Consider the following 144,179-nt stretch of genomic DNA (forward strand, 5'->3'; position numbering starts at 1 on the left):
CAATAGAACCTGAATTTATCCCCGGTAATAGGTGAGTGTTGATTGCTTTTTGCATTCATCACATATTATGCATACTTAAAGCATTTTAATATTTTCATGGGTTCTATGCGCAAGTCCCCTTCCTTGAGATCATTTTTACCACAGTACTCGGTTAACTACTGTCTACCGTGATGCTCTCACACAGCAGATCGGGACAAGAAGTAAAGTCCTTCATGAAATAAGATTTACCAGGCAATAAATATGGCTCAAACGTTTGGAGTATCATTTTACCCTTGGCTAATGAACTTTAAAACCCCAATGAAGTCGGCCAATATCCTTACGTCAGCATCATGTATAGCCTAACAATATAAATGAAATAATATTAAACCAATGAATGGGCATAGCCGTTCAGTACATCGAGAAAAAACGAAGGCCTTGAATTTTTTCTGTTATGATGATACATCAACTATATCATTCCTTCATTTATCGGTTTTCATTCTAGCGGAGAATCAACGGAGCACTTCCACTCGTCAAATTATATATCCAAATAAATAACAATGTGAAAAATTCCATACTTTATCTCTTAAGTTTTGAGGAAGAAGATATTCAATATTGTTAACAGCAATGATATTGTCCACCATTTTCTAGATAAATTCTGATATGAAATTCCCATAGCGTAAGTTAAATCGCTAAGGAAAACTATATAACTCTCTCAATTTCTACGCACTCAGAAATAGGGATTTGAATAGTAGAATTCATCAGCATGAAGAATTATGAGCATTAAAAATTAAAGCTACATTCGCAAAAACACTTCAATGAAGTAAAATTGTACAATATGTATTCAATTTTAGTACACCCGGAAGAACTGAGAAATTGTAAAGGTTTAATTAAAACAACATGGAAAGACGTAATATGCTTGAAGAAGTACATCTAAAATATCCTCCTCGAGTGCATTAGGACACTGATCTTTAACACCATTATATGAGCAGCATATTACAGCAAAGGAAAATTGAATGCAATGCATGCAACTCTAATATGCGTATCAAGGTAGTCATAATTCATGAAATACTCATTGGTATTTGCCAAAGCCATTCCAAGTTCATTAATATTCATGAACCCAGTCCGATAGTAAAATCCATTGAAACAAACATCAACGACGTTTAATTTGAGCTTTCCTGCACATAATATTTCATTATCTTCTGACTCTAAATACATTTTACATCGCTTCCTAAACTTAACCATGCATTATTTATGGCTTCCAAGATAATCGCAGCCCATAATGGTGTTGACTTTTGATACAGTGGTAAGTAGCAAATAAATATGGGGCGCGTACGAATAAAAGTTTTACGGGAAGAATTCCAAACTTTGTCAATCATTTAGGACAATTTTATATTTGTAGCGAAAAACTTCATTTTGAAGTAGGTATATTTGAAGCCCTTGTGTGATCAATCTATCCCATAAATTATTTAAATAAAACTTTTTAAGTTTAGATCTCCAAATTCATAAGTATGCTCAGTAGGAAAACTTTCATGATTGAAAATCATTAAAAATACCCAACCCACTGGATATTTACCAAACCCACATCTCCAAAAATGAAGCATGGAACGTCTAGCTTCCTATTTCTCTCTGCCTACGGTTAAATACACAGTAAATCAGTCGGAAGAAGGAAGTGATGCGACCCTCTCGATTTCTATATATGAACAAGGATATAGGGTAGAGAATCACCTCTTGGTACACGAACATTGAAGTAGCCAAAAAAGAAAACGAAGCATTAGCCAAAGTATTGCTGACTTGGTGTAACAGTTTTACGCCATAGATTATTTTTTGCCATCTCAATAACAAATAGAATGTTGAAATTCAATAGTGAGTACAAAAAGCACCATTTTAAAACCCTTTGATAATCTATATTTGATATGAAAAATGTCATTCCTAACCACACTAGATACTAATTTTAAGATTAAAATGTAAACGACAGTGACATTTACTTATTTTCCATGAAAAAAATTCCATAGGAGAGAGGATGGAACCCAGACCCTTGGCTTTCCGGCCACCAAGCAGACCACTACACTATTCACGTTCTTCAATCCTCAAGGCAACAATACCGACGTTCAACGCTGCAAGGTGTTGGGCTCAGGCGGTCTAACTAGAATGACAACTTCGATGAAGCCACAGCCGAATCACGTTTAATATCCGTGCCAAAGGCGCGTTTCCAGAATGGCTCCACGACTCACCCCAACCTGAGTCCTCTCGATAGCAGCGCTCTACACTACTCCCTAATAGGGTTGTTAAGAGAACTCAAGGAGTTTAGAATATCTGGAGGCACTGTTTCCGAATTTTTAGCGTGGCCAAGGTTCCGCCATCTAAGTTTGGCAATTTTTGGACTGAGTCTCCGACTGATATTTTGAGATGGCTAAGCTTTGGTCAAAGAATGCACTACATTAAGTGACAAATTCTACCATAATAACTATTATTCATCCGGTGATTGTCACCAGAGTTTCCCCATCATTCGCGATACTTTTCATAGTGTATAGAATCTGTGTCCTGTTGGCCACTTTGCTGGTAGGGATATCCTTGAAAATATACTTTTGTACTATAATTGCTAGATTTCCATTGACTATAATAAAATTAAATAACAATATAAGTGAAGGAAAATGAAAAGTTTACTATCGTAAAATTTTATTTTCAGCTGAGCTGGTTGGAGAACGTAATAGCGGTGATTGATGATAATTTTTCCCTGGCATGGGATGTTTGAGACAACTTCACGAAGGCTACCAATGTAGCAAGAAAAAAAGTTTTACATTTTGCTTTCCATAGTTTAATTTAATTTATGAACGAGTTATGACCGAAATTTTCGCCAAATAGTACGAATTGATCCTTAAGGCATTGTCAATGTTTTGGGCAAATATGTTTGCGTTGTCAGTGTGTGAAGAGGAAAGAAAAAAACTAGTAATTTTTATAACTGATAACTTCAGGCTTTACTTTGTGAAACCTCTCCATATTGGGAATAAAGAAAAAAAAGCTTGGCAAGGCTCACTATTATTTAATTATGTGCGCGACCCGGGTTTCGTAACTTTGTTGCATCGTCAGGTCACTGATCTTACATGCATCTTATATTTATACACGCATATGATAGTGAGGACATCTATCGGAAAGGGAATGGGCTGGTTGAGAGGGCGGGGGTGGGGGTTCAGCACGGAATGGAATGGGGGGAGAGGGGCAGCCTTGATTTGGGACGAGGGTTTTTCCTGTGAGGATAGGTATTTGACCAGCGAGGTGAGGGCGGGGTTAAAGTGGGTGAGGAGACGAGAGCTAAAGAGGGTAGCGGTGTTGGTGAAGAAAAAGAGGATTAGCGGGGTACATTGAGTTGTGCAAATCACAATAGTCCATAGTAGGTCATTGAGTCCGGCTGTGGATGGTGCGGGTTTGGGTTAATGATTTCCCCGAAGGACAGGGGTCACTGGGGAAATTTTGGTAGAAGCACTGCTTAGTATCCTTTCTTGGAAATTTTCATGGCACGCAGATGGATAGGGACTTAGAAATATAAAGGTTGTCACCGTAGGAGTTCACAGACGTGGATGGAAAAGAGAGGGGAGCACTTGTTCAGGTGGGTGCACTAGTAAATTTTACATAATTCAGGAAACAATTGAACAAAATAAGCATCCACAACCGATTGAGTGTTGATGCAAGCATTATTGTAACCAATTGTAGCCGTTTAGATCCAGGTGACAGTTGACGCCCACTGATAAGGATTGCCAGAGAGTAAGTCATTGGCGGGCAATCAAGTGGGAGAAGGTTAGAGAACCCTCGTCCGCAGAATTTTATCGGCAGATATGAAAAGCCGCACCCGGAAACCACCGAGAGAAGTCCACTGATCATGACCCGCATTGGCCAATGTGTACTCTAGCAAATAAATCGTGAATTATCCTTGAAGTTGGTGTTTTAATTTACGAAAAAGCTCTGCATTAAATTATTACTCTCACGTTGGATAGTCGTGCAACACATCGCCGTGGACCTAAGTCGATTTCTTTCAATATCACCCGATGAAATGACATATCTTTTCTTATCTGGCATAAAAGTGGGAAAGCATAAATGTTTTTTTTCATAGAAACCTTAAAATTGGGACACAACATCATTTAATTTTCATGTGAAGCGTTAAATAAATTGTTTTTTTATTATTCCTTTATCAAGCGACCATGCATGAGGAATGTATCCCAATTTCACTGACTGACACGGCAGTCATTAATTTGCTAAATAGAGGGACAAATTGACTGTAAAATTTTACATGGAAATATCCGATGATTTGGTTTAATGGATTCCCATACTGATTCGCATGCAATGCGAAGACAAATGATGAGAAGCGCTTTGGTGATACTTTATGCAAAGCGAATCCTTGATTAATTCATAGAAATAAATTCCGATGCGAGCTTCATGCATCATAATCTCATGCACTCCACCTAAATTACTTTTGTTAAAATGATTCAGAGCAAGATAAATAATCAATTAGGTGCATAACACTCAATTTCCCAGGAATTTACAACATTATTATGTAATACACAAAGAATAAAAAACAATATTAGCATATTTAATTATGCATTTAAGGAAGCTGGTGCTATACCAAGTTGATAAAAAAATAACAGTGTTAAAATAGAATCTATAAATATATCCACCAATCTTTTTCGGGATTCTGAAATGCAAAAGAGGTCTCGAGAATTCAACAAACGTAGGGTGGTAAGGCTGGCGAATTATAGGAGCTGTAGGCTATGAGGAGACCAATGGGACACAAAATGAATGAAATATTTAATATATTTTGAAGGAAAGAGGTAGTAGTAAGCTTGATAAAATAGTTTAGGATGGAAAATAGCAACTTATCACTCAGGTGTTAAGAAAAAAACAGCTGAAAGAAAGATATGAATTGAATAGAGCAACGGAAAAATTTAACCTTAACAGAAACACAAGAAAAAATGGGATGTACAATGCAGAAGAAGCTATGAAAGAAGAAATAAATGCATGAAAAATCAGGGACAGTGATGGATTTAGGTACGTGATCTTGGCTATATGATTGTTCAAACTGAAATCAAATTCCTTAAGATAATTAATTAGAGAATTCCAACAGTTTAAGTTAGTAGTTCTTCATTAAGCATTTTGCGAATTACCGTACCCTATCTCTCCTTCTTACATAGAACTCCCCTCACAGTAAGTAAAATTTCCTTTCATTCCATCCTCAAACTCTATTCTATTCCCACCATATCTTCCTACAATCACTTAATTTTTTCCACTTTTTATTTTGAAAATAGTTATTTGAACTCTATTAATTATCTAAGATAAATTCATCTTAATCAGCTTCTAGAATAGTACAACTTGGGCTTAGTTATGCGTATTCATTGTAAGTGAATTTCTTGTATTACATACGTTTAAGCTACAAAGGACATTTCCTCTCAATGCACCGAAGAATAAATGAAAATCGAACTACAAGGATTTATTGTTTGAGAATGTTATTATGCACTTTCCGCAACCTACTATGTTACAAAATACAATTTTTTGCTGTAATTATGAGAGTATCAGTAACTAAAATGATGCCAAACTGTTAAATGTTTTCCTTACCTCGGTAGCTCGTAAAACCTTCTAAACAACTTAATAATGAGTCACCTTCCAATTCCCTGTTTTAGCCCAAAAAAAGTCCCCCTTACTCATTTCCTCAAACCTTTTATCAATTCTTCCGTCCACCTGGCAACCTATATATTCTCAAACTCCACAGGATGCTGTACCCGGAATATGGCCCTTAATATCCGAAATAAGGCCTGAAACGATGTATTTTATTTATAATAGACTTTGATCATGTTAACTCCCATGCAATTTATAAAATAGTCCTCAATTAGTATTCGATTCCGATTTTCATAGAAAAATTCGTAACATGGAGAGTGAATATTACCTACGGGCATTAGATACATCGATGCATTCAAAGAATTTACAAAGGTAAGGTCATTGAAGATGAAAGGGTAGTGCTTCATAGGAAAAAGAATGTACAAAATCGGAAGAAAATAAAAGAGGGAATAAGATGGAGATAATAATGGAAAATGCATAGCATGCATCTCCCTTGCAATAAATATGAAAGTGCTTGAAATTATAAAAATTTAAATTGAATTCGTTTTTCACAGAAGTACGAAAAGAGGTGAGTAAATTATGCTTTCGGGTACTTAATACATCGATGTATTTAATCGATCATCGATGTTCCAACTGAATTCACTGAGCACTAATATTACAACAAAGGATCCTCAAGACAGCTTCTAAATATGCTGCCACCCACCGCGCATTTGAATGGGTTTACAGAAATCGCCACCCGCGTCGCTGACAGAGAGATCAGAGTGTTACCCGGAAATACGGTTTAATTAAGGGTGTTAACCGAAATGAAATGCATGACGATGTGATATATTAAATACATACCTTTTTAATGCTATTTATCGCAATTACAACCATGCCATTGCGAAATATTGGAAAAAAAAGTGGATCGCATTGCACTCATCACCGCGCCGCGGACGTTTTTGAGAACCAATTTGAATGCGATCGAAGAGGCAACAAAAATCATCATTCAACAGGATGGAATTGGGGATGTAAATTCCACTTAGACCTTTTAGGAGATCGGAAAAGTGGCATTAATTCATTTTTCCCGGCAACAATTTAAATTTGTGCATCTCGTGATCACAGCTAGCTAACTTTCACTTTTGTTCGCCCTATTACTTCAAATGAAGGTCACAGTGCTAACCATAGAAATATTTGAAATTATTTTTATTACATAAACTCTCATAATTATGGAAAAAATTTCATTTTGTAACATAGTGAATTCCATGTAGAGCATAAGCCTCTTCTACGCAATCCCCTTGTCACAAAGGTAAAAAAATAAACAAATCAATCACGTTACGTAGTGAGGTCATGTAAGGGTGATAGGGTGGAGTAGTAGGAGGACAAAAAAAGTAAGTAGGAAAGTGGGAGGTAGTGGAGAGGAAATAGGACGGAGGAGATGACGGAAAAGGGCGAATCCCTTTCATTGCATATTCATCGGGCCGCGGGGCACACGGAGGAGCATTTCATATTCATAGCGCCTCTAAGTTTTAATTTACTCCATCCCGGAGAAACCGCGACGGAGGCGTATTCTAAAAATAAAATTGGTACCGTCGGCGACGGCGCGGAGATAGGGTAGATGTGACGATGACTCCTCTTCCCAACAATCCGACATTTCGCACGGGAATACAACCGAAGTCAAGAATGAGTTGTTACCTCCTCATATTTCTGTCACCGAGAATGAAAGAAAAAAAAAACAAAAAAAGTATTTTAATGCGAACGGAATTCCTGTCACTGCCTGGTATTTGGTTAGTTCCTCTTAGGTACGTTCTCGGAGATCAGAAAGGTGAAATTATTTCATTTTCCAGGCAACAGTTGAAATTTATGTACCTCGCGATCACGGTTTGCTCATCCTCCCTTTCATTCGCGCAGTCATTTAAAAAAAAAGTCACCGCGCTAATAGCGTGTCCTCATTGCTTGCAAGAATGCATTTTCAAGCACAGACATATCATATTCCAATGACTGAAATGAACATAACCTCTCTCTAAAGAGCATACATAATAAATCTTTATAATTTATTTTTCCAGTAGCAGATGACATCAATCAAGTGGTTTTTTACGACAACATTTAAGATAACATTCTTCATTTACTGCAGGCAAAAGTGACACCTAGATCAATTGCAAATAGAAAAGGAGTGATAAAAAGTTGACTATGTTTAATGAGAAAACTTTCTCACTACTTTGACGAAGTTCACTAGGAGAATTTAGCGATTAAGAGTAAAATTAAATTATGGAAAACGAAAATAGGTACGCGTAAAGAAAATAATGAATATTGTTGCCACCGTCGTGGATGAATATATAAACATCAGGTATGCCTCTTAATATGAACGACCTAAGTGTTCATATTATGCTATCACAAGGAAGGTTGAAAATGTTCTCATACAGAACTTAACCCGACGTCAGACGTTTATCCTAAACAAGTATCTATTCAGTTTTGGGAACATTTCACGTCCTATCAATCAACATATTTGCTCATGTAACACACTCAGTCAATGTTTCGACCTGAAGGTTAGGTTACGTAGATAAGGATAGAGCAGGTTCCATATCGATGGCTAAGTTCTAACAACACGTATCTCAAATTCGGCCGGTTTGAGACAGGTATCTTAAACAAAGTGTAATAACATTAAAAAATAAAATACAATTAGAAAACAACTCTTTTTTTGCTAATTAATGCTTCTTATTCAGTTTTGTGGACTTTTGGTGTTTAATTTCTGTGTACCTACAAGTAAAAAAATTAATCGTTTTTTTTGCTCTCCTGAAAGGTTGCTATTTTTGAGATACGTGTTGTCAGCACTTAGGCATCAATATGGACCTGGTATGAGCATATCGGAACCAGAATGGAGCTATCTCAATATTCGTCTCACGATAATTATTTTGAAACTATCTGAAATCTACCTCTAATAAGGGACATAACTGGTTTGATAAATTTACTATCTCTGTCATTAGGATTTTAGCAATATGTATTTATACCTTATACACATGGTCCTCATCCATGTTTCGAAGTGAGATCATTAAAAGCTTTGTTAAATGGATGCTTGATTGATGTGATTACATTGGTGGCTGAACTATTCTCGTACTGTCGGTAGTTTCCGATTAACTCTAATTACTTATGCTTGCTGAAAGTGCCATTTTTACGAGTGGCAGTGTTTAAGGGTTAGTATTTTTTCCAATATGGAGCCACAACACTATTTTTCGTACTAGAAATATGGTATTGAATGACCCTAAGCATAAATTTGTATGGAAAGAATACACATAGCGGTCCTCCGCACTGATTTTTTAAATGTAAATTATTCTTTACACTTAAGCAAAAACCAAATTATTTATATGATTTTGTAAATTTGAGTGTATAAACGGCTTATTAATAAATTCACAAAGCACGGATAAATAGCATCAACTGATGCAGAGTGTAAGAAACGTATCACTTTGTAAAGAAGAGTTTTCCCGAAGCCACCATGGCGTCAATAAAACGAAACTCATCTCACTTAACGGTGAAACTAGCTTGAGTTTCAAACTTGGAAGGAACGATACAAGGGAGAGAGCGCCAAACACTTCTTCCTCGCAAGTCTTGACCGTCATACAAAAGCGAGCGAGCATATGGCAAGCGCTGGTGGATCGGCCAATTTGTAAATTGGAATTTCCTTTCGAACGTCTATACGAGAGCAGGTGGAGGAGCTTTTCCGAAAATAACCTTCCACGGCTGTACAAAGTGCAGAAGTGGAGTTTAAGGAAAACTTGGAGATAAGATGACGCTCACAGTAAGGAGTCCGTTTACTTCTCGGCAATCATTGAAATAAGCTCTTTCCAAAGGAGATAGCAAGGAATGGCAATGAACACAAATGTAAGCACACGATAAATCAAAAATTGGGTTAAATATTCACGTATATTAGATCGATAATTTCATATTCTTTAAGTTCACGTAAAACTTAAAGAATAAAAGTGGATTACGAATCCAAACATTGATTACGAATTCATGTGTCATGCAATAGCGTAAAAGGTCCCTGAAACCATATTAAAACATGACTTAAGTGCATTCAGATTTTAGTAATAATGAAAATATTTTTTTATGGATTCAACCAAGGTTAACAAAATAAAATAATATTGGTAATGGTATTATGAGTCCCAAACAATATTGAAATGTAATTCGGAGAGATTCAGCTCTTAAGACCGGATCATCAGAATTTACGTGCAAAATATTTGTTGGATCTGGCCAAACTTGATATCTCCCTAAACTTTAATCATTCTACCAATGGGAAGGGGAGAGTTGCCTGTATTGCACTGGCTCCTAATGTGTAGGCGAGATTGGGGCAATGGCCGTAAGCGGGTAATGATATACTCACTCACAGAGGATTATCTTTTCCTTGAAAAATTTAATGTCAATGAGAAGATTAGAGCATCAATAAATCGAATTCACAATAACTAATGAGGGGCAAACCTCTAAAAAATATTCATAAACAAAATAGCATATCGGTACCTTATTCTATCACTCCATTTGCTATTTGCTCATTAGTACAAAAACATGCTAAAATAAATATGCTGAATAAAATTACATGTACAACAGCTGCTTAAAGTAGGTAGAAACAGAGCTTTAAAAAATGATAAGAGCAATAACCTTTTTAAATAATGTGAAAAATTAATCCATTCAGCGACGGAGAATTCCCCCGTGACAACGAAAAATTATTTTCATTTAACGTATTAGTTTGAGATTGTCCAGCAACGGCAGAACCTTTTAAAAAGCACAGATAACTCGAGAAAGTGCCAAAGTGAGAGAAGGTGTGGAGAAGGAAGTCAGTCAAGGACACAGCGAGACGCAGAGAGGGCTGAGAGGGAACTATGGACTAAGCCCGGACATAATGGAGAGAATCGAACTAGATGAAGGGCCTGGTGGAAGGCGCGGGGGATGCCGGGAAGGAGGGAGGTGATTGAGCAACGTCACTTCCGGTCGAAAGAGACTAAATTCCGGCCTAATGAGTGCCTCCACCGAAACTCATGCATGGGGATTTCGGTGGAAGGGTGAAGGGCTTTATGGATAGGGAGAGGTGGATAGGGTCGGACTTTGAAAGCAAGGCTCCGGAGGTCAAACGACAATGGACCCGTGATGAAGAATTAGCGAGCTGGGTCCCATTGAAGCAGGCGTCGCGTCGGTCTGCGAGGGTGCGAACCGTTAAGAGGCCGCCGGCGGGATCCAAAAAGGCGAGCAAGGGAAAGAATTGTGAACAGCTAGATAACAGTAATGTTGGGTATCTCACATGAAACAAGCGACAATGACTTATTCGTGTAAGGTATGGTTGTTAAAACATATTTCGGAATGAGGTCTTACTAAAGAAGATATTAAGTTCATCAATGCCGCAAGGCATTACTTGACGGAACTCTTTCATTGCTACCATGAAAGAATAAAAAATTTATTTTTCCAGAATAATATATTCACTTGCGGCTGGCTTAGATACAGTGTAGAAATAACCAGAAGATGATACCTTGTAAAGTTGGTGGCATCGGGTGATACTTAGTGGAATTTCCTACCCATATTGAATGAGTTACTTAAACTATGTTTTACCGAAGAACTTTTTATTTAATCATTGCCATGGTTTTGACGGTAAACGTCATCTTCTGGAGAAAATACATTGCATAAAATACATAGGGATAAAATCTAGAGAAATAGGGATATGGAACTGTCTCAGGTGGCACTCCCTGTAAAATTTAAGCTGGTGCAGCAATGTGCTCTTAACCGGAAGATGACGTTTCCCCGTCGAAACCATGGTAATGGTTTAATAAAAAAATTTAAGCCATAATTTCGAAACGATGCACTTCTTACCGTTTTCGTATTGAATCATACCCTCAAAAGCCAATTACATTTGGCTCGATACCTTACTCAAGAAGATATCTCCTTTGATGTCAGTTCTTAATATGTCTAATGCAATCCACTTAGATGAAACTAAGAGGCTGGAAATGAGTACTTTGTCTGAAACATATGCTAACTTCGCAAAGGTGGAAAAATGGGTGAGAAAGACCAGTAATGTCATGTGATGGCAAGGAATGTCACAGGCGTTATCATAAAAATAAGCGGTTCGTGATACAAAATTTAATGACAACCATTCGGAATACCTTGTTTCAGTTTTAGCTGTAACAAAAAATGAAAAGTTATGCGCGTTTAACGCGCTTAAGTTTCGTGACCTCTCGACAGTGGCATCTATCATTTTTGCCGCTTTAAGTACAATAAAAGCGCATTACTGTGAGTTCTCCTACCGCCTCCACCACTGCATTAACCGCATCTACTTCTTCGTGGCACTACATCCCAGAGTGAGCCTTCGCCTGCTGCACTATTGCTCCCCATTATATCCTATTGGCAGTTTTCTCCCGCCAACCTCTCCACCCCACCTTGCCCAGGTCACACTGTATTTGGTCCATCCATTTGCTCTTGGGTCTTCCCTGTCTTCTTCCATTAACCCATTAGATCATAAATTATTCTAGAGTTCCACCGTTAAATAAAATATATTTGATTTCAATATTAAAATATACATCACTAAAATAAATAATCGCGTTGCACACATAACAGCAGCCATTATCACATTCGCTACGAGATCGTCCCCGTGTATGGCGTGCATAAATCGAACGGTCAGTTTACAGTGATGATAAAAAATATGAAATATTATGGAAAAAATTAGAAAAAATAGCAAAGAAAAATTTATACCTATAGGAAAAAAATATGAGAGATTTTGTCATAACATTTTGCTTTATACTTCAATAAAAAATTATTAATTTACCTCGTACGGGTGACTAAAAATTCTTTCAATGCCAAGTAGCACTTAAATGCTTCTTTACACGAAAATTTCACGGAAGCAACTAAGATATTAGCAAAGCGTTGAATACAGACATCCATTTGAATGTGCTATAGCATCATAATGTAGTGCATGCCAACTGGAGCTCAGGAAAAAAATAAAATACGCGTGTGGATATATCGGACACTATGCAGGAATGGGTTGAATAGCCTCCCCTTAATCATCCGTTTTTGTATCTCATCTCCTGACATTCTTTCAACATATCCCATCTATCGTATCCTCTTTGCCTTGATGAAATCTACTACGTCTTTTCTCTCGATCAGCTGTTCTATTCCCTCATTATATCTTATCCTCCAAATCCCGCCGGTCGTATATTGGGCCATATAATCTACGAAGGATATGTCTTTCGAAGGTTCTGAGTCTTTCTTCATCCGACGCAGTCATTGTCCAGGTCTCTGAGCAATATGTCGCCACTAGTCGTATTTATGTCATGTAAAGTTTCATTTTTCGTGATCTACTCATTAATTTATTCCTAAATAAAAATAATAAATTGGCATAGAAAGCACTGTTTCCGTCTTCCATTTGTTCCCGTATGCACCTCCTGACGTTATTGCCACTAGTTATTAATGCTCCAAGGTAAGTAAAGCTGCTTACACACTGAAAGGTGTCCATCAATTGAAATCAATTGTTAAATCATGGGTCTCTCTACGGTTCTGTACTGTTGACATCACCATGTACTTAGTTTTAACATTAACCGCACGGTGAAAAAATTCATGGTAGCCATACACCGAAAAATCTTAATATTTCATGGTTGGTAGTTACTCGATAGATGGCACACGTTGGTATATCCGTAAAGGCAATGATAAATAGTTGACAAAAGCAATATTCTTCCTTATAACATTTCAAAATTGATGTTATCATGAGATATGAATACGAGTTTTTTGGAATAATCGTTTTTTTGTTAAATACAGCTGTCTACAATAAGGAAATTATAACTAAAATACTCACTTAATATTAATTCAATAACTCTGGGTTCACCGCCACAACTCAACAGTGCCTGAAAAGGTGTAGTGGAAAGGAGTATATGAATCAAACTGCCGATTACTCTGGGCAGTTCTCAGTGTAGCGCGTCTCAATCCTTGGGACCGCTACTGCCGACCAGTCTTCTCAACGGGATAACCTGAACACCAGCCGCCAAAGTGGATTTCATAAGTCTTGAGTCCTGGAATGCAGGACAATTAACACCGCCACAACTCAACAGTGCCTGAAAAGGTGGAGTGGAGAGGAATAAATGATTCAACCTGTGAATAACTCTGAAATGAAATTGTCGTTGATGTCAATCAAGTCATACTTCCAGAACCCTATAACCCGCATCATATGAAGTAATATGAGGCATGTAGGTACAGAATATAGGTGGGAATATCGGTTCATGGGACTTGATTCGCGGCAATGACGGTTCTTTAAATCGTTCATAATTAACCGTAGGAATCTCGAATTCAGCTGAATCTTGAATCCATGGAGAATAGTGATGATCGGTATTGTGACGTGGAATACAAAATTAGTATTCCACGATAAATTAATTGTGAGATGCAATTGCTTTAAATATGAATACATTTCAAACGAAGTTTAATACTTCAGATAACAAGCATTTTTAACTGCTCCATTGCACGCAACTCTTTCTCAAAGACTTGATAAAAATTTTAATTGTGAGAGTGTAGAAATCATTTTAATTTCGTCTAAAAATTTCCCGTACCTCAAAAACTTTCATTTCAATGATATACTCAGGAGAATAACTATAGCACTGATCACTCCGTGCAATAGCTTTTCTCTCGCTCTACGAAATCAGTGCATATTTAGTTCCGTCACACTAAAATATAATCCGCACATTTCTAAGAGTCAAATTAATAGTAATTATAGTGAACAGATCATTTCTATTGCCAACCCGTATAGCCATTCGTCAAAATTGAATGATGATTCACCGCCACTCATGGGTAGCATCAACGCAGCCACCGGAATTCAAATCGTTCTTATTGGACGATTTGGATTTCGAGGATTTGAATCTTCCATCGTTCATTTTGAACAACTTGGATTCGGCAGATTTTAATCTCCCATCGTTCCTTTTGAACGATTTGGATTCGGCGGATTTGAATCTTCCATCAAATCGTTCATTCTGAACGATTCGAGTGGAAAACGTAGATTCAATTCATTCGGTTCATGCCCTTGAGTCGTTCATTTTGAAAGATTCATTCATGAACGACACAGATTTAGCATACCACAATTGTTATAATTGAGATATATTTTATAGAGTGAAAGGCAAAGTCATAATTGCACATTTTAACCATATGAAAACACAAAACAAAATAGAACCAAACGCGCTCTTTTCCTCTTTTTTATGTTCTTTTTACATTTTTTAAAACTTTCCCACACACTGATGATAATTGGCTAATAAGAAAATTCAATGTTTTTACAACTATTCCATAATAATATTTTTTTTTTTTTATTAAGTATGAAAGTCTTTGAGAAATAGTTGCGTGCAATGGAGCAGTTAAAAATGTCTGCAATCTGAAGTATTAAACTTCAATTGAATTGTATTTTATATTATCAGGAATTGCATCTCATATTAATTTATCGCGGACTACTAACTTTCTATTGCATAATATTCAGACAAATCGAAAAGTTTTTAAAATCTGAAAAAAATTCATTAAAGATGCCTTTAAAATGAAAAATTATAAGCACCGTGAATTGCTATCCGTCATAATATTTAATATTCAGTAGATTCACAGCTTCTCATGGATTCAAGCATGATTAATACATTGCATATAATTTTAATGCATTCAAGATTCACATAGATTCGATATTCCCACGGTTCATTATGAACGATTTAAAGAACAGTTTCATTGCCGCGACTGAAATCCCATGAACCGAATTTTCCACCTCCCTATGCCGACATGCCTCACATTATTAATTATGCAACTTGTTATGGAGATCTGAAATAATTACTTGATTGAAATCATTGACAATAGTATTTTAAAGTAAATGTTTTAATACTTGCACGTCTTAAGTAAAGATCTTATCCTTCATTTAGGCGTCAAAACTGTAAGTATTTTAGGCATATTTTCGTATAGTTGACAACTGTATTTAACAAAAAAATGATTATTCCAAAGAAATCGTATGCATATCTAATGATAAAATCGATTTTGAAATGTTAGAAGGAAGAATATTGCTTTTGTCAACTAGTAATCGTTGCCTTTACGGATATACTAACGTGTGCCATCTATCGAGTAACTCAAATATTAAGATTTTTCGGTGTATGGCTACCATGAATTTTTTCACCGTGCGGTTAATGTTAAAACTAAGTGCATGATGATGTTAACAGTACAGAACCGTAGAGTGACCCATGACTGGATGAAGTGATGGATGAAAATAAAACTCAAGTACTTCGAAAAGTACGAGTATTTTAGCGACCGATTTCTTCAAGTGTGTACTAATGGATAAAAAGGCTTTGTTGTTGTACCACTGGTGTTATTTTATTTTGTTCACACGAGGTTTAAATAACGTAAAAGTCGTTAATAATAGCGTCTTAGTGGAATAAATATACTCAGAGCATTCTCAAACACTGTTAGCGATGTTGTAGGTCGCGCTGGATACATTTCCGAGGAGGAAGATGTAATTTTTTATGCATTGAAACCAGGATTGATATTCCTACAAATAGATTTGATCTGGCATTGAATACATAACGAAGTTCCGAAGAAATTACCTGCATTGAAGAGATGAAGTTCATTCGATTTATAATAATGGAGAGCAATAGAGACCTATGTAAATTCGGTTCACCATAACCAACATTCAGTAAGAAAATTCTTGTGATATATATTTGAACGTGGCAAATTAGGGGAGTGAAGAACAAAAGGTACAGCCCGGGAATGTTATGGTAAAGGATCGATCATAAAATTTTGGTAATAAGTAGTAAGTAATTTTCGATAGTAAGTAGGTACTTGGCTATCATAGTAGGTAGGGTGCCTTACTACTGTCTGGAGTTAGAGCTTGACGATATTTACAGCAAAAATCAGAGCATACGATAATGAGCTCGGATATCATACGCATAATGAAGTAAATATTTATTTATTTATTGAAGCGATCATCAATATGCACACAGTGGAATTAGATTTTAAATAAGTGAGCATTTACATTCTAAAGAAATTACCTGGATGAAGGGATGAAGATCATGTAATTCATAATAACAATGATTAAGATAAATCTCCGTAAAGTTTGGTTCACCTTCGCCACCATTCAATAATGCATTCTTGTTGTATACTTGAATGCGTCATATTCCGGGAGTGAAGAAGAAAGCCACAGCCCGGGGGATGGTATGACAAAGAATCGTATATATGAGTTCAGTAAAAGAACAATATTAGTGAAGAGATTAGGATAGCACAGACATTGAGGTGCTATACGACCCTCAGGAGTTTAACCTTGCAGATTTTTACGGCAAAAATTGGTACCTAAAATGCTTAACACGAACAGTTATACATAGAATGAGTTATATTTGTTGAAACTAGAATTAATATTCAAACTGCTAAATTCGTCCATCGTTGGTAACCATTCGTATTCGCAAACATCCATATTCGTCCATCGTTACCAGCGATGCAAGCGAAGAAATAGTCAATTGAATAGGGCAGGTGAAGAGGGATTTCTACAAAAAGGAGAATCTTCTTACAGCTGAGAATACAAGCACACAAGTAAGGAAACAATTCTTTAGATGCTACATATGGAGAATGTTTCTCTATTGAAGCGAGACTTGGACGTTGACAGCAGCAGAGAAGTCAAGAGTGGAAGCATTCGAAATGTGGTGATCCAAAGAATGATGAAGATAAAATGGATTGACCGTGTAAGTAACGAGGAAGTGCTAAGAAGAGTGGGAGAAAAGAGAATCCTCCTAAAACCCTTAAGAAGATGACAGGACAAATTAGTTGGCCACATTTTGAGGCACGATGGCCTGATGGAGACAATCGTAGAAGGATAGGTGGAAGGGAAGAAGGGCAAGGGACGGCCCCGAATGAGTTACATAAAATAGGTTATAAAGGATGTAAAAGAGAATAAAAACGTCTCTATGAAAAGATTAGCGGATAGGGGAGAAATATGGAGAGCTGCGTCGAACCAATCTTAGGATTGTTGACTAATGATGACTGATAAATTACATTTGAAATCGAATTTAATTTTTTTAATTCGATTGACAATCGAAAGCAACTGCATTCCACAGAAATTACCTGAAAAGAAGAGATTAAGATATTCAATTCACAATAACATCCGTTTTGAGAAACCTCCAAAAAATTTGGTTCACCACCACTAGCATTCAACAATTCTTTTGGTATATTTGAACGCGGAATATTCAGGGAGTGAAGAACAAAGCCACAGCCACAGGGGGATGGTATGACAAAGGATTGATCATAACAGTTTGGGAGGCCGAGAGGAAACACTTAAAAGGACAATATCAGTGCCGAAATGGGAATTACATAGCAATTGAGGCGCCTTACAACCCTCAGGAGTTAAAACTTGAAGATATTTACGACAAAAATCGTTGCTTACTATTCTGAGCACGAAAATCATGGATATAATGACATATCTTTACATAATGAAACCAGAAAATTCATAAATTAGATCCGAAATTTAAACTATTGAAAATTAAAACTAATTAATTAATTTTAAAAAATTAAAATTAATTAATTGAAAATTTAAACTATTGTATAAAACATTATTTCTTGTATAAATTATTATTAAATGAATAAGCAACTACATTTCCAAGAAATTACTGGGATACATCTACATATTACCCTACGAGCTACCTCTAGGGTGTTTGGCAGGGGGTGATCAATCACCAGCATGCAGCATGCAATTGGACTCCAACAGGCACACCACAAAGTACAAAAAACGTCACGCATGCTAACAAATTATACTAATATATGCTGTTAGAAATAATAATCAAATTAAGAAACATGCATTAAGTTTTACATAGGTTAGTTGGCTACACCACAAGTCTTGCAATCTATTTATGAGTTGTATCGCTGCAGTTATAATCTCTTATTGGTCATGGAAAAAAATGACATTCTGAATCTGTCTGTTCTACAATCTATCTCCCTTATTTTATTTATATTAACTTATCTTCCGTGGTATGTTGGCGTCCGTAAGATATGGTTAACCTCGTCAGAAAAGACACTGCTTTTGCATTTCTCTAAAAGGTTTAGTCTATTTTTCAATCTATGGTACGACAGAGATTCCCATACGAGTTTATCTAAGAGGTCAGTTACACTAACAAGACTATCGTAACGACATTTCACATACCTGGCAGCTCTTCTTTGCACACGTTCTAACTCTGTTATTAAGCTTTTTTCATAAGGGTCCCAAACACTGGCAGCGTATTCCAAATGTGGTCTAACGAGGGAAAAGTAGCTAATTTTTTCTCACTTTGTTGTCGCACTTACCTAATATTCTTTTAACAAAACCCATTTTACGATTAGCTTAACCGGTTATTTATCGAATATGTTTATTCCACGATAGATCATTATTGAGTCTAACCCCTAGATATTTCACAGATTCAATAGTCTCTAATTGGGTACCCCGAATTATATAGCTAAAGATAGAAGAGATTAAGATCATTCAATTCATAATATAATGGATTGGAGAAAACTTTCGCAAAATTCGGTTCACCACCACCATCGTTTTATGAATACCTACATTCTTGTGGTATATTTGAGCGCGGCCTATTCGGGGAGTGAAGAACAAAGCCACAGAGCCATGGGGGATGGTATGGCAAAGGATCGATCATAACAGTTCGGGAAGGGGGCGAGGACACACTTGGAAGGGTTGGAGGCGTGGAGGCGAAATGACGGCAGGTGGGAAAGGGGAACGTTCCGACGCACAATTTTCACAAGCCACCCATTAGCTTTCGAAAAGCCTTCGGAATTGGAGATAATGGCGGAGGAGGAGGAGGCAGCGCCCGAGGTTAATGTGATGGCGGCTGTGCTTTGAATGGATGGAACCGGAATGCCTCCATCCAAATAACCCCATTTACACATTTTTGCCACCGCGGAGCCATATATACCCAAACCCACGGGGATCCACAAAGTGTGTGCGCAGGACTCAAAAAGTCTCAATTTGCCTTACAAACAACCAGAACCAAACGCTTCCTTGAGGGATGCTCTTTCACTAACTCTGTTATTAGCTAAGAATACGGTTAGCGGACGGCATGCTCTCTCTAGTGGTATTTGGTAGTATCCTTTGCAAGCATACAATTTTGTGAAAATTTTCGCTTCCGAAGCCTTCATCAGGGTTAAACATTCATCCACGGTTGGCAGTTCTCTTCGAATGCATTTATTTAATTTCGTGAAGACTACAAACATTCGAACTCATCGTCGCGAACACGCCACAGTTACCTCTGCTAAGCCGTATTCAACCAGGTGGTTGGTTCTGATGAGCGAGGGAAGAGCTCACCTCAGACTAAGTCATTGTGTGTGAATTTCCAAAATTTAGAGATGGGATTATCTTAACCTGGAACTCCTCGAACATCAATTTTATATTAACTCTATGGTGTGTGGCGGGTTAATTCCTTGTATATTGCCTAGCCTAATTGTTTTTAGGCTTCTTGGAGTCTAAATACGTCTTACAAACAAACAGGACCAAACGCTCTCTCAAGGAATGATCTTTCATTAACTCAGTGATTTAACTCGGTGGTTGGTTATGATGAGCGAGGATAGACCTCACCTCAGACAAATTCATGGGTGCGTGAATTTTCCAAAATTTTAAAATAATAAATTAATAATTTTTCTTTATCGGGCGAGATTGGGACTAGAAAGTCCCATCGTCCACCTAACCCCTCGTCAAACATTAAATTTTTGCAGTTAAATACATTGTCAAGTTGCTCATGAAATTACATGCAGTCAATCATGGCAAAAGAAACAAAGAAATACGCTGCTTTCCAAGTGCACTTTCAAAATTCAGAGGATAGGAGAGTTAATTTATTTGGCATATCTCGAACTTCAAGGTTTAATTGACACTATGGAGGATGGTTTTGAAAAATTTTAAAATTTGTGGGTTCACGGCCATCACCGTAGTGTTAATGTTTTATTAACGCTATATTGATGGTTTTTGAATGAAAGCTTTATTAAACTCATTGCTTTAACATGCTTAAATTAGTCTGAAAAACAAACAGGGGCTAACGGTTTCTTAAGGAATACTCTCTTACTAACTCAGTGGTTTTACCGGTTGATTGGTTTTGATAAGCGATTTTATAAGGAAGGAGCTCAACTCCAATAAAGTCTTAGTTGTGTGAGCTTCTATGAGTCTTAGTTGTGAAAACTTCTAAGGCATGAATTTACTAGGAATTTTCTTATTATTTCTAACGGCATGTTTTGTGTGCTGTGTGTGGAGAGAAACCCTGCGCCGGCATAAGCCTGCTCTTAACGAAAGGCGCCAAGGGGACCACGGCTTCCTACACTTTAAATACCGTATACAAAGTTGGGGTCTGGCGGCCTCTGAAAAATCGCCAGCGCCGGGATTTGAGCCATACCATACCGGCCGGACCATATGGATGGGAAGCCAGCACTCCAGCCACTATTCCAACCTGTGTGGGTGTAATTCACAAAATTTAGAGGAAATAGGGGTTCCTTTCTCTGGGACGCTTCGACCTTAAGGTTTTATTAAATCTATGGTGGATGGCGGCTTTATCAAAACTCCGTGAGGAGGCCTCTAAAAGTCAAAATTTGTCTTAGAAACCAACAGGGGAAAACGATTACTTCAGGGATACTCTTTCACCGACTCAGTGATTAAACAGTTTAGTTTTGATAAGTAAATTTAGAGCTCACTTCAGACTAAGTCACAGCTGAGTAAAATGTGCCACATTTTGGGGAGAAGGGTAACTACTTGCAAAAGGATAACTCGAACTTCAAGGATTTATAAATATATGGTAGATGGTGACACTATTCAAACTGCGTGAAAAGGTATCTTAAAATGAAATTTTCCTCACAAACAAACATGATCCATCACTTACAATAGAAATTCTCTCTCACTTACTGATTTCATCTAAAGTTCTGTTTTGAAACGTGAGGGTAGAGCTCCTCCTAGGCTAATTGCAGGGCGGGTGAATTTTCTCATATGCGGAGGAAAGCGGGTTTTTTTACCACCTTGAAACTCAATGATTTATTTATTAAAATGTAAAGGAAGGGAAACTGTCTAGCATTTATTACACGATGGTCGGAGAACTTAGTTCATAGCTGAGTCATGCTAATTCTGATTGCTTTTGACCTGTGATGGAGAATCTAAGCACTCAGGAGTTCTACCTTCAGCTGATGCATAGTGCTTCTAGTAGTCACGAAAGCACACCAAAAAAGTTCAATTTTTGGGAAACAAAAATTTTTATCTAATTTTTCCACGATCTAATGTAGTATTTCGTACTTTTTCTAATCTTAATGGATTGTGGAACAAAATAATACGTAAAATAACGCTTCAGAACCATATCTACGTCGCCATAAAAATTATAATCGTAAAAGGTGAAATAACTACTAAATACAGTACATACCGTGTAAAAACTTCCCCGATTAATCCATAATGGAGATATCTGTCACGACCTAAAGTTGAATACGGTGGAACTTGGTTATAACGGCATCGGCTGTAACGTCAACTCGGGTTTAACGTCACATTTTATACAGACCAGCCAAAATTGTAGATTTTATGTTGCACGAAAACTCGTTTATATCGTCAACAAATATTGCGACGCTCGGGTATAGCGTCAAAACTTTTGCGATTCTTAGGTTGCAAAAGTGGTAGTGTTATTGTATTATGTCCCAAAGTTCATAGAAACCATGTGTAGAAACATCAAAAGCAAAAACAGGTCACAAGCTGGACGTTGAGCTGGTGACGGGATGCAACTCTTTTGTTTAATTGGTGTCTGGGCATATTCTAATGTACGAGTGGATTTCAATAAGCAGTGTTGTATATAGCAGAACAATTGCGTTTTTACTTTGTCCTTTCACTCAGATTTAAGGCTGCTTTTTTTATAACGTCACTCGGATATAACGTTAAAAATCTTCTGGTCCCTTTGATGACGTTATAACCAAGTTCCACTGCATTTACATTTTAATATCGTAAATATGGCCAAATATAGAATTTTCGATTTGATACTGAATATTTACCGCGTTTCTGCATTCAGATCTTCGAATTGATACGTTAATAAATGGGAATAACCACTAGGCTAAGGTCATACCTCATCAACTGAGTAAATATGCGAGTGCTAGAGTGTTTCAGATGAAATACCAATCGAAAACATGATAGCTTTTTTCATTATTTTTGAATTTTTATTTAATTCAAACATGAATGTTAAATTAAGCACACGCTTGCTGATAGATTTAAAATGAAATAAAACCCCAATGCCCAAAGCACTCAATGCTGGGTGCAGAGATAAATAATTCGTTCTACAATGCTTTTAATCAACATGCACGGAGATGAAATATATAGAAAAAGAATCTACCCTCTAGAAAATTCGCAACTTCAATCAGCAGACAAATATTTCCGAGGATAAAACGGTCCATAAATCACGAAACATCAAATTCAAGTATGGCGTACAAATATAATGACGTAAACTCAAAATGACAATTTTCTCACTCTAAATCTTTCCACACGAAATATTAAACAATCTCTATCAGGCATGAGCAGATGATAAAATTTGCCTTCATAACCACATCCCTGTATTTAGATTTGGGTCAAAATTAAGATACCTACGGTATGATTTTCTGGTCTATTTGTTTATGTCCTAGATTACTATTTCTTTTCATGCACAGAGACTAAAATGCAAGTAATGGATTTTTCTGAGAGATGTGAATTACTAAGAATTTTTCAGTACACTAAGATCCCACATTATGCAAATATATATTTTCTACAGCTTAAAAGAAAGACCATGGTATAAGCACACAATAGAGCTAGTGATCTGAAATACCAAGGTGATAATAATCTAGTTTGGATACTTTATACATTCCCCTGAAGATATGACCAAATTATTGAGTTCCTAAAGTTTTTCACTGGCTCAATAACCATTTTCCTCAATTGACGCTCCACTTTAAATTAGCGGCGAGAGGCAAGGAAAGCAAAATGCATGAATAGACAAAAGGGCATGGTGGAATTTCCCTCACGCAAGAGTAGCCTCTTCAATACTCAGGTACGTTAATTAAAAATTAAAATCTAACTTTGTAGTGATATGTAGGTATCTTATATTTTGCAACAAGGTGAAAATTACAACAAAAAAACAAGGTGAAAATTACCTTATTTGCTTGATTAGCGTGTAATCAGTCTCTACTCGATAAAGCATGGTCTTTCGTTAGTTACGTTCATTTCCATGATGATGCATTTTTTTATCCAAAGACAGAATTGAAATCGCGATTATTCGATTACAGATTTAAAACCTGTAAAATATTCGCATTCGCAGCGATCTCATGAAAAAGCAAATAATATGAGTGCAATTTTTTTAATGGTACTTATACAAATTTGATGGGAATCACTGATTGCTTAACTTAAACAGAAAAAAATATTGCAAAGGAGGGGAAGGAGAGATACTTACAAAAATTCCATCACGTCAACGCGTAATAGGATTAATGCAAAATTCGGCTGTGACTTGGGATGTCAATTATGGAACTGTACTCACCTGGAAAGGAAGAAAAAATAAGTTTATTTATTTATTTATCTCAGTTACCCCCCAAAGGAACACAATGAGGTCTTTACATCGGCAGTTTAAACAATCATCAAGAGACTATCACACACAACAACCATATCTTGAAAAGAGCAACCTATCTAGGTGGGTTACTAACGGCTTCCGGGTGCAACTGCGAGTTGCGATTTGCCGTGCAAGCTTTCGCGACCGTGCAAGCTTGCACGACAAAGCGCAACACGCAGCTGCACCCGGAAGCCGTTAGTAACGATGCCTCTCGCTTCGAAAACCTACGTTCAAAGCTATCTAGGCGGGATTCGAACCCATTGCCTTCGGAATGTTAGGCAAGGACTTTTCCCCGCCGCCACCGAGACTATCGCATCACTTGTTGACTGAATTCGAAATAATAGACACCACAGCATCTTTATTTTTGATAGTGACATGCATATGTTACTAATTACATAATTTTCATACTTAATTTTTTGCATATTCCTCTGTATGATTCAAACAGAATTTTGGTTACAATAGAAAAGAGTAGTGCTCACCCAAGACTTGGCCACAAGCATGTGAAAATCGAACATTCAGGGAAGATTGGCCAGTTCATTCCCCTGAGCCACATTGCACTTCAATAATTTTATTTGGGGTAACCTAAGGCTTAATCTTTTATTTGGGGTAACCTAAGGATATTCTCTTCAGTCAGTGTGTATCATACATGACACATCTAGATTTTTTTATAATAGGGTGGTTTCCTATTATTTTTTTATTGCCTAAATCGAAAGATTATTACTCCTGGAATACGTATTTCACGCTTTTAGATTTTTACATGACGATATATATTTTTCGCGATTAAATGAAAAGTGAAAATTTTCAAGCGCGCGAAAACGCGACGCGTAAGTATGAATGCCGGGAAATCTCTCCGTGTGACGTATTTCTGGTTCCCGCTGCCGCCCTGTGAGGTGACCTTGAGGCGAGTTGAGCGCTGATACGACGCAGGCTGCTAGCGGGTAGCTGAGTACCCTGCTGGCTAGTAGTGCTTGGCTTAAATAAGGATTATTAATACCTTATCAAATGAAGAAAACTTTCCGACCTTAGCCAGTTTTAATAAGTGATTATTAAGACATGTTTCCCTGAGCTCTGCGCCTCATGCATGCATTGGTAACCTCAGACGATGTATAACTCCTATCTTCTCGTATAGGAACTAGGTCCCTGAGACGTCACGTGGAGTGGCATCGCATGGGCGCCAATCTGGCCCTTTTCAAATGAGCATAAAAATGGACCATTGCCATTCGTCTAAACCGGTATTTCTAAAACGAAATAATTTGTATACTATGAATACACTAATGGTGGGTAACGAATCGCAATCAATGCCTTTCGTTTTCTTTGATGAAGGAAACTACCCTATTTCCTGATCTAAGAGCGCCTCTGACAAGGGGGGTGTCACAAAAGTGGGTCTCATATTTCAATCAACTTTTCAGTGTTGTAGACCATCGGGAGCTATCCACGAATCGCCCCTCATATGTAGTTGTATATCCAACAATTTAAATAAAAAAAGGGGGTTAAACATTTAAAGACCAATTATAATCCCTTAGAAAGAGATTTCCTCGCAGGAAAACAAAATTTTCAGTGAATATCATGGAAATAGTAATGAATAGCAGGCTTCTGTAAAAATGAAAAGCAAAAACAAATTAAGAAAAATCGTCTCAACTCCAAGAATCTATCCTGATTCCGGTCAAGAGTCGCACGCTGTAACCAGCGCGCTACATTTAATTTAGTATTCATTGGTGTTTCTAAGGGAATGTATTAAGCATTTAAATGTTTGACCACGTTTTTTGTTTAAACTATTGGTTATAGAACTGCATTTGGGGGTGATTCGAGAAGAGCAAATTACCAAAAGCATTTATTGAAGTCCTTAATGTTTCGGGGGAAAAACGTATTCCTATATCTATCCGTTCGGCAAAACATCTCTCTTAATTTATCGCTTCAAGATCATAATAAAATGAATAGTTTTAGGCGTGACTTGGCGAAATTGTATCATTTTTAATCAAAAAACCTTATAAATTTCACATAAATGATTTCATTTTCGACCAGTTTCGTCATTGTGCGACATCTTCAGGTGCAAATAATGGGTACACCGACGAAACTGGTCGATATTAAAGTCATTTAAGGTCATTTAGGGATATCTCGACACTTGGGAGATCTCAACACTTTTTAAATATTCGCGCCTTAGCGACACTCGTCTTGAGTGGGATTTACTGGAACTTTTCATACTGACTGCTAGACGACATAGGTTTACACGGAAACCACTGAAGAGAATACTTTCCATATATTATACCAGTCACAACGCTCAGAATCCAAAGAGGTAAGTCTTAAATTCCCTTAAAAACGCATGCTATAGTAATCTATTTCTATTCGATCGTTTCTTTGCGGGGAACGCGGTAATTTACTTGGATTTCGATTTGCTGTGTAGTGACCACGTGCTTTTTAGCTATCCCTCGCAAAATGTCAGTCAGGAAATCAGCCGTCCTAACAAATGCTGCCACCTGCAGCTTAACTCTGAAACTCGGGGTGATCTCGACACACTGTATACGGGAGATGTCGACATGTCGAGTTCTCCCTAATCTTAAGTTTTTTTATAAGTATTATAGTTAGAGGGTATTTTTGGGTAGCATATTTACGCGGTGTAGTATAATGTTATTATATGGCATAGTTAATAAGAAAGCGATCCTTCTTATTTATGCAGAGCAAAGTAAATGTGATTATTAGTGGTATTTGTAATCATAATATTTTTTTGGTATTTTGCTCATATTTTAGGCGAAAAATATGCCACGAGTGTACGATTATAAAGGTAAGCTCGGGAAATGGAATCCTGAAAATATGGCTAAGGCCGTAGAAGAAGTTAAGGAGAGAAATATGCCCCTTTCAACTGCTGCAGAAAAATTTGGTGTCCCGAGAAATACATTGAGGGCAAGGCTGACCACGGGCAAAGTGAGCAACAGACAACTTGGTAAAGGCGCTACTCTGAATCCCGATCTAGAGAAGCTGATAGCCCGCCATTTACTTCTTTTGGACTCGAAAGGATTTAGTCTAAAGTATACCGAGACTAGCCGCGGTGATAACTAGGCGCGGTGATCCCGGTCAAGGCGAATGATTTTTCTCTGTGGATCTTTCGCACGCTTGTGCATTGCGGGTGACTCCCGTATAAGTTATCACCGCGGCTAGTCCCGGTATACTTTAAACTAGTCTAGAGCGAACACCCCTTGTGTTCTATGTCCGGGCCTGCTCTCCGGCTGTGGCGCTGTGCGCACGATTTGGACTGCTTGTGGCATCACATGCTCAGCAGTCCAGCAACACCTTGTCCGGTAGTGTCCGAAAATATCCACAGGGTAGAATGACGCCTCGGTAGCTTAACTGGCTAAAGCACTCGACCGGAAATCGGGGGATCCGGGTTCGCATCCCGGTCAAGGCGAATGATTTTTCTCTGTGGATCTTTCGCACGAAAGGATGTAGGTTGACTGTGAGTGATGTCAGACAGCTTGCATTTAATTTTGCCGTTAAGACGGGGCTGCGGCGTAAATTTAATTTGGAAACAAAAATGGCAGGATATGATTGGATTTATTCATTTTTGGCTAGAAATCCTGCTTTAAAAGTTCGCAAGGCTCAGGGTCTGTCATATGCTCGTTCAAAAGGACTGAATAAGGATGAAGTGGCAAAATTTTTCAGGAATCTGAAAGCTATGTATGATGAACATGGCTCATGGGAAGAGCCTGGTAGAATTTTTAACGCAGATGAAACAGGGCTGCAACTAATTTTTAAACCAGGAAAAGTTATTTCTTACAAAGGGAAAAGAGATGTTTACCATGCTACAACAGGCGAAAAGGGTTCAACTGTTACAGTCATGGTGTGCACTAGCGCTAAGGGTCAGGCTATACCCCCCTTTGTCATAATGAAGGGCGTAAGGCAGAGGGATGCTTACTCGAGAGGGATGCCAAATGGGACTGTTGTGCACATGTCTGACTCTGGATACATGACATCAGAAATTGTTTCTCTTTTTATTGATCATTTTAGCAAGTTCAAACCTCCAGGGAAGATTTTGCTAATATTAGATGGTCATGCTTCTCATTGCAAAGATCCAGATTTGCTGGATAAGGCAATAAACATGGGCATTGAAATGCTTTGCCTACCTCCACATAGCACTCACAAACTCCAGCCACTTGACATTTCTTACTTCAAGAGTTTAAAGCACTTTTATAATGAGGCCTGCAGAAACTTTGTGCGCCAGGAAAGGGAATTACCAAAGAAGACTTTGGCGAATTAATTAAAATGGCATGGGATAAATCAGCAACTGCTAGTAATTTCACAAATGGATTCCGGAAGTCAGGAATTTATCCGTACAATCCTATCTTTATCCTGGAGGACAGTGTATTTGAATACAATATCACACCATCGCCCAGTGGGGAAGTAAGTGCTTCCAATGATACTGTTCCCTCTCCCACATCATCATCTTCCTCTTCAACTTTGGCAGAATTATCGCCAATCCCAGTGCTATGCTCTAGTCTAGCTCACTCTAAGAGAAAAGGACAGAGAAAGCAAGAGTCTGCCGTTGTCACTTCGCCAGCATACAGAGAAAAACTTCGATTGTGTGCACTGAAAGCCACAGGGACAAGAAGATCTGTGAAATTAAAGAATAAGACCGACCATCACTCAAATCGACGTATAACCACAGACAGTCCGAGCTCCTCAAACAGTTTTAGACAAAGTGAAAACTATTGTGGTACATGTGGAGGCTATTTTTATGACGATAAATGTGGTGAACGTTGGGTTAAATGTGTTGGTGCCTGTGGTAAATGGTTTCACGTAAACTGTGTGGTGAATGGACAGGATAAAAAATTCACCTGCGAACATTGCCTGTAATGCTTTTTCCTATTTCTAGATGAAACTGCTTTATGTTTTTATTTTTAGCAATGGGTATGACCTTTCAGTAATAAGTGTGGCCAGCAATATTTGCATTTACAGGCTTGAAAAAAGTTAGTCAATGCAAGTAATGTACTATTACAAGATATCTCTAGTCCCACGGTAACACAGAAATTGCCTGTTCGGTATTTTGCTAGTAATATTTTCTTTTGCCTTAAATTTTAGTTTGTACGCTATTTTTGAAGATGAAGGAAAAATTTTATACTGCCTGTCGAGATCACCCCAAGTTCAGGGAGAAACGGACATTTTGTATTATTTTCGTTTTGAAGTAAATTTTTATGTATTTGCTGAACTACGGTTATTTATTCTTGTATTAAATAAATATAAAACAAAATATCTCATAATAGACAAAAACTTATTTAGATCAATGAATTTTTTTGACCATAAAATTAATGTTTTCTCTTATAGTGTCGAGATGTCCCTAAATGACCTTATGTGTAATTTACAATTTTTTTTATTCAACATACCAGGCCATGTTTCCTACGTCCAAATTCACAAGATTGTAACCATTTTTCGGAACCAAAATTGAGAACCACCTAAATTTCATTTCGCTTACGTCGCATGCAAGAGATTTAATGGAATACGCAGAGACATAAACCCTACGATTCATGACCTCAGTTTCTGGGGGAAATTCAGTGGGGACAGAATATACGGTAGCGGTCCGATTCAAGGGAAGGGGAGTAATGAAAACCGTAACTTTGACCTGACCCTTGGGTTTCGACATAAATTGCCATTCACCTGATGTAGGGATTTCTGGTCCAACCCTGCTTCGTGAAAGATTTATTAAATCAATGTGGAAATAAACGGTAATGATTAGGCGTACTGTCAACGTCTTACATAAGGAAATGCATTAGAAACCTTGTGCTCCTTCGTGCAATTATTCCGGTCATAACCCTGGCATCACAAAAAAACTCGTGTATTAAGAACGCCATTAGATTTTCGTCCATTTAAATTCAAAACAGAGTATTGAGGGTAGGACACCTGCCAAATATAGCCATTTTATGGTTTCATTTTGACATCAGAGTGCATCATTGCCTCAACAAATTAAGCATTTTATAACAGACCAATGCTTCGGGTTAGACTTATAAAACATTTTTCAATTGAATGTCAACATGAATAAGAATGAATACACCTAATGCTTAGCCCTGAAAGCTTAGCCCTATATAAGTTAGGTTTTACCAGTTAGTGTACACTGAAAAATGACCCCATTCGACCAAATAACATTGAAAGGCACAATATGGTCTCGGTATGGAAAAGCTTCTGAAATCATCTTTCTCACCGGAAGAGCAGTAACGAAAAGACACCCTATATTTACATGGCCACGTGGTTAACAAAAGCTATACGATACAGCAACAAATATAATAATTTTGAGTCCTTTTAAGGGAGCTGTTTTTTGTAATAGTTAGTTAATATTCTTTCGTTTTAAAGGCATCAATTCAAAATGTACCGCAAGTTGCATTCTTGTTATTACCAATGGGCAAATAAGTTTGACTATCAGATGACAGTTCATTACCTTATTCACTGTGCTCTTCCCTGTAAATTAAGGCAAGATGGTTATTATCAGACTTCAAGACTATGATATGTGCACATAATTTCAAAAATATTTTGGTTTTAGTGAGTAATATGTTAACGGGTCAATTATCTTCAATGAATCTGTTATCATTTTTTCGCTAAGTGATGATATTGGTACATTAGGCTCTCAAAAGGTTTTCACTGAGTATATCATTACTTCCACTGATAATACTACCGATGGTCGTAAGTAGTTGAACGATAGCTGTATCGCTGCATGAAAAAGGTAAACAAAATTTCGGTTCCGACCGGTTCGGGTGCATATGCTACATTTAGTAACAAATTAGCCAAGCTAACACTTCACAACATAGTTTAAAATGTGGTTGATTATGTAATGCATATAAAATGTAACCATAGATCAACATAAGGTTGGACGGCGATATTTGGTGGAACTTGGTGACAGGAAACGTAATAAATACACACTGTTGTATGCTCCACAGAAGTTTTAATAACCGATCAAGGTTTCGACAATACACTGTCTACGACAGTACACACCTTGAAAATGACATAGTGTATTATTAAATGATATCACCTGATGATAGCATAAGATGCAGAAATCCGGGTCGTGCTATTGAAAATAAAATGTGGTATAGAACAAAGTAATTTATTTTATTTTATGATGAAGCAGTTCTACAAAGTAACGCCTGAGACCGTGTCTTAAGCATAGTGTATTGTCGAAACCTGGGTCAGTTATTAAAACTTCTGTGGAACTCACAACAGTGTATCTTTATTATGTTTCCTGTAACCAGAGATTAATTTTTCGAAAAAGTGCCTGTAATATGGTCCGGATATTTGTCTTACACTTATGAAGTTACATAGTGAAGCCAATATTACGCAAATCTCCTTGAAACGTGGCGCAAAGCAAGAGTGCGGAGTAGTCTGCACTATAGTCCCGTGATAACTTCGGATGGCCAGGCAGTAATTTTCATCACGCTAATTGTGTATCCTTGACCCAATTCGACGATTCCCGGAATAATAGCTGAATGGCGCGCTGGTCTGGGAGAGGCGGGTCGACACTTCGCCTCGTGTCCAATAAGGGCGCGAGCTGCCGTCAAACAGCTTGAATAAATTAGCACGACGGATCTCCAACACCATATCCCGCGGACCCGTCTCGCCAACTTCATCGTAGTCAGAGGAGCAAAGCCGTTAAGTAACGGATTAACACTTTTCCACAAAATTATACACAGATCTAATCTAGGGCTGTATGGGGATGCGGGCAGGATAATTCCGGACGCGTTAAACTGGCATCTACTCCGATATAAATCCCGTACTACGTAAGGGTAAATCAAAAAAAAGGGTAATTATGATCGTTTTAGCGTTAGTTTCAACAATAAAATGTATTTTTATAAGTTAAAGGGTATATATTAGTCGACCTCACATCATTTTCTCTCCATAAAAACTAATCTCCTGTCGGAAATAACGAATTAATTACTTCCACCACTACATTTACGTATTTTAACACTAGTCATAACCGATGGAGTCATTTTGACTCCTCGCGATTTTTATTTCTCTGCCCTGACTAAAACTTTCCGAATTCCGGCCTGAAATTTCGTGACCTTTATTCATTTTTGACACGAAATAAAACTTTGCGATCAAAATAGTTCTATAAAAGTAAAATAGTACTCATTTTCTAAAATTTACCTTCGACTACCAAAGGGAGTCAGTTTGACTCCCTTTGTATTTTGCTCGTCTTTTCGCCAAATAGTAATATTTGTTCAAGAATTTATTTCTACTCATGTTAATAATTCATTTAAATCAATCGATGGCTTAAATATATAATTATTTCGCTTTTAGGCCAATATTTGCGAGAATTTGAAGGCATTTCTAATTTTACGGGTCCGTGTTTGGAACTACAAACCATATGAATGTCCTCATATAATTTTATCCTGCGATAAAGTGGTGAATATGCCATTCATATTGAGCATTTTCAAATTCATGTGTTTAGAAGCCGTCGTGTCTTGCCCTCATCCCTTACCCCTCCCTTCTCCCTGCCCATCAGGCTCGCTACAGCTCAATACTGTATACACAGTATTGCACTGCAGCGCTTTTATTTCACCCTTGACCTCGTTGAAGTTCATTTTCAAACCTGAAAAAGTACCTTTGTATCCTTCCATTGATATAAGGATGAACCAGGAAAATAAATCAGTAGAATGAAATAAAGTTATTGTCCTAGCATTGTCGGCTCTGACAGCGCTGGCTGTCGCGCGCCGCACAGGAAAATCGTGCGATGTCCTTCGCATTAGTGAATCCAGTGAACTCTGGAGTGGACTGCAGAACTCTACTGAAGTAAGGCTTTCATTTTTCCTGACTGGCAGTATGACCAGAAGAAGTAGGCTAAAGCGTGAAGCCCTTTCTATGTTGAATTCTATACCGGAAGGTAAATCGGAATGCGAAAAGGAAGATCATTTCGTCTCTGACTAAGTCAAAGATTTTATTCCCCAAAACGTTTCTAGCTAGTCTGAAGATACAGACATAATACATGCAAAAGACATGCAGTAATTTACATTTACTTTCCCTTTCATAAGGAGTTACAAAACAAAGATATTACCTACAATTATTTATCGATTCGTGTATACTGACTCAGTACATTCCATCTAAGCCGGACAAATACGGCCATGAATATTGGCTAGCTGTTAACAATGATAGCAAATATCTTGCAAATGCCTTCCCTAATGATGGAAAAGATTATTCACTTCATGCAGATTGCCATTTAGTAGTACTGAAACTAATGCAAACGTTTCTGAAAAAGGGTGAAATGTTACTGTAGATAATTACATTACCTCAGTCAAACTCGCCGAACAGCGAAAAAGCTAGGGTACTAGCATTACGGGAAAGGTAAATAATTCGAAGAGAAGTACCAAAAGAAATGAAATCACATTATTAACCCAAGAACATGATCATCGCTGAGTATATGGTATACCATCCATGACCTATCCACTCGTTGGAAAATACTTCCGACTTAGCAGGTATTCATGGATAGTGTACAAGGAGACTGCCTAAAACATTTCGCGCAAGACGCTTTTGAAAAAGTTCGATACAGAGTCGGCTGATACTCAAATTTGATCTCGACAAAAGCGTGGCGTGTCCAATGCTGCATATTCTTCTGACGGGATTCTGCAAAAAAATATTTCCAGGCAATACCAAAGTGCAGAAAGAATCGCTCAGTTTGGAATGGCATGACCTGCCAAAAGTATTTCTGTGGGCAACTGTGGACAATGAACGACAATGCTTGAACTGTAAAGCACCTTAGCCAAATGCCTGGCTTATCAAATGCAGTTTTTTTTTGCTGTATTTAATTATCTTCCCAACTTCCATGTAGCCTAGGTAATATTTTTGATCATTCAAACATGATGATAAAATGTGTTGAAATGTCTGTTTGCTGTTTTATCCAATTACTCTGTAAAAATCCTATTAAAACAACATAACATGTAGGAAAAAAGAATTTCAAAGCAATACCGTCGAAACTCGCATTTTAAAAACATATGATTTTTTTGTTTAAATAACGTCTGAAAAAATGCAATAATAAACAATAATGATAAACTAAAGCAATGTATAAATAAAAACATAGATAAACTGGAAAAATAAACAGTTATAAGGTAGGAGTCAAAATGACTCCATTTGGTAGTTCTAGGAGGGGTGTCAAGCCCGGTATTCCTAGTGTTAAAGTTCATCAAAAGAATTTTATTAGTCTGCATATCTTTACAAGCAGGCACGGAAACGAAAATTCTCTTATGACGTATTCCATCCAATCATTACCTACATTTTTAGCGTCATATCATGGCATTAGGTGAATATTCGCAGGAAAAATTGTAAGACGACGTGATGGCTCCATATAGGGGTGACTTTCGGAGATCGCCTCGGAATGGTTCTGATTACCACTCGCGGGACGTCATAGAGAAGGACCTGTCAAATAGGGAAACCCAGGGAGACGAAAAATCCTTACGGCCGCTTGAATCTCAAAATGGATTTATTTTCATTTTCCCTCGCAAATGCGTTGTGATTCCCACGAAAAAAAGAATACTAAATGGCTTAGAGAAATTTTTTTTGCTAAGCTCAAAAGCCGATTACCCTCAAGCCTTCCGGGTGAAAATATGAAACCGGTTGAGGGCAAACATTAAAGGGTGAATTATCTTTCCCTTCAGACATTACGACCATTAGTACCAACCGTAAAATTTGGAATGAAATTCGTAAAGTGGACTAAATCGGCGTTCAGCCAAAAGGAAGCCCCCAAAAAACTTTAAATTTGTAATTTTCGCCATCAACATTCAATGCCTACAATTTTTCATCGATCTGGAAAACATGAAAATAAAAAAACTGTAGCTGTATACACCCAAAATTGCTGAATTGATTATATTTTACCAATTTTCATGAATAAACAACTCAACCAAGTTAACTTTTTCTTATATATACCAATGCTCGGCCGTTTTTAAAAATAAGGTACTTACCTTTGACATTTCATCCTAATAAAAAGACATGATCGTAGCGTCAAAAATAATTTTAAATAAACAAGTAATCAATACAGCTTAGTGATCGGCAAGTTATGTATTAATGTTAAAAGAACAATTGAATGCTAAGAGAATATTTCACACAATTTTCTAGAAAAGCGGATATTATCTACTTTTCGTTCATTTCTTTTGTACCAAATTTAAATATTTTTCCGTATATTTCCCAAAATAATCAATCAAAATCCTTGGCCAAATCACAGCAAAAGCAGAGGGTCAATTGATAACATTTTTAGGTTATATTAGTATTTGGTGCAGCATTGCTAGAATTCTTATTTAATGAGGTCACATAAAATTTTGTTACGATACGATGAAGCACTTAGTCACTAAAATTAATTTTCATAAACATTTCATGATACAGTTTACTATCATACTTTACAGTTTTACGAATAATGTACAACGGGGGATATAATTATATAAAATCTTTTTCGCATTGTGGCAACAGTTGTGGGCAGGCATAAGGGTGTAACATATTATTCAAATACCAAGCGGACAAGATCAAGATGAAACAACTCACCTATCAAATATCGGAAGAAAATCACCTATTTAAAACATCGTGTCCTTTATTAGCCATACAACATTAATAGCTACACAAAATATTCTAAACGCTACCTTCAGAGAGTATAATTACCATATTCATACGATTTATAATTAGTACTAAGATAGGAAGCCAACTATGTTACCTGTAAGTAGCCTTCACTTGCTTAAAATAAAAACCTGTAACGAAACTATCTTTTCAAATTAAATATTATGAGTATCGGGTAAGCTGAATCCACATTTTCAATTTTTCATGGAACTAAACATAAGAATCCTTGTTTCACATATAAAAAATTGATGAAAAAGCCTTCGCTCGCATGAATGAGCATTTTCGATTACCATCAAATGATTTTGACAAAGAAAGAATTCGTATCTATGAGATAAAAAAAATTAGTTAGAGTCATTGATTAAGTTCGTAACATAAGCAGTGGTATCATGGTGCCGGAATACCCTTCCGGCACCGGTTAAGAAAAGATATAATAGTCAAATAACACTATCAATTTTGGTGCCTCAAAAAATATTTAGTAACCAAAACAAAGATTTATTTTAAAATATGCAATAGTAACTTACAAAAAACATAAAGTAATATTTCAATTGTAAAAAAAGTAAAATAAAGTATGTTCCGACACTGATAATTTTACCATGATACCACTGAACGTAAGTTACTCGGAAAATTGTTAAGGGTAAGGATGCATCATCATATTTTTTACTCTAAGCTAGCATGAAAATGGCTCAGTACACATCAAACCTACCATATATGAAGCCTTCTTACGCGAGAAATGCATCGATTACCCTCTGACCCGTGCAAAAGAAGATATCAGGGGAACGGTCTCATCACGATGGCCCAGCTTTAAATCTGTCTGGGTTATTTTTAGTCTCGCCATTCAGCGACTTCCCAGATTTCCTGCACACCTTTGACGCCCCCGGACTGCATCTCATTTTTCGGAACGACGCGCTTTAAAAAAGACCCGAGCGGCAGAGGGCGAAACGACCACTGCCCCAGGGGCACAGAAGGTAGGTCCGCCGGCGTGCAATGAGACGGTGGACGGCGATAAGCCGGGAGTGAATACGGAAAGGGTGAAGGCAAGTAGTGCAGTTCACATGCGCAAAAAAGATGTCTTCAGCCGCATTCACTCTATGTAACAAAACGGTGTAATAAAACAATGCATACTAACTTTTTTAAATGTAAAGAGTTTTTCGAGATGTCATATGAGGGGTTGTGAAGCCAAGGGGTACAAGTGAGTTTTTTTCTAAGGAGAATAAGGTACAATTAATTGTTATAAGAAATGTACAAAAACTTTGTTGCTAAGGGATACGAGTGAGTCTCTGTTCTGTAATGACATCGAGAAAAAAATCATATGCTTTAGTAAATCTCTAATTGATCTCGTTTGTTTTCTTTACCTAATTTATGTACCAAACTCTGTTTAGAAAAAAGAAATCACTTGTACCCCTCGGCTTCTCAACCACTCATATAGCAATTAGGGATGAGTCGATTCCAAGGGCGAATCCAGGATTTTTTCTGGGAGGAGGCACCAGGGTCTCACAGGAAAACGTTCTTCTCATATTTGGTTTTAAAAACTAAAAGCAATCATTTTTATTTTTACTTTATTTATATAATTTATTTATTTCCAACTTCCCCGTAAACAGCACATAGGGGCCTTTACAACGGAGGAAGTAACAAAGTACAACACAAACATCCATGCCCTGGATAGGGACCACCTACCCAGTCGGGATTCGAACCCGCAGCCTACGCAGTACGGCACAGTAGGCATACGGTGTGGCGGGCAAGTACTCTTAATTTTATAACAAAATTTATTAATATGGAAATATTTATAACTTTTATAATAATTTACAAAATCTATCAATATTTGTATTAAAAATCTCTTCTATTTTTTAAACGTGTGTGGGGGGGGGGCACGCGCTCCCATGATCCCCCCCTAAATCCACCTATGGTCGATCCCTCTTTTTTTTAATTCAAATTCCAATTCTTTCGAATTGATACCTTATTCCGATTCTATCGATTCCCGTTCATTCTAACAGGTGTGATGTTAATTTGACAGTAGTATCGCTGACATTGAAATTTAAGATGTGAATGGAATAAAATAAAAAAGACAGTTAAGTAGTCTAAAAATGGGATAGGGGTTGGCCATGAAATGAGAGACAATGGCGAGGAAGGTATGGCTGAGAGAAAAACGGAGGAAAATTTCTTCAAGGCAGGCCAATACCAAGGTCTTTGTGAAAGATAATTCGGATAGAGGTTTGGACCGCAAGGAACTGAAATACCTGACATTGTATTGCGGGAATTGACGGCCGGTAGTAAACGAAATTTCAAGAATTGCAAAACTATAAATTGCAATATGTAGTTTTTTTGTATTTATATTACTTCTCAATGGTAATATCCTTGGTGGCCGAAAAGTTGTCGTCGCCTAAACGCTAGCGTAGTCACATCCTATATTTTTATAGGTAATAACCACAGAGAAAAGATATACCAGAGCCCTCAAGGTGACTACGTAGCAACCAAAAGCTAAAGATAGCATTGACAACGCCTCATCTGTTTATGTATGGGAATGTGAAAAATACTGCTTATGGCATACTTAAAATTAGATAACCCACCTTAAAACCCGGATGCTCCTCCTTAGTGGGTGTCAAATTTAATTAAAATAAAATTTCCAATCAAAATAACGACATGTGAACAATGGCTAACGTCGGATTCAGCCCATCAGGGCCGATCATATAACACGTGATCTAGGATTTGGCAAGTACATCGCCAAATATCCAAAATCATAATTATGTCCTTCACTTATATTTGCTCTGAAGTAGTATCTGGATGCCAATTAAAGCTAATTGAAAACCTTTCCTCATGTGATACTGAATTCTTATCCCTAATGATGCCATCAGGTAACGAGAGAACATTTTTATTCTCTTCAATAACATATTTCAGTAATTCTGGGCAAGAATGACGCAAAACAAGAATATAAATTCACGCAATTCTCTTGCTCTGTACACAGTATGTAAATAATAGCACCTTAATTCTCTTCAAACCAATGCATTAAATCCATATTATGATGATTCCCTCACGGTGTGATTCGTTAGAGAGATAATTCCTATTTGAATACAATCATTAGGTAGCGTGATGACATTCAGTCAACAGCGAGCATTTAAAGAAGATGGCATCAGATTTTTATTAAAATATGGCCTTATTTCAGATGACATTAAAGATATAAGCTTCAGGCAAGCATGGATACATAAAAATATTCGCCACGGTAAATGCGACTCCCACTCAACAAATGGGGTTACGAAATACCACCCTTGGAATATGAAACACTTGAAATACCCAATTAAAATCACCCTGCCCTTGAACTACTGGCATCCACATGCAACAGAGTAATTAAACGCTGAATTTTCGATCCGAGACTGTATGAATGCCTCTATGGCAATTATTGTGTATATATGCAAAAAAAACTAAACTAGTAGCAGTAGCTTGACGGACGACACGGGGATTTTTTGTGACCGTCATTCTGCGGGAAATACGGGCATACGTTGGCAGAAAAATACGTGGTAAAAATAAATGAATAAATAAATTTAAAAAAATAAAGCTGCGTGGTTGGTTACGTGAGATATATATCTCCGAAAGTATACGTACACACGCACGGGGAAAGAAAAAGATGGATTTAAAGCGAGGGTAACGGCAACGCAAAAAGCAACCGGCTGAAAGCGATATTTTCTTCGCATAAAAAAAGGTGGAGAATAGGAAAACTGCCGGAAACAAATATTTCCACCGTAACCGTCACTCTCTTTCCCTCTCTCTCTCTCTCTCACACACACACACGGAGAGCAAACGCTCGAGCGTTTAATATATTTTATTTCACGTTCAAGAGCGACTCGGGGATATTCCTCCGCTCTGGGTTTTCTGCTTCCACGGCGAGTGAGAGAGAGAGAGAGAGAGTGCTCGCAAACGGACGTAAATCGCTGAGCCGAGGTGACAAGCGAAGGAGAAAGTGTGGGACGCTGCTGGTAATGGGAAGAAACGGCAGCGAGACGGACGATGTGAGAAAAAATAACAATAATAAAAACGAAAAAAAAAACAAGTGAAAACGATGACGGTCAGGCAGAGAATTAACGAACGCACTTCTCGGAGGAAGGTGGGGAGGGGACGAGTTGGGCACACGAGGGAAAAGTGCAATTAAATATACACGCGCAGCGTCCTTCGTGACCCTGAGAAGAGAGCGCTCTTCAACTGTGCACATAGAGAAACTAATCCCGGCAATGGCGGGCGTTTTAGCTGCTGATTCCCCAGCCACTCACTATTGTCAAGAGGAGTGGACGAAATTTTAAAAAAATACCAAGAAAAAAAAAAACGGGGACAAGGGGCACTAAAACAAAGTAACCAACTCCGGAGTATGGCAGATGTATTTTTGACATTGTTGCGATTTCTTGAGACACTATTGTCACGTGGAAAGGACGAAGTCAAAAATCAGAAATAGTGAGGAAGACAGGAATGAAACAAGGTTACCGGCCTAGGAGTATAGCAGATGACAGCCAGCGTATAAAGCATCCTTGAACTTCTATTTCATGAATGAGTTTGATATACTTTTTTATATTTAACAAGAGAATTTTGACTAACTGTATAAGCACTTCCAAAAGCATATATATCGTCAGAATAATGGATTTATAACATTAATTAATAGAATAGCTCGCTCCATCTTTCATCAAAAAATAATAATTCAAATATAACATTTTTTCTACGGCCCCTCCACAATTCTGATTTTTTTTTTTCTCATTTAACATTTTTAACTCATCAATCAAATAAAATTAGGACTAAAAATGAGAGATTTCATGAAAAAATCCGTTTTAATTCGAAGAGTCACGATATATCATTATCTACGCAAAATTCCCGGGTATTCCTGCCATTTAGATGTGCAACAAAGCTATTTGTAAGCGTAATAGTCTTTTGAAAACCTTAAGAAGAGGGCGGGGCAACTTACTCGGTCACATCATAACGGTCTAATGACCGGTATGTGCACCAAATGAAATGAATAGAATGGTTGGTGAGAGATTTATAAGTTGAGATTTTATAGTATAGTGTTAAAAAAATTATTGATGTAACACTTTAGCGGAGATTTGCATCAAACCAATCTTAGGATGGAGGACCAATGATGATGACGCGGACAGTGAGCTCGTAACTCGTATACCAACTTTCGTTAATTACGAAACAAAATGAAGTAAGTATTTGTCGCGGGAATCCCTCATCGCTTTCTGAACTGCGGTCTCCGGTTTCAATCAACAAAAGGAACGCTCTCGCAATAATTAACAAAGCACCACCCCTTAAATAGAATTATGACTTCCAATCTCTCACGAGCGAACATTTATGAAAAAATTCCACAATTTCATGCTCACGACATTCACTCTTTATTCAAAATTTCCTCCTAAATACACCACCGCATGCTTCGAACACCATTACTCGAAGTGTAAATACCTTTCACTATTCTATCTCGAATTTTGTCTCGGCGTAAAATACAAAGGTCTTCGTTCATTCTCTCTAACTTGTGTCTAACTAAATGTTTATATCGAGCATTCACATTTTAAAACTGCATTTCAAAATAAATTTACTTGATTCGAAGTTGACAATCACTCGAGGACCACAACCTCTCCATGAAGACCTCAGAGCGAATTTCAAAGTTAAGAAATTTCATAGAATTCAATCACCAAGGAGTGTCGCTTCGTTATTTTTTGTTGAATATTATGTCAATAACCTCCGCTTTGCTGCTTATATTAACGTCTTTAAAAACATGCAAATAATTTCAGACATAAATTTTAAAATAGATGGTTAGGCGATACTCTTTAAATATACGTGTTAAATGACCCATTCATTGGACCGCAGCTTGTTATTTATTCCTGAATTAAGCTCCATATTTTTAAACTATACAAACTACACAACGTCAAAATGGCTGAAATTAATTAATAATATAACTGCTGATTCCTAAATCTCTACAAAAGGAAAATTCAAAGTATTTTTCACGCATCCCTTCCAAATCTCCAATTTTAATAATTTCAGTGAATGATTGCATCGAATATCTTTAATAATACGTTATTTAACAAGTATAGGCTGATTTAAGGCTCAGTTTTGGGAATCCTTTAATAAAGAGGCCATTTGACGAAGAATATTTGACGAAGTAATGCATTTTTTCACTTTCGTATCCAAGAATGCATTAAAACATTCTTAAAATTCTTACAAAAAGTACACAATGGTTTCGTGAGACTCGTGCTAAAAACAGCAGAAAATCTAGGTATGGCACAAAATTCACAACGTCTCATTACCAAATGTCCGTCTGGACACACCTTTGTTTACATAGATCAGAATTCATACCCTTCAAGCTTTGAAATCCCTATACCCGATACCATGCTACAACGACTGGAATTTTCAGACTCAAAGAAATTTCTCCGTACATTGAAACATAAAATGGACATGCTAGACCTACGGAACGAGGGTTTCAAATTTTTCTATTTTGGGACAGTGGGATATCTCAATTGTCAATACACTCGATTCGAGAACATGTCCGAACCATGCATTTTCACGATTCATTTCCAATTTTAGGGCTGTATGGTCAATCGACCCCATTTCTCAGGCTTCGGAAGGACAAATACGACTGCCAATTTTTTCTCTTCTCTTTGGAACGAGTAACAAGGACCCCTCGACCCCTGGGGTGAGGGTTCTTTTGAACGATATAGCCACTGTGTCCGATGAAACAGGCAATTTTTCCATAAGAGCGTGTTCCTCGCTGAACCAGAGGTCATCCAGCTAGCATCAGCAATAAAATGGGAGATTGCCAACAAAAGAATTTGTAGTACTGTTTTCCAGCTCCGATACTGCGAAAATGAATGCTGCAGTTTCGCTGCAGCCTTGAACCGTACACTTTACTGTCTCATGCACACGATATGCTATCGTTAGGGGTCACACTACCCCGGAGATAAATGTAAAACTAGTAAATTCCAACGATTTGAACTCTATTTCTGCATGAAAATATGGTAAAATATTGAATAAGTGAAAATAAAGTCATTACTAAGAAACATCTCAACTAAATTTAAACATTAATCACTAACGCCGTACACAGGTTGGTGAAAGAACTTGAAACATTCGTCCTTGTATACCATGCTGTAATTAAATTTATACATTTATGCAGTAATCAAAGCTTTTTAGTGATAGCTATCTAGATCTTTCCTATGCTAAAATATAATTTAATAAATAACTTTAATATCTCCATTGAGAATCAACTTTTGTGAGGCCTCCTCTAAATATTAATGTGTTCCAAATTGTCGGCCTTTCGCACCGTCGTTCAGGGTTCAATTCCCAGAGGTGGCTAAGATTTTTCCTGGACTTTCCGATCCCTACTCGAGTACTTTGAAGATGGCCCTTGAATTATGCCGACGCCTAGTTTCTCTCCATCCTTTCTTCCAAACCCATCCCTATAACGCAAAAGAGCAAAGTTTTCGGCACCAATACAATGCCCTATATTTTCTTAATTAGTTTAAGAGGGCTAAGAAAGATGAAAAATGAAAAAAATACTTAGAAAAGACAATTAATTCAGTCCCATTTAAAGTAAAGTGCGCGAATAATTTTCAAATAATACGCTGGAAGTTTCCCAGCGCCAACCTAAAGCAGTGTAAATGTATTATGTCATGATCTGAAGTGACGATTTTTCCCGTAGTAAAAGACTCCCCCTAATGTCATGTGCTTGGCACTCCACACGGATCTATGTTTACAAAGACTTAATTAAATATTTTGACCGAAAGTTTTTGATTTCTCAAAAATTCATTGTATTTTTCAATATTCATTAGAAACTTATGGAAATTGAATGGAAATACATCCTCCTTAGTTTTAAAGAACCAAGTCACATAACATTATTTTTTGGCTCTTTTATTTCTATTTCCTTTTTTTACCAACTGTGAGCCTTAACAAATACCGCATCGCAAACAGCTAATACTGTAATCTTATGAGCATTGTTTACAGCTACAACATTAGTATTAAAATTCATTAAATTTCTCTGTTGACAATTTTCCAAATGCAGGTAGCTCCAATTAAAGAATACTAAAATGAATCATAATTAGCTATGGATCATAATGTAAGTTCAGTATCAATTATTAAATGCGTAATCCGTGTTGAGTACGAGAAATTTCAAAGGCAGAATTAATGTGAATCAGCGGGTACCATTCCTGACTCACATACATTCAAAAGTTTTATCAATCGGAAATCATTGCCAATTGCAAACTAAAGTTATACGTAAGTTCTGCCCTTGCATCACTCCTGAGCAGTCCCTCTTACTAGGTCTAGGATTAAATATTTTACGATACTGTTCAAAGGGAAACAAAATCGGTGAATTTGAGAATGTAATTAACGCAGGAAAAATCAGCGAAGATTTTACGCCGAATCCATCTTAAGTCGAGCCCATAGCAAAACGGGATCTACTGTAAATATTTAGCCACCATTGAAAGGAGTAATCCAATTCAAAAAAGTAGGAAGATCTACCGAAGACCCCAAAATCATTTATTCCGCCCTAAACCACTTCCTGGTAGTTCCTTGTGCCATTCGCCGCTCGTGAATACCGTCCTCGGAGACCCGTTGAACGAGCGGACTGAGATATTCATCAGCTGACCTTTGAACTTTGGTTAAAAAATCAACTGGTCTTACGTAGCAGCGGCAACTGGTTACGGCCTGGGCTGAAGATCAAGCCCACCTAAATTAAATTTTCAAATGCGACGAAAGGACACTTCAGCATGAATGATCACCAAGCATATAACAATGTTGAATTTTACATCACCAAATGCATTTTAAGTCAAAAAAATATTTCCACAAATACTTTAATTTCACTTCGCGGCTAGTTTCAGAGAAACTTTTATCCATAGAATAAAGTAAAATAAAAAATCACCTGAAGACAGTACGAAATTAATTGAAACTTTGTCTGGAAGAAAAAAAGAAGTATTTTGGAAAATCGACGGTAACTTTTTTTCATTTTCCAAATAATTAAATAAAGACACACACCCCTTGATTGAAAACCAATAACAATAAGACTTTTAAACCGGACAGAGTTACAACGGGATTTTAAAACTCACAATGCTCACAATCTAAAGGTAAAAAATTGCTTTTTTGGGGGAAATAAAATACCTAAGGCCAATTAATTTCTAGTAAGAATCTTAAGTTATCTATGTGGAGGATTATTTTATCCTTGGATAATCTTACTCGATAGTGTGCCAGAATATCTTCCATGAGATTGTTATCGCTACTTATATAAGTTAACCCGAGTATTTATGATTCCTAGGGATAAGAATGTGGAGGTTTCCTCTATCCTTCCACATAGTAGTTATACAGCCATTTAAGTACCCAATACCAAGCCTACAAAAGCATGCTTGTCACTGTACTGACCACTGTAGTCACCACGGTCATTTACATGAAGAATAGTCGCTGTCCCCAGCTCCAGGTGTTATTATGTGTAAGGGGCGACTTCTCATCACAACTCCTTCACAGGGTTCGGTATCATTTAAACGGCCCGCCTTACCCAAGGATAGACCAAAGTCCCCCAAGGACGCTTTCGCTTTTTGTCCACTACTGCTTTTTCGAGGAGTACACTCGCTTTCATCACAGCTAACCTCATGACTTCGACCCGTAATCCAAACCCAGTGGACACACGCATTGGCTTCAAGTCACTGGAAGTGAAGATAAAGCGTCCATGGTGTAGACAAGGGTTTGGCTGGAGCGAGAATTGAGCGGGGAGGGAATACTATAAACCGCGCAAATGGAATGATTGCTTGGTAGGCGGGATAGGCCGAGGAAGGGAATAGGATTTATAGATAGAATGGAAGGGAATAAGCCGTACTATGAACTGATCATAGGACCCTATGATGAGATAGGAGACAACCGGAATAATTGTCAAACGCTCTATGTAAACCTATCTTGTGCGCTATAATAGTTATATAATAAAAGTTAATTCTTCATTGACACTTACGTGGTTCATGGTTGATAAAAATGAAAATATTTTCTTTTGGTCGCTTCTTCCGATCGCCTATGAAGAAGCAACCAGCTGGGGTCGCGAAACGTCGGAATATAACCTGAACTACACGGTAGTACCAAAAAAGTTTATGATAATAGTTACTTGCGAAACGTTTTCAGATTATACTAGTCTAGAGGGAGAATTCGTCTCCTGTGTGAAACGTTTTGAGTTATGGACGAGAATACCCTGAAAGTTTAGGCGCAAGGCTCAAAGGGTTGACGACGGTTGGGGAGCGCTGCGTGGCTAATCATTGGTCGGTTAGTTCTGACCATAATGCATTACTGGGAACGGATAAGGGTCACTCCCCCGCGAGTTCGGAAGGTCACCAAAGGGACAGGCAACCTGAAGCGACGATCCGGCTCATATTCGGGAAAATTTCATTACGCGATGGACTTGTTCACGCTCCCCTTGATTTTAACAATTTAGCGTTAAAAGGGAACTTGATTATCCCAAAAGGTCAAACTTTATGGTCAAAGACCCTGAAAACAAGCGTGGATCTCCTGGCCTGACGCGGAATACCAATCCCACCAATTAGCTACTTCGTCAGTTTGAGTTCAAATGAAGACCACTGGAGACAAGCTTCCAGAAATAGAGACCAAACATTTGAGGGAAACCCAACTACTTCCAGGGCAAGCCAATATGCCAGTCAGCTATTGCACATTGCCCAAGTAAATTATTGTCTTGATTTCATTATAAAGACCTTTTTAAAGAGGAATGAGTAATCAAGAATTACTAAGAATTTTACGTAACGTTTATGACGAAAAATCCCCAAAAAGTTGTGAGAAAATATCATTTACCAGGTAACGCATCAGCATAATGTAAGTTTTTATTTCACAGAGCTGGCCGCAAGTTATTTCCGCGAGAATTACCCCTACGAAAATCAATTTGGCCTGTGCTGCAAATTAGGGACCAATATTTTTTTAGGTTTACTCACTTACTTACTAGGACTCAAAATCATAGAAGGCACTATTTCAAATGCCAAAAATTGAAAACTTAATGTCAGTAATAAATGTCTTCATTTCACAACAATGACGTTTTTATGAATCTGAAGTATTTGAAAACGTTCAAGACGATAATTTCAAGTCCTCAAAAAGGAAATACAAATTTTCCTAGAAATCTGTCAGCATGTACTGGCATTTAAAGCAAATAGAAGTTTTTCCATTATTTTGCAATCAATTTAAATTAGATGAGTTAATTTGGCAATCTCAAACGGAAGATTAAATTTCACTATTCAAATTCTAGCATGAAAAAATTTTTTATACTTTTTGTAGTTCTCACAATCATCACTGCATTAATCCCATGCCACGTGGTTCTAACGTCGGTATAAACTTCCATATAATGCGGCCAAGCTAAAAACTTTTCTTTACTCTGACTATTGCAAGTATAGGATAAGGACTTAATTGTGACAGATTACAATAAAACTGCTCTTTTTTCCGCAAGATATTCACAACAAAATGTATTACTGACAAATGCCATTATTATGATAAATATTTAACATTAGATGCTGAAATTTTTGCTATACCTTTTCAAAGCAGAAAATTTGCCTCCCAATAAAATATCTTCAAGTCGTTACTGAGGACCAAAGAGGTTTGTCTAAAGCATGGATATCAACGAGTACTTCGCTAGTTCTTATGTTTGGATTTTTTTTCCTTTACGACAAGTAACGAAGAGTTCCTGCGACAAAATAAATGAATTAAAAAAGTGACTAACACTATAATATCACGACTAATGACTCCATAGCAGAATGAAATACCTCATCGTTACCTTGGACAGGAGAATTTTTTTACAGAAAACCAACCTTATACATGGAAATCAGGAATTTATGCATGCAAGGTAGTTCAACTTTCACATCCACGTTACTCAAAGAGCTTTTCGTATGCTGAAAGCAAACAGTCAAATCACGTCAAAGGAAAAGCCTTGTTTATTAAACACAAACAAAACAATATCAAATTATAATGACCTGAAGCTACGCTAAAATCATTCGTTTCTGCTCCACTTTTCATTTCTTTTCGTTATGGATATTCAAATTATTAATGGGAGAGAAAATATAATAACGAATCTACAGGATAATATGAAACTGCAGGATTGAGTCACTAAAAATGCGAAGTTGCAATACTATTTTCCACGGAAAAATTATAAACACCTTTATAAAAAATGCCCGACCAAAACTCATTCTTTTGTTTCTCTTTAATCGGAACTTCGGACGAATTTCATCTCCCGCTTCCACAGCAAAGGATATTAATTTCAATAATTTATGGGCCTCCCATTATTACTGACGTCACATGGCAACACTACCTCTGTTTTAAAGCGATAATTTGCTACAATTTTCATCCCCCTCGATCTGTTTCACTCTTTTAAACCTGGAGATCGAATAAACGCAAAGCGATAAATATTTTATTTGAGAGCCTTTCGAAATATGAAGTTTCATTTTTTTTAATTGCTTTAGACAAAAATTAGCGTTTTCAGAAAAAAAAACTTTGAAAGTTGGGTTATTTTCCTATGATACATTCAAATAGCTACACCACCCCGTGGTTTTCAATGCTCCCGTGTAACGCTCAGGTGAAATAACGTATTTAACTCACTAATGCTACTAACCGTGATTACTAAGCAGAAAAATAGGGCGATTCAAATCACAGAGCCGTATCAAACGTGATGAGTGCTCCCCGAATTGCTAAAAAAAAACGCATTGAACTGAAATTTTACGGAACACACATTAAAACTACAAACTATAATTTACTATTTACTCTTAATTCTTCATGTCTCTGCGAGCGCTGCCGACTCCAGTTGACGTAATTATTAAAAAGCCTGTTATTAATGTGAGAGCAGAGTTTTTCAACGATGCATTTAGCTTTTGAACACGCTTATATGTAAATTGAATACACTTCTGCCATACACGTTTATCAATTTGCTATTTTTCATATTTTTCCCTGCTCACAGTGTAGGTAAATATTCGGATCACACCACTGGCCGTGCTTGTCGGCTTAGTGGCTAGCCTGTAAGTGGGTCACGCGTAAGGAGTACAGGAAGTGACCCGTGTATAATGGCATCCAGTATGCGTGCTGCGAGTGAATCCGCCCCGGCTATGAAGGCAGCAATACGCTAGATGCTAGATCGAAACTTAAATATGCCAACTAAGACCAAGATACCAAATTTAAACATGCGTCTATATTCGAGCAGATGTACTTAAATGTTTTAATTCCATTCACCATCAGTATGAATTTCATGTAGATTTATTCTGAAATGAGAACATTAAAGGCCGTTTTACACGGGGCACGGAATTGCGCAGGTTAGAGCTGCATTAATTTCTAAAATGGCGTGGAATTGCGCGAATGCATGAACGAAATTAGAGCAGGGGCTATTTTGCCGTCTCGCGTCCACGCATTCTCGCATGTGTTCTAGCAATTCACCGCTTTACACGACGCAATTTTGATGGCGCCTTCGCACGTACGTCAGATTGCGCAATTCCGTGTACCGTGTAAAACGGCCTTAATACATATGATTTGATCAGTTAGTAAATTACAAGTTACTTTCAATTTTCAGGGGATATTTATACATTATTAGACTATCATTTTCATTTCGTTTTGTGACATCATCAGGTGATTTTTTTAATCATATTTTAATTGTATTTTTTGTAAACTTTCCAGTAACTTTCAACTTAGAAATATTTTATAATTCCACCAGATTGAGCCTGAAAAACACAACAATTCATTCACTTAAAACACTGTTTACTGACATGCTTTCGGCCGTGTCGTTTTTTATCATTTAAAAAACTGCAAAACGTCCCCCTCAAGTAAACAGGTTTGGTGAAAAAATTACAGTAAATAAATAATGGATTTACCCGACCAAACGTTCAAAATAACCTGGTATTTTAGACTAAAACCGTCAAAAGGCAATCCTTTTGAATGTACCAGCGATAGGTATGACATGTGATTTACACAAATAGGCTCCTACGATGAGCGAGAGGAATTAATGAATCACAATTCTTCGCTTTAAATGATTGGGTAAAATGCTGTTTCGACGACACTCTGTGACATATTTAAGTGCCTTTTCCATCATTATATGCCTTTAGCTGTAAAAAAAACACCACAGCGTTTAAATTTATGATCAGTACCCTTATTTTGAGCTTTTTTAACCCATAGCATATGCTAGTATCCACTGAATGAAGGTTTAACTTGATCTGGTTGTATGGTGATACGCAGAGACGGCATTACGACTGAATAGCACCAGGGATTGAAAATTTCCATATTTCCTTGACCCCGATTGTGGGGTAAAAATAAATTATTCGCGTAAAAGTGGCCTACAGCTTCTAATTTACTAACACGTTATGATTCCACGAGGTTTAGCCCGAAAAAAATACTCAACGATTAAATCACTGAAAACACTGCGTTACTTTCTTCACACAAAAACCAAGAAATATTTTTTTTCGGTAAAAACATGCTTCTATATAGGAAAAAAAAACTATACAAATTTTGCGACTGGATTCTTTTTGTCGTTAAGCAGCTCCTTCAGCAATAACTCAATCTAATATTCCTAGTAATAAGCTAAAACTATGCATGCAAGTATATTTAAAACGTTTAGGCTTGAATCCACACTATAAAACACGTAGATACGAATTATGTACCTCCGCTCTTGATACTCCAGTCAATGCTCTTTCTCCAATGAAGTTCACAGAAACTGACGAAAAAGAGTTTCAGAGGCGAAGAGAAGGCTCATCAACAGGAAATGTTATAACATCTGGCAACAGAACTAGAAACCCAAATGTTTTCCTAAGAGTTAGATCAAATGTAGCAAACATCCGAGAAATTTTAAGGCAAAGAAAACTTCACGAAGGCAAATACTCTTCCCACTCAATCTTAGAGTTGCGACCCACCATAGAAGAAAAAAAATCCATGCTCGACTTTTCCGACACTTGCCTTAATTAAGATGCCAAGTGGCTCAGGAATCCGAAGCTGCTTGAATGTTCGGGAAAACTCTTTCCTTTACGATTAGTGATTCATAAGTGAGACTTAGAAAATTTCTTGTCGTAAATATTTATGATGGAAGTTCATACATCCCTTCTATTTCCTTTATGTGAAACACATTGTAAACTTCTGACAAATATTTCTCGGGTTTGCATCCAGGTTAAAGCTTTTATGTAAGTGTGAAATTGAACTTCATTCAAGTAACACAGCCTTGTGGATGGAAGACAAGTCGTCTTCCGAAACGTCGGCTTACATAAAAGCTTTAACCTGGTTGCAAACCCGAGAAATATTTGTCAGAAGTATTCACCAGGAAAAACTTAAATCGTTTACATTGTAAACTAATATTAACCCTCATATGGATTTACAAAATTAGTTACGTCGTTGGATTTTCGGCGCCGCAGCGGCGTCGCGTCATTTTTTGCTATTATCTTTCAAAGTTAGCCAGAATTTACAAGTTTTCCGATTGATAATGGTAAATACATCTATTATCTTTATTTCTTACAGTGTTTTGCTAGATTTAAACCCTTATTGTTGAAGTTATAACAACAAATCTTGAACGTTGCATTCTTTTCCATTTCTTGCCGCAATGCTCTTTATTTCAGTTCCCTTTGTTTGTTATTTTTGAATGAAAGTTTTAATTTCATGTGTTATTGTTGTTTGAAATATTTTTCTGATAAGCAGAGCTAGACAAACTCCGCTTTTTAATGTTTATATTGTTTATAATTTTATGTATCTAAATACTAAAAATGATGACCGAATAAAATTCGTTTATGCCCATATGACATAATTTTGCTTCACTACGTCCACCCATTTGTTATATCTTTGCAGTGTATATAGAAGGAAAAGTTATTAAACGTTAATAATGGAACAGCTGTAGGTTAAGTGAGAAGAGACGAGTGTTACTTTCGTGATTTTTACAAGATTCTGGCGATCAAGACAAATCTTACGAATATCTGGGAGCTTATGTCCTGCATTAAAAAAATCAAGTCTTATGGGTTTTGAAATATAAATAATATGGGATGACAAGCGACGTGTCAAAGAACCCTACGCTTCTTTGGAGTTGAAGCTAGAAGAGTCGGTACTCTTTTCCTACCACGGAGCCCTATTCCCCCACTGGGGACGTGTAGCCCAAGGGAAAGGTTTCCTTAGATATGGACGGGTAAATGTTTTGCGTGGGAGTGCATCAGATTAGGTTTTACTCCTGGATTGGTGGGAAATCCAAAAAAAATGAATTCTTAGAAGTATGTGTTATTGGTGGTAGGGGAGAAGGAGCAGCTGCCTTTTTTTCGTCCAGCTCTGCGTGAGAAACCAATAAAAGAATGCTCTGGGGTGACAAAAATACCCTCACTTTGGAAGGACTTCCCTTACATTTTCTTTCCGTTTTCTTTCTTAGCGTTTCACTGACCTAAACATTGAGACTGTCCATACCTTCCCACTAAGCTCCCTTATTCGTCATTCACCACCTTCTTCCCCCCTCCCACAAAACTTGATTGAACTTCTCTCCACCCTAATGACCCACCCGAGCTAGACTTTCTCGGAATGAAGGGAGGGCCACCCCGGGGCGTTTTGACAAGGCTTTTGTTCCCTGTCCCTCATGCAGCGATGGAAGGAAGAAGAAAAAGCATGCTTTTGTATCTAATTGCCTCCTTGCACTCCCAACCTTTTCCGCGATAAGGATTTTCTACTCCTACCTGTCCTAACGATCTGGGTATTCCCCGATCCTTGGCAGTCGACACACTACTACCACTTCACCTCAAAACAACCTCTTGGCATTCCTTCTCCTTTCTCCTCCTCACTCACCCCTTTACGTTAGTAACACCCCCAATGCATAAAACATCTGTGCATTTCAGTACACAAAGAAACGAGAAATATGTTCACAAATTTTCACCTCACGGTAAATTGTCTTTTCACCTATTCATAATGAAACGATTTTTACCATGTAAAGTCCAAACTCATCGTCAGGAAAGAGAAATTATTTTCTATCACACAACTAGTTGGGTAGTTATCTGGATTTCACCCCAATGGTAAACTGTCACGTCATCAGTAACTATATAAACGCTTGCAATTTTGTATAGACTATCTTAGACGCAAAGGGATTTTTTTTCGAATGAAAGGTACAAGACATATAAAAATAACTGTGCGATGTGTTCTTCACGGTAGTCGGTGAAATTTCTGAATCTCCTGGCAAGTTACAGTTACTCATTCAGCGAGAAATATTCACACAACGGTGAGGAAGCATTATTCTACGAATTCGGATAATGCATTGTGTTAAATTTTTCTTAGAATTGCGGCTTGGAGTAATTCTAAACAGAGTCACCCTAGGATGTACCCAAAGGTGACTATCACCACGGCAGGTACGTGGGCGCGGAGCGGAGAAGGTGCCCAAGCAAAACTAAGTCGGAAGCCACGGAAAAAACAAGGAAAACTTGGCTAGCCATGAGTTTCTATGAATAATTCTTGCGAAAAGATGAAGTTTTGTCAATGAACATTACAACGAAGCAAACATAATGATTCTTAGCTAAAAGAGGAAGCACAATTGGTATTGTAATATTTTCCTTTTGTTAAACAATTTCACTAGGTTTATAAGTTAAAAAAATAAATAATAGGATTATAAATGTATTATTGCATTACATATGAAACATAATTGCTTTGACATTAGCGTTGAGAGTGCAGACCCTGACGTAGCGACGAGGAAATTCTCGGCCCAAGCAAAACTAAGTCGGAGGCCCATGAAAAAACAACTTTGACTAGCCAAGAGTTTTTATGAATAATTCTCGTAAAAAGATGAAGTTTTGTCAATGAACATCATAACGAGGCAAATAGATTGATTCTTAGCAAATATAGAAAGCAAAATTGGTATGGTAATATTTTCCTTTTGTTTAACAATTTTATTTTGTTTATAATGTTTAGAAATATAAATAATATGATTATAAATATATTATAGTATTTCATACGAAACATAATTGCTTTGACATTAACATTGAGAGTACAGTCAACGACGTAGCGACGAGGAAATACTGAGCGCCGCAGCGGCGCCGAAAATCCAACGACGTAACTTTTTCCATTAGAGGCCAATAAAATGTAAACTATAGACACTACGCTAACAAAATTTTATATTTAGGCGCACAGAGCAAAAAAAAATAGACTACTGAAAATTTCAAAATGATTCATTGGAATGGAAAATTTTTACACCACTTTTAAAACCACGAGCGCCGCTAAGGCGCAGCGAATCCATATGAGGGTTAATTTTGTGACATAATGCTTCAACCTAATTGAGATAATACAGAGAAAATAAATTATTGACATGAGAGTTTCTTTTCCATTAGCCCTAATTCACCTACTCACCTTAATCATCTGATTCTCCTTGCTATACCATATTCACATGGAAATTATCAGGTGCTATTTAATAACCATGGTTGAAAATAGTGTGCCGGTCATGAGTCAGACCATTAATAGTGAGAATGAATTATGACGGCTATGCACCGATAATCTAGGGTTCAGAAAAAGAAGTCCTGGTATTTACGATATGAATAGAAAAATTCACCAATTCATGCCTGAGACAACCTCACTTTAAGTAAAACTAAGGTAAAAACAGAATTTTTTACAGTTATTAAGCAGGTGTTTCATTTCATACGAAGTGCGTGTTTAGAACTGGATGATCTGAAATATAACTCCTAGCATTGAAGATATAACTAAGGATACGAGGAAAAATACCGTATGGATTTTATTGAGAATGTATCATTTTATTCAGTTTTCTTCATTTAAAACTTTCAAACATAATTAATATCTTTCACTTTTTCTCAAGCACTAGGGTCTTCCAGAGGATTGGCCACTTAGTCAATGATATCAAGATACACCCCGTAGGAAAGGCAATTTGGTGAAAAATACCCCAAAAGATGTTTATCCCATAAACTCTTTATTAGTAACACTATAATCCACACTAATCCACGAAACACGTTATAAACAATTAAAAGTTCTATCTTTGATATCATAGGCTGTGCGCTGAATAACCACAAGTGTAAGTACAGCGTCACGGATAATCTGCGTACCTCGAGTTAGCTTTTTTATCTCATCCAAAACATACTAGGTGCGCCAAAAAGAGTTTTCACTTCAAAATTGGCTCATTGCGGAGGATATAAAGGAGTTGGAGTAAGACACGTACACGTAAACTCCTTGTAGAACTAGCCTTTTTCTTCTATTTCTTCATATCCAACCCAGTAAGCCCCAGCCACTATAAAAAAGGCACTACACCACCATTTTCAACGTATCCATGCCATCATTTTTTTCCAGTTCTGCGGGGATATCGGCCGAAATTGGATCGCATTTCTCCCTCCGTTAAGTACTTGAGCAAGAAGGCTTAAGGTGCAAGGAGTAGCGCATCCAATCTGGAGAGGCTATATAAGGAATGCCGCCAGTTCGAAGGGAAAATGTCTTGAAGAATCCAAGCAGGATGCCTACACGGGAAGGATGAAAGCACCCGACCATTGGCTGCAAGAAGATAACCGCTTTGAAAGCAAGCGAAGCAAGTCTCGGCTTCACTCAGCCATGTATTTGATCTTTTTCCCGACATTGTTCCCGAAGAAAAGACGACTTTTTTTGGTTCACGGAGCATTAATGTCACATGGGTGGCGGAACTTCGGCCTAAGCTTAGCTGTGTCTTCTAGCACAAGAGTAGGCACAAGGTTGAGGCGGTTATTTCAGTCGAAGTTCCCGCTCACTTCAGAGGAAATCCTAAAATGAAGAGAATCACTGACGCAAAAAGGACTGAGATGAAGTGGCCAATTAATACGCGGACATTGAGGATGAAAGAGGCCTCGAATGAAGAGCTGTCATTGGGGATATGAGGCCATTTAATGCATTGCCTGTGAAAATGCTCGATAAATATTTTACAAAACTTTCACAGTGTATTCAGCGCTAATCACACGATTTTTTAACAGCAAACTACGCAATTTCTGACGGAATTAAGAGGTTATTTTTTATAAAATATGTTATCTCCACAGAAGTGATGGACGTGTAAACCACAATAATAACCACAGTTAGCGAGTTATTGGGCCCTCAAATTTAGAAATAATTACATATCACTATTGTGTACCAAAGAACAGTATGTACTCAAAATACACCAAAAGGAGAACTTACCCTCTGATTTCGAGGCCCTTTTTGTCTTACTACTGACTAAAATTCAATACCAATTATATTTTCATTAGTGATCACAAAAATAAAACGGAGGGGGATTAGACAAGTTTAAAAAAGTTTCGGTTTGCGAAAAAGTAGATTCCAGTAATTTTCATCAATTCCTATAACACAAAACCAAACAAAAAAATTATGGTGATGAATATCGCTCAAGGCTCCAAAACAATTATTTTTACGGCAAAACCACAGAAATCAAGTAATGATATGCCAATATTTAAAAAAGTTTATAAATATTTTGAAAATTGAATCTATATAATTAGATGCATGAATATTAAAGTTAACTTAGACATTCAGTCACTTTCTTAAAGCTCAAATAGTCATTTGAAGAGAGCATTCGTACTGGTGGAGCAGAAAAAAGAAAAAAACATTCGTCTAAAAGTCATTCCTATAAAGCGTTATCATGGATGGTGACAGAAGCAGTTCCCGGAAAAAAATCAGTTCAGGAAATTCATGTACCTCCCAAGGAAATTCACAATCGACTTCGAAAAAAAGTATCCAGTATTGATGGTAAGTATTACAATGAAATTTTATTCTGAATATAGCTTTTAACGTAGAAAAGCTAGAAAACCTTAAAACAAACCTCAATGGCATACATACTCAGCAATGCATATTTTTTCAAAGTATTATAAAAAGCTCTTTCTTCATTTCCTATCATGCAAAAAGATAGCCAGGGGGAGAACCTTGCGGTAAGATACTTTCTTTTTTAAATTTAGGAGAAAACTTCTGCCTTTAACAGTACTTGCGAATGTTTCCAAAAAATATCGATAAAATATAATAGTATTATAATAATATAAATATATTAGTATTAACAATAAATGCGTAACATGAAAAGTAAAGTACCTCAAGCTGGAAATGACCATAAGGACTGTTTCGCCAGAAAACATAGTATTAGAATGACAATGGAATCATCACAGGCTATATTCCATTCAAAATCACCAACTAAAAAAGCGCGAGTGCGAAGAAAATGCATGTGAGCGAGTAACAGAGGGAAGGCACAGAGAATAAGTTTTGAATTTTATAGATAAAACACTAGCATAGGACCTTAAAAAAGTAATTACGATAACAAAGTTTCAAGTTACTCCAAACAAATTTTTTGTTAGACTTGTAACAAAAATTTGCTTCATTTTTTTCGTAATTTATTCGCTTCACAAGAATTAACTAAATTCAATCATTATGTTCCGGATTTTAACTTTTTCAGTCCACCGAGCTCTAAATTAGATTTGATTCGGAAATATTCTACTACTAAAATTTCTCTCCGATTTACCCAATCATATTCTGTTGTTGCGCTGCTAAATAAAGATAAAGATATTTATTTCACTGCCCCAAAATATTACAACATATGCATACATTAACAGTGAAATTAGACACCCCTTAAGATAAGTCTTGATTAGGGGTTGCCATTACATACAAATAAGGCAATGCTCGGCAGTACATTTTATAATAACCTTTAAACAAAAGTGGAGAAATAATTAATAAAAGTGGAGTGAAATATAAGAAGAAATTCTGCTAGGTAATAATTCAAAAGAGTTTTCAAAATTCATGGCACCGATAAAAATTTCTAGTAAAAGATTTTTTGAAAATTCTCAATTAAATTTAAAAAGTCTACATAAACTATATGGTAAAAATGGAGGCAGGAATCCTGTTTTTAATTAAATGCCTAAATTATTATAAGTAATCATTATCCCGACCCTCTTTTTCCCCTCATTGAAAGTAAAATAACTTACGATAGCAACTAAAACTGCGTTTGGTAAAACTTGATAAGGTTTTAGAACAGGTAGAAACGAGAAGAGTAGAACGACTTCGTTCCGCTTCACCACAGAGGGGACAGTTTCCAGTGCAAACAAAGCATAATTTGCATCTCCATGGAATCGCCCCGAACTATATTCCACGGCCGACCGCTGGTACGGAGAGGAAGACAAGCCAATGAAGGGAACGTGAATGTGTATGTATGTGGCCACTGAACGAGACGGGGAGCCTGGTGGGTAACGGAGAACGGCTCACGATGCAAACCCCGATTGATTACCTAAGCGTCGCAATATAGAAACTGTAGCCACCCTGGATGTTAGGCCGTGGATGCAGATGGGTATTCCGCCAACTCCTGCCAACTGCGAAGGCTAATCCTTTTAAGGTCCGTTCCATAGAGGCAGACCAACCGGGACTCTTAAAGAGTGTGGTGGCGGCGCCCGCTTGTTAGCTCGACTACGTCCGAAGCTTCTCGTTTACACATGGATCTCGTCAAATATGCGCACAGAGATGAGTTTTATTTAGGTTACCATAAAAGACGATAAAATTCCCAAAAATATTCACTTCAAAGGCAACCCGGTCATGGACTGGCCCAGAACCAAAGCTAGGGAGGGTGGAGGGGCAATACTAGCTGTGGTCGTTCAAGTTGTGAATTTTTTGCTCAGAAAAGGTTAAGGAAAACAAAATTTTAACGAAATTGTGACAGCAATATATTAGTTTTTATAATTATTTGCTTGAAAAAATAATGATTTCTATTTTAGTTCCATGTCTTATACTAATATCATTTTTCTTCAAAAGGAAAATTGGTTCATAACTTTTGTTTTGAAGTGAATTAATTTTCGCTTCTAGGGAGGGCAGTTGTCCAATTCTCCCCAATTCTCCGCTGGGTACGCCCATGAACCCGGTTTATGCAAAATGAAAATTAGTTATTCGTCGACAAAAAATTGGATGGGGAATTTGGAAACAGATACATATAAGCGCATTTCGAAAATATTTACATATGACTCGGCTCTGTAGGAGCTACTTTAAATGCCTCAATAAATTTTTCTTCAACTCAACAATTTAAACATTTTAAAAGTAAACAGAAATTTGCAAAGGGAGGACAAAAACATATATTTGCTTTGATTATATCAAAATTTATACCGCTATTTGCATCAACGAGTTATCCTGATTTCTCTCATTACAGTAATTCCTCAAATAAGAAAGCCGACACATTTTTCCAATAGCATAAGAAACATCAATCACGACGGATATCCTGAACTTCTCGGCATGCAAAAAATAGCCTTAGTCATTACAAATTCATCTTAGTAAGTACATTACGAATCACGTATAGTGCTATAAACTAACTCAGTACGTGCATAAAAATAATAATGACTGAAGTGAAGATGTTTTCGTCGCAAGATAAAAAAACTTGGGAAAGAAGTTGGATGACAAAGTCAACGTCCTATTTGCACAGTCACGAAGGACGCAACGAAGGCGTTGGCTGAGTCATCCCAGAAAAATACCCAACGGGTCACGCTCGATCGAGTACGGCACTTAAATAAGCGAGGAAAAGAAAACAAACGCATTCACGTCCAATAGGAGCCATTCATGACGTCCCGAAAGCTAAAATATTTTCATTTTCCCAATTCACGGTGTTTCGACTCCAAAATACATGAGATGACGCACGAAATATGACACGGTCCTCCATCCAAAAAGGTGTGATATTGACGGACGCCGAAACGGTTTTCTCACGCACATGAATATCGGGAGTTCGGACGAGAAAGGAAAAATAAAAGAATGATAAAAAGCGAAGGAGGCACATCTCTTTTCCCACGGCGGTGTTTCCAGGGTAACGGGTGGACAAAACTCTTCCGCTCTCCATATTTGTTGAAAGAATTGAAATTGTTCCCTTGGGAGCTCTAGTCAACACATCAGTCGTCAATTGGAAGCTTCGGTGAAGTTATCTGAGCGATGGTTACCCGAGGTAGGAGGAGATGAAAGAAAATAGTAGTTTCGTTGGCAAAGCTGGCAGTGTGTTCATGAGAAGCAGAAAACGAACGGAAATTTCGAAAAGAGGGAATGAAAATGGTCTCGGGGACGATTGGGTAAAGTCTTCGCCTGTTAAACTGAAGGTCGTGGGTTCAAGTCCCGACTGGGTAGGTTTTACATAACCCGGACAAGGTTCTCTGTGTTGCGTTCATTGCTATTTTTTGTAGCTCCGCGATGCATAGGCCAAGTAGTAGTGAGTGATGGTGAGTAATATAGTCATCACTATAACTACACAAATATGTAATGTAGAAATTGATAAACATTTCTGGTATCCATTTATGACCTAATTGAAACAATGGATGTACTAAATTTTTATATTGCGATACATTTTTGCCTCTAAAAATATTTATTCTATGTAGGGGTAGTTATAAATACCTTTTGTCAGGTTAGTAGTTTTCATTACCCCTGCGTAGAATATTTTTATATTTTTAAATATATAAATTATATATACATAAATATAAAAAAGGAAGAAAATCGAATTAAAAAAAAGGAGGAAAAGAGAAGTCCGCTAAAGAAGGCATTCATAATATCGTGAAGGTAAAAAGAAGTGTTTCTTCAGCGGATACAAAGTATTACGAATTCTAATGATTCTAGAATGATGAATTCTGATGATTTATTCAGCCCTTCTGATTGGAAGTCAAATATACTATATATACTAAATAAATATCTACCTCATCAGTAAATTGAAATATAAAGGAATAATCATACTACATCTACGAAATGTCAATATCAGGCTGCGGCTTCAAATCCAAAATGATGCCCTGATGAAAAATGCTTTATATAGTGTCGTGCTAAACAAATTAATAGAAATTTTGTACCAATAATTACATGTAACCCATGGAAGCCTGTCGCTACAAAAAATGTAGACCCATAAACTGAGTCTGCAATTGTAAATGGTGCTTCAATATATTCATAAGCTTGTAAAATTGTGAAATAAATTCCTAAAAGTACAATAAAGAATAACCCTTGTATCGCTTGTGAGTGATTATTTTTACCTATATTCGGTTTTGGCGGTACTAACACCATCATGATTAATTACATCACAAGTTCAACAGAAAGAAAGTTTCGGGAATTAAATTAAATTAGGAAATCCACAATGTGTTACACGATTTTGGTGACTTAATTTCGGTAAATGAGAATTTGAACGGGTCACTCTAGAGAAATATGAACCAGAAAGCAGTTATGGATAGGTGAGGGTAAATGTCAACCCGAACCAATCCGTAGGCAATTGAATTTTGCACTTTCATGGTAGAGGGGTCAGTTCGTTTTCCTAAGGCCACCTCGCAATATGGGTAGTTTATTGAAGATATCACCTTCGATCAGTAGCCAATCCTCGCACGTTTCCCACACACAAAAATTGAAAGACCAAGCTTTTAAAAACAAACATCATGTAAAACAAAATTCCCGAATAGGATCTTGGGATTTTTTAATTCGAAGATATTCTCTCAAGTTTTCATGAATGCCTACCAGTTGCAGTCTGTTAAGTACAAATACCTATATTCGGTTTTGGCGGTACTAACACCATCATGATTAATTACATCACAAGTTCAAAAGCATGAACTCAACAACAGAACTTGTGTGCTCGAGCCATATTAAATATTGTGTTTCTCACCCACGTCCCGCGAATGCAAACAAACAGGATTCCACACGTAACCTAAGTCAAACAGGTAGTATATGCACCAACGAGCTAGCTACCGTACCAAAAGCACCTTAATCATACCCATGAATTCTGCGCGCACAAACAAGAGAACGGAGGTCACATTTTGCGGCCCAGTTGATCCGCGAATGCAAGGGATGTTCAAGATGCACTATGTAGGTCAGGTGGAGATACGCTTACACTTCACACGGAGTTTGATGATTTGAAGACGCTCCAAAAGCAGGCTTACCTGTGAAGAAGAGAAGAAAAATTAGAGACACACGCCCTTGAAATCACTATTTAATTATTATCGTGTTTTGGTATTTTTGGTGACGTCATTTACCTTATTCGTGACGTCATTTGTCTTATTGGTGACGTCATTTGCCTTATTGGTGACGTAATTTGTCTTTTGTTGACGTCATTATTTGTGTCTCAATACCCATTTTACACTCGAGCTGTCATCTTGAAATTTTCAGGGTCCATACCGTAAGTTTCCATTTTTTTGGTAATTTTAAAGCAAAAAATAAACTATATCAGAGAAAATGCATTGCTAGAATTTAAAAAAAGGCGACACAAGCCTTTGGTAAAATTTTAAACTTAAATTTTTCGCGCTTAATTTTTGCGCTGTAGGCAAATGCTGATATTTTGATGAATTCTGACACCAAGATACTCTATATATTATTATAAATTCTAGTATTAAACCTTTATCTTAATGCATGATGCGTTACCTACAAGATCGATAAAACGGAAGGGATGAGTGTAACAAATTTATGGTAACTTTTTTACTGTAACTGTCAGTCAGCGACAATAACAAAATAAACTCTTGACTCCAGAGTGAATGATTCTCATTTTGTGATAATCTCAATGGTCATTTTTATTAACCATGTTAAATTAAGCATCAAGAACTTTGGAAAAGTTTTCAAATATAATAAAAATACATCACGTTAATCTAGCATCAACAGAACATAATTGATACACAACCATATTCAAAACAGCGTAACAACCAGAATAATTTAGTTCCTAACGCGACTGTTCGTCACCGACCGTTCTTTTACATCAAATATCCCCTGCATCTTATTAGAGCCTGTAGATATTCACGTCTTCAAATACCTAATTCATTATGTAGGCGTTTAAAACTTCATCGTTTCGCGAGCTCAATTTAATATTCCATTTTCATTTAGGTGAAATTTTTGCGTTTCTGCCCACCTTTCCACGCTGGCAGCTGAAAGGCTTCAATTATTAATTACTCATTTAGGGGGTAAGGAACTTCATTTTATTATTAGGGAAGGACTCCAAACCAGCCAAAGGAAACCACGTGAGTAGGAAAATTATCCTGTACAGCAAAATATTCCACACTTAACGTAGCTAAACGTTTTGGATTATCTATTTATATTCTTTTAAGTACAATATCGAAGGCGCACATTTCATAATTATCTTCCCAACATCAATTTCGCTTTCAATTGTTTTTATAAAAAATGGCTATCCACCGAAAAAAATTACAAAAAAACACTCTCCGATAAGGTCTAATACTCTCTGCCCAAATTTTTCTTACTTCAGCAGAAGGACGCAAAAAACGCTAAGAAATTCCATTGCTAAAAGATTATGTATTCTCAACAGCTATTCTTGGCATCCAAACGCTTAATATCTCAAATAGCTCAATACTTATATTTAAATTTTTAACAAAAATGTTAAATATGTTCGAATATTATGCACATAATATGTGCCAAATTCTTATAAATAGCCCGGCCACGGTGGCGGCGGGATAAAGTCCTCGCCTGCCTAACAAGCGGTCGCGGGTTCGAGTCCAGCCTTGGGAAGTTTCCCCTCCGAGGGAATGGTTGTTAGTGTACGTTTAACTGTTAAATTTGTTGAATACCCCGATATAAAATGGCCAATGTGTGCTAATCGTTGATTTGAAAAAAAAAATCATACACATATAATATCTATGCCTAGAAAAAAGTTCATGGAAAGTTCTTTCTGAGGAATATTACGAATTGAAATGATTTCGAAGTATCTTAACCTGGTTCAATAAAGTAATGCCAAAGAATGTTTATATTGGTTAATGACGCTCTACGTCTTCCTATGTATAATCTTCTATCCTACCAATCCTTTCACAGTTTTTTCATCAAATTCAATTTTCGCATCCCGTGTTACCATCTTTTCCTTGGTATAGCTCTCCGTCGTCTTCGTATGGGTTACAATGCGGCATTTTTTGGGAGTTTTTATAATTTTCTACCCATCGCACTTATCCATACCACTTCAATTGTTTTCTTTTATCTACCATCAAGCCATTTATACATATTAAAAGCACAAAAAGATTGACTTTGTGATTTGTTGATCGTCATTACGAATGCAACTCGAATTGGAAATTCAATTCGTTTAAGCTCAAAAAGGCATATAAGTTGGTGTCATGGAATTCTAGAAGATGATTTCCTCTTCTTTGAAATTTTCTTAGAGTGTAGTCACTGGAATCACTTTCATTAACAGCTTCTTTTAAATCACTAAACGCATTCTGTTGCATACTTTTGGTTAGTTTAGGTTTCGTGTATCGTGAACACCGAGCCTACCTTTAGCTGTAAATTGTGTCGTGGTAAGCCAGACACATCCAAGGGCTTTCAAAAATTAGATGGACAGTTGGTGACTTCGTCTTCTTTTGTTACACAGTCAATACATTTGAATAAATGTAGGGTACTACTTATTTTATCCTGATTTACCTAGTTTGAGTCGCAAAAACTTCGAGGAAATGAAATCAAACTGCTTGATTCGTCGACAGGAACACGAGTATTACCGATAGTCAACAATTGTTTGGAGATCTGTTTACAAACACGGTATTGACGTGTCAACTCGAGATGGGCTTGCAATTAGCTCGAATTATTTTTATAAATATAATTTCAATATTTTTAACAGTCATAACTATAAAAATGTTGTATTGTTACGAAGCTCAATCTTTAAATAGGTAAAAACAAAACAAATAATTTAATTAGAAGTTTTGACCGACTTAACAGCTGTTGAAGTGTTACCAACTCCTAAAAATATTTAAATAAAATTTTACTTAAATAAAGATTGATTTTTTTCGTGATCTTTTACCGTATTTTAACGTTTATTCTGTTATCTTGGGCTGAGACTTTTCCAAGAAACCAAATATCATTGAAATCGGTTCAGCTTTAATATAGTTCAGGTTCAGGTTTAATATATTTGTAGATTTCCTGACCTTTAGTACCTAATTCAGTCTTTTCTTGATTTTCCGACTTCTCTTCGCCATATATGCATATTTCCCCGCTCAATAGCAGGTTTTCTGATTTTTTTTCATACTTAACAGTTGAAATTTACAAAGGCTAGCAGTTACAAAGGTGAAACCTTAGAATGTATTATATATTTAGGTCATGAGTTTTTGAAATTTGCAATCCGCTATCCCATGCTCAGGAAGCAATATCTACTGATAATCCATAATTTATTTTCAAAGCGAATGGGCAGCGGAATTCCTGATGTACAATGAACGTACTCCATCCAATGAAATTACTAAAGACGAAGGAATTTCATTAGCTACGTGAGGCACGCTAAAAAAATTGGGCGTCACGTAGAATATTCCCTATCAAGCTCTCTACTCTTTCATTCAATTTAATCCACTGAAACATTTCGCAGGAAATCCTCTCAGTACTCCAATTTTTCCACTGCCGAGAATTCTAGAGAAATTTGCCTTTTCAGAATCTTTATGCCTGCCAAATGCCTTCTTATAAACTATGTCGCAATAAAGTGTATACATTACATACATTTTAATACAAATATACTAAATACATTAAGGGACCGATCCAGGATTTTTTCTGGGGGGTCCACAAGGGCCTGACTGGGAAAAGTCTTCTCATAATTGAGATTAAAAACAAGAAACAACAATCCTGTGCGAAATATATCTTTATTAAAGTTATCAATATGAAATTAAATGATAAGACTCAGTAATGCACAAAAAAGCGAACGTAATGATAACCATATTAAAATTTTTCTCTACTATTCAAGTATCTATGGCGGAGGGGGGGGGGGCACGTGCCCCCGTGCTCCCTCTAAAATCCGCCTATAAATGCAGTCGAATTATTCATCTATCAATCTCAGATGTAGATGCATTTGATTGAGGATTGATTTCTATTGCTAAATCCACCGAAAAATGCTATCATCTTCATTCATATCAATCGGTTTATAGTTCAGTGAGTCACCAACCATAACTTGTGCGGAGCTAATATTTAATAACTTCGGCTCAAACCTCGCTTAGAGAGGCATTTTTGTTTTGATTTTTTTCATTGGCATTCTACAAGGACAAGCCTCGATAACTAACTCAAATGAGTAAAAAAATGATATCTAGGATCGCTTACTCGCTCAGTGTTTCAAGCTTGATGTAATTTTGAATATGTTTTGCTTTACATGAAGTTTTTGGTGAGGGTAGAGCTCACCAAAGACTGACTCTTAGCCTCGTGAATGTACTATCATGGACAGTGTAGGAGGGATGGTTCCTTTGCCGGATCCACCTCACGATTCGAGGCTTTTTGTTTTCACAAGGTAAATGAACGCGGGACCTTTCGGTCAGTAGCCATGTTTTCTACTCATTTAGCTACCACAGTATCCAGCATATTAACTAAAGATTGTCTATAGTGTGGGTAGAGTAAAATATACCGTAGATAGGAGCTTACTTAGCGTGTGCCACAAGGGTCTGGCGAAAAATATCTTAAACCATCAGTCAGCCATTGGCGAATCTTTTATTTGGGTTTGAGCCTAAGTATTGAGTCATAAAATGGGGTAATGGTTTTCAAACAAAATTTTATGCCACCACTATATCTCCGTGATAATTAGTTTCATTTCCTACGGCATATTATACTGAAGCCAAAGCACTAGTTAGGAGAGGGAAGTAAGCAGGGTAAAAATCCTTTTCTCTATGAACTTCCATATTTTTAGTGCATAATACGTTACACTTCAATCATTGCATAATCTAGGTGACAAATTAGTGTGTTTTTGTGTATCCACACTATTTTCCAAAAGTATTCATCGCCAATAGGGACTATAGGAACTAGGAATAGTGCTGAAGAAATATTTCGTTTTTTCCCGGCGAATAGACTTAGTGAGGAGTTCTCGGGATCGCCACCATGTAAGGAACTCCATAACTGCCGACGTTTCGATGTCCGACTCGGTCATGGTCCTCAGGGCTGTGACTCACAGTGCTGTTTTTTGGCAGAAAGAAAAATATATGCTCGTAGGTATAGACGCACTGGGCGCGGAGAAGATAACACAAGACAGATAGAAACCATGCATTAGAGAGGGGGCATGAGAAGACAGATTCCTTCCCTTTGTACAGGCACATTATGAGGACTTTTTTTTTAGTTTCTGATATATATATTACCATGACGAGGCCCTCGAAAGGTAGAGGGCAACGAAGGTTAATATACCTAATAAACGCAGAGGAAACTTAAAATAATGTAACTAATATAAAGCATCTCAACCTGTACAGAGCTCAATAAAAATTAATCTTTACACTGTTAATCTCTAATATATCAACGAATACATCAACACGAGGATTATTTAGAGTAGGTCTTGATATTACCCTCGATATAAAGGATCTCTTAACGTTGGATACCCTGGAAAAGTCACTTGGTTAAAGTTTCCAAATATGAAGGAAAAAAACATTTTTAATATGCAATAATCAGTGTAAGAAACGATGACTAGGAGTACTGTTTCTGATAATTACCCCTATGATGACGTCGCTAAAAACCGCCTAACATCGACCAACACATCCGATTGGAAATCTGTGAAAAATGCATTCACACACAGTTGCTCTCTTCTCATTGATAAGAATTTGTGAGTATAAGGAATATATATAATATGAGTAAATTGCATAACATGCGGCTGGATATACTACCACGGCGAGGGCCTCGAAAGGTAGAGGGCAACGTAAGATAACATACCTAATAGTCGTAGAGGAAACAGGATTATGTGGACGTTCTCAATATTTGTTAACTGAAAATATTTCCACAATATTTCCACAGGTTTTATAAGAAAAAGACGCGTTTCGCTGCCACAACAAGTATTACATCACTTGACAAGGTTGTCATAGGAAAAAAAACCCTCGTTTTTCAATAAATCCTGTGGAAATAAAGCTATAATTCATTTAACAAAAAATACGTATGTGAAATATTTTAAGCACCCCATTTTACGTTTACCTCGAGGACCTAATGGCCACTAATATAATAGACCAACTCACCTTATATACGTACAACCCGAGAGATATATATTCCCCGTTTACCACACACATCCTAATGAGCATTACTCAGTATTAGGAGCAGTGTTTTTTTGGCAGGGCATAAAAAAATGACTGCACGTAGGAAGGGAAGCAGGGACGTGGAGAAGGGTAACATACAACAGATGCGGACCATACACACGCGCCAGGATACAGGGGAGGTGGGGGAGAGAAATTGAGAGGGAGGGGGGAGGGTGTCACGACCGCGCCCGTGACGTCAATAGCAGGAAGCGCGTCCAGGGGCGGCAGGGGAAGGGAGCGTGTTGTACGTGTGGGGCCGGCCCTGGGAAAAGAGAGCGATGGGAAAAGGGCGGAAGAGGACGCAGCAGGGGCGGCAAGGTGGGGCTAGCGGCTTTGACGGCTTCCGGGGAAACCCTTGCACTCTGTTGACCGCGGCAATACTCTCCCTGGAGATATGACCGTCTCCATTCAAATCCATTTACCTGATTCTGCTTCGACTATCCCCTACGTTTGCCATTACGGTGGGCGAAAGATTAAAAAGGGTTTATTCACGGATAAATTCACTCCGTGAGGAAATTATGCAACGGGACTAACCAGTGAGGGCACTCAGTGCTTCAACACAAAGGCTGACTGTGGATAGGTAAGGTTAGATGTCAATTCCGACTACCGCTGATTAACGGTTGCGGCTTTACTAAACAGAACCGGGACATGTGAGATGAAAATCAACAATAAAAGCTGAATAAAATCAAATCTCTAAGTTTACCGGATGACTACGCCTAGACAAGAATTAAATTTTCCACTTCCACAAAGTTTTATTTGAAAATGACCGCTTTCGGAACCTACGTTGTTCTCAAGCCATAGATAAAATCTTGTGGAGATGAATTAAGTTTATTCTCCAATAAACATCAAGAAAATCAACACTGTGATTTCCATACTGTTGACATCTTCCCGGCTACAGTTTCGACAATACTAGGACCTCAGCACGGTACAAAATAATTGAAGATAAAACGGTAGTAGAAGATAAAGTAGTAGAATAGAAGTAGTAGGTTAAATGGCGAAGAAAGACAGTCATGACGTCAAAACGAATAACAAGAACCAAATATATTCCTTTTGAAGACTTCCGCGGTGATTCGTAGCTCCAAGGTGACTGCATAGGTGCCCAATTTCATCCCATAGAAGGCTGCTTGCTGTTGCCACTTCGGTCGCATTTTGATCGGTTTTCAAAAATGTCCGCGGTGCGGTGATGAGTGCAATGCGATCCACTTTTTCTAATATCTTGCAATACAGTGTTTTTATTTGCAAGGAAGGGCTTTGAAAAATTGTGAATTTGGTAGATCAAAATATTGTACATAATTTTCCGTTTAACAACCCTAATTATATTTTATTTCCTCCTGAAACTCGAATCAATTTGACCGCCATCAAAACGAGAGGCGAATTTTGTAAACCAATTCAAATGCACTGTGGTTGAAAACCCATTTATAGGAAGACTTGAATATCCTCTTTTTCAATATCCATGGGTAGTATAATCATGCTTTCTGTATTTCCACATGGTCGTTTGATGTCTGATGACGACAGTTCTGGAAGCAGCCCGGCTAGCATCATCAGGTGGGACGTTTTTCCTCACAGTTCTTCTTACGACAAAAATGAACTACTCAAAAACTAATTTAACACTCAAACGCAGCGCACAGTTCCGTCGTAAGGAAACGAATATTCGGATACTGGAGATATGAACTAAACCAGGCAAACTGTTTGATTATTCAACTTCAGCTATCCATCGCATAACTTTCTCTTTGCATGGGCCGTATAAAAATGTTTTCCAGATCTCTATGAAGAAAATATGAGGGCTAAAATAAGGATGTCATATGCAAATACCTTACAAAATTGGAAAATAATGACCAACGCCCTAAGAGCCCCAGCGCTCGAAAATTTGAGTGAATTCCAGCGAAAATTGAAAGCAAACAGCCATAGAGCCATAGAAGTTATTTTAAGAACATGAAAAAAAACTCAGGAGCAATATACTACCATTTTTCCTCCGTTGATCATCAATGAAAATTATAGCTTTTTTTCACAAAATCTTAGTTGTATGGAATATATTCAAAATCTATTCGAACACAAAATGAGCATCAAAGGAAAATAAAATAGTACAATTTCCAGCGATAATGGCAAATATTGCATGAATACAAAAAAGCGCATCTGAGAATCATACAAGAGACTCATCAATAATTGAAAATTTGTCCACTTGTCTTTACAATTCAAATAAGGAAGTTCAACAAAGTAAGTCTCATATTGGCTCAAGTATATGACAATAGTAATAATAATTTCACGTAAAGGTAAAAGTATCAGTGAATCTCATTAGAATTGCAGGAATCTAAGAATTACAAAAATTAGAAGGTATCCTCCCTCTGCGTTCAATGCATTGACTAAACACCCTCATGGCACTAAATGTAAATCTTAGAAAGGCATGTTTCTGATTTCCCAGCATTTAAGTCTATAAATTGATAATATCCCTAAATTTCGTAGATTGGTAAAGGTTTCTCATGAAGTATATTTGTCGCATATAATTTTTAACCAAATTGATCTTTAGCTTCAAACTCCACATTAAATTGTAGTTATGCACCAAATTCAATTCCTCAATGGTATTAAATTCCTAAGCCTCCTCCCACTATAATATATCAGACGATTTATAGTACTCACATAAGTTACTCTGGAAATTCGCTGTCAGGCGTTTTTCTTAAAGAGAGCATAATTTACAAAAATCATGAAAAATTCTCAAAGTAGTTCCTAATGTGTGTTCCTGTTACAGTGGTTTCTTTTTTGCTCAATCTTTTTTTTGTTAGGTTAAAAATGCAGGAGTTTATGTGTGTTTTTTATCAAATCCGGCAAGCAATGCTCCATTCGCCGTTTTTTACATAGGCTTCATGAATTTGCTATGAAATGGAAAAACATTATAGATAGACATTTAAAAAAATGAAAAGTTTATCACTTCTTTAATTACCTATTTTCTAATTAATGCGCCTGAAAACTACTTTTTTATTTTTTTCTTAAGGACTTTTTCTCCTGAACAATAAATATTTTTCTATCTATCTAATGCATGTCCTCTCTGTAAATCTGTGCCAATTAAATCCTTCAATTTAAGTTAGAGGAACGATAAAATCGTTAATTGCGGAGAAAAAGAGAAAACAGACATTGTGATAAGCTCTCGACGTCACGTCATGAATCTGAAGCGACAAGACCGAGAAACAAAAGGGAGCGAGAAAGATTTCGTGTCCGATTGATTGGATAATGATTAATGGGGGAAGGTTTCCGGACGACGCATGGAGGAACGTCGCGTCGGAAAAACAAATGAAACGCAGGCCCCGCATCAAGCATCAGGCTGGAGGCAGACGGATTGTTATATATCCTTCTCGCAATATATCATGCGTTTTCCCACCCCACCACACCTGGGCCATACATTTTTTCCCCCGGCCTCATTGCCATATTCCCGCCGCGGTGCATGTTGGGTCACGGTGGAGAGGTGTTGAAGAGGAAGGCAGGCATAAAAGGTTCGCCCTGAACCGCCCAGCCCCCCATACTTCTCTTTTGACTTCCACCCTTAGTGGCTCCACGCCTCGGCCATAACTATGAAAAAGTGCGGAAATCTGTTTTGATGGGGCCCTGCCGTTGATTTAGGTGAAGGTAAATAATATTCTCCCCCAAAAATTTATAATATCTTCATTTTTGAGAGCGCAGGCTACAGAAGCATCTGCATCTACATTCGCACTAGGTCATTGACGTGCGTTAAGTATTTGACAAACGGGGTAAAAATATTTCATCCACAAAACATGGGCGTACCCAGTGGGGGGCAGCTGTCCCCCCCAAGAAGCAAAATTAAATGTGGTTGAAAACGAAAACTTTGAACAAATTTTCTTTAAATCCAAGAAAGGTGATCTAAGTACAAAACATGTAACTAAAATAGAATATTTTATTTTTGAGCAAACAATTTTGAAAACTAATAAAACGCTGTTACAAGTTTCTAGAAATTTTAGTTTCCTCAACATTTTCTGTGTTATAGCTCGAACGACTAAGGCTTGCCCCCTCCCATTTTTATCTTAAGTACGCCCTTGCCACAAAACTTAATATTGTACACAGGAAACTGGCAATATTTGCAAAAAAATGAAGGTCTAGGGGCTTTAGAGCAATAGCTCACTTACATCGTTGATGATATTTGCAAAACGAAAGAAGAGGCTGCATAGTTTCTTATATTTCTGGCCAATAAGGGTAGCATATAGGCTAGAAATGGGAATATCAACAAATAGAGGTAATACGATGAAAGCGTAAAATAAATTACGTTCTTGATACAACCAGTTCCTACTCTACAGATTCATATTATACTGGCTGAGAATCGTCGGGGACTAAATAAACTAAACAAGAAACCCTGGCGTGAAATAGGCGGAAAAATAATTTTTTAAACTGTGTAATTTTCCCAATCGCCATACAAGCCATTTTAAACGATGGCAATAGTTTTTATCAATCATATTGATGCAACCGTTGTGCAATTTAATAAAATATTTTATTAATAACATGTGCAAATGATGAATGCGGAGGGTAACCGAGTTCATAAAAACCAAGCAATTATTGGGCGAAAGGCTTTAAAACTTAAGGAGAGAGGAAGAATAGAGTAATGAAGGTACATAGCTAAAATGGATGGAGAAAAATCAACAGCAGAAAACCAATTCCACTTTCGTACCCACTCACAAGGTGATTCATCCCGAATGTTAGTGTGAATTTGCGATGCTATAGGTCACCCCGGACTAAGCCTAAAGCGTGTAAATTTGATAAATTCTGGGTAGGGGGGCCTGAGCTACCTCGCACTTCCATTTCATTTCCTCCACTTCATTTCTCTGTCAAATATTTTTCTTTTCCTTTTTATGTATATTTCTCTTTACATTGCCTTTCTTCGCGTTTGCCAGTCTTTTCGAGACTGATGAATCACCGATGGCGGCGCTGGAGGCGCTGACGTAATTTTCCAATATGGCCGATGCCTCGAAAAGGAAAAGTTAAATCCGTTGGTTACCTTAAATGCCTTCAACCCACAAACCACCGTCTCAGAAAATAATGAACTGTAACAATGAATTGCAACTAAAAGACATGCATAAATATGAATGTGTAAAATAAATATTTACCCCGATGCTATGACAACTTAATATCAACAAAATAACAAGTGGAATGAGAAGATACCCAACAATGCCAATGATTTTTCAAGGTAGTTTCCTTTGGCAATTCCTTAGTATCCTCGGAGGTCTACTTCCAAATTGGGCAGATAGTTGGCGCCAGAGTCGTCTCGAATAGAAGATAGAAGGTTTGGATGGAGAGTGTTTTGAGCGGGAAGGGGATTTTCAAAGCAGCGGTAAAGCGAATAATGCTTGGTAAGCGTGGAAGAGGAAAGAGTAAATTGAGTTGATAAAGGCGTGTTTAGACTGAAGGAAAGGGAGTAGGCATCATCATGAATTGAGGAGGTAATTCCAGGTTGGGAAAAGAAATAGGCCGGGTTGATTGGTAAAATGCTCAATGAAAACTTGCAGGTTATGCAGATGTACACTTGCAATATGCAGAATACTTCAGCAATAATTCCTCGGTAGAATTATATTTCGAAATCTTCTACTCCTCACACTTCTATTGTGTTCCTACCATTCTATGCTAATGAAATATATATAGCGAATGATTTGGAAGTTCCAAGATAATCAGGGAATTGTTACGAAAACCTTGGGTAGAATACAGAATAACTTAACTGACCACATCATGAGAAAAAATGCTCTAATTAAACTTATCGTTGAAGCATGGGCGGTTTTAGCAAATTTGAGGGGGGCTCATAACCTGGGTCCGGGGAGCATGGAATATCCCCATGGGGAGAAGAGTATTTGTTCTCCCGTTAAAACTTCTTTTTTAATTGCTCATTTTTATACGCATTTTTGAGCCTAAAATTTCATGTCTGCTCTTAACAACGGATAAAATTGAACTAATTACGGCATTTAAGGATAGAAAACTATTAAACTAATTACAACTATAATATCTGATACAATTTGGGGGGTTAATATGACCCCTGTGACTACCCCATTACACCCACCCCTGCGTTGAAGGACAGGAGGAAGGGAAGATCAGCAGAGGTAGAAGCCGGTGAGATACATGGAGCAAGTTACAAACGGTGAGAGAGCATAAGCATAATGTAACAGTTAATCGATTAGCTGATACGAGAATCAGCAGCATCAAGCCAATCATTTTATTAGCCCATCATAACCCAATGTTGCTTCCAAATAACCTCAAAAATGCATAAATTTTCAGGTCTATTTTGAAAAAATTTAAACTACGTGTTCTTTTGTGCATTAAAGTTTAATGGCGAAATATCTAACTGCCACAATAATTATGTTCGAGCAGAAAAGTTTCACATTTTTAAAATCAGAAGTCTTGGAATTTAATTTTGCTCCCAGATGCAGCTTTGGGTTAGAAATGGTTAAATTGCTTACCCATTTTTTATGTATTTTTGAGCTAAAAATTTGACCTTAACAAAGAGATTAAATGGAACAATTTTTGCCTTTTAAGGCAATTTACAAAAAAAAATTTAAGGTAATAATAATTTGAAATATTTGATAAAATATTGGATGTTCATGACCCCTGTGCCACCACTAAATTCGCCCCTGCGTTGAAGGACAGGTGGAAGGGATGATCAGCTGAGGTATAACACGAAAGAAATATATGGATCAAGTTAGGAAGTATGAAAAATCGTAAGAATTATGTAAGAGTTAAAAGATTAGATAATACGAATACTAGAATCAGCTACATCAATCCAATCAATAGGATTGAATTTGCCATTTTTTTACGCATTTTTAGCCTGAAATTTCACTACGAATGAAGTTGAACAAATTTATACATTTGCGACATTTTACAAAAAGTATGAAACAAATACAAATTAAAAATTTGAAAACTTGTTGAGGAGTCGCAAAGCCTGTGACCTCCCCCTAAATCCATCCCCGCATTGAAGGACGGTTAGAAGGAAAGATTAGCAGATGTGTCCACGGATGAGATAGAAGGAGCGAGTTATGACGGATGAAAAAGCATTAGAAATATGTAAGTATTTTAAGGTTAGCCGATACGAGAATTAGCAGCATCAGACTTATTTTATCGGATTAATTAAGATTAAAGGCACGTTAGCTCCTTTCAAAGTAAATTTATTTCGGTAAAGACAATAAGTGAATCCGAAGAGAATGTCGTGGAGTACATGTGCAGGAGAGAATTTCGCTAATCAGACGACAGTATGAAAGAGAGAGAGAAAGAGCAGTCCGCGAGGTAACTTGGCAGGTGCGCCAAAAAGTTGCGCAGTAGAGAGAATTTCCCTTGCGGCAAGAACTGGAACCACGAATCCTAAAAAAGAGGATCCTAAAGTCCGTCTCTAAATGTATTGTCACCCACCGCGCATTTCAATGGGTTTACAAAAGTCGCCACTCGCGTCGCTGACGGACAAATTGATCCGAGTTTCACGGGAAAATAAGGTATAATTATGGGTGTTAACCAATATATTTATAAGCACATGATCATATGACCTATCAAATTCATAATGTTTCAATGCTATTCCTCGCAATTACAAATATCATAATGAAAAATATTGGAAACAAGTGAATTGCATTGCTATAATCACCTCATTGCGGACAGTTTTGAAAACCGAGTAAAATGCGACCGAAGTGGCACAGAAATCTGCCTTTTGTGAGATGGAATATGGCCTCTTATATATCGATGGCTAGGTTCTAGAAACACACATCTAAAAATAAAGCAACTTTTCAGGAGAGGAAAAAAAACTATTAAGGTTTTTTACTTGTACACTGAAATTAAAAACCAAAAGTATTAAACAGAAAAGGAAGCATTCATTTGGAAACAAAGAGTTGTTTTTTGCTTTTATTTAATTTTTAATGTTATTACACTTACTTTAAGATAACTGTCTCAAACCGGCCGAATTTGAGTTATGTGTTGTTAGAAATTAGCCATCGATATAGTCCCCTTGGTCGAGACCAAAATTTAGCCAATTCTCAAATGAGAATCGAAAATTCGCACTAATCTTAGGAATGATTGCTGTTGTTGATGATGATATCGCATAGCACCATCTCCAGCCATGTACTGCCACAAATATTTCGGAATGAATTGCGAGTGCCGAGTGTAATTCCCGCCTCGAGTAATTACAACCCGACCCTCACGTTCCAACCTCTCTCCAGGAACCCCCCCCCCATCCCTTCGGCAGCTGAGGCATGCGTCTCTCGTTCTGGATGGCGTCCATTTTTGACGGATGATATATTGGGACTAGACGACTGGGTTGTTAAAAAGCGAAAATGATTTCTGGAGGGGGACCCTCCTCTTTATTGATCGATATCGTTTAAGGGGTTGAGAGTTTCAGAGGACCAATATGGATCGGCGGATGAAGAGCGTGAAGAATAATGTAGGTATTTGTGAGGAAATAGGTTTTGTCAGCGCCTACAAAGCGTTCCAAAGTCCATGGCACCTAAAAGTCTGTAAATGCGTTTATAACAACTTGTCTCGGCGTAACTTTGTTTATTTTCCGAAGAATTTAGCCATAACTTACGAACGAATAAAAATAAAATAAGAGAAATAGACTATAGAAGAGAATGTTGATTTTTCCGTTATCGATAAGAGCTTATACCGTCAATGTTGGGAATAGGTTAGCTGACTGGTGTGTAGTGTAGTAATTATGTATTCCTCAATGCGTGTTTCTAAATTTTCATAGTATATCCAACAACATTTTTTCATGTTCTAGCTTCATGGAAGGTAGCCTTCACGAGTAACTGGCAGTTTTTGCCTTTGCAAGAATGTGGAAGTATGATTTTTTTGTATTCGCGACACTTTTATGACCGTGTGGTGAGTATGAGATAATCCTCTTGTCATCGATCACCCGCTGCCAAACACCCTATACGTGTCTCGCAGGACATTATGTATATGTCGATGAACTTATCTTATTACGGATCAGAACAAATTAGGGTATATTCCTTCCGTTACAGTGTATAGAACGCATTATTTTTTTCAATGGAATTTGGAATACTTATCACCGTTTTTATGCATTACGATAGACGAAAACATTTGTCATGTACCCAGTTGATTTCAAGAGGAACTTGAACTTTTTTGACCCATGACTATCCTCAGTGGATTTAGCGATGCCATTTTCAGTTGGTAAACAAAAAAAAGTAAAAATAGTGCAACTCTCAGTCTTCACCTTTCTTTTACAAGGACGTGTTTCTTGTTTAGCAATTTACTATCACATTCCTTACCTGAATTTATACTTCCGGGCAGAAAAGTTCCACAGAACTGGACATTCATATATTCTCAACTTCTTTCATTAAATTCAAAACGAAAATAAAAATGACCAAAATAGTAGTCATAATAATAAAAATATGCATATTTTCACAGACTCTTAGCTACTTTATCGTAAGGTGTTATTAACGTAAAATCAATGAGATTCTTATATAAAATGAAACAAATAAAAACTGCTCACAAAAATGCCCAAGAGTATGAGATGGGTAAACGGAAAAAAATATAACAGGTCAGCACATTTATTATAAGTCCACCGTGATGAATTACAGTGCGGCAGGATACCATCCGTGCGGTCATCAATCCCATTAATTGCGCGCTTGAATTTCTGCTTCACTTTATTGTCCACGGTCGGTTGATGGCGAAACCAGGCGTGGTGCAGCGGAAGGGCCGATTGTGACGCGTGAACAGTCACGGAAACTGGGACGAATTCAATCCGCCAACAAAGCAGCGCGTCAGCCATGAATACCTGTCACTTCCCACCCGCGGTGGTACCTCGCGTTCTTAACGGTCACTGGAGAGCATTCCCATCGAAGATGGGTGAACCACTAACCTTGACGGCTCTAAAACTCGCGATCAACGACCGAGCTAAAGGGCTCTTGATGACTTCGGATCATTTGGTTTCACGGACGAGTGATGATGATTGAGTACCCAGTTGGTAGAATATCAGTAAGTGGGAATAAGCAGGGTACTGGTCCACTCCCGTGGGTTAACACAATCAAAGCTTTAAAAAATTATCCGAACGCACCACCACGCGGAAATAAATTTTTGTAAAAATATCGGACTTCATGTTTTTTCTTACGCAACGAAAGAAAAGTTGTTTGTCGAAATGTCATTGAACTTGGTAGTCTATTGGTTAGAGTGATCGGCTACTGATCGAGGGATCCCGGTTTCAAATCTCGGAATATGCCTTCGAACCACCCCTACATTTCATGAGTGAAATTCTGCGCCTGTGGCTTATTTGGAGGTGACCTCTATCCTCTCCTACCCATATCAACCGTTCAATGGTTTCACTGTGTGAGTGATGCCTCTTCTAATGCTTCAAGTAAGTAGAACATAAAAATCACTTATTTCCTACATCAACATTTACACACCTACTTCCTCAAAAGCCTCCTTAATAGGCGTGTAGCGGGGGTGTTAGGACACCAGCCGCTGACGAAAAAGAATTAGAAAAGAAAATACGTATTCTGCGTTTCACTAAGAATACCTAAAACCATAAATAGTTCCAAATAATTAAAATTATCTCATTGTAAAACAAACATTTATACCTTGAATTCAAGGCATTCGCGTATGACAGTGACGCTACTAGCAAACTAGACATATATCCGACACTGCAAAAGACACACTGATTGTGAGACGCTGCGTACAATTACAGGGTCTAGCAGAAGACGCGGAGTCGGAGGGCGTGGTAAAAAATATATATGGACCTATGTCTTGAACTCAAAGCATCCGCGTCCTTGGCTAGCGCGGGATGATTTCTCACACACAGACCATTCTCGAACGCACTAAGCTGGCGACTGGTATTTTGGCGTCTTGTACGACCTAGTTAAAGCTACTCACGACAAAAGTCTCAACATTCCACATCCTTCTGGTTTAACCAGGTGGTACAAATTAGGAGCCGATAAAATATAGGCAACTCTACCATAACTCTTCACAATCAAACAGTAGCTGGCAGCATAAAAAGAGTATGCTAGGAAAACGTTTTTTTTCCAAAAGGGAAAAAAATGTATCTATAGAAACGTGGCTGACAAAACAAGATTTAATAGTGAAACAAATTTGGAAATATTAACATATCATAATCAAATTTTTTTTTGTTAAATGGATTCACTATTTTCTGTCATCATTTCATCGAATCATAAAAATGAATTGAGATTTTTTGTAGAATTGTCGTTGATGGTAAGTATAAATAACAATAAACCATGTCAGGTTCAAATTGTGAACCAGACAATGTTTTACTCCTTTATTTCCAGTGTGGAGAGGCTTCACAAAATAAAACCTAAGTTCTCAGTTAAACAATAAACCGATTGACGTCATTATTCATTAAGTTTAATGAAACAGTTGGTATTCAAACACAAGTGTAGATTGAATTTCTTACACTTTAAAAAGACTTTCTGAAGCACTCTCGGAGTCATCATGAATCTCTGATTACAAATCTTCATTGCTCGACTTTTTCCTATCGTAATCACAATTCTACCTTTCCAATAGTTTACTTACTTGGCTACCGCGGCAAAATGATTCTGGCGGATAGTGCCGAATTCGGCACACCTGGCGTGAAAGGGTTTTGGATTCCTCAACCGGTCATTGTATATTTTGTCACCAACCGCGGAGGTAAAGTAGTTAACAAATTACGCGACGCGTGACGCTAACGGTGGAATGTTACGAATTTCATGGGTAAATTAACTGTAATTAGGTCTTGTGACCAAAACTTATATTCGAGATATGAAACCTACCAAATGATTAGCCTTTCAATACCATGCCTTCAAATACCAGTATAGCGCTATTTACGTCAGTTAGTTACTCAATTTAAAACAATAGAAATGAATTGAGGATTGTCCACATCTAAGCGCTATGAATATTTTTTAAACCGAGCAAAAAGAGTACAAAGCAGAAAATTAATCTAATCAAACGCTTGTAATAACTAGTATAGTAATGTATAAAGTCATTAGTCGAAGAGTAATTATTGATGCTGTAGGTTTTAATCAAACATCAATTCGAAAAATTATAGCGTCTTCATTGAATAAGATTGATATTGGATAAATGATTACAGAAACATTGATACGATCATGTTATTGATAAATATATCTTCCAGTATAAATAATTATGTAAATTAATGTATAAATTATAATAAATAGTAATTACTTAATGTAGGTATTTGTCGCATTTTTCCATTAAGATAGAAAAAATTAACCTTTAATAAGTTTCAAAATAAAATCCCGACCCATTCCTTCTTCTAAAGAAAAATATCTGGGCAATGACTTCTTGAACGCTTGCGCTTGAGATAACCGGCAGATGATTAAAAACACTTGCCAAATGATAGCGCATCAAACAAGTAATTTATCGCGAAAGAAAAGAAACAACGAGAGGATACCAAGTTATGCATCTTGTTATAGCTTTTATCTATCAAGTATTTTAAACATCCGCTGATCGAAGTTATGAATCAAATTTGGAATAGCGACCGCGATAAACGATCTCATTACACTAGTTGTCGTAGTTCTAGTCGTCTACATTTCTGGGTCCACCAGCCCCCAATCTCTGACTTCCGCATTGCTCCATCGATATGCAACACGACACTGCAGAATGCAGGCGGTCGATCGCTCCGCTGGGATGAGCAGGGACCATCTGTCTATGCCACGTTATCCCTATACGTGAGGTGCAGGGGTGTAGGCAAGGGGTGACACATGGAGAATTGGGGGCAGAAATATTGCCGCTGGGAGCGAACGAGTACGAAGGCAGTGAATCGAAACGTGGTTTGGAGATAAAAATTTGATATGAAATAAATGTGAATTTAGCAGGAAAATGTATCTAGCAAGGACCGGTGATGTGGGATGGTTTGTGTACACGGGTTAGTTAGAATTTTAATTAATGAGAACTTTTAAATTGACTATGTACAAAAAAAATCAGTCTTTAATGATTTTTTTTGATGATGACAGTGCCACCATTGGATTTAAGTGGTCATTCATAGAACACCATATTAAATTTTCATTTCATAATATTACTCGAGGTACTCTTCCAACCGTCGCAAAAGTGCATGAAAATTGAATTTCAATTTAGTTCCGAGCTATTCCGAAAATTTTAGAGCTCTAGTTAATCAGGAATCGGTATAAGCTTGAGTTGCTAGATTGGCCCCGGAAGGACAAACAAGAGAGCGAGTATAATAAAACGAGGTAAAAAATCATCAAGGGGCGAAGCGGAAATGGGGGAAAAACAGTTCCCCAACCCAATTTACACGTCATACAGAGTGAGACCAACTCCCATCTATTCAAACTCACCTTTGAGTTGAAGTATAAAGGATTGGCTATAAATACGGATAACCGCTGACTGAGATAATCTAAGAAGTCGTTCAATTAATCTTAGAGGGTATATTTAATATTTTTTGTGGGAAGCATGAATAATTTACGATAATATGAGCACGGTACTTCTTTCACAAAAACACTTTCGAGGCAAAAATATCTTCACGCTTTATTTTCGAATTATATTCATATATCAGTACTATGAACACATATAACTCATCAATGTATCCATGTTATAAGTTCATTTATTTGCTTGAAAATCTCCATATATCAGACTGAATACTTTATATCCAACACCTCAGCTCAAATACTAACACATGTAAAAAATATCTGAAGATCAAATCGAATAAATTTAAAATAAAACAGAAAAAGAATTGCCATAAAGAAGAATCACGTAGATCATGTTGACAAAGGAAATAATTTATAACATCCAAAAGGATTATTTCTGACTTCGATTCTTCACATCAATCCTAACATATTCTTCAAAATCTGTGTAAATGGCAAAAAATAGGATAAAATAATTGATTGCCTAAAAGCATCACTGGCATAATAAGCTAATTAATTCAAGGAACCTAGGATAACACTAGTGTAGATAACTCAAAATTTTCTAGTTTATATGCATTCCTACTAAGTAAATGCCAATTAATGCCACTTAAAAATTGATTCCTTATTGCGACATTCTACTTGAAGTGACTACTACCGTAGCTATCATTCTCAACGGATTCTAAGAATGCTGGCGATTAGCACAAAGATATGCATAACTTCTATGACAACAATGCGTGCCTAAGAAGGACACTTTAATTTTTTAATTATGTTTTTATGTTAATCACCACATATTCATTAGTAAAAATATGATTCTGCCTTATCATAAAGCGCTGAAATTCATAGCATCTTGAATCGTGAATTTTTCGTTAAAATTTCATTCTTAAGTAATGAATACTGTGGCTCATGCGCAATATGTCTTAGTGCTTACAATTAATTTTATTCGCTTATATAATGAGTTGATAAATTATGGCATCTTATCACCATGTTCACAGGAGGTTACAAATGAACTTATAAAACCGGGCAATGATCATTCCAATAAGAAATAGATCTTAAGAAAAACCTATAATTCTACTTCTTAGTCGAGAAAAAGAACTTGTCCGTGCTGAAAATCGGTCACCCAATTCCTTTCCGCTTCTTATCATTGCTTAAGCAGCATTAACCCTACTCCAGGGATTACCTGTCGCGCAGACACCATTTTGCACGGTCATCCCATCAAACACAACGAGCACAGCAGGACGGACACATGTAGGCTGAACAATATCATGGAAGGGCCCTGAGGGAAACATGTTAGCCTACTCCCCATGGTCAAGCCTCTCTTTTGTGTGTAGCCGATGCACATCGATCGTTAGCCGGCATGGTCACGCAAAAAGGGCCTATGTTTAGGACCCGATAACACGGATGATCCCAAACTGTGATCCTCAATAATTAGCTAGTGCTGTATACGCTAAAACGTCATCTGAAATTACCGGAAAAAAATCTGCACCCATGATACTTATAAACGAAAATGCAAAGATATTAAAAACAAAAAGACTCGTGAGAGATTCCTGATGCCCACACATGCGTGTATTACGAACATACACATTTAAGTAACAGTTTTAAATGACAAAAGTAGATATTGGTGGGATACAGACCCCCTGTAAATGCTCTAGGAGTGGAAACCAAAAAGCTTTTAAGTGCAAATATAGTTGAGAAGAATGAAGTACAGCTCTCACAAAGCAATCATTGTTTGAGACTGCACTCCCAGGATATTGGTTCTTTTTTGTCTATTAGTAACGTACACAAAAAATGGATTGAACTATTTCTGAAAATCAAATCTAGAAAAATTAATAAGAAATGTTGAATTTTCTTGCCTTACCCTTACCCTTAGCCTATTCTGCGAGTAATTATATAGCGAGCATCTTTATAACAACATATTAAGTATGCCATAGACGATATGTAAGAAAATTGCAAGGAAATGCCAAATATTTACTGTACTTCTGAGAAGAGTTTAAGCACTGGAAATTAAGAATGAACCCCCACCCCGTGGCTTTTATTTTCAGCCCTAAAATGTATTGCAGCAGCATCTTAACTGGATAAAACCTGAAGGGAGCCACAGTCATGAAGAAGCCCAGGTTATCACGTGGGAATCCGAATGCGGAAACATGAGGTTACAGATGAATAAAAAAGAAAAATCATTCGCTATCGCTGATTTTTCAATTTTGAACGAAGATCATTTACTATCGATAATTAACTTTTATGTAAGCTTATATCTTACTTAGGCGCATTCTGTTAAAATTAATATCCCATGAATATTCATGATTCCTAAAAGGATTTATTTATTTATAGTTCTTGTAGTAACAGAATTCCCGTAATCTTTCAGCAGAGAAAATATACACAAATTCCACTCAACGTGTTCCTCTCACGAAATATACAATTGCAATATTCTTGAATCAACTAATTATCCCAACCAAATCGATGATCATTTCATGGAGGAATCTCTAATTTGTCGTCTTCAGGTAAATTACTCGGTATTTTGTTCCCCTGCATGCCAAATATCGAGCCCTTCTCCTTTTTTTAGGAGAGACCTGACTATAACGTATACATACCAATCCAATATAAATACATTGACTCATTTCCTGGATGTCATATCCAAATGTTCCACAAATATAGGTGCAATGAATCTTGGTAAAATTACTACCTTAGCCCTCCTAAGGGTTTGCGAGGGTAATTCACAGGCCCCGTTTATAAAAGATAGGTCTGAGCCCATTATTCTTTTCACTATAGCTCCTGATGGATTATTTACACAAATTGCAATCCCATCCTCGTGTTTTATATGCAACCTCTATATTATTAAACCTGGATACTGGGCTCTCAGATAAGTTTACTGCATTTGAAAAAAATATTTTTTTATATGAAACTTAAAAATCTAGACCGTATCAGTAAAAAATGTTTTTTCCACGATTTTCATTCGTAAATAAATTTATTTTAGTGTTAAAAGCCGATAAAATTTTGGGAAAATATATTAAATTGAATTCTGAACGGTAACCAATATTTTAAGAAAATTTTAGTTCATTCTTTACTTGATGAGATCTCTTATAGGAATCGATTGAATTTAAAATAGACAGGTATTCATTAACTCATGAAGGGAGACTATGTGACTGTATCTATCTGATCATCCCTCAATAAAAAGTACATGAAGTCACAAAGGTTTATGAAAAACGTTGACTCTTTCGCTCACTTATTCATAAGGTTAGTTACAATGATGGTATATTTAGATGGCATAAAATGAAACTCTCAGCTTCATTGAATCAAATATCTTTTGACAAAGCTAACATTTGCCCTCGAGATGGAGAAAAAATCTTTTAGGCATTAAATGAATGGCCACTGACAAAGTACAAGAAAGGATGATTTACAGCGGCGACATGTAAGCGTTAAAACCTTTGCATTCGAGCATAACGCCCAGTGAGGATTGCCTCGCGTGTGAACGAGAACCCATAAAAAGGTCCGCAGATTAACTGACTAACGCAGCGTCCATCGCACCGCGGCTTAAAGTGATTGATGGCATTGGTATTATCAACCATGCTTATCCCCCGAACGAACAATGAAGCATGGATACGAAAGACTAATGTATTTACGACCAAAAACAAATAGGAATGAAATGCGCCGCACGTACATTAAAGCATTTAACGCCTTGTCAATCTTCCTGATAACGACTGACACCTTCTCCCGTTGGAAATAATGCAGCAGGCTTTTAAAGGGTGGCTTTCAAAATGGATGGGGTTCATACAAGTCGCGAAGGTATGATCGTTTCATAATCAGTGATAATCGAGTGTTTTCAACTGTCTAAAAGTGAGGCAAATTGACAACTGGGAGAAAAAAATCTATTGCTAAATATTAGATTGAAATTCAAGTTCGGCAATTTCATACGAAAGCCAGGAGATCAAAAAGACACGCTCCTTCAGGCTCACAGCAACGGGAAAGCCGCAATATGGAATACAAATAGTATTTCTGGTCTCATTGAGAGACCACTTGCAAATCAAAGCACGCTTAAACCATTTAAATTACATTAATGATTTCAATATTTAATTTAAGGACTATTGAATATTTACTTCAACGGTATGTGTGCTAAAATGTGTAGAGGAAGTTCTCCACGCGCTTTGGAATTTTATGCCACGGTTTAAGTATTTTTGCCAGAATATCAGATCTCTTGGTGAAATTGGATATTCTGCAATCTACTGTTGACATTTGAAAAGCTAAATGCCAACAACAGTGGAGGGCTGTTCAAATGGGGGAATAAAATATTCCAAAGGGTAAGGGAGGTCAGAAAATATTCCATTTCAATAGTGTAAGATGGAAGGACATGAAATGAATATCACAGAGTTGTACTTTTGACTTGCAAAAATTGTAGATATTTTGACTAAATGGTCGAAGAGGAGAGACTGTGCAACGAAAAAATTAAAATATATGATAATATTTATTATTTTCCTAATTATTTCACCTGATCCGACAGATTTCACATATCTTTCGTCAGCATCAGGAATAGAGTCAGCTGGAATACCGAGATACTGGTGTACTGAATATTTTCTTAGCATAGCTCAATTGATTCAATCGCTAGAGGCTCAACTTCGCAGAATTCTGTCATGATGTTGGTAGCATTTACTATGTCATTACCAAGGGTGTTGTACCCATCAGATCGGCTCAGTAGGTACCGAAAACGGTTAGATAAAAGACTAGTTGAGTGGAAAAATACTTAGATGTTATTTTTTTATTTAGTCAATTTATTACTTAGACGTGGGACGTTATAATTCCCGAAATAAACATCAACTTCCACAATCATGAATGAAATGGTGAGATATACCTACTTGAGTTAAGATAAATATACGTGGAGTTGACGTAAATGAACCTGTTTAACGTAGCGTGAACTGGGACAAATATCGATAATATAGTTTCAAATCCTTTAAGAGAAGAGAATCATAGCACTGCCGTTGCAAGAACAATTCGTTAGCACCTAGGATACCTCCTTCGCGAAAGCGTTACTTCCTCCAAAAAGGCCAGAGTGCATCCAAAACTTCAAAAGCCTTAAGCCAACAACCGCATTTCCCAACGAGTCATTCAAAGGAGAGAAAGATAGGGTGGAGAAAGAGGGGGGTAAAGAAAAACTTGGCTCGCCTTCCCATACCTCCCTTCCCCACCCAACTCAGCTTTCCGTCAATACGACAAAAGGAACAACATAGGGGAAACCGTGGAAACGAGGGAAGAGGGGGGGGGAGGCTTAGTGTGGAAGAGATGGTAGGGAGGTAGTAGTTGAAGGGAAACTGTCGATGAATAATATCACCACTTGCTGACGAGTAAAGGACGCTCCAGTAAAAAAAAGCTTGTGCTCCCACCCTGAATAACCCCTCCCCAGATTCCAAGCCCTTCCCTCATTTCTCAGCACGCCTTTCCAGGATAAAGGAAATAAACCGGAAAAATCCAGAAAATTCTGACTTTCCACCGTGAAACAAAAAAGAAGAGGTCTGCACCAGGGAGAGGGTATGAATTTTCAGGGATGTGGATAAAAATAGAGGAATGGAAATGGTACAAAGAACCAATATTAGGGTGAATGGCCACATTTGGTGGAACTGCGTAACAGGAAACATAATCACAGATAATTATAGTTGATTCCACCAATTTTTTTAAAACACATTCTCAAAGGCCATCTTTGAGAATGAAACAGTGTATAATGCCAAAACCTGGAACATTCAATGTTAGGGTATCTGTAATTATATTTTCCGGAAAAAAATAAGTAGACCAGTCAATATGAGCGAGAAAGAGGAGTCTCCGATATGGCTAAAGGGGCTATTAATGGCTTGCAAACTGCTTGTATAGTAATTGGCTCAATGTCAGTGCTACGATAAAAAAACAGACAATTTTAGTCACATTCAGCCCTATTTGGCTTGTTAATGCATTCCAAATTATAGGTTCGAATTTCATAAATATGGGCTCGACCCCGAAATATTTTAACTAACTATAATCTATCCCGATGCCAGGCTAATTTCAGCTGAATACAAGAATGATAAAAATTATAAACTAATTGTGTGATGAAGAATGATCGTAGGCTTTCCCGGCGTATAGAATTGTGGAAGGTTACACGGGTTTTCCACCGGGTCAGGTTCTCCAACTCCATCTCAGCCTGATTCCACCAAAGGTTACACGGGATTTCCACCGGGTCAGGTTCTCCAACTCCATCTCAGCCTGATGGAGTTGGAGAACCTGACCCGGTGGAAATCCCGTGTAACCGTCCATAATTGTTTGATGTTCAATACACCAGTATCTCGGTACTCCAGCTGACTCTATTCTTGGTGTGGGCCAGCGATGTGTAAAACCTATCGGGTTAGATGAAATGGTTACGGAAATAATAAATATTTTCCAAAAAAAACTCTCCTAAGTCCTAATTCAGCTACCTTAGGAAGAAAATTCAAAGTAATCATGGCCTAAACCTAGTCATATTTAAATACTGAAATGAAAAGCTAGCCTATGTCAGGACGAAATTAATTTTGCCCATATCAAAGCGTTTTGGAGATATCAGAGTATATAACGACCGCGCTAAGAAACAACAAACCGCACCCCAAGTAGTCCCCTTCAAAAATATGGAGAAAATTTTGATAAAATACCGCTTGCGCTGTAAAATGTAATTGTAAAAAATGAATTTATTGCGTTGCGAGAAATTCAGATAGATATAACCTTAATTTTAAGAAATTGCTTAATTGTAAGCGCTGCACTTCATAAATCATCCTCTTGATAATCAAAGTTAATCTTTCGGCTATGATACATAGCCTCACCTTCAGTACCAAAATAAGCCAAGGATAAATATTACCTTAAATATTCATTGCTGAAAGCCATTCTGAGTTCTATTGACCGTGGCAATTTTTAACGGATAATCACCCAGCTCTGTTCACAATGGAGAGGTGTATAAAAGGAGCAGGTTCATTTTGCATTTAGAATTTTCTTCACTGAAAACAATGAGGGGTATGCATTTTCTTTGAATATGTTATGCCCTTATTAGGGCCCAGACTACCTTGTGTTTCGCTCATTTATTCTGCAGGAGTGATTTTAACTGAAAAACGTATCCACAGAAGGCACTTAGCCCCCTGAAAGGAATGAAAACATTATGTGCCGAAACAAAAATTGACGGTCACTAGGTTGGAACACGGAAATGCTTCAACGCGCACGGAGCTGCCACGTTGGGTGGGGGGAGGAAGATAGAGCGGGAAAAAAAGAAAAACAAGAGAGCAATGGCGAGCGAAACGGCTCTTTTTCCCGAGGCTTCGACAAAACCGAACTAGGGAGTGAGTTGGAATGAGAAAGCGTGGCGAGGGGTGGTTTTTTTTTGGAGGGGAGAACCGGTGAATAAAAAATGGAACCCGCCATTGCATGGAGGGTATAATGGGGCCCTTCACCAAGGGTAGGAGAGAAGGTGGTTGAATGGGCCCGTGGGTGGTCGAGCTCGAGGCATATGTGTGTGAAGAGAGAAAGGTGGTGTAGGCTGTTGAATAAAGGAAACACGTGCGGAAGCAGGATCGGGTTGAATGTGGGAGGTGTTGCGGCTCAGAACCATGACAAGGTGATGGGGGGAAGGGGTATATACCACGTGTGAACCAGCTGGGGTGTTTGCAACGCAGCTTTTTGACGGTCGCGTTGGCTACGTCGACGATAGAAGGCCGGCCGAATTAAGTGTTGCGTGGCCAACCATGAATTGGACTCTTTAGGGTGTCAAAGCAAAGGAAGGAGAAAAATACACGAACTATTTATCATTAACCCTTCCGTGCATACCCGGGTACCCACATCGAAGAAACTGGAGATATATTTCAACTTGAGTCCCCGGATTCCCACCATTTAGCGTTTTGACGATATAAAAACACCTCATTCACTCAGTTTACACGAAAAACAACAATTTGGTGAATCGGTAACATCCTGGTAACATCAGGTTTGTACTCACGCGTATTTTCATCACTTTATAATCTTCAAATTGTTATTATTACGCATTCAAAATTATGTTTTCCCTAAAACTCATATACATTTATTGATAACCTATGTCTATTAATGAGAAACATAGAATTAATAATGTTTACTCTCAAGAACCTTATTCAATAAACTTATTCAAGAACCAATTCAACCTATTCACCGACTAAGCCATAAATACGCTATACATTTCAGTTTTTATTAACGTGGGTATTCGGGTGTGCTTTCCAGCAAGAAAATTTGGATACACACGCAATGGTTTCATATCCCTATTTTCCCGATAGTTTTACGTAATATTCATTTCCAAAGCTACGATTGACATCAAGCTCTCCTGTGAAATCCACGCAAGAAACAAAATTTAATTAGTAAGGTTGCATCCTAAGTATCTACGAGAATGTACTTCTTCACTTTCAATTTCAAATATCATCATTGATTACCATACTTATTTTTTACTTATTGTAAATGAAATAATAATACAGTGAAATTAGTAGACAAATATAAAATACTCTTCGAACTATTTTTTGCATATCATTTAATAGTCAAGTAATTTTGGCAAGGTCTTTTCAAACCAAGGAAAGGAAAACCTGTTCAATGGTATTTGATGGATTTTGGTATTAACTGAGCTAGCAACACCCCTCCCCTCCCCACTGGTCTCATGGTGAAATGGTTTACACTTGGTGAAATGGCTTCCGTAAATTTTGCATTTTTGAACGTTTTGTCGTTTTGGTTAATGTAGCACTTTGATTAAAATGCACCAAAGCTTAGCTCCATATTTTTCCAGACTCTCCGTTTCACTGAGGGGTATGTGTCCTATGGACAGCACCATATCGCTCCCTCGAAAATTCCCAACTAGAAACGCTACTGGTTGCGAAAGACGCTGGAAAGACACAGAGTGTAAAAATATATACTAAAAATCAAAGTATGATATTTAAGGAATGGCAATAAAAATTTTTTTTAATCAATTTACAAAAGAAAACGGTGAATTTATTTCGTATTCAGCCCACTTCAAGTTAACAAAGCCATCACACTACAACAAATGATATTGATAGCAAAGATAAAATTCAATACAACAATGAATTCTGAGTGATTAATGTAGCACCCCATAAGAAATAGCAAATGGTGGCGTTTTTCAAAAATAAGCGTCAAAATTTGAATCACAACTACTGTTAGAAGATAAACTCAAAAGAAACGTAATTTCGGGTATTTTTTATACCCAGCTTATAGAAATGCTTGTCGAAATTATATGCATTTTCGAACTTTCAAATACGTTATGCAGCTTTTTCAATTATGTGTTTTGAATGGAATCGTCAGATAATTCTTAATACGCCGCGCCGATTTCAGTGAGCAGGAAGATATTTTGATTAGCCATTAATTTTCTGCGCGCCTACTAGGGATGATATAAAAGGTCTATGTTCTGCAGCCAAAACCATTGAGATAAACCACATCCTCACTCCCATCCTCAGAATTAGATTTCCTCTGGAATTGGAGAGACTATGGCAATTTTAAGGGCTTCCCCAAACCATTTATAGAGCTCTCAAAAGCTGATCCGGGGTAATTTAGCGGCAGCGGGGAAGGACAGCGGAAGCAGCGATGCAAACCAAACGAAGTTGGATTCGCGCAGTTGAAGACCTCAAGAAGAGAGTGATTGGGAAATACCAGAGTGTATATCCACAAGAGCGTTCAGGGTGGATACGTAGCAACCCAAAGGTGATACCACAATTGGGAACCAACTACAGTCTTAAATAGGAAATGGAAAATATTATCAAATGAAATACTTTGATATGAAATTCAACTGGACTTTTATTACAATCTTTATACAGATACCTCTTCATGAATTCTAAGTATAATGAAGTTAAAATTACAATAAAAATAAACTGCATAAGAGCTAATGCTTGCGTCAGGAAACGCTATCCTCAATCAAGAACCCATCGGAGGTCACTTGTTAGTTTACGTATTGAATTCTTTGTATGTTTTGAATAAATTAAGAAAGGGCTTAGAAATTCTGATTTACCATTTTTTCAAAATTTTTAAAAATGCACCAATGTCATGGATAAATGATGCTTGCACCTCTAAAAAGTCTCCAGTTTCTAATCTTTCTTTTTCTCTGTTACTGATGAATTTTCAGCATTAATATGATTATTTTTGAGTTCTTACGAGTATTTCATGTTATGTGCGAGAGACAGTAATATTGACGTTCTTGACTTCAATTATGTACAAGCGATGTCAGCAAAGGGATAATTGATTAGAAATAATTTCATGTTAACAAACTCTAACACTGATAAAGAATTTCTTATTACCGTTCAACCTTAATGACTTCACAGACAGATGATAATAGTACAATGGAATCGATTTCACAATCATCATTACATTGTTGAAATTTAATATCGTAGGTATGAGGAAGTTTTAGAGACGCAGCGAAATGCCATGCCCCTCATATCATGTGTAAGTGGATTAATTGTTCATATCCAAGAGATATTCAGGAATTCTATTGCCGATTAGCATAGCATCATTGAGGCAAGGGAATAGAGTACATCGCAAGCCCGTTAGAAGGACGTGGGTTACAGGGTGCGAGTATTCTTCACGACCAAATTAATTGGTTTCTATAGCCACGTGCAGTTATTATATTCATGGAGCGTCGGAAGATCAAAGGGTGGTATTTGGCACATACCCTATTGTGCATTAAACACCAGATGCACACATATTACGTGCTTGGGAAGGCCTGTCTCTTTGTTCCTTCACAAACTGGTATTTGAAATTCAGGGTAACTAAATAACTGAAAAGCATAGGCGCCCAATAAATTATGAGTTACGCAAAAAATTTCCAATCAGACATGAAAGAAGCTTCCAGTATAGTGGCATAGAGGCACGATGGCGAGAAAGAAGGAGAAAAAAATTATTCCACAACATCAATTGTCCGTTTTTATTCATTTTTAATCTATACTTCATCTAAGAAAACCTGATCAATTTCCTTGAAGTGGAATAACTGAAACTAAGGAAAAGTATAAGGCGATCTCTGCAGGGGATTTCTCCAAGCTATGCCGATAAAACTTAAGTGAAGCCGATTTATAAGTAAACTCAATAAACTGGATGTTTACCCGACCCATATCTCTGGCGGTAGCACGATTACAATCCGCTTAGTCTGGATCAGTGAATCGAAAAAAGAATGAAGCAGCCATTGACAATGTAATAATATTTCTCAGTCTATGTAACAGTACATCTTGAATTCTGAAAGCGACTAAATTTGACAAATGCGACTTTGCATTTTAAAAGCGACTAAATCCCTGACAATGAGGCTTCTCTTATCGCCTTTTGATTACATTTCAGCAAGTAACGTGCTCTCCGTCTTTACCTCCAAAAAAAATTGGGGATGCCTTTCAGTTGCAAAGATATTTTAAATGAATTCTCGGATTACACGCATAGTAGCAATTGAGCATAGTCAATGGAAAGAAAAATAAGTGTACTAAGTACTAGATTGGCATTAACCATGCAAAAATAATCGACGATTTTTATTACATATTGTAATGCAAAAAACTTTTATTATGTTCTAAATAAAGCCGAAACACGAAATACAAGAAATATAATCATTACCGCAAAGCGAAAAAAGTAAAAGCTAATTTCGGAAATATAATATTACGTTTTCAAGGCAAAAGTTACAAGCTCCTTTGCATTCATGTTAACTAAACCGCAAACATTCCAAATAAATTAGTTCATTTTTTCCATGAGTGAAGTATTCAACCACGTATGTGAAGAACTAGCGGTATTATGACTTAATGACCGGGTATTTTTCATAATTTCAATGATGTTTTGTGCAACGAATAAGCTAGAGCTATTTTTCCATAGCCCTCAATTCGCAGATTTCAATGACCCAGCCCTCGAGAATTTCATTCGAAAAATCACAAAAATAAACAGAACGAGGCAGACAAAATGAACGATTTCATTGTTATTCATACGAGAAAAGGTTCTCAACGCGGAAAGCGAGACACTGAAATGTCATACTGAATGACTCACAAACAAATACATATTTTTGCAAAGCAACCATTTGGTGTCACCATAAATTGGTCATTTTGCCTCAGAATAATTGTGTCTGTCAGCAATAACATACTCGAGCAAAATTAAGTACAAATGGAGTCGAAGAAAGTATCGAGCAACGTCCACCTTTGCACCCCTGCTGTTTGCACTCACAACGAAAGCAATTTATCGCGAAACCCTCACCATATCGACCGTAAATAAAACAACAAACGAACAACGCAACCCACTAGTCCTAGCGCTCCGGGCTGTTGACGACCTGGAGAATACTTAACACAGCCGTCCATTGGCTTTGAATTGAATGGTAGATTAACTCTGTCAATACTTACTTAAAAGGGTGAAGTGCGCCCAAGCGCCGCCTGCAACGCGGATGGTGTTGTTTGCATTAAGACTGGGGAAAGGTTTTCGTCCCCAGAAGGAGCCGAATGCGCAAACATTCCGATACCAGCACAAACAACAACGGCCCAGAAAGTATGCAGAGGATAAAGAGGGTGTGGATTAGTAGCGTCGCGGGCTGCACCTCAAATTTTGACGAGGGAGCAAAGCCTTCTCTGTGAACACAGCTTCAAAGATTTACCTAATCCTTTTTATTTCTAGGAACACCGTCGGGTTTTGATAGCTGTGGCCCATACCTATGGGGATTCATCCAAGAAGGTGTGATATTACAAGATAAAATACTCTACTGGAATTTTCAAGCAATACTTGAGAGGCAATGACGAACAATTTATGATAGTTTATCGGAGATAGAACTAACCGCTAATTGTGTAAATTTTTCGTTTAAGAATAAATTCTTTTGACAGTATTGAAAGCTTAAATCGTGTGATTTGTTATTTATGAATAAAATTATTAATAGCGCATTGTATGATAAAAATATATATTAACACCATCGACATATTTGCAAAAAAGGCGACCGGTTCATATCAATCGGAGGCTCAAATGTAGAAATAAATATCCAGTCAGTTCACGCACATTCGGAATGCCATTTCTGAGGTACTGAAAAGTAAAAAATCTTACAGAGGCTTAATTTTATCGTAGGATTTTTTAACATTATTATAAGCTCCATACGAAATGTCATTCACTTCCACTTTCATTTGATTATAGGTAACAACAAGGATAGTTTTTCACGTAAAAAAGGTCGGTCACATCCCTTTATAATAAAATTTAGATGATAAAGGCCTTTTAACATCAATTAGATTCTGTTTAGACAATAGGTAAGGTAACCAAAGAGGTCACAAGCCTGGCTTAAATTGAAGACACTGTTTTTAGATGAAAACAAATTCTCTAAAACGAGATTGGAAGAGGTCACGATCAGACGTGTAATCCCCGCGGTGATAACCCTCATCCATACGCACCAAAACGTGGAGCTTTAACCGTTTATGTGAAATGCTTTCAGTAGATTCATCCAGACGTCGCATTTCAAAGTACCCAACGAATGATAATGGCGTACACCTGACAGTGACATTCATCAACCTCGATGGCATCGTAATTCCCGCTCTAGCCGGTAATTTCTCGCACGGTTGATTGGAAAATCGATTAATAATTTCAGACTCACGAAGCAACTCGCTCTGAATATTACTGGATCGTACATTACCGAATAATGAGCGAATTAACGTGAATCGGAGCAGAAACCTCAACTCAATTCAGTACAAATATGCAATACAATAAACAGTCAAAGGCATCCGACATATTTTCAATAAAAAGCAGAGAGTATTACCAAAATTAATCGCTAAATTCGTAAATCTTCAGCACGATTTTTTTTCAATATGCTACTAACGCACAGGTTCCCTTAAAGTTAATTATTCTTTAATAAACATAGGTATATATGAAGTTCCGCACACCACTTAACCAAGTTCAGCTTCCCGCGTCCTATTTACTTCATATACATCTAGTAAATTAAAAATAGACTGTTACAGATTGAGACAGGATTTACCCGTTCCTCAACTTAGGAGGGTATATTCTTTGGTGGACATTTAGAATAGATTTATTTAATTCCTTCTTAGGTTACTATTTAAGCGCAAAGATCATTGCTCAACCCCAGATTGGGAAAAAATACATACCATATATTCATTACGTCACAAGTTAATCAAAATGTCTTTTCTCTTGAAAATATGAAAATCTAAATATTTTATGCAACTGATATCTGATTAGGGACGCGCATGGTATACATGACTTTCAAGGTCTACCTCGTCCATTTCTCAGTGTTATTAACATCATTGTAGACTAGTTATCATTATCATCATCATTTTTCCCACATGCTCTGACAAAAGCCGTGCAGCCTTAAAAATGATAAGGAAAGCATGCAAATTTCAGGTGAAGGACGTTATTTCACAATGCCGTTGCCTAATTAACCCACGAAACCTTTCGGAATCATAAGGGAAGTTAAAGACTCAGCCTGGAGTAGGAAGAATGGGGGAAAGATGCCTACCATTGTGAAAAGAAGAACAAGATTAAATTTTAATTGTTGTACGCAAATCCATTCCCATCTCATCGCAGTGGTGGTAGAGCAGAGATGCATGCAGATTTTTAAGTCCCTTCGCAACCTTTCATTTGGCACTAAATGCCACAAAAATCTATTTTTGCTCCAACTGGCCTAATTCCAGCTCGGTGGAAAACCGATATGCCCTAGTTTCATAAACCTCAATGACAAGCTGGAAATGATATCCAGGCAATTACAAGTGAATCCGACATCGGTATGAATCACCCTTGCTGCCACCAATGGTCACTTCTACGTTTAGAGGCATCAGTTACACTAGAAATTACAAAAAATGATGTACTTTTATCGCTTGCGACTACAGCAGAAAAATTTAATGAGGTTATGATTGCCTCATTTCTAAGGTAATCCAAGTGACCAAGGTTCATAACTTTTAAATTCACTATTTCATATATTTTTTTTCTAAGTTCGTTCATTTTTCTGTGCAGAGTTGTGAACAACAGTTCATAGTGTTTAATTATGTTCATGTAGAATTACACTCGCTTCGAAGGTAAAAAATACACGCGGAATCTGATGAACCCTAGCAACATCATGACGGAAATATCATTTATAACCTTCCCAACATGGTATTATACGGATAATACATTGCCAAAAATTGCCAAAAACACCAGCACGGTTAAAAATATTTCAACGACACCACTGGATATGAGTTACCTTTTGTAACTCAAAATGAGGCAAATAAAAGTCTCATGAAATTATATGCCATCATTCTAGCCATCAACTTCAATCAACATAAAATGCATACATTTTATCCCCTTTGTTATAAAGGACATTATGCTAACTCAATAAATTTTATCAATGTAAAATGTTTTACCTTAAATGTCATTTACAGTGACTCTAACGATTGAGAGATCATCAAATAATTTTGCCACCGGTATAAGAGTAATTAAAACTAAACGCGTTATCTCTTCATATGTTCCATAGAGTAAAACCAAAGGAGCAGAAGTACATTAGCCTTTCCAAAAAATATTTAAGATCAAGTAGAGATAAATAGGAGACGAACTATCCATAGTCAGACAACCAAGAAATTAAAAACCAGACCTTGCGCCAATTCTCTTGAAAAATACGACACCGAAGTCACCCATAAATCAGAGATAGCAAACAGCATCACAGAGTTGTAAAATAAATATAAACTAGGGATACTGGGCACTTTTCTGCTTAGGAAAAAAAGTTTCATTCAACCGAAACTCTCTTTAAAAACTTAATTAAAATGTAACGCAAAGCATCTGCTACCAAAAAGTTGTCCTGTGACTGTAACTACCCTCACAATTTTATAACTACGTATTTCACAGTTAACAGAAGAACGGCGCAGGAACTCTTCTCAACTAAGAATTTCGGCATACTTTACGGCCTGCGTGCTTAGTTTTAACTGGGCTTATTAAAGCGCTATCAGTGAGATAAGACCGCTTTGTGCTTTCTGGAAAACTTTGAAGACTTGATGCCGGCAAGGAAAAAGGACATCGCACAATTTATGCTTGGCCGAGACCACAGCTGTCAAGGCGGCGGACTGTCTAGTGCATGCATCGCATACCGGAGAACGTGGAACTTGTTAGCTCCGTCGAGATATATTATGAGAACTTAGTCACACCGCTCCACTTCACATCGTTCACCTCCTTGACAGTCTCCTGCTCGAAAATTTCTCACGACCACGTGACGTAAAATGCTGGACTATGGTTGAGGTACGTAACGCATGACACTTCATCTTGAAAATGAAAACTATTCATACCGGAAATACTAGGTTTTTTCTTTAGACTAAAATTGGAAATTATTCTTAAAAATAGAATATAAACTTAATTGTACCTCGGCATATAAAACTCTTCCATTGAAATTACGAGAAATATGAATTTCATTCGCATTGAATTACTTTCAAAAAGAAATTAACAGCACTCCTAACTATATTTCTCGCGAGTTTACAGACATTCACTTTTATCGAAAGTAACAGTGCACAAAATGGTCCGCTATCCAAGGTGTTCCTTGCGCAAGATTTTCGTGATTGTTCGAAAGGAGACCACAAATCCCCTCGCCAATTTCGAAAAACACACATCCATAACAAAATAATTGTATTATCGTAGCTACTTTCCGAGGATCAAGTACCCATTTCCTATGCGTGAACCTTGGAAAAAGAACCCCAAATGATGCATCCATACCGAGCAATCAAAGATAAAGATGCATTATTGCATGCAAAACTCTTTTTGAATTACCAATTGTACTCAGATAACTATTTCGCGTAGTGTACATTTTTCCAGGCAGTGCTAACAGAAAAAAGGCAGAATATATGTAATACCATTTATAAAAAGTACCATTTACGATGTAAATTACTTGCCTACAAATGAAATCATGAAATGTAGGAAATTATAAGAGCTACTAAGATTTTTCTCTTCGGTTTTAAATTGTGGAATGTTTGAACAGAAAAGATGATGTCATTGTATATTAATCCATGCATCTACTATTAGTTAGCATTGAATATTTTTCTAATAAGAATTTAAAAAAATTTAACATTCACATAACAAATTGTATACTTCATATCAAAAGATGAATGTCATCACAAATTTATGAGCATAACCTAATGTAAATTCGTTGTTTATCAAGCGCACTTGAAGTAAATACCATTAAATTATCCCGAGTTCTCGAAGCGATATGGTTGACGATAGGTTACGCTAAGAGATGTGACTATGTGACTTAAAGCAGCTAAAAAAGTGATTATTTTATGAATGATGCCGTGACTTAGTGAATATGAAGACTAGTGGCAGGAAGTAAATTTTTTTTCTCAAATTTCCCAATTTATTTTCCAAACCGCGTAATGTACGAGTTCACGACTTATTGTGCAACGCTCAAATTTCCGATGGTATAAACCTCAATTTTTGTGTGCTCGCGTTGAGAAGTTTCCGTTTAAGAAGCGATTTCCCTTTTCTGCAACGCCATTCATGGTTAGCGAAAGCATTGACTCCATTTGCTCATTTGAATGGTTCACTCTTCGCCATGCCAATATTCGCCCCATAGAATTTCTGAAACTGAATCGTGTAAATCAGCCAATTATGCATCAAATTTAAGTGTTTCAGAAGAAATACCAAAAGTTTTAGGGATTACCAACATTTATTCCACGACCTTATAATTATTTTAGAAGTCGCCATTTGCTACTATTCTGATACCCTATTTACAGAAAAATATTTGAAGGGACTGGTCCACTACTTACAAAATTTATATTCCTCCCATGTGGACTTCAATCATTTTTGGAAGAATAGCTTCGATTAGTTTACGATATGATTGTGTTAATTTTCACCTCGATTCTTATAGCGTTGTGTCAAATGTTTGTTTGGATGATATTTACATCCTAGTGATAAACAGCATACTCCTACGCCGAGACCGGCATCACTACATAGCTTACATAAAACTCAGAATTTAACATGAGCTTCTGAGAATATATAACATGGAATGCCTAAATATTCTTTTCGTCATTCAAACAATTACATACAGAATGGCATACTATTCATGAAAATTAGTCTCCCAGAATTTCTTAAAACAGCACAATAAAAAGGTCGAATCGACGTCGTTTCAAAGATTTTTGTGACCCTCGCTTTTCTTGATGTATCGAAAAAAAATACATACATTAATCTGTTGCATGGATGTTCGTGTGGCAACTATAATGCAGGTTGTAGGGGTGTATGAAGGACTAAGGGTGGAAGGGGAAAGGAATGAGGGGGTTGATGAGGGAAAATGGGGAGTTGGTGCAAGTGGGGGGTGTCATAAGGGATGATTCAGGTGAGCCAGGGCTTGGAGATAGGGCGAGGTGAGTGGGCTAAAGATCGCGGGACAACTTTCTTGTCCTGACTGGAACTTTCCCTCCGCAGCGGCGCGTGTATCCTTCATTTTATGCAACCCGACTCACGTTATCTGTTCCACCCTTTCTAGAATGCGAGAGGCCGTCTACTATGCTACTATGCTACCATGTAGTAGTCCAGTCCACAAACTAAGAAAAAAAAGAAAAGATATCGTACTGTAAAATGAAATAAAAATACTTTGTTCCATTCCACAATTTACTTTAAATAGTACGACCCGGGTTTCTGCATATCATGCTATCATCAGGTTCCTCGAGGTACGAACGAAGAACGAGGTATTTTTATATTATTTTATGATGAAGCAGTTCCACAAAGTAACGCCTGAGACCGTGTCTTATATATCGTATTGTTTTAAATATTTTCCGACTCAATTGGACGAATGAAAGTATATTTATGCCCTGGGCTTCCCCATAAGAGCAAACGCAAAATGCAATTATTTCCGCTAAAACAACAAAAATATAAACGCACCTGGCACATTTACATTTGCAAAAAAGCGAAAACAATGCACCAAAAGCAAAAATATCCTCAGATAAACTATAAGAACAAATAGAACCGATCATGAGGAAGAGAAATGTCAGAGAAAAACTTCAGTTAACTCGTTGTAGCATAGCATAAAAATGAATATAATTTACTGACGTTCTCTTTGAGGTAATAGTCAAAAATGTTTTCCTTGAAAAATGATGGAGAAGAGGAATTTTTCATAAATGATGGCAAGATTTCCATAGATGACAACTATATATGAGAAAATAATTTAGATAAGTGTTTGTCCGAGACATAGGATGCATGATTTTTTGAACATGGAAAAAATATACGCTGGGTATTCAGTCATAAAGGTTCTGAAAAGGAATGACCCGCGTATGTATTTCTTACGATAAGAGGTTCCAAGCCATGCAAATCGTGGTGATGTGATCATCTTTACGAAGGTAAATACACTAATATTCCAGAATCCTGGGGGAAGAGTGTTTCTTGGGAGGAGGGATATGAAAATTATAGGTTTACAATAGGAGCTGTGGCGGTCCGCTGGTTTCTTTTGTATTTAACCAGTCTATCACTACGTGGCGTTATCATTGCGCACCTGTGTATTGTTTCCAACATTCACGTTTCCATTTGCTAGCCTAGCGACTACATGGAAAGTTGCATCCTCCAATAACTATTATATTCATTCCCATCGGTATTAAGCTCTATTATTTTAAGTGGCAATACCGTATTTCAGCACAAATATGAATTTTGAAAGATGCTCTGTGAAAGAGTAAAAATCTGAAGGGAAATAAGATACGAAAGAGAATCACCTAGTCAATTATTGCTTTAACTCAAATGTTCCAGTGGAAATATTGCAATGTCTTATGTCTTGTTTTCACTGTGGAATCCCAGCCTTTGCAACATTTCCATCTACGAGATAGAAAAAAAAATACCAGCGACCAGCCTCCCACCCATCCTTGAGGGAGCATCTCCTGCGCCCGGCAGCGACGTAATTAGTGGAACCCTTTTTATGATTCACATTGCGGAGGAATTAAAAAAAAAGTTAAGGTAAGTGAGGAGGGAACGAGTGGCGGGCAAAAAGAGTCAAATAAGAGAACACTGACGGTGGAACCGAGCGGGAGAGAGGATAGGAGGTCAACAGAGTCTACAAACTACCTCAAGAAGCGACGACGCAACGACCTGTAGATGGAGGCATAAAGAGCAATCATGAGGCGAGGTCCGGGAAACTCATCCGGAATGAAAGCATTTATACAAGTGCGTAACGAGTCGTTTCCATAAGGGAGGAAAAATTTAGGATAAATGACAAATTATGAGGCGTAATAACATTGGTATCTTAGATGGATAATTATTAATTATGCAATTCCTTTTTTAAATACAGCATCATTTAAAAAAAGGAGTTGTATAATCAATAGTTCTCCATCCAAGAAACCTTCAAATTGAATACCACCCCGTTAAAATTAGTGAATTTCTCAACAACGTATGTTTTCAAGGACAGTCAATGTGGGAATGTGGTGATAAAAGCAACCATGAGGCAAAGAATGACAGCATTTAAGAACTGCGTAGCGAGTCATTTCCATAGAGGATGAAAACTAAATATATGATAAGTATGTATGAGGCGTAGGAACATATATTGTCCAACGATAGTTAGTGAGTAAATGGCATTAAAAGATAACATGAGGTAAGAAACGGGGAACTCATCCGAAATAAAAGCATTTATACTGGTGCGTAACGAGCCATTTCCATATAGTGTGCAAATTTTCGATAAAATAACTGTGCGGAGAGAAAAATAATATTGGTCTCCTACGATAGTTAATGAGATAATGGTATGAAAGGCAATCATGAGGTAAAAAACAAGGAACTCATCCGAAAAGAAATAATTTATTCATGTGCTAAACGAGTCATTTCCCAAGGGGGTGAAAATTAACGATAAAATAACTATGCATGAGGCGTAAGAATATGTGTTGTTCAACGATACTTAATGAGAAAACGGTATGAAAAGCAAACATAAGGAAAAAAACTGGCAACTCATCCGGAATGGAAGCATTTACTCAAGTTCGTAGAGAGGTCTTTTTACCTGACGGTTGAAATTATACGACAAAAAGGAATTTGTGAGGCATAACAGCATTTTTTTTCAAAGATAGATAATTAGCATACAGTGTGCAGAGCAATTCTAAGGTGAGGATGGAAGATTTCACTTGGAAAAATGAATTTGTGCTGAATGTAAACATCTCTTAGTACAGGGGTTAAAATATACGATAAAAAGGAAATAATTATTTAAGAGCAATGATGCTCCTTAAAGATTCTTTTTCCAATGAAAGCATTTATTATTTGGAAGCACGGAGTCAATACGGCTCGGATTGAAAACTCGGATTCAAAATATATATTTTTATTCATAAATATATTAAAATTATTTCACCACTAATTTAATAATGCATTGCTTTCCTTAATTCATTCGTGCCTCCACAAATTTTATTAAATGACATGAAAAATGAGGCGCAATGAACCTGATGCAGGATAGTGGAGAAATTGAAAGATACGTTCAAACTCATGTTATAGATACGTTCAAATCCCTACTTCAGCTATAGTATTTCATCCCTTTATTTATTTAAGCGTTAATAAATACACTTTTTACTCCTAATAACCAGAATTTATTATATCCTTGATTATTCAGAGCTTTCATTACAAAATTTACAGGTATAGATTTAATCACATCGTAATTTAATATGGTATAAACTGTTGTAGTACATTTTGAAAAAAGCAGTTTAAGTTTATCCATATGATATCAAAGCGAGGAGTAATTTAGAGAAAATAATTGAAAAAGTTATAGATTCACGCTCGTTTTATGGCGCTAGGCGGTAAAATAGGAAATATGTAGCGAGTAAAATTTAACCAGTATTTTTTTTAGAAAAATAAGGAAGAAAACAGATTTTCTCCTTCAACACAACTTTTTTTACCACCTTTCCGTCTCTTACATGAATTTCGCATTGGCTTATGTTTAGAGGCTATTCATTGATTTGCATTTCCCCTCGGTGGAAAGAAGACTCCTCGGTCTGGAATAGTATTTATTTCCTTAAACGCAATTTTGACATTAGAAACCAATGGAGAGGTAAAAATCTGACCTTTTTCAAATCAAATTTCAAAATCAAAACAAACGCGACGTTAATAAGTCAGCAAAGAACTTATGTAATGAACATGGATTTATCTGGGATGCAGTATCTGGGAAAATAAGCATTGCAATGATCACATTACATATCAATAATATATATTTTGTATACATCAGAATCTTAAAATCTAAAAATCTAGATACTCGCTCAATTTCTTCCTTTAATTGAGATCAAAGATTGTTTCCGACAATTCTAATCGCACTTTTTCCTCCAGGCATAATTATTTAATGTCCTTAAAAATCCAGAGTAATAAATAAAACGTTTAATACGCTTTAAACCCAAGAAAAAGCGTTTACATGATAACTGCAAAGAGCATTCAAAGAAATGCATTCGTTGCCATAGAACAGTAACTAGGGAATTGCGACCCCATGTTTATGGACAAAAAAATTATTAAAATTGTCTCCCCTATCTTCCTCGTTAAACACCCTGCATATACCACATTTTCCCCTTTAGGATAATAATTACCAATTATTCCTTCTTAATTTCTTGTGAGAAACAAGTAATAATATTTCCTACACTGCAGTCTAACAACCTTACCATTTGGAAAGAATTATTCCCGTTGCATACCAAATTTTCACATAAAAAATATATTTCCAATTATATCCTCTTTGTTTCTCGTCAGAAGCGAGTAATACTATTTCTTGCATAGTAGTCTTGTTCCATCCAATCCAATCCATCCAATCCAGCATTATTACCCACTCGGAAAGAATAATTCCTCTTGTGTACAAAATTTTCACCTTACATATATATTACCGATTATATCTTATTCTTTGATTTTTAGTAAGAAGCGAGTGATACTTTTTCTTGCACAGTAGTCTATCAACATTCCCATTTGGAGAGAATAATATCCGTTATGCACCAAAATTTTACCCCTCGAATATATTACCAATTATATCTTCTTTGATTCTAGTAAGGAGAGAGTAATACTATTTCTTGCACGGTAGTCTATTCACTTTTCCATTCGGAAAGAATTATTCACATTGCAGAGTAGGTACGCCCAAGGAACTATTTTCCGTGAGGATATGTATTCATCATTAGCCCCACGGTATGGAACCTCTCCCGGTGAGCGCAACACCGTCAGGGAAGGAGGAGGACTTGGGCTCTCCTCAAGAAATGCTTTTTCCTCCCTTTGAGGAAACACTGGGAGCATTATGAGGGTAGGAGGGACTGTGCGGGAAAGACCTGGTGGAGGTGGTTGGGCTCCGGAGTAACGGGACGGAACTAAAAAAAATATAAGTCATCATTCCCTTCGCTCGTGCCCACTTAGTGTGCCATTAGTCGTAGTACGTAGTGCCTTTCTCTAATTCCCCATCTCCGCAACAGGCCGCGAGAGGAAGGAGGGGGCGGGCGGTCTACTTCTCCTACCTGTCGCCTACCCTCGCCCACATGAGCCTTGGGACACCATCACTTCTTCCTACTTCCACGTTCCTCTTTAACATGACCATAATATTTTGAACTATTATTTTCCTTTTTCGGTCTTGTATTCAGTGGTAAGAGAAACGTAATTATCCTCTGCATCGCAAGATTTTAAATTAGAAAACTTTACCCAGAGAAAAATAATATGCCGCACTAGATACTAAACCATAAGGCTTTGAATGTACAGTCGGATTCAAAAGTACTGCAACAAAGGAACCTGTGCCACATCCTGCTTACATTTCCCTATTATGATGTTGTCATTACAATACTGTGGGAGATGGAAATGTTGTCCAAATTTCCTTCGTACTGGTACAATAGAAAATACCGAAACTCAATTTCCAAACTGAGGCAAAATTAGCGCCGATTCATTCGTTGCAATACTTTTGAATCTGACTGTACGTATATGTCATGGATTTTAACAATTGAATAAAACAATACCTATATTCCTTATCCAAAGTGGCCTTGAATCTTAAGAAGTAAGGTCAACAAAGATAGCTAATGTTCTTGGTGCGCATGATCAAGTTAAATGATTTTTCATCAAATCATCTTTCCTAGATTTACTACGTAGGACAAGTGGCATTTGCTATCTTATATCCAGGAAACCTATCTGCTTAATGTTTTATATTTAAGTATGGCTCAAAATATTTATTGACATATACAAAATTACTACCGAATGCATTGAGTAGCCATTAAGCAAAAGCATTAAAAGATATATCTGAACTAAACTACCACGTAAAACTACCACTGAGAATTTTACAGATCGAAAGAAGAATATTTATAGTATCATCTACTTTTTTTGCTTATTTCTACAATAGAGTATTTTACATAAACTGTAAAATATAAATTTTCCTTCTTATTCAATCGCTGAATCCTAATGGGGATTTCGAAATTCTACAAGAACAATATTATAATAGAAAACCTCACATTATCAAGTCACTTAAAAGATTTAGCGGAATGGAACCCATAAAGGAATTTTGAAATTCTATCCCATTAATATACTAAAGATCAAGAATTAATATATGAGCAATGATTGGCAAACATATTTATCTCGTTCGTCGTGATCATAAGTTTCTATAGAAAATCAAAATGGAAAAAAATACTAGGCACTATGGAAGAAACGTTCTTGATTTTAGGGCTAATATTCTTTCGATGTATGGCCTGTTACGAAGCAGTAAACATGTTACAAAATAGTAATAAAGTTATCTCGCCATATATTCATTATGCAACAATTTTATGTGAGTGTTAATGTCTACATTCGATAGACTAGAAGGCGTGCGTTGTTGTGTAAGGCTGATTAGAGAGCAGCATACTCCCTATCTTAAGGATACCTAAAATCGTTATCCGACGCTGTAGGTAACACATCATCTCCAGGGATCTCATATTGTCTGGCACCACCGAATTTCCTCGAGCTCTCGAATGCAAAGCCCTCAGAGGGGCACTGGAAAATGGGACGACTCCAGGGACGCCTAAAATATCGATGATTCAACGTCCTCCGGTCCACCACAACCCCGAAGGGATCCCTTTCCATCACGCCCAAACGCACGATCCCAATTGCGTGGGGTATACGCGAAACAAGCGGAGGAGAGCATAATGCCGTATTTTCAAAAATTGAGGGCCTTAAAAGAGTACATGATGAGCAACATTGAATTTGATTGATCTGATGGGCTCTAAATTTTGGTAGCATTATTAACACAAGGAGTCGAAAATCCGAAGTATTTAACCAGAAAAATTGTGCTCAAAGGATAAGAAAAAATACATATAGTTATTTATTTATTTTGTGGAACAGCGTAGGCTTTTTTTCTTACCCTTTGTGCATCATGAAGGAGTTCTACCATGTTACGTCACCAACCATCGCATTTTTCAGAAAAATTTTAATTTAGTATGAACACGTTGGCTTTGGCCTAGGCCGGCCATCTTGGCTGCTTGGGCATATATATGCAGGGTGCGGTAAGGGACTCGGTTGAGTTGGAAATTGGCTGTGACCGGGACGAGCGCCCAGTCTCTCAATCCCTTCGGTCACCGAACTTGCCTTGCTGGGGGCTAACGTCCCTAAACCGGAAGCTGCGCCCTTCGTCTTCCACGACTCAGGGGCTGATCCCGATCTCTTGCGCGTGCTCAACTCTTTAGTGTTACAAGGTGTCCTGTGTCGTAGGAAACCTGTGTGTGCCTTCCGCACCTTTCTAATTCCCAAGTCTTCCGGCGGCCATAGACTTATTCATGACCTGTCCCCGTGGACGCCCCACTATCGGAAGCCTAAATTCCGACTCAAAGACGCGGCCATGGCCGTCAGTGCAATTCCTGAAGGCTCACTACTGTGCAAACTCGATCTTCGTGACGCCTTCCATCAATTATCTATTTCTGATCCGCACATCAAATATTACGGTGTTTATTGCAGTGGGCAGTATTTCTCTTTTCGTCGTCTCCCTATGGGACATTGTTTATCCCCGGCCATCATGCAGCGCTGGGCCCGCGCGGTATCCCGGGAAGTGTATAATAAGTTTAATGTGTGTATGATTCCCTACCTAGACGACTGGTTATTAGTTTTTACCTGTGATTTTATTACTGCACGTGCCCTCGTGTTATCCATTGTGGAGTTTTTAACAGTGACCCTTGGTGTTTCCCTGAACATCAAAAAGTGCATCTTACGGCCGACGCATCGGCTCATGTATCTCGGTGTCCGTATTGACACCATTTCCTCCACTCTTCAGTTAACTCCCTCCTCACTCACTCGGTTGCACTTAGCAATTAACATTCTTCCCCGTCTCCGCACTCTGGATATCCCAAAGCTGGCAGGATACGTTGCCTGGATCGCGTATATATTGAAGCTGCCATACTTCCTCATCAGCCATTGCTACGCCCGTCGCACTGACTGGCTCCATCGCTGTTGGAGCGACGGACTCTTCCAGAAGGTGCGAAAATGTGCTCCATACGGAGTCCATTACCGAGCCTACACTGACGCCACCCCCTTCCAGGGTGCAGTCGTCTGCCCGGTCTTGGATTACGAGCGGATCATCCCGTTCCACCACCAGTTACCCATCTACTATGCTGAGGGGGAAGCAGCACTACGGGGCACTCTGTTTCTTTTACCGCTTTTACCTGATTTTGTTGAAATGACTATGTACATTGATAATATGTCTGTACTTGCTTGTCTCCGCAAGGGCACAGGCCTCCTCTTTCAAAATGACGATTATTGCAAACTGTTTGTAAATATAATAAAGGATCCGACACGCAACGTGTCCTGGAGGTTCGTCCCGTCTGCAGCCAATCTCGCCGACCGTCCATCCCGGACCGTACTCCTCTAATATATGCCTAGGCCGGCCATCTTGGCTGCTTGGGCATATATATGCAGGGTGCGGTAAGGGACTCGGTTGAGTTGGAAATTGGCTGTGACCGGGACGAGCGCCCAGTCTCTCATAGGCTAGCACTTTTACTTTATTCAACTGATAATACCATACGTATTATCAGTTGAATAAAGTAAAAACCCCAAGGTGGTCCTTTTCAGTTTGCAACTTCAGAGATAGGCTGAAGGAAGAATAACTCCGTCATAAAAGAGTGTAGCCTTGAAAAATATATTTAATTCAACTACCAAACAGCCGATGATCATTCCGTAACTACTTCTATAATAGGACCGAAAATCATGTTCAAAATACGTTAAGTTCAAATAAGTTTAAAGAATATAATTAGAAGTGCATGAAGAAGTTAAAATAAAGTTTCCAAATTGTATTAATTAGGAATTATTTGCATCAAAGTCGAATAAAAATACGCATGGTTTTATTTGTAATTTTATACGATTTATGATTTTTCATCGCTCGAAACAAATTAGAGGAATCTATATTTGAGGCTAATGAATTTATCACAGTCAAATCTAAGAATATTGCCTTACCCATGTTATAGTGGCCATAACTAATTTATTGAAGTTGTAAATACCTTAATTAAGGAGATTTTTTAGAAATGGTAACTTCGTTGACAACATTTTGCTATAATTTTCTCTCTGGTTTGTCTGATGAGAAATGGGATACACCAAGAGCAATTCCAATGGCTTGAACCAAACGGTTCACGTTTTTACGATATAGAACGCCGACAAGGATGAACTGACAATATACCTATGGGATGTCGAATACCCAAGACTGCTAACCTTGTACGTGATCCTTTACAAGGTACCATTATTAACGCAACACTAAACTGGGCTATGGTTCAATTCTGACTTAAATATTAGAAGGTGCATTCAAATCAACAATATATGTATGAGGGGCTTATGAAAAGTAAAGTCTCCAATTTTTTTTCGTAGTTGCTAAGATTTTTGCCAATTGTAAGAGGCGGCTGTCGTCTTCCTTGCCTCATTTACGTTCTCATCCAAGCTCAGCACTTCTTTTCGTTCCCACGTTCCTCACCATCCAACCCTAGCAGCGTAAGGCAAGCCTGCGAATGTGATCTTCACGTGCACCCGATCTAATTGCGGATATGCTGTTGAGAGAGGCGACGGATCCTTGGGGCAGTCGGCGTGTGTACACGACTGAAGTATAAAGTGAATAAATTGTGATTGTTCCTGGCATGAGTTCTTTCCTTTTTCTGTGCAATATTCCCCTGGTGACGACGACGAGAGGGCCATGGCGACCTACACAACGCATATTACGCGGTTAGAAACCTTGAAAATGCAGCTATTTTTCGATATAGTCACCCGCTCGACGACTTTGCGCATCCGTGATACGAACTTTTGTACTCCCTCCTCAAATCAGCTTCCCGCCGCTTCCCGACGAAGGTAAGAACCACTTTTTGAACGTCGTCGTCGCTGACGAATTCTCATAAATCTTTTTTTAGGGTCGAAGAGAGATGAAAGTCACAGGGGCGATGTCTGGACTATAAGTTTGTTTGATCAATCACCTTCCATCCAAATTACTCGATGAGTGACGTTGTTTTGTGGGCCACATCCTTGTCCGTTATGAGCATCACACCTTGTCGTGGTGCAATCGAACGTCCTTTGTCGACCTTCCGCGTTTTTTGCTCTGAATAGCCCTTCGAAGTTTGCGTAGGGTCTCATAGTGCCTCGCGGATTTGATTTTTGTATCCTTGGGAATGATATCAACCAGCAGGATATATTTTCTGTCCCTGAAGACGGAAGCCATAATCTTTCCCGCTGATTTTGAGAATTCCACTCCTCTTCATGAACGTTGAGGCGGCAAACAGTAAATATTTTCCACCACTTCCGTACATTTTTCAAGTCTATACGCTTTGGACAACACAATTCTTCCAATTGGCGATGAATTTCAATCGGAGCAACCTTCTTCGCCTGCAAGAAACTTAATTACAAACCGCAGTTCACACTTGGCAGGGGGAGGAATGGGGACGCCCATCGCAAATGGGTGCTGTGCAGGTAATTATCATGCTGACGAGAAACTATTTATGCGACGGCAAGGGCGAAAAACCAATAAACACGACAGGGTGGTTAGATTTCGCGTAGTGCTGAGTGCTGGCTTTGGAGACCTTACCTTTCATGTGCGAGTCGTATTTATCAAATATACAATCTCAATGCATATACTCTTTCGTCAAATTGAAATAGCTTGTCCTACCGGTTGCTTTATTTTTTATAAGATAGGTGATGGATATAAATATATTTTAGAAAGCTCCAAAGTACCAAAAGCATAGCTTATGAATTTCCCAACACCTATCAAAATGAGCAATATCGTTACAACTCTCAAATTTTTCATAAGTAAATAATATAGATTCAAAATTTTTATAGATTTCAAGTGATACGTACCCAAAGAACAAGCGAATGTTTTTTTCTTATTTAATTGACCTGATCATAGCGCTAAACGCTCGAAAGATCCACAGAGAAAAAAATCATCCGCCTTGACTGGGATCCCGGTCAAGATGGATGATTTTTTCTCTCTGGATCTTTCGCAAGATTGTGCATTGCGGGTGACTCCCGTAAAAGTTATCACCGCGGCTAGTCCCGGTATACTTTAAAATAGCGCTTAACGTTGAAAAGCGTACTTAGCAATAAATTGCTTTCCATTAAATTGATCAGCACAAAAGGTTTTATATAATTCAACTCGGTTAAGAATTACAAAAATGAATTTTATACACAAATTATTAACGCATTGCATTCTACGCAATCTACGTCATAAAGAAGACAGGAAATTTCAATAACTTTCTTGAACAGAGTCGGAAAATAACCTAAGTGAACGAGGGAAAAATTCCAACCTCCCTTTTAATTAATTGGGACGTGCAATACACAACAAATATTCCCTTTGTCATGTAATTTCGATTGAAATTAAAAAACAAAATCTTCTGGAATATCAGACTATCCAATTTAACCAACATATAGAATTAATATACTGCTTTAAGCTCCTTGTGGTATTACGTAAACATTCAGCATCGTATTCGATTCCATGCAAAGCCTCTAAGGCCTCCCCTGGTCTTCAAATCCCTTTGTGACGACGTAAACACATTATGTAAGCACTATTAAGCATCACTCCGCCTGCGCTCCTATCCTCCCAATAAGCTCTTCCAAAGGCTTCCAGGAAAATTCTTCGGTCCGTTACTTATCAGGAACGCTCCAATCCACCAACACCCCGGACCAACGCTCAAAACAGATTACAATCCACCCCTCCTCTTGTCCAGATATTATAATCGGCCCTCGACTCCCCCTTCCCTCAACAAATTCCCTCAGCCTTGGAAGATGAGTACAATCCCTCAGCGGAAAAATTACGTCTCTGCGCCCACAGATGCTAAGGCATTCGCATTAAAAATTAAGTTTACTCCATCAAGTCTCGCAATTTTCGTTAGCGTGACGTCTACCTTCTCGAAATATTTTATTGAGAAACTATTCTGAGCATTTCGGGGCGTCGACGCAAAATTATATACTTTTAAGGCTCGAATAAATCAACAGCTCACTGAATAAATCCCGCTAGAGTCAATTCAAGCTAATCAATTCAAGCTAAGGTAGTATTTAAATGTTTTCAACGTTCTGAGTCACTCAGAGATTCGACCCACAGCATGGTTTGAATAGGTGGGGATAGTGTTCACCTCTGACTCTGACGCTGGTGTATGAAATTCACTAATTCCGGGGAGGGGGATCATTTTTACGACGACATCACCAGCGATTCTAAAATAATTCAACTCTTTGTAGCAATCAATTTCTACTCTGTCACACTTTGTTCGATGTGATAATCATGATTGGCTAAGATATCGCCGATGCGAAATGTTGAAGAGAGTGAAAAGTAAAAGGGATACATAAAAACAGTAAAACCTGTTTGCTTTGACAACGAATGCCATATTCTACCGATAAAAATTCAGGTACTCTGCCATTAATGCAGTTAAAATATTGATAGACCAAAACTAAGAGAACGCTTTACTTAATGAAACAAAACACCGCCGATAAAATGGATCTGGGGAAATCAATTAAAATTAAAACAAAATGTTTTCTGGATAATTATTTTTCAGGTCATGTGGATGAATGAGTGGACACTGAATTTACTAAGTCCTCAAATTTTGTGAGGAGGAATGGATTTTCAACGCCGTGATTCCACAAGAGTAGCGAAGAGATAAGACAAGAAATTGTCACTTAAATTATATTTATTTAAATTTATGCTTTAGGATGCTGAAGAGCGCTATCCAATATGCAATGATTCTCTAACGTCTTACCTAGCATTGGGAGGAACGAAGGCATCAGAATATACACTTAGCTTAATTTAACTAATCTGACTGAATCCTTGACCTTCACTGCATGGAGAAACAAAATATCTCTCCATTACGTTTATATTTCATTCAAAGCAAGATTGAAAATTCAATGAGTTTGGCCCGATATTGGACATAATAATTAAATATTTCCATCCACTGAATTACATGTGAGAGAAAGGTGAATTTGGAGGCACCTGTAAAAACATTATAATGTACCGTTTGATAGATACGATGCTCGGTTACACTGGCTACAAAAATGCCATCATTTAAAAATATATTGGTGAAAAATCTGCGTGTTACCAATTTTACTTTAGGATTTTGAAATTCGAGTGTGCGAGAGAGTTCATTATTTAAAAAAAAACAGTGAAACATGATATTTCAAATTCAATCGCACCTCATCATCGTTGTGTAAGCTTTGCAGACCTTTCTCCTCATTCAACGACTCCAAAACGTTAAGGAGCTCTCATTTTTTTCCCAAAAATAAAGATAGAGGCCGAATAAGAAAGACAGAAACTGTCATTTAAACTCACGGCACAGTAATCCCTTCCTGTCCATTAAATAATAAGGTATGAATATGGGATGTGCTTATTTTATGGCGAATTAAATGGGATCGTATAGGAAAACATATGCAGACTAGTCCACGAGGTTTTAATGAAGTAAGGATGGCGTATTTGGATACGCATTAGGAAAACTCCTTGAGAAGCGAAATGGTCAAATGAAAGTAACTGGCCCCATATCTTTTATCTATGATAGGTCCATCTCTTAGTTCTTAGTGCGGCGTGTGATTCCTCCTCACCTATCTTACAATCCATATGTTCAAAGTATTGAGTGAGAAAATGTTCAAAAAAACTAATCTGAATAAAAGCTACTGAAGCAGGCGAGATGTAGCCAAAGCGTATCTTGGCTTAATTATAAAGAAATGAAACTTTTCCATGAATTTTTTCAGTAACGTGTGAAGCGTTTCGACCGATAGGCTAGCATACTGTGAAAATGATGGGTAAGCATTGAAACCGGTCGAGTAAGATTAAAAAAGTGTAGAAAATTACTACAGCTGTTTCAATTATTACTATCTATGGACTTCCACAAAGTCATATCGTCAACAAACACAATGAAAAATTGCAATTGGTGACACATAATTTTGATGAACCCCCCAGTTACGTCCTCCGCAGATTATTCAAACCCATTCCCTCACACATCACCTGGTTTTGCTTGCTTTCCATTTAAACCATAAACCTCCACACTTCCGACCCTGATCCACTCGGACCAATGCTACTGGTTCTGACCGAGCCCACAGCCACGGAAAACGGTCATGACCCCTTGAACACACCGACGCATGGGGTAGGTTTGTTTGGGATTGTAGGTAGAGGGGATGGGGAGATCCAATTTCGTTTGCCCTTTAGTCCCGGGCGATAACACAGAGACCGCACCCTCAGACCCGACGCGACGCCTGATATTGCGCAAAAAAATTAATGAAACCCAACCAACTCAGGGACCAACTCTCAGCCCAAAGTCTGGGTCTCTGCAACGCTCGCACTTAAAACATCGCCACACAATGCGCAACTAGAATGCTTCTCAATTCGTGTGAATTGGAAAAAAACATATTTACGCCTTATTTCTCGATACTAATAAATCATTGCTCCATGTTCTTATCCGCAAACTTACGTACAACTTATACATATACAACAACAAATAGCTAGTTCCACTCACACTAACCTCTTCAGTAGCCGTAAACAAAAAGTAGCGAAGAACGGAGAATGTAGGTATTTAGTTTAATTGGCAACCAGTGTACCTCATGGAAACGTAATCGGCCCTCATTTGTACAATATTTGTTACAAGCGAACCTACAAGCGAATGTAGAGAGCGTTACAAAGCTTTCCCTTACAATATATTTTAAGCCGCCAGAGTCACAGTGGTTACATTTTTAGCTTAGATTTCTTGAAAAGTTACGAGCGGATACCTTCCCGCATTAACTCGGAGAATATCACCTTAGAACCGCAATATTTTTTCAAGTGGGACGGAAAAGATTAAGTTAAATGATACTTTGCCGAACAGATCCAAACTTTCCTCCAACAATAAATACTAACAGTTAATTCCATATTGATTTCACGAAGTAAAATCTATCACAGCGAGTAAATTAATCTTTCTAATATAATTTTGCAGTTGAACGGCTGACGTCGAAACACCTCCAGCGCGTCACGAGGCGGCTTGCGAGATGGCATGAGGATGCAGGTGCAGAATATAATAAAATATGAGTAGGTATACAGCACAAGACGAAGGCATTCTGCACTAACGTCAGCTCTACCCTTACAGACAGCATGAAATCGAGCGCGAAAATAATTATGAATAAATAAAATAACGAAAATTATCCCTTTGCATACCTGTTTTATCCATTTGTAATCTTAACGCTGGATTATTGATGCCTCCTTCCGCTTTCACGGGTATAAAATTATTTTGCAGATCAATAGGTCTTTGACTGACATATACGCAGGAGTTTAAAACGATATTTTAATCAAACTCAACCTATTATTCCTTCACTCAATTCACTCAAGTAAGCAGGCATAATCCGATTACTTCATCTAAACCTAGCCATTTTGTAAAATCTAATATTTCGGAACATATCGCTCAATATTCGATTCTTGAAATTGCATTACTTCATACTGATAAAAATTATTGAGCACTCACTGTTCTTCTCATGCCTCCCCGAAGCTGAACAGGCAGTACAGAGAAATCACAAGTCGCGTTCCAATGCCGCGGCCTTACCTAAAAAGAAGAAGAAACCCATTGTACAAGAAGGAATAGACCAAGGTATCTTTTGCAGCATAACCAGGGGTACTCACCGAATAATATACACATGAAGTTCTGTCAGTAACTCGACAGAATCAACTTCATTTATTTCGTTCTATGTAAGCAGAACGGATGACTCGGATTTTTCCCACAAATGCGAATTAGTAAATTAAAACTAAATGTAAATTTTCCACAGATACTTATGTACTTGTTATTTTTGGGAAATTTCCAGTATCTTCCAATTTACTGTTATGTAACATTTCCACCAATTAAAACCCGAAACAACACTCTATTCACACATATGAATACAAATTTTAGGTTCAATCAAAGATCAAAGGTTTAGTATTTTAATATGAGGTTGATTATCAGATTACATGTGGAAAAACTAAAGTAATAAAAGTACCCAGAGGTAAATTTAATTTCAGGAAAGGGAGGAATTGCTGTAGTAAATAAATAAAATAGATGAAGTTATTAAATTGAAAGGTTAAAGGAATTTCAAAGGGCAAGCCTATTAAGTTTTCAAAATGCAGAATTCTAGCAAACGTTTATTTACTATCACAATGTGTTTCTTAAGCCCATCCGTTAAGAGGAGTTTTATCAGCTGCCATACAAATAATTTACATATTTTAAACTGTGTTTCTAATAAAAAAAACAGGAGAGTACCATTAAATACGAATTCACTAAATTTTCGAGGCAGCTAAAATATTTTGAGAAGTAAATAATACGCTATACAATGTTTTACTTATTTTAGTTAAATGTACAAACAAGATAAATATACAAGAATATACAAGACTACAAAACAGGGCTAATATTCGGTCATGCAGGCACGCAAATTCAATAATCTTTTATTTCTACGATTATTAAACATCAACATGCATGAAAATTTATTTAGTGATAAATACCTAATTCGTCTACATACTCTAATGAATGGATTAATTCAATTTTAGCGTATAAGTGACCCATGTATGAGAGGGCAAAGCGCTGTTTATCTCCTCTCAACACTGAGTACCGACGAATTATTTTCCATTAAATACCAGACTTCATGGTGTTAGTATCGTTTATATGGAAGTCGCTTTATACGACATAAATGCATCAAAGAATATTCTGCTAATTATTTTACTATTCATTTTAGTCTGATATGGAATGCAGAGCTTCATTACGGGAAACCATGGACGTAGAGGAGGGAGGACGAGAGGAGACCGATGTTGTTGGATATGTTGGTGTGGAGGAGAATAGGTAAAGTGGACGGAGAGGAAGCAGAATGACGAAATGCTAGACATGGTGGGCAAGAAGATTAAGCATCTGGATGTGATACGTATGCGATACAGGGTTTGTATACAGCGAACGCTGAGCGTGGAGGGAATGTTAAAAACCGCGCTAAAGAGAATAATGCTAGGTAGGCGGGTTGGGGAAAGGATGAGAATAAGAGAATACAATTTTAGATGACAGCGATTAGGCTTCATGGGAATTGAAAAAGAAAGTCCATTTGGAGAGGGTGAAGACTGAAAAGTTCCATGCAAACCTACCTCAACAGATAGAACACATGAATAACAAAAATGTTACCATCACGGACGCTGTACCTACGTCGAATAGTTTCCGGCGTTTTCGATGCTTCGAAAAAGGCAAAAAAATGGAAATATATGGACAGTATTTATATAAGCAATTATTTTTATGGATACATCGAAAATGGCATCAGAGAAACGATACCAAAATACGCAGATGAAAGTCGACTAATCGAATACGTAGCCTTTCTCATCGAAAAATCATACATCCAAAATTGAGACACACTCTTCGCCCTCTTAAGGAAGTTCGATTACCGTCATGTAAAAAGTAAAATAAAAATAGATATATATTCATGATATATATGTGAGAAGTTAGTTACATAGATAATTCGAAAATGGAACTAGAGAATTGATATTGAAGGATGCAGAAGAAATTCGATTAATTGATATCGAAAATCCAACAATTATTTGTAAAGAGGTATCAAAAAGGCATTATAAATCGATACCAAAACGCGCAGATCAAATCGATCAATCGAACGCGAAGCATTTCTCATCGAAAAATCGCACAGCCAAACTTAAGACACTCCCCTTCGCCTTCTCAAAGCATTTCCATCCCCGTCATATAAAAAACCATCCAACCCTCCCCGCACTCCACCCTTTAGGATTCAATTCATTCCCCCTTATTAACCTTCGGTCCCTTCCCACGGCCTTTCCCGCCCACCACCGTCGTCGCCGCCCAGCTCATCTTTTTTGCCGCTAACGACGCCGTCGACGGCGGGGACTTTCCCTTCGCCCTCCGCCCGGGAACTCCCCTCGCCGTCCCCCGCCAAAATTCCCTCAGCCTCTCCCTCTCTTCGCTTCCTCCGTTTTCCTCCTCCTCGGTGTATATAATGACTGTCCCGGGTCCCCGGTCGTTTTTGCTCCCAAGGCGACCGGAGAGATACCGAACTCCGCCGACGTGCAAAGGCCAGGCCGCCCTACAGCCTCCGCCGAACAGTGGGCGGAAATCGGAAAATGGCCCAAATATTCGACCATTTTCTTTCGATCAAAACTATGCGACACTTTATTAATATCTTTAAGGCTTTCAGGATGCACGTAAACCGGAAATTTATAGCTAATTGCTACAAATGGTAATGGCTTCAATGCGCTTAAATTTGTATTTTCATTGTTAATGGTAATTTCTTGAATAAACTTGTCAGCAATGTACAAATAAATGTAAGGTACTTAATTTAGCACAGGACGTTTTCATGGTCCATATGTACTCGTAATTCATAGCCAGGAATGACAAAAAATTATCACATGAATACATTTTGTTCATTTTTTATTTAAGAGAATATTTATATGCAAGTGATAGACATTTTCCTGTCGAGCAACACGTGACATAAATTCACGTACATATAGCCCAAATACATGACCATTATCTTTCTATCAGAATGTGTGACAGTTTATTAATTACTCTAACGTTTTCAGGATGCACATAAATTGGAAATTCATTGTCAATCATGACATATGATATGTTTTTACTAAAAATACTACTAACTAACTACTATTAAAATATGTTTTCACAATGCTTGAAAATTGATAAACTTATTAGCATGCTTAAAAAATTGTAAGGGACTCTGTTAAGGATCGTACGTTTTCGAGATGTATACATAGCCGTATTTCAAATCCAGGAATGATAAAAATGATCACACTAATGTTTGTTGACTTATTGCTAACACGAGAACGTGCATTTTAAGCCTACGATTGAATTTATTTTCGAACGACACGCAAAAAAGGGAGATACTTGATTAAAAAACGGACGCATATCAGCTGTATAATTAACGGGAATTCATGGCTACGAATGATATATGAAAACAAAGCTAATGATTACATGTTTATTCCCATATTTCAAAGTAGTCCGATACATTTCGATCCATACCCGTAATCGGCGGTAAGATCCATAATAATTGACATGAGGAAATATTCTACTAAAACGGGAATCGAACCACGAATCTTTGGCTTTCCGGGCCACAGTAGAGAACACCACGCTACGCTGGTTCTTCGATTGATCCCATGGAATGGTTCATGGCTCTAGGTGTTACGCCCTTTCGGACCATCAAGGATTCCAACACAAGGAATGGCAATTGAAGGAAAAAGAGTTGTGAGGTTCAAAGAAGCCACTGCCAAAGACTAATCCCAAACTAACGCAAGAAACATCACACTTCGGTATTGGCGTAGCGAGCGGGAAGATCCGGGGGTCCGAGACCCCCACCTCCCCCCGAAATATAAAAACAGGATTAATTTGCTTCGTTAAAGAAAAACAAAATATTGAATAATCATAAATTTAGAAAATATTTCTTTGAAAAATGAATGTTTTTGCGATCATGAAAGGTGTTAAAATTAGTTTAAAATCCTCTACTAGTATCCTGTTTTTCAGAAATATCTCCCCTGGTTTGGACCCCCACGAAAGAAATTCCTGGCTACCCCACCACTAACCTCCATGTTTAATTTTATCAGGAATATTTTTTAGTTATAAATATTGTAGCCGCGACGTGTCCTTCAAAACAAAAAGAGGTAAAGATTTAAATTAGGCTTCATTCAACCGTTTCACTCCACAACTCTCACCAGGTCCGCGTGTCCTCTTGAGCCCAAATGCTGGAACCACCACGTGATTCAGGTCATTATAGGGGTGCAATGCATGAATAAGCATGATAGAGGTGAAATATATGATAAGTTTCTCCGGTAGTGATAAAGTGAAACAAAGGGGAAGTAAGTTGAAATTGATGCGGCAATAACGCACCTTAAAAATTATATATGAGTTGAATTTTATCCTATCCCTAAATATCTACAAAAATCCCTAAATATCTACAAAATGAAATGATTTAGTATGGAAAGGCTATATATACAAAAATAGAACTAATAGAAAGTAAATTATTTCCCAAATTTATTACATCCTTGTAGTCATACGTCAAATTAAAAAAAAATAGTTGCATAAGTTATGAATTGATTGAATTAATTAATCATTGTGAATGAAAAGCAAGTTATTACTATTTCAACACATTATCTTCAATCATTTTATATAGGTAAAATATATATTAATAATATAGGGAATAATCCAATTTTAAGTAGAATTAAACTAAAAAGGCACCACATAAATGGTTTCACAATCAACTACGATAGCCTGCAAGTTTTCATATAGGTAAAGTAAGTAATGGAAAACCTAAACGTTTTTTTTGTGATCATAAATGTAACCTACTAAGCGATTGATCAAAAATTGCACACTAAAGAAATAAATTTATAACAGTTACTACTCTGCAAAAGCTTACCCTTTGATAGCAAGAGGTGAGTGACGTAAGAATTAAAATAATCTATTCAAAGATGTATTGACGTATTGAGTGAAGAAAGGAATACTTGGAGTGAATGTATTTGGCTCGAATAGCAACAGTTCCAATCGATGCTAATTCTAAAACGACTCGCCAATTCGAGAATTCCATACTAACCCTTACAGTTTGCCACTCCTTTCCAGAATAAAATATCAAAAGACGGCTGAATAAAGGCAACACTCCTGCGTCATGCAGAATTTTTGATCGTTGAACTATTTGATGAGAGATATGGGGATAAAGAAACTTCAATATTCCATCATTTCTTATTCGCACCGCTGGTTTCAATCAACATACTCCATTATCAGAGGCACCACTTGAATAAGTTGAATTCTCTCGGTCGATCAAAACAATGTGCAATATTGTGAGTAAACTGTTCTCGGGATTCCCACCGCGTTAATTCTTTCACAACCGCCAACGTTTCAAGCTCCGTCTTGGCGCTCATCATCCGGGATGAATGTTGCTAATGAGTACTATTTCAATGCGTTTAATTTGAATTAAATTGCCCAGTACCAAGGACTGAATAAATCAGTATTATCTTTGGTGAGGGATCATGCAAGTCCCCAGTTAGGAAAGTAAAGGTGATTGCGTATCTTGATCTGGACCTGCTACCCAGGGGGCAGGGTGTTCAAATTCATGACTTAGTAATAAGGGAACTCTGGAAGCCCTGTCTGAGTGTAATTCCATACCTGTAACAGCCGACCCCGAGTGCATTGACGTGCGTGATGGTAATAGAGAAATGTGGATAAAGGTGATGTAGGATAACTTGAAGCTTTGCGAATTAGCTGAAATTACCAATTATTAATCATTTTTAATGATTTGAGGGCCATCCATTTTTAATAGATGCATGCCATACAATGAAGGTTATCGAGCGGGCTCCGAAGACTGAACTAAGATGAAGTGGGTGCACCAATCGCCTCAGCCACAATTTTTCGAAGAGTAGAAGACATTATGATTATGATAAAAATAGGGTGTATGGTAAAAAGAACCACTTCACTTTATAATACGGTAAGAAAATAATAAATGACGATTTTAATTCAACCTTTTTACTTTTTATGCATTGCTACATTAATCTCATGCGCCAAATCTCTATGACACCAGCCTACCTGTTAGAAAGCTATATTCGGACAATGAAAGATTATTTCTACAATTATATATTTATGCATAATTTTGCACTTTACCAGTGAATTATATGCAAAATACTTACACACGCCTGCCATCGGGTAAGACGTATGAAGTGACTGAACAACGTATCCTGCTGAAATCCGCGAGAAATACGTCCTAAGGTACTTTACCTTATCCATTGGATAAAAAAATTACACAGCACTCTAACGTCCACACAAAAAAAGGAACCTTAAAATAAAACGTCGGAACGGATTGAGATACATATTACAATCCTAGGTTGGAGAAGAAATGGAAGGTTTTTGCACCAATTAAAAGGAGTCATTATCTGTGGTGTAGGTCTATTTCAAAGATTACTACAATTACATATTAATGCATAATTTTACTCTTCAAGGGCGAGTGAAAGTCGCGCTTATAACCGGGTAAGACTTGTGAAGTGATTGAACAACTTATCCCGATAAAAATCCGAGACAAATACGTACTAAGGTAATTTACCTAGTAAATAAAAATTAGACTAGGTGTGCCGATTGCCTGCTGCGCTACCAGTCGTTGACTTGTCACCTATCGTTGTGGCGCTGTTGCCTGCGATAGGTTGCTAGAGTTTTGCAAAGGAGAACCACTGCAACGGGGAGACTGGAATTAATTTTTGCTTGCCAGTGTTCGTCTCCCGCTGAGGGCAGGCTCTTTTTGATCCATTTTTGCACATTTTTCCCCGCAAATTTACAAAATGTCGAGCTACCATGCTGAGACCAAATTCAAAATGTACGTGCAGAGATACTGCGTCAAATTAACCAATCCGCATCCCTATAGCACTTGGTACGACTAAGATAGACCCTTAAGTGTAACTGCGCAAAAAGCATGCATACTCTTACGCTACAAACTAAATATGTATATATAGATACAACACTCGATTGTCAACGCGGGATTCGAACCTTCATTTTTGGTTCGAAGAAAACATCGAAATGTAGCGAGAAACAAACTACAATTCAGGGCCGGGAAGAAATTTAAGGTTTTTCGCACCAATGAAAATGAGCGGTAACGTGTGGTGTAGGTAGATTTAGAAGATTAATACAATTACATATTAATACATGATTTAACACTTAAATATCGATTTATATAGACGATATTTACTCGCACTTGCCACCGGGTAAGACTTAGAAAGTGATTGAACAACTTATCCCTCTGAAAATCCGAGGCAAATGATACAAACAGTAATTTACCGTGCTCAGTGCGTACAAAAGATGACACGCGATCACAGCACTACGAAATACGAACCTTAAAAGAAAACCTCGTAACGGAGTGATAACAAAATTACAATCCGAAATCAGGAAGGAAATAGAAGATTTTTTGCACCGATGAAAAGGAGTGGTAATCAGTGGTGTAGGTCGATTTCGAATATTACAACAGTTACATGTTAATGCATGATTTTACAACTTGCTGATGAATTATATTGATGATAGCTGCTAGCATTCGGCACCTAGTAGGATTTATAAAGTGTTTCAACAGCATATCCAGTTGAAAAGCAGAGAAAAATTTGTCCACCAGTAATTTACCATACCCAGTACATTTAAATGACACAGTACCCAAACGTCCACATAGAATACGAACCAAAGAAAACGTCGTAACGGAGCAAGAAACTAATTGCAATCCAGGGAGATAATTGAAGGTTTTTTTGCACCGGTGAAAAGGAGTGGTAAACTGTGGTGTGGGACGATTTCGAAGATTACAACAGTTACATTTTAAGGCATAATTTTACAATTTACCGATGAATTATATTGATGATAGCTGCTAGCATTCGGCACATACTAGGATTTATTAAGTTTATCAACAACATATCCGTTGAAAAGCAGAGAAAAATGCGTCCAATAGAAATTTAACTTACCCAGTACATTTAAACGACACAGTACTCAAAGGTCCACATAGAATACGAACCTTAAAAGAAAACGTCGGAACGGAGCAAGAAACAAATTACAATCCAGGGAGGTAATGGAAGGTTTTTCGCACCAATGAAAAGGAATGGTAATGTGTGGTGTAGGTCGATTTTGAAGATGTAGGAGGAATTAATGAGTGTGCCTTGTTGATGCCGCCTAATAACAAAGAGCGCAAGGGGAAGAGTCAAGAACGCGGCGGGACCACTGTTAAACTGTCCGCGACACTCAAGGGAATTAGAACGCGAGTGGGAGGTGCTATGGAAAGACCAGAACTGGAAGAAGGAACTCATTAACTTCACCCCTTCTCACCACCCCCAAATAGCCCCTCTAAACCCCACCGAAAACGCTTCAAGCTTCACGCAACCCACACCACTGCAACCTTTGCAGCTGCTCCTCCGACCAACCACCCCAGCCATTTCTTCCGTCTGCTCGCGGAATTGGGTGCACAAAGCAAACTGATGGTTTCAATTTCGCCATAATAAAGCCCTCGGATTGTCTCTCTTTGCCGTCTCCTCTTTCTATTTTCCACCCTTCCCAATCTGCCTCGCCTCCCCCTGCCTCAGTATCCTACACCTCCAACGCCCACTCCTCTTTTAAAACCATTCTCAACTTTCACAAAAGTTTACGCAACCCCCCTCCTCCCCAGTTTCATAATAGTGGTCGTAACTTTGTTTCCGCATTACGCGTGGTTTCGCCGTTTTAAACATTCTGTTCTCGCTCCTTAAGAGGCCATTTCCCCAACTCCGGTTTTCCAATGAACACGTTCCATTTAAAATAAATAACCTGGAACAAAATGTCTCTCTCAGAATTCGGGAAATATCTTAACAATTTTTTTGATAGAGCTTGGTTGTTCAACTGCACCATTTTTTCTTATGCACTTTTCCAAGTCTTCCAAGCTGATTTTTGGCTAACGTATGTCTTCATTCTTACTGATAAATTTCACAAAATAGATGTAAATCAACTCTTAATAGTTCTCTTGTGCAGTTCAAGCTAGACTTAATGATTTGCTAGCGTTGAAGAGCTATTAATTGTTGTGATCTATGGAGAAATATTTGAAATATAAAATAAATATCGCATATCTATGACTCAAAATGCTATTTTTTAGACTGTTATAAATATTATTTATTCTTGCCCAGTTCTAATGTAAAAGAAAATTAAAATCCGGATAATCGGATATTTTCTGTTGTTTTTTAAATCATCTATGCTATAAGAGGTAGCATTAATGGAGTGGTGGCACCACCGTTACATAATATTTTAACTTAAATAATAGACTTTTGGTTTCTAATGAAAAACAACAATCAATGAAATAGCCAAACGTTTCCCAAATATCAACTTTCACTAAAGTTTACGCAGCCTCTAACCCGTTTCATAATATTGTCCGTCACTTTGTTCCGCTTTGCGCGTGGTTTCACCGTTCAAAACATTCTTTTCTCGCTCGTTAAGGATCCATTTCCCCAACTCCTGTTTCCTAACGAACTAGTGTTCTTTATTATACATTATCTAGAGAAAAAGTTTGAGATAAGCTCTCTCGGAATTCGGGATCTAAACTTATTTGTTAGATTTGAAGGGCTATTTATACTTGTGATCTACGGAGCTGTATGAATGAGATAGGTATAGGTAAGCTACAGAAATATTTTTACAGAGCTTGGTTGTTCCATCACACCATTTTCTCTCAGGAACTTACGCCATCCTTTTTTTTAGGCAGACTTTATAATTTAGTACCATAAAATTTACTTACTATACTTATTATCTACAAATTTTTATATACTTAAGCTGACAAATAAGTCTTAATTCTTACAGAGAAATTTTAGAACATAATTAAGAATCAACTCTTTGATCGGTTCTCCGGTGCAATGTTTTGGTGAACTTGTTTTTGACAAACACGTTGTTTAAGGATCCATTTCCGAATTCATCGGAGACATGTTGAGATAAAATTAAAAAAATAAAGCACCACTGCCTTTACATCCTAGTAACACGCTTTTCAACGTCAATTTGTTTTCTAAACAAACATCAGCTACGAACAAAACAGGCAAATTTTTGCAAAATCAACTTTCAATAAATTGTACGCGGCCCTCGATCTGTTTCATAATTTCTTTCTTAATAATCTTTAACTCTGTTTCCGCATTATGCTTGGTATCGTCGTTTTTAACATTTTTATGCTTCTTCAGAGCCCATTTCACCATCCTTTGTTTCCCAATGGACACGTGCAATCCATTTAAGATATACCATAAACTTGAGCGAAACGTTTGAACTTTTAGAGTTCTCAGAATTCGGCTCCTGCAACTTATGATTAGCTTTTTATATTTACTAGCCAATTTTTGAAAGGAGCTGTTGTATTACAAAATCATTCTCACTTCACAATTGCTGAAAAGTTTTTTTTTCTGGCTAATAAATATATTATTCATTCTAACCCAATTCTAATGCGAAAGAATCTAAGACGTGAAAATTTGGATATTTACTATTGTTTTTGTAATAATTACGGAGGAAGCCTATTTGGAACTAAAATAAAGTGGTAGCACCACCATTATGTCACATTATAACTTTTGTAATACGCTTTTGGTTTCTAAGAAAACGAGACATCCAGTAAATAGGAAAGCATTTCCAAAAAATCAACTCTCATAAAAGGTAAACTTAGCCCCACTTAGTTTCATAATAGCGGTCGTAACTTCGTTACACGTGGTTTCGCAGTTGCAAACATCCTGTTTCCACCCCTTAAAAGCCCATTCCCCCATTCCCCGTTTTCCAATGAACACGTGCCGCTTGAACGATACAACCTGGGAAAAATTACGATATTTTTAGCCCTCTCGGTATTGGGGAGATAAACTTCATGACTTACCAATTTTTGAGGAGCTATTCACAGTACCACTCGGAAATATCGGAGCAAATTCGTGAAAGGGCTTGTAAGCTTGGATTCTTTTTTTTCTGGCTTAAATATGAATTTTTTTTAATTTTACAAAAAACTTTAAAATAAGTTTCTTCATCACATATCATTCTAGCTTTTTGATGTTTCTAATTCAGTAGTTTTCTGGATGACACATATGCTTAATTTTCGAAGATCTTAAATCCAAAAAATTAAAAAATTGTACTTTTAATGCATCGCTACATTAACCTCATGTGCCAAATCTCTATGGTACCAGCGAACCTGTTATAAAGCTATTTTCTGACAATGATTGACTAATACTACAATTACATTTTTAAGAATTGCTTTACACTTAATCGGCGAATTATGTGGATGATACATACTCGCGCTTACCACCGTATAATACACATAAAGTAACTTATCTGTGCGAGTTCATACATGTGCATGTGTTTTTTTACTATATTTTCATCTGTACACCTTTGGATTGAGTGTGAAAATAATATCTGGCTATTATTGCGTGAATTATTGGATAAATAATAAATTTCTAGTAAAGTCACCATAACATCCTATCCTCGCTAAATAATTCCTTTTTCATTCTTGATGGCAAAATGAGGACCAGCACATAAAACACCCCTTTCTTTCGCAAAACCATCGACCTTTTCAGGAGTTTACGCAGCCCCAAAACAGTTCCATTACAGTGGGCGTAACCTTGTTTCCGCATCACGCGTACCCATTGATTTTACCCCGCTTCCCGATGAAAATTTGCTGTTTTAATTTATACGATAAACTGCAGGAAATTTTCAAATATTTTCAGCGTAGGTGATCATAAGTTTGATGCAAAATTTTATGATTTGTAACTTCAGGAGCTTTTTTTATGCTTACGTGCCACAAATGAATATTTGATGGGAATTAAAAAGGGCATGTACTCTCCGTTATATCATTCTCGCATGATATATACGATTTTCGCTGTAATTACCAGTTTTTATGATTCTATTTTTCAGTCTTTTACTCTTTGTGATTGATTTCACAGAATATATTTGAGCAATTACTTCATACAATGAATTTTTCGTTTATCTACCGATGCATAACAATATATTCATTCGGCGAAGACATTTTGAGCGATAAGTTGAAATGGTTCCCCTGCCAATTCTATGTATTTATTATCTTTTATGCCATAATATGTCGTTACATACTGAAACCATCTCTGAGTTTATGGACAATCATTTTTAATATTTGATGATTTGCGATGTCTAATAAATTTATTTAGGACTGTCTATGCAATATCACTTTGTTTGCTTGACATAATTTACTGTCTTAAGGTATATTAAATATAGGGCATCGAATGTCAGCCATAAATAATTAGTTCTGTCTACTATATACAGTGCTTAACACCCTGAAATAAGTGTTTTCCTCTGCCTTTTGAGTTATTAAATAATTGCTCTTCAATAGCATATTTAACCTAACCATTACACTCATAACACATTCAGAAATTTCATCCGGTTATGAAAAATGTTAAAGAAAATTTTAAAGAAATTACCACATGAACCTGTTTCTCAATATCACACTCATAATCTGGTTTTAAGAAGTAAATAACTTTATCTATGCTGTGAGTCAGAAATCCCTCTTCATACTTATAAAATATTAATGTTATACTTAAAGCAATCAGTGTGGTATTTAACTCATCATTATTTTTGAAAACTTCAGAAGGCATTCATATACTCTTTGTTCTGTCTAAAAAATTTCAAGAGTCGATGCAATAGAGGTAAAGAAATTCTTTACGCGAAAATGGTATGATGCCAAATTAAATAGTATTATACATAAATAGTATAAATGTGACTGTCAATAGATCCGAAAAAAGAGCTTTAATGGAAGTGGTTACTAGGAAGATTTTACGCACGAGATAAAAGCAGCGATGCACAGTGCAATCGTAGGGAAGGCGCCCTATTTTATTCTTTTTCAACAAATAGAACGGCTCAGTCCGCATAAATACCGGACTAGGGCAGTCGCTCCGGAGGCTCTTGCAGCAAATACCAGACGACTCAAAAATATTTGCACTAATGACCACGGCTCACTTTTTTCCCCCATGGAACCAACGCAGGGCTCTCGGTGCAACTTCGCAGGAGATTTTTTCCCCTCCACTCCCATCCACCAAACACTCCAAATGCCTCTCATCCACCGCCAGGCGAGTAAATAGGGCCGAAAAAAGACGCCTGGGAGGACGAGAAAATAAAATGGAGGTCACCGAGAGAGCAGTGTAGGCTGGTCTAAGACAGGACGCCTGGATACCTGCGTCATAAACAACAATCGCTCATAGAGGAGAGGATAGGGATGAGTTGACATAGAAGTAGGTTACGGATGAATGGTTCTTCCCAGAAATACTCGCACTATTAAATTATTTTAGACGAAAATTGCGATTGATTGGAAACGTAAAATTGCTCGACAGAAATAGTTGAAAAACCTTGATCAATATTGCTATCCGGATTAAAGTAGAAATAGCATATTTATTTAGTCTAAATTTCAATTGCTTCACATTCTGTTAATTATTTACCTTCCTTTAAAGCCACTTATCATACTAAAGACAATCGCGAGCGTTCATAGCAGACGGATAAGAAAACATCTACTTGCATAGTATTTGGTTGAGAATTTGGTTTTAACTAAAGAAAAAAGAAGGTAATTATCCATCTTTTGGCGTTGATATTATTGAATTCACTATAGATTACAAGAAGCAATATATAAAAAAAAACATCCGATTCAATAAATTACAATTTACACGATATCAACCTTAAATCGGATCCACCACGAGACAAGTAAATAGAGCCTGAACAGAATGCTGCTAAGGGCAATAAAATAAAACGAAGGTCACCTGGCGGGCTGCAGAATGTATGTGTTGGTAAAGCGATTGCTGTAACAGAAGATAGAGAGCCTACATGAAGGTCCGTTGAAATATCGTGTTTTATTCGCTGATGTAAACAAAGTTAAAGATGAGGCCTATTATCCGACTGTTAAGTGCACTGCTGCCATAACCTCACGCGAAAATTCTTTCACGTGCCTACCTACCAACAAGAAATTTATTAGCACGGAAAAGAATATTGGTGCTCATTAAATATTTGCGAATGATGTCATACATTTAAGCGAATTATACGGATATTTTATACAGACTCAAGGAATAAGAATTTTTTAAATCCCTACAATAAAGAGAAGGCGGGATTGAATTTTTCCACACAATATAACTACCAATTGATCGACCCATCCAATTAGTCTAATCTAACGCTAGCATGTTACATTTTATAGTAAATCTCAATTGAGTCACATTGAACCAGTTTGTAAACCTCAGTTGAAACCACTACCCTGACGCAATTAGGTATACATTGGCGTGCAAAGAGCAGTTTTTGGATTTTTAAGATATTCATCTCTTCATAGAAATAGAGGCTTTGAGACTTTATCATCGACGAGATCAGAGGCAGTAACGATGAATATTTCGATATAAACAACCAATAAAAGGTACAAATTGGTGAAAAATTAGCTGCTACCAAACTATTACACAACATAAACATTTTACTATTTACTGCAAATCCAACTTCTAAGCCGCCGACCACTATGCGAGTAAATACAACGGAAAAAGACGCAATGGAAGACGAGAAAATAAGACTATCGAGAGGGCTGCTGAGTGCAAAGATAAACAAGCCAACCTTGCTGCCCGACTCACAAAATCTTGAAGAAAAGAAGATAGTTGTGAGTTTACACAGGAGTGAATTGAGGAAGTATGGATTTTCTCAGAAAAGGAGGCATTTCGGCTTGTTATGAACAAAAACAGATATAATGTTACGCTGTTGGTATAAAACATCGATATCATCCACTTGCGATAATCATTATGCTTGCGATAGAAGTTGAGATCATTTTTTCTCAAATTGCAATTGCTTTAGAGTACGTTAAATTATGTCATTTTTATAGTTTATTTCTTCCATATTTCATAGTCACCATTCTCACTGCCCTTAGGTACCATCGAGTACGTAAAAAGAAGTCGGTTTTCAACACCAAATACCTAGATATGTTGTACCAAAAACTGAGTTGCATGCTGTGACTATAAAGTTGGAAGTAGCAAATCGATCGTTCCAATTCATAGATTTTACTGCCAAAAACGAGCGCGATAAAAATTAGTATCCAATCAATAAATAATTCCGTATTACATAAAACTATGACTAATTTTAACAGATGTGTAATACATTAGAAACAAATTAGTTATAGTTCCAATATTTAATGTTTCCAGAGTAGACTCTACTAAGACATCAGAATTTTGAGAAAAGTGATATGTAATCATGATATGATAGAAATAACAGTTGAAATGTTTTTAAAGACGTAAATTACGGAAATATATAGGATTTATCCGGATGCCACGATATGAATATGCTTTAAAACAATTTCGATTACGATGTTAGAACTAACCGGTTATAAACATACCATTTTTCAAACGGCATCGGGAATATTTTAGCGTCAAAAATTAGCTGTGGCAGAAAACACATCATGAGAAATAATCAGTCTAGTAGATTATAGAAACGTCTTCTAGCGAGAAGTCTCGGTGATAATGGCCTCTATTAAACTAACTTTATCGCAGTGGGAAACTGAGAAGAATCCACTAAAACTATTCGTGAGGAAAGTCTAGTATTATTTATGGAATCATGCTTGATTACACAGCGCAATGCCATCAAACAGTGGTTAAGGTGGAGCTACGCAGGGACCCTGGGGGGTAACCTGTGAGCGTCGGGGTGATTAAGAAAAGGCTTGCAACAAAGCTTAAATATTGTCTCATAACTAATTTTCCAAATAATTAATTTTTAAAAACAAACATTTTTGTATACGTTAAGTCATTTGGGTTTTCGGGTTCTCCCCTCCTGATTGTATTCAACAACTGAACAAAATTACCATTTTATATTGTGTCAATTGGATACTCCAGGATGGGACAAAAGCCCCCTCCTAATTCCCCCTGTATAACCCCCCCTCTAAAAATAAATACCTGGTTGGAAGGTCAACGAAAAGGCTGCAGGCTTGACAAGGGTAGAACACTACTAACCGCCTGAGCAAAAAAGCAAAATAAAAGCTCACTCGAAAAGAAAACGACAGTTGGGAATTCACAACTGTAGTGTACTGAGGAAGTAGAGATCGTCTCGGGCATAAAGACATTTAGGATTTATCCTACACGAGAATAGAGATTACATTACATTTTTTGCGCTAATTTCAGTAGCTTTGTATTAAGATACGGTAAATCACCTACCTTCAAAACCACCACTCTAAAAGCGTTTAACGCTAGTAGGGCCAGAAAGGTAATTTCTACTTGCTTAATCATATCGCATAGAACTTTTTCTATCGTCTTAATTTTTCTTAATATTATTCATTTTTATGGTACGTATTCTTTTAAATATAATTTAATTTTTTCACATAGAAACGGAGTTATCGCACATGACTACCTAAGAAAACCAATACACGTCATAATGACGGGTTAAGTGTTTCTATTTCATTTTGCTACACTTTGCTAAAATCACTGCACTATATTACTTCTGGCCATTTTGAAGCTTTTGTTAGGCTATTTATGCATATAACAATCTTAATTACGTTTTTAATGGAAATAAGCAGCATTTCTGGCATACCGAAGGGCGTTTTGTTGACCAGGCCAGGGGAAGCTATAGCGACGTGACCGTTGCTCATTTTAAATCTTTTAACTTAACACTATTCGAAAAAATTACCAGTTGCATTGATAGATAAGGGAAATGGTAATATTAAATCAAGTAATTGATCAATTTTAACTTAAACGAAGAAATATTTTAAATGATCACTACCCGTAAAAATGACGGTTGATAGTCCTTTTCTGTTTTCATACTACCCCGGTCCTCCTGGCGTTATGTATCACTCAAAGGGACTGCATAAAGGAGGCGCAATTCCATCCCAAACAAGGCTGATTTCTGGTGCCACTTCGTTGTCATTTTAATCAGTTTTAAAAATGTCCGCGGCGCAGCAATGAGTGCAGTGCGATCCACTTTTTTAATATTTTGCAGTATAATGTCGTAACTGCGAGGAACACCATTGAGAAATTAAAAATTTAATATATCACATCATCATGCATATAAATTTCGGTCAACACCCCTAACTTTATCTTATTTCTCCGTGAATATCGGTTCAATTTGTTCGTCAGCGACGCGAGTGGCGACTTTAGTAAACCCATTTAAATGCGCGGTGGGTGACAACTCATTTAGAGTCAAACTTAAGGATCCTCCTGTGTAATATTCGTGGTATCACCGAGCCTTAGAAGTAGTCTTTCAGCTGATATGGGTACGAATTTTCGAAATCATTGCATAGACAAGCAATGCTTTCAACCAATACCTTTCGATTGGACCATTTTCAATTATACAAGCTGATTTCATGACAAAAATACTAGGCTTCAATCAGTTTGAGAAAGTTTGAACGTACAAAGATTTAAAATGGATCTAAAAACAAAAAAATGCATGCCGCCATGAGTTGTATACCTCATGCATTTGAGCGAATGGCAAAGTAAGCTGGCACGGAACCCGAGGGGGTTTTAATGCATGGAGTCATTCAGTTGTGCAGAAAGTAAATTTGTTCAAACGCTTGTTTGCACGAGAGGATTCCATTGAAGCGCAGCGTTGTTTACCTCGCGAAACAGACGCTCCAATTTCAAAAGAGAAATGGATTTAGATGGAGCAACCGCTATTTATGTCCAGTGGCGGTGATGAGCGTGAGCTGCCGGAATCAACACGGCATGCTGCACTTGGAAATATTGAATGACTTGTAATGGCGCGCCACAGCGCGGCTGACTATACGGATTTTGAGATGTTTTTCAAAAAACATTATTCATTCGCTAAAGTATTCACTAATCACGGATAAGAACAGCTCAATCTTGAAAGAATACACATGCATGCATGAGAGTTGGTGAGGAAATGCCTATCATCTGTATACCTTGAGTGTGTGCTCCGTTCCCGAATTCAAGAGGACGAATCATTCCCGCTATACCGGTTGAGTATATTAATTATTACTTATTTTACATTGAATTACACAGGCCACCGATGAAAACATTTTCACTGAAAATACCTTCTTATTATGTTTTTCAGGTTGCTGAATCCAAATATGATGCTTAAAAAGTTGTATCGCCCACCATTTATTCACATTTTATGGTTAAATTTATGATATCAAGGAATATTTTTAGAAATTTACAGCTTTTTTAAACTTAATATAAAATTAAAAAAGTAGATAAACGAAGATGATGTTGCTAGCACTGCCGAGACGCATGCTGAACTGCTGATTTTTTTTTATTTTCAGCCTCACCTGACTTTCACGTTTCCTGTACATGTGCTCAGTACAATGTCTAATCGCGGTTGTAAAAACTCTGCTGACAGTTTTTGTTATGATTGTGGTAAGTTTTATATTAAAAAAAAAAACAAAAAAACATTACAGACTTTGTGAAAAAAGGTTTATCTAGCATACTTTGGGGGTAAACTCGGAGATCAGGATAAATCTTGGGCACCGCATTAGGTATGTTTTGTATGCGTTGAAGACCTCAGAAAATGGTAAAAAAAGAAGGAGAAAAAACACTTCAAATTCTCTGTTTCTATGATATGTAGGGAACCAGGAAATCATTCCTATGACTGCTACTTTTACAGTGTTGATATTACTGGTCATAATTCTAAGAACAAGGAGGTATTAAGCTATACCAATTCTATTATTAGCTATACCATTCCGTCCGCCATCCGACCAGGTGGGCACGGTGTATATTTGCCGGTCCCTGAACCACCAGAGGACTTAAATTCTATTGAAACAGAAGTTTTTATGTACAGTCGGAGTTAGATGAACACGATGAGCAATTTCAATGTGTTAAGGCCGTTTTACACGGTACACGGAATTGCGCAGGTTAGAGCTGCATTAATTTCTAAAAAGGCGTGGAATTGCGCGAATGCATGAACGAAATTAGAACATGGGCTATTTTGCCGTCTCGCGTCCACGCATTCTCGCATGTGTTCTAGCAATTCACCGCTTTACACGACGCAATTTTGATTGCACCTTCGCACGTACATCAGATTGCGCAATTCCGTGTACCGTGTAAAACGGCCTTTACAGAAAATGTTGAGACATAACTCAGGTCGAGCGTAACGACTTAGTTATGGATCTGGGCTTAACGAAAGAAAAAGCTGAACTGCTTGGCTCTAGGCTAAAAGAAAAGAAGTTGTTGGCACCTGGAGCCAGCATTCATGAGTATAGGAAGAGAGAACAGCAATTTAAAAAGTTATTTGAACAAGAGGATGCTTTTTGTACTTCTCAGACATTCCTGGTCTAATGATTGAGTTTGGAATTGAGTACAAAAAAGAAGAGAGAAAAAAGAACAGGAGATAATTATCGTATTTAAATAAAGCTCTTACCAATATTTACCTATTTTGTTACTGACCCATACTTCGAATCGGAAAATTTTACCTCAAAATAGAAGTTTTAATATTTATGATAGAGTAAAAATAATTCATTAGCTTTAAAACAGAAGAAGTTTACTGGGATCGAAGAACTTTTTTGTGCATCTTTCATGGCACTATTGCCGTTGTTGTAGTTATGTTCACATTTAACTCTAACTCACCCCTCCCTGTTACTCCCCTGTATCTCAGAGTAAATCTGTAAGGAACTGGACTAACGATAACCCTATCTTTATAAATGGTAAACTGTCTCGAAAAGATCAGCACAAATTAAGTGTACACTTGGCGGAGCTTTTTTCCCTAAAAATTTTAAATTACAATGAGGAAACACATGTCTTTTTAAAATTTAACTGATAGACAGTGTGTCATGAGTTGAAATTTGTAGTAAAAATAATCAAAAGGCAACTTACGTTTGCAATTATTAATTGTTTTCAGAATTTTGGAAAAATTATAGTTCCAGCCGGCTTAAAGTAATTAATATGGAAGCAAATGACGCAAGAGTTGAGAATTATTCCTAAGTGAGTTATGTGGAAGATCTAGTCTCAGTTGAGTCAGCTATTTGCAATAAATATCAAAATGAATTTTAAATAAAATAAACAGCCAAAATACAAGAAGATAGCTAAAATACCCCGAATATAAAGAATATATCAAATACCCCGAATATAATGCCAACTTTATAGAAATATTGAAATCTCTTGTTAAACAGGAACCAAGATCAAACATTAAACTCGATTTTTTTAAACACTTTGAAGATTTTGTGTCTAACTAGTGCTCAGGGGGACACAGTTATACCAGAAGCAGATAAGCAGGAATTATTTCCTTTTTTATGAAAAACTAAATGATTCACTTTTTCCTTATAATGATGCAGATAGGTATTAAAATTAAGGTTAAACTAAAATAACAAAGAAATAACGCAAGTTATTTTCATTTAACATACCAGATAGGAGTTAAAAGGAAGACTTTTTCTGGTTTCCGCAGTCAATCTTAAGCTTGAATCATCCGTTAATTTTTCGAGTATTCTGTGATAGCAGCAATGATAAGGATAACCGTCCCTAATTCCATCATTAGCCGCTCACGCGTTTTCCATCACAGAACGCGTACCGTGAAATGCGTGGCAGCCAATCACCGAACGAGATCAAAGCCATACTGCTGCTACGCTATTGATCTTCATGATACCGCACATAGTAAATCCTCTATGAGTGTGAGATATTAAATAATGAATAAAGCTCTCTCGGGTTTGCGTGCAGGTAAGAAAATCTAAGGCAGCTGACGCGACGTCTCGGGTTCCGTTTCGTTACCCGTTTTCAAGGCTATATAAGGTTTCACAGGGGTTTTCACCCATTCAATTTCTTGCCGTTCCTGAGTCCATCTGTAGCCTTTGAACTGACGGTTAAAGAAGCATCTAACTCCTCTCCTAATTAAACTTTACTATCGAAAAATCTTAAAATCCACGTGAAATGGAAGTAGATGTATGTAATTATTTACTTACCCGTGCGAAAACCCGAGAGAAATGTATTCATTCTGTTCGCCTAGAAAGTGTTCCCTAATTTATACATAAAATGAACTGATTTAAGTAATCATTCCTTTTCAATGAAAGGAATGCATGAAATGATAACTGGACTTGTACTTGAAATACGATCTTGTGATTCAGGCTTTAAATGATGATTCCCAACAATTCGCACTCTGTTCTTTTCATGCCTCCGCGATCACCCTTTAGTGTGACCCTTCCCCGACCAACCAAACCTCTCTCCTTCGCTGCGACTTCCCCTTCCGAAACCCACCATCCCACCAGCTACATTCCCTCGCCTGCCAACGGGAGAAGGGCGCCCTCTCTTGCCCGGCTATTCTCGGGGACCAGGGAGCGGGTTCCCACATAAATTAAGCAAGTCTGGCCTCGTTGCCGCAGCTGCCACACTTAATGTACGCAGCGCCGTGGAAGCGGCGCGGTGGCTTCTCCCCTGTGCCCCCGATCACAACTCGCTAAGCCCCCCCTAGACTCTGCTCTGGGATTGTGAACTAAGTTATTCTTCTTCCTCGCTGTCAAGATACAAGGTCTTGGGGACGCGGAAGGAACAAGCGGTGATGCTGGAGGAGTACCATATCTGCATACTACAATGCCAGTTACCGCGAGGGTCGGGCATGGGTTAGCTACGACAGGAGACATGGAATCTGCCCACATACCACTCAATATTGAATTTTGAGTATGCACTCTTTTATCAGGCTAAATTTTCATTACTTTTCTAGGCTGCGTGCATGTTGAGTGGTGTGCACTTTACATGAATTGCCATGAGAAAAAGTTCCCCTAGACCGGGAATCGAACCACGGACCTTAGGCTTTCCGGGAGAACAGGAACCTGGATGGTATAGTGGTCTGTACAGTTTCCCGGAAAGCGGTTTCCAGTTTCCATGGTTCGATTCCCGGCCGAGGGGAATTTCTCTCATGGCAATTCATGTATATTTCACCGACGTTCACGAAGCTTGCTATGAAATATTACACGTAGTGTGCAGTGTCAAAACCCAGTTCAGACTATTAAAAAAATTACGGAACATACAACCCCAGAGTATCTGCGATAACGTTTCATTTTACACAGTTTCACCAAATATCCATTGCGCGAAAGATCCACAGAGAAAAAAATCACCCGCCTTGACCGGGATTCAAACCAGGATCCCCCGATTTCCGGCCGAGTGCTTTAGCCAGTTAAGCTACCGAGGCGTCATTCTTCCCTGTGGATCCTGTATATTTGGACACTACCGGACAAGGTGTTGCTGGACTGCTGAGCATAAAGCAGTCCAATCGTGCGCACAGCGCCACAGCCGGAAAGCAGGCCCGGACATAGAACACATAGAGGTGTTCGCTCTTAACTAGTTAAAGTATACCGGGACTAGCCACGGTGATAACTTATCCGGAAGTCACCCCAATGCACAATTTTTTCTCTTTGGATCTTTCGCACGATTGTGCATTGCGGGTGACTACCGTATAAGTTATCACCGTGGCTAGTCCCGGTATACTTTAACTTATCTCCATCCGCCCAAAAGTCGGTCCACCTTCATCTTCGGTTTCTATGTTAAAATAATTATAAAAACCAGGTAACCTTGGTCTTCACGGCGCAAGAAGAGGGACGAATACTTGAAAGTGAAAGCGATGGAGAAAATCTCAGGGTGACACAGAAAAAGAAAGGAGAGATAGTGAAGGGAGAAAGTATATGAGACGGAGCAGCAGAAGGTAAGACGGACGACACACAGGGACGTAGGATTGTTTACCCAAGACCCCTTTTTGGTACGGATCCCGAGCGCAGCCGCTGAAAGGATAATGGGGTCCGAGGAAGGTCAGGAGCGACTTTTTAGTGAGGGCAGGAGAGAGAGGGATAACTGAAGCGAAAAGTTAAAAGAGCTCGGAAGGGTGATAAGACGCGAAGGAAACGGATGATGCGAGGGAAACTGAGTAAATGTAAACAAAAAGCGATTGTCGGCTTCGGCGCATGCGACCTTGATTGAAATGGTGAAATCTGAGATCACGTGATGCGTCTGATAGATCTACTTGGCTGAAAACCACTAAAGATTTATAAAAACCGAAGATACAAGCGTGATGGAGTGGGTTGTCTTCCGTATTGAAGTAAACACTTATAATTTTCCACGATTATAATCTTTACTCCGACCTAAGTTACAAAATATTACAACATAATCTTCAAGGTATAAAATGGTTCGCCATTCAATTTTTCGCCAAGGAACCATTTTGTATTTTGAAGATGTTGTAGTATCACCGAAACCTAGTACGAAATAAATTTTATAACAGTGGAAAATTGCAAATGTTTATTTAAAAATGGAAATTTATTGTTAATTATATGGCTCATGATTATAATAAACAAGTGACTTTTTACGCACTCATGCGCACATGTACAAATTTATATACGCACACCAAGAATAAAGTTTGCCATGAAAATATTTGGCTTCAGCGGGTTTCGAATTCGGATCTCCCGATCGCCGGTCAGGCGTGCTAACCAATTAACCAACCATCTTCTCAAAGCCAAATTCAGTACGGGTTTTAAGGAGCAAGGTGCTGACGTAACCATTTCATATTTCTGGCGCTCAAATGCACATTTACTGTGAATAAAGGGAACGGTATCTAGCGATAGGTGTTTGATAACCTCCAGACACAATCCAGACTTTGACAGAGTAAAATGTTTTAATAGCTGAACATTACGGCCATTTATTTTATGCAAATAAAAGAAAACATTGGCTCTCAGTCGCATGGATCATAAATTTTACATTTTACAAATTAGAGAAATTTGGTGGAATTCACCTACTCCTCGAACGTTTTAACCGAAAGTCAGCATTGAGTCGCACATTCTCGGCCTCATCCTCTCCTTCAGATGCATCGAAAAGCCAAGATTTATTTTGCCAAGCGGTATCCAATAGCTTTCCCAGGTATCCTGGACTTAGAGGTCAGTAGCCTAACCTTGACTTTTACTTGCAACACGATCTTTCACATGGCTATAAAACTGCAATATTCGATTGCATTGGTTTGACTACGACAAAAAAATATTTTCATGCAAAAAATGTAAAGACACATCTATAGCGTAAAATATGTTTATCTAATTATTATGCAACAAAATGGCGTCATTTCTAAGCCATAATTTTGCCGTGCGCATAAAAACGTATTTAAGACTACCGTCACATGTTAAAAATTGCTGACATATTAGTAGAAATGGCGAAAGAAGACTGCTCATAACATTGGTCATCGCCAAAAGTTCAAATTTAAAAAGAAATTAAAAGCATCACTATCCCCAATTCAGATTATACTCAAGAATTCTCCAATAATTTTCAATTCTTCTAAGAGACACGTAGAGAGTCCCACAATTTTCAACCTTAGCTCACACATATTTATCCACGACGCGATTAAGCGGGCATTGAAATTTTCATAGGTAGGAGACCCTGTTAAGAATGTTCGCCGAGTCACATGAGGGACTACCGTCGGATGAGAGGGCGGCTATCAGGGTCCTCTCCGTCGCATAAGAGCTCCGCCGTCTCGTGGCCAATCGAGAGCCTGCAAGACTTTGCCTCCCTCTAGGAAGGTAAAAAAGTGATACTTTGTTGCCACACAAACAAAGAGACTTCGTCCAAAATAATGCCATTCCACTAGAATGTTAAAGTTTTCTCAAATTCTAACCTGAGAGTTAGGCCTTTTACCCTTAAAAGTTTCATAATCCCAATGAAACTTGCAAGTCCATTTGCTGTGCTGATTGGGTCTCGGAAAGATAAAATTAATTGATGTATGGTAAATTCTTAACAATCTGATCCCCTCCGAAAGTACTCCAACGGTTCGGAAAGTAATTAATCACAGAAAAGAAACGAAAATACTGTAACACAACTTAGCAATAAGGCATCGAAATATATTAACTATGCTTCTTATTCATGCAAGGTTAGATTATTCCCCAACATTCGATCAATAGGTTAATGAATTTTTTATGATACATAGACAACAACGTAGATCTTATTTATAAAACTGCCAAAAATTGACTGCTTAGGCTTTAAAAAAATATAAAACCTATGTTAAAAACGAATAAAATCAAGTTTATTATTTTTAATAACTCCTTGCAAACATTTCTTCATAATACAATGGTGTTTTTTCAAAATGAGGACAGAACGTTTATAGACAAGCGAAGAAAATCATGTTGTTTCTAAATATAAATCAAAATCGAAATCAATGCTTATCATTTTATTGATTTCGATTAGGAATTGGCAATTCGCGATCCGCGAAACGATGCAACTGAAGTTTAAGACAAAGAAGGAATAATACTTTTTCGTGTTGCACATGATAGTATAAAACAAGAGGGGGTGCAGGGATTAATTAAAACTCGGAGAGGATCGTAAATAAGCAGATATGCCAAAATTTACCACTCGGAGAGAAAACTTTAAACTGGGTCGCTGAGCGTTGTGATGCATCAAAGGAGAAGACTCCTCCATAAAGTGGATATCTCCCGTGCGGCAGATTGACGGATCCGCGGTAGGGCGGTAGCAACAGATTGCGCGGGGGAGAGAATAATCTTCGCTGTTGCTCCTTGTTGCCAGCCGCGGAGATTTCAAGAGACGCGACGATGCAGCTGTCGAAATCGTGAGATGTGTGGGAGGGAATTACGGATACGGTTTCCAGAGATTTTGGAACGAAAATTTGTGCCGAGAAATTTTCGTTTCTCTGGAAGTGCAGTCGTCAGTGTTTTCGTCTGGAAACAAAATTCAACAGCTGCGAATCAATACTCCAACTGCATTCGGATTGAACAAACTAAATGTCTAAAGTCTTTCCCCAACTGCAAACGCGTAACCTTTCTACATTCAGCAACGAGTCTCTTCGTTCCTACTCGTGTATCAAAATGGTAAATATTTGGAAATGTAAAGGAATACTTCATGTATTAAAGCATGGTAGCCAATCAAAAAAATAATAACTTTTGGACATTGTCGCTACGTTAGTTTTGGGCTTTGGCATTTGATAAAAGTTAGGAAAGGTTTATTCATACATTTATAGATAAACACATATTATCTTTATATATATACTGGGAGGTAATACGAGTTTTGAAATGGTAAGGTTGAAATTACTGGTTTTCATGAACAACTTGCGTGAAGTCCTGTGTCCCTGACAAAATTTGTGGTGCCTACCTCCCATATTTTTATAATATTCTGAGGATTTTTGGAGTCATACCGCAATTACAGTTGGTCGGTCTGAAGTAATATGTGACAACAGATTGTGAATCTTCACAGAGAATTAAGATAATATTCAGTAGTGTTATATGGAAATCCACAATTACAAAATTAGGGAATTAAATTTTGTGAGCAGAAAAATCTACCGAAACACCCAATTAGAAGATCATTCCCATGCCATTGTTGAAGAAGATGAACCTCTCAATTTTGCGATAAATATGACTTTCCTATATAATGGGTATATATTTGTCAACATCACAATATAAAACATGTTTGCGTCTCTCGACAAAGTTTGTAAATTTAAATTACTCAGATACGTTTCTAAAAATCCACCACATGAACTGGCTTGTAAAAAAATTACCACTGCGTAGGAAAATTTCGTGAAAGCAAATAATCACTGAAAATGAAATATGCAATGGCCGGTTGATGATAACTTATTGTCAGTGTAAGAACAAGAACAGAATAATTAACAGGCAAGCGATACCACGATGTATCTACGATGGTCTAGAGAGACCAGGTAAAATTAGAGTGACAATCGGGTAGAATAAAGAAGGAAAATGAATTATCCTATATCGGTAGTAAAAAAAATCGTAAAATTCAACACACTCCATTGATTCGATCTCAAATAAAACAAATGACATCCGGTGAGATCTGAGAGTCTTGTTTTTCCAATGAAATGACTCACCATGGTTAAATTGAGCATAACTGAATTCCAGAACTATCAAACGATTCACTCGCAATTAATTTCTTTCGCGCTCATGCCGTCGTAACAGAAGCTTTACGACGCCCATTAACTTATCCTCAATGTGGAAAAAAAAGAATACGGCCAACCGGAGATCCCCGGAAATTTTGCACGCTCATTTCATGTTCCTCAATAAAACCGCGCGTTTTCATTATTCTGCAGAGTCAATTAATTAGCTCCCATGCGAGCGACAGACCTTCCAAAATAACGAGAGAGAAATAGAAGAAAAAACTGTTAAAAAATCTGACTCCATTACATTCGATTAAATACCACTCTTTTTAATTTGTTTTATTTCGTCAGTTTTAAAACTTTTGGGAAGGACTCTAAAGACTTGCAATTCAGATCGCCAATGAAATGCATTATCAATATAAAATATATTTCCCCTTATCGTCGGTTCGCTACTGTATTTTAGCATTATTACGGACATAACACAGAATGATAGGTGTATAAGGGCTTTCAGCGCATAGTAACAAAAAATATACATCATTTATGGTGAAATGTAGCACTCTCAAAGTCTTAAAATAACTTTACAGCCACTATCATTTAAAAAAGCATCTGAGTAGAACTTGCTATTTATATTATTCCGTCATGGCATTGCAGATATTTCTGGCATTTCCGGCGGAGCTGTGTTAGCTGACAATTGCATTATTATCTCAGCACTAAGCTATGATGGAAAGCCATTAAAGATGAGATACCCGCTTTTTCCAACCTCTTCACGTCCATTCTTACTTAAAGTGCACTAAGAAAAAATATACAATGTCCGCAGGCGAATTTAGAGGTGCCCTCCCCAGATTCTGAAAAATATTGACAATATTATAATACAAATATTTATAAATTAATATTTTGAAGTAAAAGTATGTTTCCATATGAATAACTTTTATAATAAAATTAACAGTACATTTCGTAGCTAAACTGTTGCTTGTATTTTTTAATCCCAAATATGAGAAGATCGTTTACCTGTCAAACCCTGGTGCACCCCCCCCTAGAAAAAATCTTGGATTCACCCTTGCCAATGCCTAATGTACCCTTGACGTTACCCTTTTACTAGCAGCCAATGTTTGAGAGCAAAGGTTTTCGATAGTATTTTCCGTCTTATTGTTAGTAATGGTATAAGAGCCGAACATAGCCGTTAACCTTATTAATGGTAAGATATTTCATCGCCACGAATAGTTTCCATAAAGTCAGCACACTAACGCTAAATTCTTCAGCCTATCTGCCATTGTGACAGCTACGTGGAAACACGATAATCTCCTGAAAGAAGAAATAAAATCTCCCTTAAACTCTAAATTAAACGTTACTTAAAACACGGCCACTTCAACAGGATAAACTTCGAGAGCAAGAGACGAATACACCAGCGGGAAAAGTTGACTTTTTCTGTGAAACACTAATAAAATTAGCACCCAGTGGGCATGCGAATTCTTTCCGTTTCCTTTCACTTTCCCTTCCAGTCTTTGAATAGCCACAGCCTTTTTTTCATTCATATTCATACGGAATACGAAAAGAGAGGACGCAACGCTCCCTTGAAAATTAAGCTTTCAACTGGCAGCGAGAGAAAATACCAAGTCTTATGACTCGTCCAGGGAATGTGCAATTTCAAAAATTACCATGGAAATTAATCCTGGAGCTGTATTTTATCTGGTCTCACAAGCAACGTAATTTTTTTCAGTAAATACGCTAAATATAATTGGGAATGGGAAACCTGAACGTATTCAAGATTGACGTGGTGGAAATGCAATATATTTATGATAAAATATGCAAACTAATAGTAATTTTCACAACTTAATATATAATTCCACTGTAGACCATGGTTTCAATATTCTATGTCGTGTTCAAGATGAAAATTGATCTGACTTGAAAATGGCATAGGGTGACGACACCATGTTCGGTGGTGAAGTTACATATTAATATGTGGAAATAAATATCTAGTACCCAGAGAAGTCAGGAAACTTGGAACTTGGAATTCGTGGTCACATGGCAAGGAACAAGGCAGGTATGATGATGGTATACATTGCTATACATGTTATATAACAGTATAAGTAGTATATGTAACAGGAAACAATGGAAAACAACTATTTCCATATACTGCACACGGTATCAGCTAATACACCGCTCCTTAACATTGATCACAATGTGTGTCCGTACGTACACAAACCAAAAACGTCGTATGAACGCATACCCCAGCATAAAGGTACGCACCGAGAGGATTAATAGTTAAGAGGGTTGGAAGGGAAACCTTTGAGTTAAGTTTTCCCCTTGAACGTGTAAAGAGGTATCCCTACCCGGCTTCATGTCCAACCACAGAAGTTGTATGACGTGAACAAAATAAAGCTAATGAGAAAAAGACGCGAAGAACGCATAGGACACAACCAGAAGTAGTCCTATGAGCTTTGGTAGCTTGAGATGCACCGACGTAATAACTTCGGTTGCAATCCGTGCAGCCGTATGGGAATGCATAATAGACAGACAAACATATCCTCTTTTATATATAGTGATAGAAGCTTTCATAACATTCATGGTCATTTATCCCTCATTAGTTCTCTTAGGTTATTTATTTTTCTGTGCTATCCATTGTTTTTTTCTGTTTTGAGTCTCAATCATCCTAATGGTCTATCATTGCATTTTTTACGTGTTCAATGAGTCTTAAGAGTAATTAAAGCCAATTTTTTTCGAAAGATGGCCAACCGATCATTCGTAAGCTTCCTGAAGCTTCTCCTTTCGCAATTTACAATTCCTGCCCTCCACAATTTAAGTTTTTACACCGCCCGCTAAGATAACCCCCCCG

The sequence above is a fragment of the Ischnura elegans genome, chromosome 9 (genome assembly GCF_921293095.1).
Source record: "Ischnura elegans chromosome 9, ioIscEleg1.1, whole genome shotgun sequence".
Taxonomy (NCBI): Eukaryota; Metazoa; Arthropoda; class Insecta; order Odonata; family Coenagrionidae; genus Ischnura; species Ischnura elegans.